The following is a 121896-nucleotide window of genomic DNA, read 5'->3' on the forward strand; positions in this document are numbered from 1 at the left end:
TACACATTCATGCTGCAAACCTCTCACTCCACCTCATCCCAAAGATGCTAGAATGGACTGAGATCTGGGACCGTGAAGATCACTGAAGTGAGCTGAACTTACTTTCATGTCTTTGGAGTTTCCTTGAGATGGTGAATGCTCTATGATGTGGTGCATTATCCTGCTGGAAGTATGAGAAAAGGGTAGACCGTGGCCATGAAGCGAAACACCTGCTCAGCAGTAACATTTGGTAAGCCGTGGAATTCAAATGATGCCCATCTGGTAATAAGGGGCCTCAGATGTGCCAAGAAAACATTCCCCACACCATTATACCACCACTACCTTGTACCTCTGACACAAGGCAGGATCAGACTATGGATTCATGTTCTTGATTTCAAATTCTGACCTTACTAACAGCATATGGCAACAGAAATTAAAATTTGTCAGGGCAGGCAACATTTTTCTACTCTTTCAAAATCCAGTTTTGGTGAACACATGGAGCCTTATTTTACTCTTGTTAGCTGACAGGGGTGGAACTTGGTCTGGTCTTCTGCTGCTGTAGCCCAGCCACTTCAAGGTTCTATGAGCTGTGTGTTCAGGGAAGCCTTTCTGCAAATCACTGTGAAACTGAATGGATTTTTTTCTGTGTGCTGCACCATTCTCTGTAAACTTTTGACACTGTTCTTTGAAAGAATATCTGGAATGCGGCTGCTTCTGAGATGTTGGGACAACCATAGCTGGCACCAACAATCACATCATGCTCAAAATCACCCTTGATCATGCATCTTGCTCATGTTAATGCTTAGTCCAAGAGTAAGAGAACCTCTCAACCCTGACTGCATGCTTTATATATGAGCATGAATTGATGTTTGGAGGACCATTCTGCTTGCATGAACAAGAATGTGTACCTAATGAAGTAGTCACTGAATGTATGCATAAGGTAATTACAGTAAATTAAACAGATTGTTTTCCAAGCAGGGAAACATTTTGAACAGAATGAGTTGATGTCTGCTACTGATACAGGAAAAAAAAATTCATATATGAACTAAAGATGTAAAATCCATTTCTTTTTATACAATGTCCATTTTTCTTTTTACAAAATAACTTTTTCTTAAGATTAAATAACACCTTACCACAGGAATAGAATAACAACTGTACTGGTGTCCTGTAACCGTATCGATACAGTACCGTTTACCTTGATTAATGGCATTGCATCCTGCTCATCACAATACTGATGGAGGAACCTGAGAAACCTAGAGATGTAACTGAATTTGCAAATTGCCTGTCTGGCTAATTACCAAAGGTGTATCAACAGTTCAATGGCTCTTTAGTGAAGAAATGTGATGCAGAGAGCGCAGCAACATTTCGATCTGGAGATAACCCAGCCTTGCTTACTGAGACGGCTCATGCCAGATTGATGTATTTAATCCATTATCCCGTGGGCATATCAAGGCCTCACCTCTGAGTTTCCTCATTACTTTACCTATTTAGAGTTAGGTTCTATTAGACACATTGAACTCCTGAAGAATATTTGTTGATAGAACAAGAACAGTGAAAATGTATATGTGGACAAACAAACTCCATCGAGTGAAGACACTTAAAATTTTAGCTTCAAAGTACTTTCGGATCACAGCATGGCAAATGAAACTGTTGGAAAACAGAGGTCAAAATAATCAAATATAGTACAGTAGTAGTTTAAAAATTCTGACAGTTCCTGACACATTTTAACGAAAGAAATGTATGATTACAGAATATTTTTAAAATAAAGACAGGAAACGGTCTAAAATTCATGAGGTTTTTTGCAGAAATTTTCTGCATCTTTGCAGCTCTGCAGATTTTGTCCAGTGCACAAGTGGCGTGTGTCATCAAATCTCAATGAGACAGACAGCCAAATGCACATATATAATTTATGTGTGGCTTCTGGACTGATATGCAACATCTGAATATTCCAAGGATTTCGTTGTGGAGCAATAAATGGAGCAAGAGAATAAATGGCCCTCTTTTATGTGGACATTATGATCTATTATTTCTGGTTGGTTTACAGTGCCATTCAAGAGTCGCTCTCAAATTAGATTATTTCAGGTTGAAAGAAACTGATTCAACTATCCTGGGCTACAGGTAAGCAACCTGAGGCGTGTGAATGGTTCCCAGCAGGGCAGAGAATGAGTGACATGTGAAAGACATCGCTAATCCCCAGAGATCCCAGGTATGGTTCGGTTTACCGGGTCATTCTGATGGGACTGCGGCCGGCGGATGTGTTGCCAGGATGTAAGAATTAAGCATCTTAGCGCAGGGTTTGTTTCCCAGGTGGTACAGAACAGGTGCAGACAATGGGTTTGTGCAGTGTGAGAGCAGGGACAACAGACCTTTGGGTGAACTCTTGTTTGCAAGTAGGCAAGACAATTTTATCTTCCCTTATAAATCAATTCGCATACGCTGTGATTTCACACACCGCTGCGGCATGTCTCAGTTGCACAGCTTTGTCTTAAGACAAGGGGCATGTACATAACCCAGACACAAAATATATTTAGTCATTACAATTTTTGAAATGACTCACACAGATATACTTATAATATATAAACCAATCCTTATTTTTTTCCACTCTCTAGGACATATATTTTTTAATCTCCCAAACTGTCTGTGCTACAGCGCTGAATCCTTTTGCACCGTGAAGGGGGCGGGAGATGATTTATGATTATGATTTATGATATATGATTTTAAATTCTGCCACCTGTTTTGGGATTTGGTACAGACAGCTCACCAGAAATACTAGAAGTAAATTTTTTGCTAGTTCTCAGGAGATAAAAAATCTCAGAATTGCTTTAGAGTCATCAGTCTTTAAAAGTACTCATTGCAATAAACATACACTAGAAAACTCTTGCAATATGCATTTGTTCAATGCAGGCCCTATTTCTTAAATTAACATTCATCTCAAGCAGAAGAAGATTGGTGTTGCAGCTGACAGACAGAACACCAGAACATGAAACTCCAGTGTATGTTGTAACATCACCGCAGATCTGGGTTGTTTAGTGATGGGGCTGTTAAAGATAAATTTCCCGATAATATAAATCCACCAATAAAATGAGTGTGTGCAGCATGTTGGACGGAATAAGCTGTATCTTTCAAGATCAGCCATGGGTAGGACAGGTGATGATGGGGACTGTGGCTAGCTGTCCAGCACCATCTCCTGGGCCCAGTCCTGCAGTCTTAGTGTCAGATGGCCGGGGGTAAATCAGCTCTGACAGTAACACACCCCCTGGGAGCTGCAGGTTACGGCAACAATTCAGGGCTAATGGAGCAGATATTGGGGACCAGAGGAGGATGCGTGTGTGTGTGGGGGGGCCGGGGGGGGGGGTAAGAACAGCACTTGGGGAAAGTAGTAAAAAATTTTTAAAAAAAACAAAAAAAAACAGTGAAATCTAGAGCCTCCAGTTGTGCAATGTGTGGGTAAATAAGATACACTCCTTGGTGGTCCAGCCTTTGTCATACAGGAACCAGGCAGATGCAAGGTTTAACGGTTCAGGGTGGCCTTACAGAAAGGTCATACGTGTGACTGGGTTATTGTTCAGTACAACGAGGGCCAAACAGTCGGGGGTTTTAAGTGCACGTGGGAGGCGGATTTGGGAGGCAGGGATGTTGACTTGTCCGCTTTGTTTTGAAAATGCTTAGCCATTTCATTACTGGAAAAGGTCTCCAGTTTTCAGTGGAAATCTTTTCTTTTCAAGACGTGCCCTCAACCCACTGCATATGTAATATTCCATATATATTCATATTCCCTAAATTTAGCAGAAATACGAATCTGAAAATAACAATAAACATAACTGTAACAAATTTAGAAATATATTTTCAAAAAATAACAATGTTAAAATATATTTCACTGTTATTTGTTCATTTATTTGTTTGTCTGTTTGTTTGCTGCCCTGTGATGTTTTTCTGGCAATAAAGAAAAACATTACCATAATTTACCTCACTGTCAGTTCTGTTCATCAGTCTTGGATCATCAGATTGGTATCTGTGACATGAGTAGAACTGGTCTTAAATCCATTGCAGACTGTTTTCACACTGAAAGAAGACTTGGAAAGTTCCCTTTTTCCTATATTTCAGTGATCTGCTATGTTTCCATCACAATAAGGCCTCAGCTCTCCATCATGACTCATCTCTCAAATGAAATGGTGCTTCCATGAGAATTAAGTTATTGTGTACATTTGTTGACAGAGATCACAGATCCCACGCTTCTGCAGGGTGGTTGTGTAAAAGTTTGATCATAGTGTGGAAATGATGACACCAGTACAGCTGGAGGTAGGGGTCCATTAAATTTTTCCACTGAATCCGGATAAAACATAAAATATGGCTTGTTGCTGTTTCTTATATTCGCATAAAGTGGATTTCCTTCATGAAAGAGGTACCTGCTGCCTTAACCGCTCTCGAGCTCTTCCCGGCGACCCCTGTGTCCTCCCACGTCTGTGTGCCGTTGAGTACTTGTGGAGTGTTAACTGGTCCCATGGGGACCTTCCTTGTCTGGCCTCCTGTTGTAACGTAGCCCCTGAGGAGACAGATGGGCTCCACCCACCAGCACACTTTTCCAATGAGGTAGTTAGTGGAGCCCATCCTTCATTGCCAAGCTTTGCCAATTCGAGAAAGAACACAGACACGAAAATGGGGAGTGGTAGGATGGAATGAGCTGAGCTGTTCCACTGCATGTTGGGTATTTGCATAGTATGCTATTCCCCTTATGGAGCCTATCTGAACCATTCTTTCTAGAACTTTCCCACATGGTTTGCTAAATTTATTCTGGGTTATTATCACAAGGACTACATTTAACCAAAGTAGTAATCAATACGCTATGATTTTGGGCTACTGCATCAATGAATGTAGGCAACTGAACCAGTGGATGCGAACGACAGACGTGAACTACAGATGTGAAATATTCTATCAAAGACTTCTGTATCAAAAGATGTAGAACACTGGATGTAGACTATTGTATCAATGGATAAAGACTGATCAATAAATATAGACTGCTGTATCAATATATGCTGTATCAGAGTAGACTACTATATTATCTAACCTAGGCCACCTTATCAGAGAATGTACACTGTTGTATCGGTAGATGTAGAACACTGTGTCAGGTGGTCCCTGACTTACGATGGGGTTACGTTCCGTGAAACCCATCATTAGTCGAAAATATCGTACGTCAAAAATGCATTTGATCCACCTAATACACACCTCTGCGTGACAGACTGGGAGATGGGGATCGCCGCGGCTGCCCAGCATCGCGAGAGACAATCGTTCCGCATATCTCCTGCCCAGGAAAAAAATCAGAATTCGAAATCTGAAGTATGGTTTCTACTGAATGTCTATCTCCAGCTCACCATCGTAAAGTCAAAAAAATGATAGGTCGAACCATCGTAAATCGGGGACCACCTGTATCAGTAAATACAGACTTCTGTTTCAATGAATCTACGGTACTGTATCGCCGAAAGTTGACTACTGTATCAAAGGGTGAACACTGCCAAATCAGTGTAGACTACTGTTTCGAAAATGTAGTCTGGTGTAGTCTGGTCAACGAGCACTACTGTATCAAAGAGTGTGAAAATGTACAATGCGTCGTTAAAGAATACAGGTTACCGTACCATGGAATGTAAAATATAGTACCAAGGTATGTGGACTGTTGTATCAGTACATTTAGACTACTATTTCAATGAAGACTTTTAGTTAGTTCCTCCTACGTCGGTTGATGTATCGGGCAACGAGTCTTCTCCAATGGGCTCTGCTGGCAGCGATGATCTCAGCACCTGTCCATTCGACGTTGATGGTCTTGAGGTCTTCTCAAGTTGTGGTGGTTGACCCTTTCTGCGTTTTCCCTTTGGCGGCACCCATTGCATCGCCACCTTTGGAAGTTTCCGGTCAGGAAAAGACTACTGCATTATTAAATATAGGGTGCAGTTTGAAAGAATGCAGACTTCTCTTTCAATAGATGCACAGTACCGTATCACTGAACGTACAATCATACTGTATCAATGAATGCAGTATACTGTATAAAGACTACTGTATTAAGTGAACAGTATCAAAGAATGTAGACTTCAGGATCAATAGATGAGGACTTCTGATCCTATGGATCTAGACTAGTGATGCCCAGAGAGAATTGACTCCTGTGTTAAAGAATGTAAACTATAGCATCATTGATACAAACTACAGTATCAAACTACAGTATCAAATCATGCAGTCAATGTAGAGTACAGTACATCAAAGAAGGTGGACACTGCTGGGTCAGTGAACTGCAGACTGTATCGCTGAAGGCTCTCAAATATTTATATGCATGCTTTGTTGTTTATCTCCTACATAGCAATTTTTCATCCTTCATTTATTTTTAAATTAGCCCGTAACTCACACCCTTTCCGGGCGCCTTGTTAAGGACAACGGGGTATGGGAGTTGGGAGCGCCGGAGCCCCACAGGTCCTGATCGCGCGCGCGGCGGGAGAACAAAGGGATCCGCTCGAGTATCACGTGCAAACGGGCGATAAATCACTTAGTCTAATTGAAGAGACCGCGGTCCGAGGGGAAGATGGAGCGCGAGGCTAAGAGGCGCCAAATACGGTGGGGAGGTGGGGAGGCGCGAGCTAGGCGCGCGCGTGTTAAGATTTAATTTGAATATTGCGCTTACGGGGCTCGCGGGGTGATAACACCTCTTAAGAGTCTTATTCGCTGAGATCCCGCGGGATTGGAGGGGTCAATTATTCGGGACTACAAGCTGTTTGCGGGAGCACACGCAACGTGATCCTAAGGGACCGCATGGAAAAAATAAGAAACATTACAATATTAGCATAATTATTCAGAGATCTAGTACTGCACGTAAAAAACAGCCCTTTTCCTCAAAAACATCCAGTGAGTATTTTAAGGTTTATAATAATTACCAAGTACTTGTCAATGATGTAACGATGCTGCAGTGTTATTTATAACTACTGATTGGTGATTATTATACATCAGTGCCTCCCAGCTGGTTGTTAATACATACATACATACATACGTACATACACACACACATACATACATACAGACATACGAACATACACACATACATACATACACCTGGTGACCCTCACAATACCCATATGTATTCCATATGTACTCCTATCTCTAAGTTAATAAAGATGCGTACTAATACATATTTTTCTTTTGATGTAACTACATACAGACCGCAAAGGGGAAAATAAGAATTGTTTATATATATAAACAGTATAAATAAACTATATCATTTATATACTATACTATAATTTATATAACTATATTTTTCATACAAACAATCTAATTTTATATACATGTAATTTTTTTTTTTTTAATTTAATTCTTGATAAGAAGGTATCTGAACATGTCCAGAATACAAATGTACACTTTAAAAGCGGGCAGCGGAGTGAAAATGAGTCTTATTTTTAAGGCTGAACTTCGTTAAGGAAACAAGCATTAACGCTACGGTATTTAGTCCGTAGACGCACCGCTTGTTTAATAGAGAATGTCACCTAGGAACTCGCAACCTTTCAAAGACGCGATGTTTGTGTAATATTTCTGGCTGCGGATCTTGTTGAATTTTCTAATAAAATTATTTCTTTTTATTAAGCTAGTTTAGAAAAAAAAATCCCCTTTGAAAACCATTTATTCTACCCATTCATTTACCCCATCTGAAGACAGCAGCTCTACTACCCCTTTCCACATTACCACATTAGATCAGGGTTAGTATCTTGACCAAAAGTGCTGGAGGGGGATTTGATCCAACAACTTTTATATTTCAAAAGCACAACCCCAGCCTGCTGTAGTGGTTGACAGGTTACCTTGCTCTGCTGGACCATGTTGCAGGTTCCCTTTGTCGGATGAGGATGTTTGCATCCAAAATGCATGAGTAATGAACGGGTAAGCAGGGTAAAGACAAGGTGGAGCCATGAGAAAGTGGACACAGCAGAATTAGACTGTCAAGCTATGGGTCAAATGTATGACTCAGGTAGTTTCTTTGATTCCCCATCATTGTAAACTGCAGTCCGGCTTTCTTATTTTAAACCAAAGAACTTTTCGAACGTGTTACTTTTGGGGAAAAAAAGGCCAGCTTGCAGCCGCCTTCCGATCTATGGGTTACGCATTCGAATCCCACCTACTGCTGTAGTGCCCTCGAGCAAAGTATTTGCCTTAAATTGTTCCAGTTAAAAAATACTGACCTGCATAAATGAATAAACCGTTGTAAGTCGCTTTGGAGTGGAGCCTCAGCTAAATGAATGAATGGGAATGTAAAAGAGCTACCAGCAGCACCACACCGTAAAGGTAACCGATATAATAAAATACCTCGGTTTTATTATAGTGAAACAGAGGCAGTTTTATGGCATAGTGGAATTAATTTACGGCATCTAACTGAAAATCATTTTGCTATTCTTTTAGCTAACGCTTTCCTCCGAAGCAACTGACAATGTTAAGGTTGTACACTAAGGCCCTTGCAGGTACTTACTCATTCATACAGCTGGCTAATTTTTACTGCATCAGTTCAGGGTAAGTACCTTAATCAAGAGTACTACAACAGTTGGTGGGAACCACTACACTACCGTCTGCCCCTAAACTGTGTTATTCGTCTGTAATAATTTCTATGTACTGTAAATGTTAAATTGTTTAAATGTACTCCCTTGAAGCTGTCAGTCTAGTAGGAAAATGAACAAATATTTAAATTGTAGATCCCGCGTATCGTTTCGTGTCATGTTATGTTCAGCCTAAAATGTTAAATGATAAATGATAAAATGATGTGCTGATAAAGACCTCAGAGAACTGATTTTAATCAGGGGCATCGATTGTCTTCTTTTCCGGCCGACAGCTCAGACGTTTTTGCGGCTTGTTCAGCACCACGGATAGCAAATCGATCAAAGCCTCGCAGACTCCAGTCATGGTCTGCATTTGATTTAATCGGACTGGAGAAGACAAGAAGCCACTGCTTATAAGCAGGAGGAAAACATCAGCGGGAGAAGAACGGCCATATTTTAAATTACGTTATTAAGATTTCAGCAAATTCCTTCGCTTCTCTGTATTTCATGAATAATGTTTTTTCCTCTCGCTCATTGACTTTCATCCGGACTATTAAGCTCGTCCCTGCTCTCTTGATGTTTTTGCTCTCGGTTGCATTTTTTCCTTTCGGTATTTTGTAAATTCACATTTTCACCCATATTATCGTCTTCCAGGAAAACACATAATCCTTGAAAGGCCAGTTAATTCCAGTAAAACTTTTATAAATATACGTGAACGTACTAGACTGATCCTTAGTAATCCAGACACACCCAAAGCTCGGGTTCCACCACTGTCTCACGGTACAATCCTGGTTTAAACATTTGTTCAGCCGATCTATTGTTTTATTATAATTTGTGTCAGCAAGATCGCCTTATCCCTAGAAGAGGGTTGGAGAGGGTTTCCATTTAATCCCCAGGCCAAGATGTATTTATTGAAGATTAATAATATAACAGCAATCTCATCATACTCTCTATGATTTCATAATGTTCTCCAAAGGGGATCAGGGACAAAGGCAGAGAGAATGCCGTCTTGTCTTGGGGGGATGAGGGGTACATTTTCAGATTTAAAGGCAATACTAATTTATTGAAAGGAGCAGAACAGTTTCCTGCCAAATGATTTCTGTAAACGCCTGCCCCACATTGGGCAAATATTCCGAATATCAATGCGTCCTGATGGGTGGGCCAGCCTATGCGTAGTAATCCATAAGTAACTTGCTGACCTCCTCTTCTTAAATGGCGCACAAAGGGCACATCAGTTCCATATTTCTTCTGACAGTCAATTATTTTTCCAGTGGAATGTATATTTTTCCAATAAATCTTGTAGCCCGTCTGAATCCACCTTGCTGCTTGGCAAAACACTCATGACTTTTATGATGCATTTCCTGTGCACCCAGCACCCTGAAACCCATAGGCTGCATGCAAATTTTGCAGAAACAGTTGACTAATTTCCTCAGATTTTCAGTTTACGTATATCAACTGCATTGATCCTATTTACTTTGCATGCCTGTGAAGCGTACGCAGGAAAAAGGGGACTAATGAAACCCTTCATCTGCGTAACGAAAACCGCATCTCGTGCCACTGCGTATGCAAAATTGTGCCTCACATCTAATTGTCCTAATGGATCTGCTCCATATACATGGGGAAGAAGGAGGAAAAAAATGAAAGATAAATTTCGCCCAGGGTACCAGTTCAAAGTTCAAGGTTCAGCCTTGATCCAAATTATTTATATCCTTAATAAGTAAGTGGATTGGTTCTCCATGACCTTGGTGTTCATAGAAACCTCATCCTACTATATCACAGTATCAGGCGGGCAGGCAGGAAAATATTGTCTGATCTGATGGTTGTAAGCGTGAGGCTCTTCAGAGGGGTGGATGGGTGGGTGCCGGGGCACAAGAGGGAGCAGATGTGAGGGGGTGGAGAGGGGCGCGGGGGGTGGGGGGGCATCTGGTTTGCATTCCGCATGGAAATGAGAAGGAGCCGAAGGGTACGTGAAGGACGCTACGAGGGTGGGCTTCACGCACGGGGACCCAAGCAAGTGGGAGACGGGTGGGACTGGTGGGAGGGGGTCGGTCTTAGAGGAGAAGTGATCCTGGAGGTGTTGGGAATACGTTGGGGATGGGGATGGGGATGATGTCCCAGCAATTCCATAAATTTATACTGAGTTAACAGGAGGCTGACTTTGCGTTTGATGCACGGAGGACTTGACGTCCGATACCTCAAGGAGCTTCGAAGGTAGTCAGCAGATTGATTCGGCATTCATTTTGTTCCATCAACCACTTTGCGCTGAGCGTGAAAAGGCACATTTGAAAAACTTGCTTTTAAATGCGGAAACTGAATTTATATCTTGCACGCAGAACGGTATATTTCATTAATACAGCTATCCATCCATCTATCCATCCATCGGGCTGATGCATTATGCAGAACATTAATACAAAACTAGCATAGAGGAAGCGCGCGTCAATACTTTTTAAATCGGACGTATTTGATAGTAAATGTTTATGAGCAATGAGTGAAAGAAGTGTCACAGAAACAGAAACCCTTACATTCAAGTATTATATGACATTGTGAAACATGAAACCTGGTGTGTCTCAGTAATTATGAACAAGTTCAGAAGGGGAGGTAAAGGGATCTATTTATCTATCTAGTGTCCATTTAGTGTCCATTCCTCAGTTTTCAGTAACCCCCTACCCAGTCGGGGTCACGCTGATCCAGAGCATTTCCTGTTTAGCCATAGCAGGCAATTGCAGCCATGCTCCTGCATGTTTTAGAACACGATTAAATTAACGCGTGATTTATACCAGGAACTCTGTCTGAATGATTGAACTCGTTGTCCTGTCCATATAAAGTGACGGAGCAGTTCAGAGCTCCGGTTTAGCGAAAGCCAACTTACAGCGTGGACCTTACGAGAGTGCAAGAGTGGTGAAGAATGTCTTCAACTGTCCGCTGTGAAAGGTGGTCTGCTTTGTCTGACACTTTCAAGGAAAATGCGCGTATCCACCTGGTGGGGGGGGCGGGGGGGGTGAAAGAACGAGGAGGTGGATTTACAGCGGTCCGAAGCGCAGGTCGGGTCGGACGTGCGGCGGCCGTATTGATCAGGGGCAGCCCGCCCTGCTCTCGCGGTCCGACCTCTGACCCTTAAATAGCGAATGAATCTCAATCCAATAGTGCGAAGTGTCTCTGCTTCCTCGCCGGCGCTGCCCACCCCTCCCTCCCCCCGGCACAATCCCCCGACCCGGTCGATCAATACCTGAGGCACATGATTCACACATTAAGGATTGGCAGCCTTTTTATTAATATAATAGCTCCAGCCCATGTGTGAGTGTGTGCATGTGCTTTTGTGTGTGCTTGCAACTCTCATTAATAAAACATAAGAAATAAAGGCAACATAATAACTAATATCAATATCATACTACGCATTTTTGTTAAAGGGTGGCACAGTGGGTGGTGTTGTTGTCTCACGGCTCCCGGCGTTTCGGGTTCAGTTTAGGTTTCCGTCTGGCTCGGGATGTGTCGATTTCACATGTCCTCCAGTATCTGCGTGAGTTTCTTCCGGGTACTCTGGTTTCCTACCGCAGTCTAACGATGCGCTTTAGGTTGACTGGTGACCGTGAAGAGCCCTTAGCGTGTGTGTATGTGAGCGAATGAGTATGTGTGATTTCTCTGTGACGGACCGGTGTCCCGCCCTGGGTGTACCCTGTTTCATGCCCTATGTTGCCAGGATAGGCTCCGAACCACCGCAACCCTGTGCTGGACTATCAGCTGCTGAAATGGATCGATTCTGTGCTTCTTTCATTGCTGCACTTTTTACTTTACCGGTGAGTGGTGTGTTAGTGCTAAATGAACATGTACAGCACAGTGCAAAAAACATGTGCGCCAGCGTAAGTTTTCCAAGGTCCCCGGGTAAAGTGGCGTGTAGCGATGTGTGTAAATCCCCAGGTAAAGAGATGTGTTCACAGCACAGATGGAACCAGAAAGATTTGCTACTGCCTCTGATTTCGTGCCCCGTTGGTCAAGCAGTATGAGCGTTTGATGTGTCCAGGGGCGGTCGCTTCGGACACTAATCCACCCAGGGCGCGCAGCAAAATCGGCTTCTCGCTGGGTGGCATCAAACAGGAGCTCTGCGTCCGCAGATGTGCTCGTCTGCAGCTAGAAGGACACAGAGAGATTAAAGTTTGTTTGATGTGGTGGTGCACCGGGTTTGACCTGTGCCTGCTCTCTGGCGGGCCTGGGGTTTGAATCCTGCTTGGGGTGCCTTGCGATGGACCGGCGTCCCGTCCTGGGTGTGTCCCCTCCAGCATCGGGCCCTGTGTTGCCGGGTTAGGCTCCGGCTCGCTGCAACCCTGCTTGGGACAAGCAGCTTCTGTGTGTGTGTGTGTGTGTGTGTGTGTGTGTGTGTGAGTACATTCACCTACTGACAAGCAAGAGGGACCTGCATGCACACACATATAGTGTTGTACCTATAACTTGGTTGAGCTCCTATTTTTAAACACCGGATTATACATTTCTTCTTCGGTTCTGAAATGTCACATTTGGGATATTTTGTTTAACTATTATGGAGGACAACAAGGCCCTTCTGAAACTCAGCAAAAAAAAATGCTTTTCTGTGCATTTCTAGGATTTCAAGGATCTTGTCCAATGGTGTCATTGAAAAGCATAGAACGTCCTCTATAAGGTGCCCTATACTCATCATATTGCAGCACGTACACTTTGGGGTTTACGCTCAATAAAGGTGCGTCCTCTACGGTGGACAAGAAACGATTGGCCTGATCTCGGGAGGATGCACACTGTTGTTTTTCAATCAAATCATCCAAGGTTTGGGCTCATTCTTCCACACTTCTTGCCTAGCTGTTAGACCGTTCACGATGAGATTAATAGCGATCATACAAGGGCTGATCGCCATCGTTAGCGGGAATCGCAGAGCCACCCGGACGTTTACTAAAAGAGCGATGCAACACCTTCGGTTAGAGATCAGGGTAAATAATTTTAATATATCTCTGCATTTCAGTTGCATTTCGTTCATTGCTCATTCCATTTTTGGAGATGCAGTCATGAGAAATTCCGGTATTATTTTAACAAATGCACGGGGGGGGTTTAAAATGCTCACAATACAGCCGTTCGTGCTGGTTTTTAGTTTTATTAAGGCTGCTTGGAGACCAGGCCAGGGTCATACTGGGTAGCCCTTGTCATTCCTTAAAATATTGTAATGATTAAAATTGTGCCTGTTCATTTCATTTATGGATTTAGTATGCATATACTGCGCATGTTAAATCCCAGCAGCACGGAAGCTCTCCTTGCTGGGATCGCTGTAATGTCGGTGAAAGCGTCCACTTCATTTAATGTGTCTTCCGCATTTGCCGGGGACAATCTCTTTGCGTTTGCGTGACTGTCGGAGCTCCTCCTTATCCCACCTAGTGACATAGAAACAACACACACACACACACACACACACACACACGCTCTCCGAACCCCCAAGTCCCTTCCCCCCCCCCGCAACCCAGCAAACACACAGCCCCCTTTTTATGTAATGAAATTACGAGGAGTCATATGTTCCATCATGTCTCAGAGTTACGAGCGCGTTTTACATAAAATTCATATTGGGGCATTGTCCGGGATGCACGCGCGCCTGCGCATTTACATTTGAAGGAGGTATTAAAGAAATGAGCGCGCAGTAATAAACCGGGAGGGGGGGGGGAAAAATAGAAGAAAGAAAAATTTCCTGGTTTCCCAGCTCCACCGTTCGAGATCCCAGCAATCATAAATTACGTTCACCTTGGAGCCAACTCCACACACAAACACAGACACCCCCCCTCTCTCGCGCACACACACACAAACACGCACACACGACAGGGATCCTGCAGTTTTTAGACCATAAATCTGCCCCGTCTGATGTGGTTATGTGTGAGGGTAAGATGAGGGCGCCGAAAGTAAGGATTGCCGTTATTGCACGCGCTCCAAGAAATATATTGAAGGGAGGAAATTTCCCAGATATAAATATTTTCCATTCCAAGCGGTTTCATTGTGTTTTATGTTAAAAAAGCTCGAGCGCTGTTTTCTTGCCGAAGGGCTCCGTAATATGAGGGCGCCCCTGAAATTCACACTGTTTTTATCCTCCTCCAGGTGAACCCATGATTTCAAGCTTCACAAGCTGTACGCGTCAATGGTTGAGGCGAAGGGACCGGGGGTCGGGGGCAAGCGGGGGCGGGGGGGGGGTTTAAAAGCCTGCTGTTGGGCGTTTGTCAGCTAAAGGGTCAAGAGGTTCCCTGCTGTTGTACCCTTGAGGAAGATGGTCTAACCTGAGTCACTCTAGTGAATATATCTAACTATATAAACGGTCAAAGACCAAAACTAATGATGGCGTGTCTTTGAATAAAAGCCTTTGGATACCCCCTACACACACATTTGCTGAAACTGCTTGTACCAAGCAGGGTCGCAGCCTAGCCCAGCAGCACAGGGCTTGGGGACACACCCAGGGCGGGATGCCAGTCCATCACAAGGCATCCCAAGCGGGACTCGAACCCCAGACCCACCGGAGAGCACGACCCGGCCAAGCCCACTGTGCTACCTCGCCCCCCTCCCCCTTTGGATATAACATAAACTTAAAGTTAAAATGACTTGAGCGCTGATTTGGGGGCTGGGTGAAGGCTTTGGCAGGAGACCCGTCTCGAAGGCATTCAGGGGTTTGGAAGATACAGAGGAATCCCTGGAATGAGGCATTGAGCTCCAGGGGCTCTGAGGAGGATCTGAACATATCAATTAAAATAAAAAAATACATGTTGCTGCGTATGGAGGCTGATTGTGGAATGCATCTCTCAAGGCGTTTATTTAGTGGTTTTGGGGATGGAGCCCAGCGCTGGAGTCGCTGGCAGTCCCACTGGCCCCACCCTGGGAGGCCACATATAATCCAGCAGCCCCCTCCCAATTTCCAAGCACAAAGCTCATATTTTTAAACACTGGATTATATATTTCTTCTTTTTATTACATCCACGGATAAAGGAGGTGTGGGGCAGACTGAATAGATTACCGAAAGCTCCTTGAAATCAGTTTGAGAGGTGGGATAGAATTAAATGAGTTTTTTTTTTTTTTTTTCAGGAGCAACAGAAGCAGTTGCTGATATATGCTTTGGAGGCGGAGGGTACATGACATGGTTTTTTTTTTTAGGAAAAACAGTGAAAACCAGTATGTGTATTAAGGAAGCCATGAGAACAACGCTACGCTCTTGCTTTAAAATGGTTGCGCTTTGCTGATGTTTTTCTCCGAACCAACTCGCCACGTTAAGGTATTTTCAGCTGTTTATACAGCTGGGCAATTTTACTGAAGCAATTGAGGATGAGCACTTTGCTCAAGGATACTAGAGTAGTAAGTGAGATTCAAACTGGCAACCTTTGGATGTGAAAACACACTTATAATCACTACACTAATAACATTACATCATGCCTTAGGGTTGCTTTGGAGACCTCTCATTCTAATTAATTAATTTTCGAGGAACCTTTAATTTTGCTATACTTGTACAATGTAGGCAGTGCAAAGCATTCAGTTCACCAGCCATCCATTGTCAATAACAACTTGTCCCGAGCACGGTCACGGCAAGCCGGAGCCTTCCCAGCAACGGCAGGCGCAAGGCTGAAGCGGGGGTACACTCTGGATGGACAGGATGCCAGTCCATTGCAAAGCACCAAGCAAGACTTGAACCCCAGACCTGCCAAACAGCAAGGCACCAAACAAACCCGCTGCACCGCCACACACCTACAACCAGTCCTTTCATTAAGAATTCATCCGAACAAGGTACGCTGCATCTAAACTATGTTGCCCTCTTCTGGAGATGTAGGTGAAGAGCAAGTTCCTGGATGCAGGTAAGTAGGTAGAAGGTGTGCCACAGACCAGCAGGGGCATCCAGGTCTTGTGTGGAGCATCCGCATCAGCCGGACAGAAAGTGGCTCTCTGGTTCTACGCGCCACACTGCGCGGTCACTCCTCGTGTCGCGTTCATCACTCACTCCCTCTCCTCGCTCATCGTCCCCCGTGCTGCGCGAGAAAGCTCGGCCTGTGCGCCGTCCTGACGCGGGGATAATCCCTAATCTAGCCTGGTGAGGATTCACAGATGGAAACCTGCAGCAATCCCAATTAGGTCACAGCTTTTCCTTCCTTGCAGAAATCCAGAGGCTGTCTCCTATAGTCCAGCACATCTTACAGTAATAAATACCGGGTGAAAATAATTTAGCTAATCAATAGCATAATTATATCCATAAAAATATTTCATTTCTACAGATTCTATACATTTTTATACTGTGCATCTATAATACAGGGAGCGTAGTGGCGCAGCAGGTAATGCCGGTGCCTGAAAGCTCATGGGATAGAGGAGAGGACATGGCTTTGAATCATGCTCAGTCTGTGTGGAGTTTGTTTTTGTCAGTTTCCTCCAGGTGCTCTGGTTTCCTCCCACAGTCCAAAGACTGTGTTTCAGCTGAACTGGTGAATCTAAATTGCCTGTGACGTGTGTGACTGAATGGCTGTGTGTGACTGCCCTGTGATGGACTTATATCTCATCCAGGGTGTATCCTGCCTCACACCCTGTGCTTCAAGGATAGATCCTGGACCATGGCAGCCCTGTACTGGTCAAGCGGTTCCTAATAATGGATGGATTGATGGAAGGATGGATGGAAGGATGGATGGAAGGATGGATGGATGGATGGATGGATGGATGGATGGCTGGATGGATGTGTCATGTATGACTGGAAAAACATGTGTTACGCATGTCGAGGTCCACATCGCCAGTGTCAAGATCATGAGCTCTGAAAACGTAAATGGGAAATACAGCCTGGAGGCATCAACGATAATGTGTTCTTTGTAATTCTGTGGTACATATAAATAAATATTATATTAAAGGACATATTGATTTTATAGACTATGTCTCGGACTTCAGCAAGTGCATTATTTGGTTTTCTTTTGGTTGGGTTTGTCAAGTTAACTAGTTCTTGGCCTCTAAGGTGTCTTGGCCTGTCATTGCATAACTACATCCTTCTTGCTTGGGAGGTTATCTGTTCCCAGCAGTAGGACACCCCTGCATCTCCAGGCTGCGTTCGCTCTTCTGCGTTGGTGTCATGTGACCATCAGGTGTAAAGGCAGCAGTCGCCTTGGTTGGCAAGTTGTATCTGGAATACACTCTCTGCAGCTGGAGTATCAAGGGCTGGAAAATCACATCAATTAACAACCCTACGGGATACGATTATAGTCCTAACACACACTCGGCACTATTTCTCCCTCCTCTTTAGCTGCTTTCCCTCCCTTTCTATCGTTCCTCACGGAGCCTTGGAAACCTTGACAGCCTTGCCTGCCTCCTTATTTCAGTCTATGGATGTTAGGCCAAGACATATTGATCAGGCCATAAATTACCCACGATTGCATCTACTCCTCGTCAACTGGAGGCCCTTACGTGGAAGCCTGGGGAGGGGGGGGGGAGTTTCAGTAATGGGTCGGGCAAATTATTAATTGAGTGCAAATTAATTCACGGATATTTATTAATCTGGTTCACCTCTGCAGGGGGGCAAGCAGATTGATAGGGAGATGCGGGGCCGATTCGTGCCGTTCCCGGGGAGACTGACCAAAGACTTCTAGGCTACAGACAAATATTGTTCATGCATTGTAATATTACTGACAAATGGGTGCAGTTCATTAAATGCAAGAGGCTTTATGAGCATGAAAATATTTTGCATTTTGTAAAAATATACTGTAGAGATGTACACAATGAATGTATATGTATATATTTGTGCATATGTACACTGTGTGTGTGTGTGTGTGTATAAATAAATATATATATGTGGACGGCGAGGAAGAAGTATTGCAATATTTGTTTACCACACCACCTTCTCTTTCATAGAAATGGCCTTTGTCATCTCTCAAATAGTCCAATACATTTAAGATAATGCGCAGGTCCAGTGGCTAATCTGAGGGGATTTTGTGATTTTAGGATTTCCTTTTGCAATTTCCTTAAGTAAAGTGTGAGTGAATTTGTGAAATTATACACACATTTGTCTATGTATAAAAAAAGTGGTCTCTGTGTTGTATTTTTGGGGGCATTATAAACACGTACGTGATTTGGGCCAACCGCACTCTTCTCTTAATATCGAAACAGCCTGTCTAGCTGGGATGAGAAAACCATTGGAATAAATCCTCGTCGTTGATTAAAAGTAGATGTTTCAGTTGTGTTGTTGTCCCGAGTTTTCTCTCTTGCATCACGAGGCGAGTCCGCAGATTTGTTTAAAGATCGCGCTGAAACTGCATCGGTAGACGGAGCTTTCTCGGAAGATTAAAGCAATACCCTAGAGATGTGTCACCCGCTCTCCTGCTTCCCTGGGGAAGAGCCCGTCATTAAGTAGAGGGACGGACCCTGGGCCTCTTGTCCCTGATGTGACCAGGAGTCGTCCAGGAGATCTGTGCTCCTGCCACAGAGCCCTTAACCATGCCCTGGCAGCCAGACTCAGACTATCACACTGTGCTATGAATTACACCCTTTCACCCCAGCAATTAAAATATAATACATTCGCATGTGTTCACCTGGGACCGGACGGAGACGGAGGAGGGCTCTATTTTAAATAGAAACGGCCCACCAGCGGCTTCTCTGCTGATGAATCCAGAGCCGCGTGGAGGTCGAGGTGTCCGGAGAGGCTGCTCCTCCGGAGGTAAAAAGAGAACGAGTTGACCCTCCTCCGACCGAGATCAGAACACAGGACGGCATCCGTCTTGACTGCAAGAATGGCAGCGTTCCAGGTGTCGGAGAGATTGGTCTTACGGGCAGCGCGGCCGACGTTCTTGGCCCGCTTACTGTCAGCCCTATTTTTCTCGTGAGTGGCCTAGAGGGAACCAAACTAGATTTTAAATTAACAGGGAGCCAGAATTAACGGCGTGAACGTGGACAACAGGGCAGCATGATGCTTAGAGATGCTTTGGTTGAGTTTGAAGGTTATAGATTCTAATCTCACCTTCTGTTGTGTGTTCCTGGCTGATAATTGCTGTAGTTAAAATTACCCAGCTGTATAAATGGGTAACTAACCGTAAGCTGCTTTTCAGAAGAGTCTTACTTAAATGAATAAATGTAAGAACGCGGCTTCGGTTCTACCGAAACACGCAATGTCTACAACCGCTCGACCCAAGCGGGGTCGCGTTGAGCCGGAGCCTAACCCTGCAACACAGGATGCGAGGCTGGAGAGGGTGAGGACACACCCAGGACGGGAGACCAGTCTGTCACAAGGCACCTCAAGTGGGACTCGAACCCAAGACCCTTCACAAAGCTTACCCCTCCCTAGCTACTGCACTGCCCCTCTCCGCTGAAACATCATGCAACTAAACACACACACACACTTTCTGACCCGCTTGTCCCATACGGAGGTCGCAGGGAACCGGAGCCTAACCCGGCAACACAGGGCATAAGGCCAGAGGGGGAGGGGACACACCCAGGACGGGACGCCAGTCCATCACAAGGCACCCCAAGCGGGACTCGAAACCCAGACCCACCGGAGAGCAGGACCTGGTCCAACCCACTGCACCCGCACGCCCCCAACTGCAACTAAACAGTGTTGGAAAAATAAAGCGAATGGACACAGGTTCAGGAACTGGAAGGAAGGATCTTGGGAAGTGGAAAGAAGAGTGGATATGTAACCACTGAATAGGCAGATTTAAAAATCTGAGAACTGCTGATAAGCCATAAAATGAGCATTCATAATTTATGAATCTGGCATAAACACAAACTATAACCGTAAGAGACGAGGCAGGAGACAGGAGATGCAGTCGCCCGTTGCTGCGGGCTTTTATTTGCCCTTAGACAGGGGAGAAGGAAGGAGACGGGAAAGGGGGACCAGGGAGCAGGTAGGGAGAGGTTTCGTGCCGGTCGGGGGGGCTGGGAGAGTCGGGACGGTCGGGACGCGGGCGTCGTCTCGGGGATCGGGTTCGGATTCGCCTCGTTCTCCTCCTCGGTCTCTTCCCACTACTGCTGGGCACCGGGGAAGAAATAGGGAATGAAATCAGCCCCAGCTGTGGCTGCTTTGCCCCCGTCTCCGCCCCCTCCCCGGGCGGCCTCGGCGTGCTGCAATAACATATAATATATGTGCAGTAGTTATACCATACATATATGTAACATATATAAACCAGGGGAGAGGTGGTAGTGTAGTGTTGCAGGACAGTGATAGTTAGCGCTACTGCCTTTGGCCCCAAAGGTTGTAGGTTCAATTCCCACCTGTAGCTTTAATACCCTAAAGCAAGGCACTTACCCTAAATTGCCCCAGTAAAAATGGGTAAATAACTGTAACCTTAACATTATAAGTTGCTTTGGAGAAAAGCATCAGATAAATATGTAACTATATAATATATAAACTGCTGCAAAGTGCTCTGCTGCCACAAATGTTAGTTAATAAAATGCGACAATGTCGTCATCGTCATCGATTCATCACAAGGGTGAAAACAAAATGATCCCGTGGGTTACGTGCATACACCCCGCAGCTACTATGTTAAAGCGGCCACAGCTGTTGACATTGTTCCAGGAGTGCAAGTCCAAGAAAGCGGTCTAATCCAGATGTGTGGGTGTTGCAAGCCTGGCGTGACAAGCAGCTGGGAGAGTCACTAATCGCGTTGCGTCCATCTCACACCCCTAATCCCTGCCCCGAGCCCTCGCCTTGCTCCTAATCCCGGCGTGCAATCCGCTCCTGCAGATGGTTCTCTCCTTAAGCACTTGAGAAGAACTGAGCTCATCTTTAATTCCCCTGATCCTTGATGTAAGAGGTGGCGGCCCAGGGAGCTGCGACGAGGACTCGTAAACAAGCTCGGCTCCATCCGGCGCCGCCACTCGGAACTTTCGTTCGCCATCGCTCCCAGGTCCTCGATCACTGGGACCCTTGGTCCCTTCCATTTCCCTACTGTATGGAGCGCGTCCTGGGAACGTCCATGGATGCCTGCAGGTCGAGCTGAAACCTGCAGTCGTCACCCTCACGTTCACATTTACACTTACGTTTATTAAATGGTTTTCTCCAACGCCGACCGACGGAGAGACACACGATTCTCGAAGTACAGTCACTTAGTCTAGTAGCACCGTTTTTCTCACCACACGTTACAATGAGTAGCTGCATGAGTTGATAGGAAATACAAAGGTATTTGTGACAAGTGACATAATGTAAATTCATGGAGTGGATAGGAGATCAGGAGAGAAGTGGGTCTGAAATAGATGAGTTCCGATGCCCTTCTTGAACACTGAGAGGGATTCAGCAGCTCTGAGTGAAAAAGCAGGTTCATTCCACCAGTTTGGAAGCAAAAGCAAGAACCTTCAGGATTTTGATTTTGGACCCCTTGTTAGTGGAATGATCTCCCGCTCTCTCAGAACTGCTGAATCCCTCTCGGCGTCCAAGAAGGGTCTCAATGCACTTCTCTTTCAAACCGTGAGCTTTCGTGCCTTTGATTTTGGACCTTGTGTATGTGGGACCACTAAGCGGGCAGAGGTGGAGGAGGGTTGCAATCTGGTTGGAGGGGAAGCAAGCGATCAAGTCTGGTAGGTAGTAGGAAGCCAATTTGTTGACGGTCACACGTTCAATTATGCCAGCGTCGTGTAGAACACACCACAATGACCTGGCATTGATCCAGCTGCCATCTCAAGTCCTGCTCAGACCTTTTGATACCCAGCATCCTTTTCCCACCTATAAACTGCAGATACCTTCTGTTGGACCTACCAGACCTCCTGAGCTGACAAAGCCACTCCAAAAACCTGCGTGTGCACGTGTGTGTCTCTGTATGCGCGGAGCATACATGGCATGAGCGTGCTTGTGCGCGTGTGGTAGTCGGGGGGGGAGGGGGGGGGGGGGCGGCATGCATTGCACAGGAGGAGGGGGGCAAAGACGGGTAGCGCGCCACCATTTTTCACAGCAGACAAAAACATTTGCCTGAGTATCAATTTGGCGCGGCGGAGCAGTCTCCAGCCCCCGCCCCATGCCTCATCATCCATCATGATCCAGAAACCTCCTGCGCCGCCGTGCTCCCGGCCTCCTCCTTAGTCGTCTCCTGTCCAGCCCCCCCCCCCCCGAGCTTCCGCTGGTGCGAACGCATGCTGAGGGCAGGGGAGGGCGGCGCAAGTTGCTCCAGGGGCAAGTCTCTCCACATTAGGCTCCAGAAAGGGGGCCCATCTTGCGTGGCCCCCATATTGGCACCTTCCACCGCACCCCATCAGTCTTCTCCGACCCATCATCCATCATGCATCGTGATCAATAGGGGGCCAAGCATTCATCACAGTGGGGAGCTGACGGGAAGAAAGAAGGAGGGCAGGGAGGCAGGTGGGTATAGTAAGGTGGGGGGCAAGCAGGAGAACTGCACCACAAGAGAGCGCTTAGGGTTTTGGAGATCGGGGAAGTAACATTCCCAGAAGCCTGGAGCCCGAATCTTTTCGTTCCAGGGCCGTGGACAATTATTTTGTGAATTTCTGTTATACTTATTTTGTTGTATGCTGTAGATATGACGCAGAACAATACTGTGACAAAATACAGAGATATATACATATATATATCTTCATACAGTACATAAATATGCACACACACATATTATACATATGCATCATTGCATATATATACATCATATATATTTTTATATATATTACAAAGCAGTTGGATGTATTTGTGTATGTATATGTGTTGTGGGTAATGAGGGGCAAATTCCTAAATGTGGGGTGCAGGGCTTTAAAGGGGAGGTATAACGTGTGTGTTCAGACACACAAAGCCCCCAGTAACACGATGATGTACAACACAGGTGCACGTGAGGTGCTTTTGGCACTTTATGGTTCAGAGCAGAAGTTTAGCATCTGGGAAGAAGAGCTGCTCAGTAAACGTGTCTGGCATCCAAGTGCCCTCATCTCACTGTCACTGTCTCCAAAGAAGCAGGATTCATCTCAACACACACCTAGATCCAACACCCCCTCCGTAGGAGGAGTGCGGATAGGAAGGTAGGAAGTTACCCTGGTACTTCAGGGAAATGCGGTGAGAGGGGGTGGTCTGCGGGGGCGGCACTGATTGAGCTGTCAGGATGATAAGTGGGATGGTTGCCCCGCAAGAGCACGGATTTCGGAGTCCGAGAAGAGGAAGCAAGAGGCAAAGGGGGTGAGATGCTAATAGCCCAGCTGCGTTCGCTGATACAGGGGCGCGGTACCCCACAGGGACGGTCCGTCGGGGTGTCGGCTTTTCCTCCCGTACTTTCCGCAGCTCCGTTAGCACCCGCAGGCAGATCCGACACACGCCACCCTGCTGGTCCACTCCCGGAACTCCAGTTGTCTAGGTGATGGCGGCATCAGCGGGGATCGAGGGCCGTAAACAGGTTGGTTGCCAAGAGCAACGCCTCTGTTGCACAAGGGGCTGTCAGGGGAAACCAAACACTTAGTCGGTAGGCAGGTGGAAGGGTGCATTTAACCCACCAACAGCCCCAGAGGGGGCATGAGAGCACGCGGAGGGTCAGGTGTCCCCCCCCATGCGATAACCACGCCCCTCCCCCATCAGGCAGTTGATCCCTGGGTCTTCCCAGCGTCAGGTGTCACTCTCCTGTTACGCCCGCATCCCATCTGCCGGTGCCCTGGATTATTCAGGAGCAGCAAAACGCTCTTTGTACATCGCGGACGGTAGCGCGGCCCTTCGGCCCACGTGACGCTAGGACACACTGGGGTAAGAACAGTCGACGCGCGGCAGCGCGCGGTCCAACGGAAGGTGCACCGAAGATCGCAAGGAGCGCTACGTGGCCTCTTCTTCTCTGCGAGTTTTGCCCAAGCACAGGTTATTGCTCGGCAGCAAAACGCAAATAAATAGAATTGTAATATTTGCATTTATTCATTTAGCTGATGCTTTTATTATTAATTCTATTTAATTTTTTTTTAATTAATATCGCAGTATTACCGTATGTTTCAACATACGGTGTATTCTCTTTGAGTATTCTTTTTTTTTTATTTCTAACCCCGAGTCAACCGTTTTTTTTTTTTTTTTTTTTTTTTTAATTATTTTTAATTTTTCAAAAGCGTGCAGGTGGCAGTTCTGAGAACCCGCGACAGCGGTGCCGCAAACGTCCCCCCCCGTTCGATTTTTGTTTCACACGCTTTTTAATTTTCCACCCGATGTTCGGCGCTCTTGCAGGCGGCCGAACTTTCATGAATATTTCATCCTCAGACGGTCAGTCTGCCCCGCGCAGAAAGCCTTTGTGGGTCCCAACAGGAAGTGTGTCATAAATAGCACCCCCCCACACCCCACCCCACCCCCATGTAAACGGAGCTCAGGTGGAGATAATGCTAGAGTGGGATTAATATTAGAGGAGCGGAGGTAACCTCAAACCCGCAAACCCAAGGTCGCTCGGTCCGAAGGCTGAAACGCATCCAGGAAATTTCTACACCGAGGACAGAATTCCAAGAGGGATCTTTTTATACGGGAGCCCAATACGCCAGTTCCTCTGCGTTTCAGAGGAGCAAGTTACTTACAGCTATAGGGTAACATATAATATTTCCAAAATCGCGACCGATGCCTTGGGCTGGAGATTAACGAGCGCGCCCTTCTGACGAATTACCCTTCGCGGAGCGTTAAGGCAACGTACGGCACAGCTATTAAATTCACGGCAACGCGCGGCAATGATGTAAAATATTTCCGAAAATATGAATTACGGTTCAGTTCAGGAGCGCTTCGCGAGGTACGAGCGTAGTGGAGAACAATAATACTGGGTGCGTTAGTTAACTTCAGCAATGCGGGAGAACTCAAGTCTGAGAGCCCTGCGTGTGACCGTGGAAGGTGAGGGTAAAATAGCGGGACGAAACAGTTGGAAAAAACAAAGTGCTGCACCGCCAGCCTTCAGCGTGACCTTTTAATAAGAGGCCAGCTGTTAAGCGAATTTCGGGAATCCCATAAACACAAATTGCCGCCCGTAATCTACTGCCATGGCAGAGAGAAATATGGCAGTGAGGAAATCAATCAGACACTTAGAGCCCTTGGAGCTGGATGTGGGGTAGGGGGGTGGGGGTGGGGGTGGGCTGGACTGGGCTACACCGCCTGCCGTCGCAGGCAGGCCATCGTCGAGGCGACGCCCTGACCCCCAAGGTCACGCTGCCGGGTTAGATCACCCGTTTCCCTGGTCCTTAACCTCCTGACCCTGGTGCCGAGGGCTCCCGGCGCCGCGCTCGGAGGTGTCGTTTACCAGGGCCACCCGAGATGCGCTCGGCTCCGGGGGGGGAAGGAAGAGTGTAAACCATCGGGGAAACTTTTTTGTACGTGCTGTAAGTTTAATGAGAGCGATAAAGATGTATCCCATAACTTCACGTTGGGTTTGATCGCCCCGCGAGATAGTTCTGCCACTCTCGCATTGTGTGCCTCGCAGTTTGCCGCATCACGTTCGCTCCGGCGGATCGGAGACGTCCGGGTTCACGAAGAGTTTATTCCCCGCTGCCGACAAAACCCTGTACGTCATGGGTTCCCATACAGCAACGGAACGGCTTATGACAATATGTACTCTTTCCTGATGCAACAGGGTTATTATTCAGTACAACAGCATTTTTGCCAGCATGTTGTCTTTTTACTTCCACGGTAGATATTTCTTTCTGCACAGCAGCTTGTGTGAGATGTTTCTGTCAGATGTTTCAGGCCCGAGATACACCCTTGGTGTTTCAAATCCTGAAGGCTTTTGTCCGTTAGTGGTGGCATTCCAGATATGTTCTGGCTAAATCTTCCTTACCCTGGTAACAGTAGCTGCTAACGTAAAAGAGCCTTAATTCTGGGATCAAATGAAGATCATCTAGCAGCAGCACAGCGTCCGTGCGTTTTGCGGAGTGAAAGACATAGGCGGTGATCTCATGCATGTCCTCTATATCATAAGCACCAATGAGCCAATGATGTAAATGTGCCCGTAAAAAAGCTTAAAGTGAAAGTGCAGAAGGCTTTAAGAATGGGTACAAAGGCAGGAAATAGTAAAAAAAAAAAAAAAAACCATGCACAAGTCAGAAATAGTTTTTTTTCATCAGTCAATTATTGTCTTCCATAAGAAATTATATTATTTCGGTCCCCTCGCAGTGGTCATCCAGCTAAACAGTCAATTTCAATCTACGAATTAACCCTGTTATGTAAGGGGCTGGTGCATGTACCCTAAAATGCAGTCTTTCATACCCTTTGTTGGTAGTAATACTATCTTGCAAGGTCTCCACCAGCTTGTTTTCATCAAACATGAAACAAAAACACAAGCCGTCCGTTGAAATAGTCCGTACCAAGGTAGCCGATATAGGTCATAAATCTGGCGGCGCTTGGAAAGGTCGAGAAGAGAGGACCGCTCATCCGTATATCAGGATAACAAATAAACAGTTATGCGAACGGATAGATTTCTTTCCCCCATCCTGTCGCCGATTCTGCGAATAACTCACACGATGAAGGGTGAGAGCTTCGACTCCGTCCCCTATTGACGGGCCGAGGAATCGACATTGCGATTGACCCCGGTTGACCCCGTCGACCTCCCTCCGCCCAATCCGGCTAATGGTGGCCCTATGTCCAGCCTGGCCCTGTCGACATCTCAGCCGGGCCCCACTTTAGCCACCGGTACCGGCGCTTCCATTCACGAGGGGCTCCAGTTAGCGATGACCTCGATCCCTTGAAAGGGCAGTTAAACTTAATGGCCTCCTTTGCCAATAAGTTTACAATAATGGACAAAAATGGGGTTTAACCTCCCTGGCCTTAAGGATTTGTTTTGAGGATCAGCTTCCACCAGGCTGGGAACAACTGTTGTACCTTATAGTGGCTGGAAGTTTGCTGAATGAACTCCAGGGGGGTTGTAGTGTTGGAAAAACACCCAAATTATTGTAAGCCACCCATTCATACACACTGGCTGAAGCCACTTGTCCCAAGCGGGGTCGGGGACACACCCAGGACGGGATGCCAGTCCATCACAAGGTACCCCAAGTGGGACTCGAACCCCAGACCTACCAGAGAGCAGGAGCCGGCCAAGTCCACCGCACCACCACACCCCCCCACTGTTAATTTATCTCTAATCAATACCTATTTGTCCAATGTGGGGTCAGGGTGGTGTGGTGCCAACACAGTAATGGCTTCCACACTCAGCGGGCCTTGAAGGCTGGGTGGGTCTGAGCGGCAGTGTATTTTTGGAAGAATCTTCATCCGGAGCCACGGCCGTTTCGCTAAAGCCAGGCCATGTGGGCAGAAACAGCTTAAAGCGGTTGAGAGGGGGTTTAGGTCATGAGCGGAGGAGCTGGTCAAGGGGATTACCGCTCGGACCCCTCACGTTTCCCAAATCACATGGCAGGATTTCAGTGCGTCCTGCTCTGGACGACTGTGCCGGCTGCGGAAAAAGTCCCAGAACACACTCCCTCAGAGCCACTTCTGTTTTTTCTTCGCCAATGCTTTTCTTCAAAACAGCTTATGAGGTTAAGGAATTATTCACCATTTATATAACCAGGCCATTTTTACCGCATCACTTAAGGGCACTTCAGCGGTGGGCAGGATTCAAACCTGCAACCTCCTGATCCCAACGTAGCAACCCTATCCAATGCAGTAGTACAAGCAGTCCAGCTTTGCTACAGCTGTCTAAAGGAGTATCGAATGTTGAATATTTGTGTGTCGTTGCTTGTCTTTTCCTTTGCTTGGTCGTAGCGTGAAAGGTCTCTTCTGGAAGTCCGGCCAAGTACCCGGCGTCAGCGGGAGTACTGCAAATATGACATCTTCTCCAAACAGACCGTATTCCCCACCAGCTGTTCGTGGACGTAAATCAGGTTTCAGCTCCCAAGTGCCCACTAACCACGACCGTGGGCCACGCTGAAGATCACAAGTGTTACATTCTTTAACATCACGGTAATTTATTTATTCTTTTAACTGGCAGTTTTTTCAATGCAACCTTCGGTGTTTGGTTTGGACGCTGTTTACACTGATTTACCCATTCGTGTAGCAGGGTGATTTTTACTGTATTAGTTCAGGGTAAGTACCTTGCTCAAGGGTATTACAGCAGAAGGTGGGATTGCAACCCAGATGCTTTGATTGGAGGGGGAATTCTAAGCACTGCGCCACCTGCTGGCTGTCATGACTAAGTAGCCCCATCCATGCTTTGTAGATGTTCTACCCTCGAGATCCCAGCAAGCTCCTGTTTACCTGTGTAGAAATCATACTCAGGTCTGGAGGACAGAATAACAGGTAAAACCATGTAAATTCCAAAAGTCCTGTTCATTTGTTATTAGTAGTTATTTAGGATTATTATTATTAGTTTATTAAAAGCAACTGCTTGTCCAATACAGGGTCCCAGTGGTGCAGGTCCTATCCTGGAAACTTAGGTTATGAGTACAGCTTGGACAGGACACCAGTCCATCACAGGGAGGGCAATGTCACACACTCTTTCACAAACACACAGCTATAACAAACAGTGAACAAAACTCCAGACAAACTCCACGCGGACTGAGCTGGATTCGAACCGCCAGCCTAGGAGCTGTGAGCCACTGCCTTTCCCGCCCAACCGAAGCGACGCTTTCGAAGCATTGCTGCGGCCACAAACACCTCACACACTCGACGCTTTGAAATGCGCCGCGAGGTCAAAATCTCACGGGCACCTAATTAAACCTCCTTTAATTAAAGTCCTTCTGCTCTTATTAGCCCCTTGTAATTGATTTAATTTTCTCTTCCCTAAGCCTCGGCTCTGGCCGCTACTTAGATAATTAATGAATGAATCTGCCGGCCTCCCCTGTGTTTCTCTTTTCTAAAAGGATTTCGCTGCCTAAACCCTCCTGTCTCCTGCGACACGAGCGACAGCGGGATTTGGACGCATTGAAAACCAATGGGTTTGCAGACAGAGACGCGAGCTTCCGGCAGAGCGACGGCCAGCGAGCCGGCAATCAGCGAAACGTCTCAGGGCACAGAGCTCGAACCTCAAGGCCGCTTCCCTGAGTCCCAGGAGAGGCTCCGCTGCAGGGCCCTTGAATGTGGTACTTAACCTCAACCGCTCTTGTAAAATGTCACAAGCGGGAGGTTCGCGTCAGCCAGTAAGCCTAGAATTTGTCCAAATCCGAGCCTCGACCGTGTAGCATCGCGTAAAAGAACGGAACATCCTCTATGTGGTGCATTAGGACTCAGCATTGCAGAAACACCTGAAAAATGTATGTCCGCTGGAGAGGGCAAAAATGCAAGGCTGCGTTTTAGGGCGGTAGACAAGAGATGGGAAAGGTTTATTTTCTCAGAATTTGGTTTTCTCGTCCTATTTTAACGGGTGACAAATAAGACATGATGAACTGAGCTGTGAATAAAGCAATGATGGGGGAATGGTGGCACAGTGGCTTTGACCGGGTCCTGTTCTCCAGTGGGCCTGGAGTTTGAGTCCCGCTTGGGGTGCCTTGCAATGGCCTGGCGTCCCGCCCTGGGTGTGTCCCCTCCCCCTCCAGCCTTACGCCGTGTTGCCGGGTTAGGCTCTGGCTCCCTGCAACCCTGTATGGGACAGGTGTTTCAGATAATGTGACGTGTGTGAGAAAGCAACGATGCTGAGGAACTCAAACTTCTGCATTCCGGCAATTTCTCTTTTAAGGATGTAACGGCTTTTTAGGCCCGTAACCCAAATCTGCGGAACCAGTGACTTAATGCAGATGGGGCGAAATTATTAATTCTCTATGACATTTTAACACTAGTTGATTAAGAAGGTTGAATGTTTTTTTTTTTTTTTTTTTTTTTTTTTAGCAAAACTGCTGAAATTTTTGTAGCTGCAATTTATCAGTGGGAACGTTACTAATGTGTAACTTGGAAAATGTTCAACGGTGCCTGCATACTGTTAAAGTGTCTACACACACAGCAATTTTAACTGTTATGCCTTTAAAATACAAGCAGTGGTTATTGCTGGGATATAAAAGTGAAAGATGGGCATATTTCGGGACGGAATGTAATTTTCCTGTAATTATAAAATATTAAGTGTTTACCTTCCATTTCATTCAGCTGACATAATTAAAGTAAAATGCAGCTTCCCTGCATTATCTTCTCCCTGCACGCAGTACCCTTGAGCAAGGTACTTACCCTAAATTACTCCACTAAAATTTCCCCGCTGTTTAAACGAGTAAATAATTGCAAGCATCTTAACGTTGTAAGTCGCTGGGGAGGAAAGTGTCAGCTAAATGAATAAACGTAAAAGTAAATCTTCATTAACTGGAGGACAACAAAAAGAAAGGCTTGTGTTCTTAGTGTGTTTGGTTCAGATTAGGGGTCATTAGCATTTTTTTTATCTTTTTCATATAAAAAAACATCTTTCTCTACAAGGCTATTTGTGACTCTCAGCTCTGCTATATTATTCCTTTTTCTTTCCGTGCTAAAAGAGTGGACACAATAAATATATGACATATTGTATATGTGTATGTATATGTACAGTATATGTATTTCTCTGTGCATGTGTGTATATATAGCGCCATCTAGCGGTGGAGGAGCAGAATGCCCTTCCTGAATATGCGAAGCTTTGCCAAATTAATATTTTATAACGCATTGGTTTTGCCTCTCCTTCATCTTACTGTTATCTGTCTTCTTATTAGGTTCTGTCTTATTTGTCATCTTGACTTGGCTGCTGTTAGATTAAATCACATTAAGAATGCGTACTAGACAACAGTAACAGGCCGGTTACTTTAGAAAATATGAAAGCATCGAGCAAAAATTCACAGTAAGTTAATTCCGATGCCAGTTTTATTTTTTCTGAACCCATGAATGTCCCAGCTGAATGAAACAGTCATATTGTTTTCTAAAGACACATATTATGATCTAGTCAAGGATATAATAATGCTGGAAATTAATGTCCCTTTCACCAGAAGGCTGCAGGCCCCTTATACTGCTTTTTTTTTAAAAAAAAAAAAAAAATTCACTCATGAACACTTTCTGACACACAGTAAATGAAATACGATGTTCAGGTATAGCATGACCACACTGTACAAAAAAAGATAATGGTCATAGCTGCTGTCTTTAGGTTTGAATCCCACATCCTGCTGTAATGCCCTGGATCGAGGTACAGTACCCAGCTCTATAAATGGGTAAACCACAGTAAATATGGATGAGTGACCCACTGTAAGTAGTGTATCTAGCAGTGTAAGTCACCGGAGTGAATAAGGTGTGTGGGCTGATAACACTACATAGAGTTTGTTGGAAGTTGCTTTGGAGACAAGCATCTGCTAAATAAATCAATGTAAATGTATGTAAATGTAGTAAATACCTTAACATTACCAGTCCTCTTGAAAAAATGCATCAAACTAAGCATGTAAATGAGATGAATAATGCAATGATATTAATTGACATCATGAGTTACACATATAACCATTTCAGATTTCATTTTACAACAGCTTGCCTGGGATATTAAGGTCGTGAGTAGAAGTAAAAAGGCACAAACAAAATTAAACAGTCGGTTGAATTGTGTGTCAAAACAGTACTAACATGAACAAGCAAGATATTTTTTCAGCTCCATGTACATGGTATAGAACTCTCTGGAAACACTTACATTTATATTCATTTAGCAGTGAAATAATGCCTATTTCATCAGGATCAATCACTCTTAAACACCTGTAATACACTATCCGCATCATTCCATCTGTTAGAGATGCCAAAAAGTAATGTGTGTAAGGTATCGCACACACACACACACACACACACACACACACACACACACATACTGTCTGAAACCGCTTGTCCCATACGGAGTCGTGGGGAGCCGGAGCCTAACCCTGCAACACAGGGCGCAAGGCTGGAGGGGGAGGGGACACACCCAGGGTGGGATGCCAGTCCATCGCAAGGTACCCCAAGTGGGACTCAAACCCCAGACCCACCGGAGAGCAGGAGCGGGTCAAACCCGCTGCGCCACCGCACCCCACTGCAAGGTATTGCAATTTTAACAAATTATTTTTACTCCCATAAAACCATTCTGAACTTTAAACACTGCTTCATGTTCCTTATAATATAATGCTAATTATACAATATATAATGCTGTAATAATGCTAAATATTACATCAGCCCCACTCTTTACAGAATACGTTTCACATATTTTATTTAATCGAGCACAACCACTGGATAAATAATACAATAAAACAGACAAAATTTTCATAGCTTTACGAATCCCAATCATTATTTTTTGTCCACTCTGGAGGACATTTGTTCTCATGTACATCTGGTTCCTAAAACAGGGCATTCTTTGGTTTTAAAGGACACCGCATGTTTTCTGGTGGCTCGGACAACTTTCCTAAAGTCCTAGAAATACATCTAAAAATCTCTTCCCGTCTTTCCCGGGTTTCAGGAGGTCAGTTTGTAGCGTGTGTGAAAGCAATAGCTGCGAAGGGACACCTGCTGCGTCCACGCGTGCCTAGGGTGGACAGAAGCTGCCGGAGGCAGAATGCTAAGAAGATCCTATTAAGGACGTCCTCCCGTTTTAATCATGATCAGTGTGCTCCGGCGCGGCCCTCTCCTCCCCTCCATGGCAGCATCCAATACTGCCATCAATCACGGGCAGGCCGCAAATTATTACACTGTTGATTAAATTAGTGAAAGCAATCACAATCTTCGAGCCAGTTAATTGGGGGAATTTATTTAGCCCCAGCGACAGCTTTATGCATGTTTGATTAAGTATTATAAGGTTTGTTTTTCTGGTTTTGCATAATATACCTTTAAATCCTCCGCGCACTGATCTGGTGCACTTTTAACGACTGCAATAAACTCTTTTTAAAAACTCCTCTGTTTATGATTTATCTGCCCGAGTCGCATCTCTTCTGCTGATGTCCGGCGGGCTGACAAATCGGCCGGATGTAATCTTTGGGCTGCGCTATAAATCTATCCGCTGAAGGTTGAAAAGTTAGGGAGGTGAAAGAAAGTTTACGGCGACTGACGCGCACCGGCGAAAAGAAACGTCGCGTCATCAGAATGGACCTCGTCTCCGTCCCTGCCAGCACGGCGGAATGGCACGGCGCGTGAAGCCTTCGGTGCCCTGTACAGTAGGGGGCGTAGCGGTTAAGAACACGTGCGGCATTTGCAAAGCTTACAGCCTGAAACCCTGCGCAAGAATATCCAGCTGTCTAATTAGATTGTTGAAGTAGCGCTGGATCATAATTTCTTCTACAAATCCAAATAATAAAAATGCATTCCTGCACGGAGGTGCGGTGGCGCAGTGGGTTGGACCGAGTCCTGCTCTCCAGTGGGTCTTGTGTTCGAGTCCCACTTGGGGTGCCTTGTGATGAACTGGAGTCTCGTCCTGGGTGTGTCCCCTCCCCCTCCGGCCTTATGCCCTATGTTGCCGGGCAGGCTCCGGTTCCCCGCGACCCCGTATGGGACAAGCGGTTCAGAAAATGTGTGTGTGCGCATTCCTGCAGAAAATGAAATAAATAATGTCTTTTTTTTTTTCTTTCATCCAGCATGGCAATAATTGAGAAATACAAGTTGAAAAACAGGCAGGCTGGATAAGAAGACAGAGCACACAAATCCCAATTTGCAGGAGCTAATCCTCCGAAGAGCATCTTTTAGGATGAGGAGGGATCCTGCCCGAGACCGAGGTCCCGTGTGCCACCCCGACATGTACACCGAACGGTACCAGATCCGATCCTAGCGGAGGCCCTGCTGTAGATCCCTTGGGTAAGGTACTGCACCTGGACCATCTGCTTCGGTGTCATGCATTCCATCCATTATGCACCATAGCCGTTGCAGAATTTGCTGGAAAAAGCAGGTACGATATTCCACTGTGTTACTAAAAATGGTATGTAAAAGCTTGAATCTCGAACTGTTACAATAAAATATGCAGCTGTATTGATGGGGGTACCTAAAATGCTTTGGGTAGCAGCCTCAGCAGTGCAAAAAAAAATTTGTAAATGGCTAAATAGAAGTGAAAGAACAAATTCTGAGTTGTGTTAATTTCATATGAGTTCAGGGGCAGCAGGTGGCTTACTGGTTAGAGACAATGCCTTGTGGGAGACACTCCCGGCTTTCAATCCCTGTTCCTGCTACACTTCCCATAATCAGGATGTTCGTCCTGGCTTGACAGTGTGCAAATTACTTATTTGTATTGAGGGGAAAATTATTTTAAATAATTTTACTATTAAACCCTAACGCTACAAGGCATTTTGGAGAAAAGCGTTAAATACATTTGCAAAAAAGTAAGTGCATTTATTATTTATGACAACTTTTGTGATGCCGTAAGCAAGGCACTCGGAGATGCGTTAGGAGGAGGATCTAAGTGCGGAGTTTGTTTGCAATACCGAACACATGTGATGAAAGCGGAACGATGATGACAGCGAGCACAACGGCCACAGGAAAACACAACGGCTGGGACCCGGGTGTGGACTGGGAGCAGGACCTGGGCGCCGGAGGACCTGGATACGGACGTGAATGCTGAGTAGAACATGAGAATTAGACAAGTGTGCAGTATCCACGATTTTAAATGCTGAAAATGTTTCTATTTGTCTTACTAGGACAAATCAGGGTTGAGAGAAGACGGTTCTTAAACCGAAGCAACGAATGTTTGGCTTCTGTAGCCTCAACATCTTCAGATTTACAACTCCTAGGCAGAGAGATCCAATAAATAATAAGAGCAGGCAGAACTGACGGAAATTACTACCCAAAAAGGTCATTTTCCACTCATTAAAGTCACAGAAAAAAAATGACTTGTACTTCGATGATACCTGGCTGAAACAGGCGCTATTGTGATTTTTTTTTTAAATTTTTACTGACATTTATTCAGCTGACCCTGTTATCCAAGGTAGCCAACATGGGCAAGATATGCACATTTTCATTAATAACCACTTACCCAAAATTTTACAGCAGTACTTCCTTACTGAACCTATCCAGGAAGTACAGAAGTTGTGGGATTCGAACCCGGCACCATCAGATTGCAACTTTAATCTCTATTAACCATTTGCCTAGAATTACTGGTCAGTATTTGCAGAGGAGGGGGATGTGGTGGCACGTTGGGTCGGGTCGGGTCGGGTCGGGTCCTGCTCTCTGGTGGGTCTGGGGTTCGAGTCCCGCTTGGGTGTGTTCCCCTCCCTCTCCAGCCTTACACCCTGTGTTGCTGGGCTAGGCTCTGGCTCTCCATGACCCCAGATAAGACAAGCAGTTTCAGGTGATGTGTGTGTAATTGCAGAGCATTAGTTAATCTTTATTAAACTACTGTTGGGTAGTAAAACCATTGCTGGACCAGATTATTGATTTAAAACTGAAGGGAGATTCAAACATTTATTATTATGCAGCGTTCCTTAAACACCCCTGGAATCTTTGCAGCAAAGGTGGAGTAAATCTTAATAATGAAGTCTGGTCATACTGAATGTAAATAATATGTACCAATAAGAAAATTTATTTATGCTTAATAAATTGAGTGGTTAGGACATTTGAAAACCAAATATATTGTGTGTGTGGTATGGGGTCCATGGAAGGAACTTAGCTGTCGTGGAAAGGGGGTCAGAGGCATGGGTGAGCGGGGCGGACCAGACAAGCTCCACGTTAACCATAAAAAAGGAACAGAAAGAATGGACAAGAATGGAGAGACAGAACCACAGCATTTGTACAAATCTGGTTCACGTAAATGGATGTACAATGTGATTTTATCATTCCAGTGACATTTGTAAAATCCAGACCATGTTGCATGCTGTGCAATTGGATGAGACATTTATACATTTTTACATTTACATTTACATTTACGTAGCAGACACTTTTCTCCAAAGCAACTTCAAATGAACTCTATATACACCGCAGTGATTTACACTGCAAGATACACTACTTACGATGGGTCGCTCATCCATACATCAGTGGAACACACTCTCTCTGTCACTCACACACTATGGGGAAACCTGAACAGCATGTCAGTATTTTTGGTCAGAAATTATATAGTTATATTGTTGTTGTAATATTATATCAGTTAATACTATGATAAAAGATGTAGCAGGTTGAGAAGTTCAACAGTTATACGAAAGGCAGTAGAAATGCTGTGTGAGTCTCCTCTATATCTTAATGTGATTTTTCCAGTATCAGTGCACCCCCTTGAGGAATAAAAAGAAAAGAATGCAATTTAGCCTCTTCAGAGAAAGCCACAATAACATTTATGGCTTTGTTAAATTATTGCATTTATTAAGTCCCTGAACAATCTTACAGGAGCAACATGAAGCGGTAGTCTTGAACCAGCAACCTTCAGGTTACAAGTCCATTTTTCAATCACATGTGCCCTGCCGCATATGGCAAATATGCGCATGTACTTGCAATCCATACTTCTGGGAAGAAATTAATGCAACACTGTTATTATTAAAGCAACACCCTGATGTCATCTGTACTGTACTTACTATACAATATGTCATTAATAGAAGCGAGGACCAGTGTACATTTCCAATGTGCCTCTAGGGGGCGCATGTGCAGAGGAGCTAGTGGAACCACAGCTGTGTGACTCTGAGGTCCAGGATAAGGAGGGGGCCACTGGAAGGCAGCAGTGCTGGTACACACTATCAGAGTAGTTCCAGCTGCTACCCTTGGACCCAAAGGTTGTGGGTTCAACTCACACCTCCAGCTATAGTATTGTGGCATGCAGCACCGTGGGCTTGGAGAGGGCAAAGAAAAACACAGAAACAGCATTCATGACAAATGATTTATTTGAACACCGGCACAACGAAAATGATGCTCTCAGTCTGAGGACAAGGACCTCCAGGCTATCCCCAAAACCTTGGCAGCCACAGTCAACCCACCATTTCCCCCCGAAGTGCCCCCAGAGGTTACAGACATTACAGATTTCCCAGAATGCAACTATTTACACAAAACCAGTAACGCTGGTCGTTACAGCATCCTTGCACAAGGTACCCCACCAAATTGCTCCACCAAAAGCTATGCAGATGTATAAATGGGTAAGTAATTGCAGATAGATAAACACTATAAATCACCTTGGAGAAAAGCATCAGCTAAATGAATAAATGTAACAAAAGGGTGGATCACATGTGGTACACCACAGATCCAGCACCTTCAGACACAAAGCTTACACCTTCCTTTCAAAAAAACCGTACAATGCACTTGCTGTGTCACGAAGGTGCAAAGTTTGTGCCTTTAAGTGATTTAATCATTGAATCGACCATCACTTGAGTACTGCAGAAACAGGATCTTGCAAGTAGGCGTCTGTTATGTTTAATAATTTTTAATAACTATTTGCTGAATAATGGAAAAGCCTTCATGCAGCTACTCGTGTGATGTACACTGGTTCATGCAGTGACAAACGGACTGCGCTCAAGCATCACGTGTCTGCACCCAAATCTCTCCTTCTGTTCATGCGATGCACACCTCGCGTTGCTCTCGGAGAGGTACATCGCTTCGGAGAAAAGCGTCTGCTAAATGACTGACTGTAAATGCAATATTCTGCCTTCAACTTCACACGCTGTATTTAAATACCTTCAGTTCCTAGAAAGGGCATTTTGTGAATATGTACAGTATACGTATATCAATAAATAAACAAATATGTTATTTCTTGATGTTTTGTCACTGTCTGTATGTTGTTGCAACCTCATGCAATTTCCATCAGGGGGTTAATAAAGTCTTCATTCATTCATTCGTTCATTCATTCACTGCCAATGGGGCTTCATATTCCTGGGAGGCTCGGTTCCATCTGTACTGTACTTTTCAGACACACCTGGGGAACGATGCCTTATGAGCGTTTCAGACAAGCTGCAACACAAGTAGGAAGTCTGTCTAGATCATATGACAGTCCAGTTCCTTTGGAGTCGTCTGTGTCATTAGGTGAAGAAATACACTGTAGCTATATTTAGCACTACGTTTTCTGGAAGAGAAACACAAACCTTTCGAAGTCCAATGCGATAAAGTACTATGAAATAAATATTACAGACGTCAAAGAAAATTATGCCTTGTTTTCTCCATTTTTATACTGTGCCCAATTCATCGAACCCGCACCTTGTACCATTTCGCCATTCAGAGAGTATCATTTCTGTGCCGCTCTAAAGTATATATAAGTCTAAGCTATTTACACACAGTTATATTTATATACAGAAGTATATTAATATTTCTCAAAAAATATTACGCAAGTATTATATGTATTTATTTCTATATATTATATATTTATTTAATATTAAGGGGGGTGCGGTGGCGCAGTGGGTTGGACCGCAGTCCTGCTCTCCGGTGGGGCTGGGGTTCAAGTCCCGCTTGGGGTGCCTTGCGGCGGACTGGCGTCCCGTCCTGGGTGTGTCCCCTTCCCCCTCCGGCCTTACGTCCTGTGTTGTCGGGTAGGCTCCGGTTCCCCGTGACCCCGTAAGGGACAAGCGGTTCTGAAAATGTGTGTGTGTGTGTATTTAATATTAATCCAATAAATATTAATTAATTAATACACATTTAAAGAATAAATATTGATTATATTTATACAATATTCTAAATATTCTAATATTCTTTTATTCTATTAATTGGCAGTGTATAGATGCTCACTTTCCTTAACCGCTTGTTCAAGTTAGGGTCATGACAGTCAAGAATCAGCTGAAGTACGCGGCACAAGGTTAAGCAGGGTACACCCTGGATATGTACCACTTTACTGCAGCACCCATATATCTGGGACCAAAGCAAGTATCTGCTGGAGTTCCTCTGAGTGAGATAGTTGCAGTGGATTAATACAAAAAAAAATCTGTGTTATGTAGATGAGCAAATTACAAAAAATTTAGAATACCGTACAAAACTAATATTGTACATTGCCTTGTGTCCAAGCGACATCAGTGAATGAATAAATGTAAAACTACTTAAAGGTAAGGTAAAAGGAAGTCCTTATCGTGGATTTGTGAAATAACTTTTTGGTTCTTCAGAAATTCCTCATATTTAATACAGTTGATTATCTCTGATGAATTTTAACAAGTTTAATCAGCTGGCAAGGAATGGACTGACTGTACTGAATGGACTTGCTTCGTCTGTCAGTTGTTTCTAATAAGAGGTCTCACGAGTGCACTTAAACCAGCCCAGGGCAGCTCCAAGTTGCCTTCGGTGCTGATCCTGCCCTCGTTGGCAGTACTGAGCTCATTGCCGCTGAAAGCCATTGATCATCCCCGGCCGCCCTAGTCCATCAAAGCAGTGAATTCGACATGGATTTTCATTGAAGGCGTGGAAAGTCACCCTGCCGCTGTCCATACAACGCTTACCTTCATCAAGTTCACGTCAAGCCGATGCTGAAGAACCCACAGAGTTTTGCACATTTTTGAGATCACGTGCTTGTTCTCAACTCATCACGTTTACATTGTTAGTGTGGTGACGTTCAGGAGAACTGAGTGATAGTGTCAGCTGGCTGGGACATCATACAATACCAAGGAGCCGGTAACCCCCGATTCATCCTCCTCTGTAAAACGGCATCTTTGGAACACACACACACACACACACAGAGAGTCTGAAACCGCTTGTCCCAAGCTGGGTTGCGGCAGTCCGGAGCCTAACCCAACACACCCAGGATGGGACGCCAGTCCATCACAAGGCACCCCTCTTTGGAGGACATAAAAACATAAAAAGATCGTTAGTAACCAAGCCCTTGCAATGCTTTAGGGGCAGCTCAACCTAAACTAGACTTAAACTAAGCTTGAAAAAAAATTATGCATGTGCCTTCAGTGACCTTCCCAAAAACACCTAGAGCTGCATGTGCCATTAGCAAGTGAACTGTAGCTGTTTAGCCCCTCTGAAAACTTTTACTGTGTTTTCAAAAATGGCAAAATACATCTTCAGATGTCAGTCCAACCTTTAAATACCAGTCCTATGGGACATCAGGGTCAGGGTGTGATTTCTGAGGACGATAACACATTTCGTGTGTTTGTACTACGATGTTCTCCGTCCCAATCTAAAGAAAGGTTAAACCGTACGAAAACACGCACATTTCTCTGGTACACCCTCTACTTCACCCAGACATCAATCTCCTTGATATTTGGGCTTTGCAAAGGAATGACTCACCATTGGGTGTATTTGAAGTGTATCTGCAAGTCCTGCTGGCAAAATGCTACACACATCTAATTACTCAGGCATCACTAGTCAGATCTCATATCAGTGGAAAATGCAGCGATGTAAAAAACAGAGTACACACACATTATTGTACATATTAGAGCATAGCAAACCATCATCTCAATCTTATTAAGTCCTAACAGCGGATAAACCTGAACTCATACGACAAGTGGCCCATAACAATACCTATAATTTCGTTGTATTGCACAGCAGTACAATGACAATAGTCTTCAATTCAATAACAAATGTGTTAGTCATTTTTTTTATAAAGCCCACCCTATTATTCAGCAACTTGTCACAACTCCTTGCAGAACTGCTGCAGCACATTGATATTTGAGGGCATGCATTTCCAAATGGACAAACGATATCTGTGAGGAGCTCAAAGAAGCAAACCCTGCTGCAGTTCCTCTGATGTGATGTGAAAGACTGATAAACTAAAATAGAAGATGATGACTTTCAGTTATTGCTGCCGAAGGAGCTCCACAATCTCTCAAATCGTGGGCTGCAATTACCTTTACGCACGCCTTCGGCATGATGACATTTCATTACAGACTTCAACATTTACAGTGTTGATAGTGATTTGTACACACCTCAGTGTAGCTCTTCGGTTCTTTTCAGTTCATGTGAATGCCATATGGTCTGATCTCTGAATGAAGCTGCTGGAACACCCACTCCCGGGTAGACTGGTAACTCTCTTGAATGTAGAGTCAGGTCCATAAGTGTCTGGATAGTGACACAAATTTCATCATTATGACTCGGTACGCCACCCCAGTGGATTTGAAATGAAACAATGAAGATGTCCCTTAAGTGTAGACTTTCAGCTTTGATTTAAGGGTATTTACATCCAAACTGAGAGAACGATGTAGGAATTATAGCACTTGTTATATGTGGACCCTCCCTTTTAGGAGACCAAAAGTATTTGGGTAATTGGCTGCTCAGATGTTTTCATGGCCAGATGTGTGTTGTCTCTTATTTCATGTAGAAATAAGCAGATAAAAGATCTACAGTTGATTTCAAGTGCAGCGTTTGTATTTGGAATCTCAATATGAAGTCCAAAGAGCCGTCACTGCCAGCAAAGCAAGCCATGATTAGGCTAAAAAAATCAAAATGAACCCATCAGAGATACAGCAAAAACATCAAGTGTGGCCAAATCAACTGTTTGGCGCATTCTTAAAAAGAAAGAATACACTGGTGAGCTCAGGAACACCAAAGTCCCCCAGACCACAGTTAAGAACTGACAGAAAAATTCTTTTCCTGGAAAAGCCCCTTCACAACAGCTGACCAGACCAAGAACACCCTCCACGAGGCAGGCGTATCTGTGTCAAAATCAACAATCAAGCAAAGACTTGATTCTTGACGACCAGAGTAAACACAGAGCGTTTACCACAAGATGTAAACCATTGCTAAGCCTCAAAAACAGGAAGACCAGATTAGCGTTTGCCAAAAAACATGTAAAAAAAAGCCTGTGCAGTTCTGGAACAACAGCCTATGGACAGATGAGATATAGATCACTTTGTATTAGAATCATGAGAAGAAAAGAGTGTGGGAAAATGGAAGGAACTGCTAATGATCCAAAGCACACCACCTCATATGTAATGCACGGTGGAGGTGGTGTTATGACATGGGCTTGTAGAGCTGCCAGTGGATCCCTTGTATTTACTGATGATGTGATGGCTGACAAAAGCAGTGTATAGAGTTATATTATCTGCTGAAATGCCTCAAAACTCATTGAGCGGTGCCTCACACTGCAGATGGACAATGATCCAAAAGTTACTGTGAAAGTAACCCAAGACTTTTTCAAGGCAAAGAAGTGAAATGTTCTGCAATGGCCAAGTTAATCATCTGACCTAAATGCAACTAGAAATGCATTTCACTTACCGGAGGCAAAACTCCCCAAGAATGAGCAGGAACTGAAGACTGCTGCAATGAAGGTGTGGCAGAGCATCACCAGGGAAGAAACTCAGCTGCCGTCTGGTGATGTCTATGGGTTCTAGACTTAGAACAGGCAGTCATTGACTGTAAAGGATTTGCAACCAAGTGTTAAAAATGATAATTTAATTTACGATTATGTTAGTTTGTCCAATTACTTTTGAGCCCCTAAAACTGGGGGTCTATATATATCTGTATAAAAATGCTTATAATTCCTACAAGGTTCATACAACGTTCGTTCCCCCAATCTGGATGTAAATACCCTTAAATTAAAGCCAAAAGTCTACACTTATGGGACATCTTGATTGTTTCATTTCAAATCCATTGTCCTGGTTTACAGAACCAAAATGATGAAAATTGTGTCACTGTTCAAATACTCATGGACCTAAATGTTAATGAACTTTCTCCCTGGGGAATGTTGGACTCTATATTATTTGGAAATGGCTTTGTAACCCATCACAGACTGATACCTTTGGCCTGCTGTGTCAACAGAAACTTGGATAATCACCCAATTTCAATAACCCTTCCTCCTGAGGAGGGTTGTAGAAAGCTGGAGCCTATCTTGGAGACATTTGGCACAAGGCTGAGGGGATGGGCATACCCTGAACAGGATGCCAGCCCATCACAGGGCCACAACTAGGTACCAGGCACACAGCTGGGCAAAGGTACCAGAGCAATTGCAGGGCAAACACCTTGCTCAAGGGCACTACAGCCAGAGATGGGGATCAAACCAGCAACCTTTGGAGCCAAAGGCAGCCACTCCAACCACAATGCTACCAGCCATCCCCAAACTTAAACCATGAAGATTAAACTCTCAACATGTATACTTCTATTAACAGGCCATAGTGCTTCCTTTTGGTCAACTGACTGTGTGCACTCAATTCTCTTGACTTTCTTAGCTGGAAGGTAAAGCAAACCTACATAATCAGCTGGGGTTGCAGCTAATAGCAGTTTATTTGGGGCTGCCTAATGAAATTGAAAATGAAATTGAAAGTGAAATGAAAATTAATAAAAAACTTACTAATAAAGAAGTTTTACTATAAAATCAAAGATCTGCTGTCGTCTATTACGTAAACATCGTATGAGGCATCGGTACCCCATGACCTTAAAATGTTGCAACTTTGTAGTTAACATTTCCTATGAAAGGAACTGTGTTTCTGCACGGTAAATAGTAAATAGTAAACATTTGTTCCCTTAACCCACAGTATTGGTAGAAAACAGTTCAGTTTTCAGTTCGTTTTCACCTGACAAAGTGTAAATTTGTGTTCCGTGCGTGTGTGATATTGACATAAATAACGCCAAGAAAAAAAAAAACATGTACAAATTCAAATTTTCCATTTCCTTCGTAGTGATCCACATGCAAACACACACACAGTCTGAAACCGCTTGTCCCAAGTGGGGTTGCAGCAACCCTGACCCAGCAGCGCAGGGCCGAGGGGGGGAGGGGACACACCCAGGACGGGACGCTAGTCCATTGCAAGGCACCCGAAGCGGGAGTCGAACCCCAGACCCGTCAGAGAGCAGGACCCGGCCAAGCGCACTGCACCACCGCACCCCTCTGATCCATCTGCAGCTAACCCTAAAATAAAATTTGAAAAAAAGAACATTTTGTAATATATCTGCATGTTTGCCTTCGTAATGCAGAGGCAGAAGTGTAAGGCATGAAAACTGTATCGCAGGCCCTGAAAGTGGCCAAGAAGAAGCCCTCACTTTTTGGCCCTTGATGCTGCCCTGTCTAGTTGAACACTTAATCACATAACTACATAAAAAACGTATCGGGACACAGATTTCCCCCGAGAGGTTAGATTCACTTCGTTGGAGTTCGGAGGGACACTTTCGCCCAGATATGTAGGATGACACAAACGAAAGGGAGGAGGGCTGCTTTCTCAGCCCACTGTCGACTCAGCTGCTGCGACAAAGTCGGGAGTAAACAGAGTGAATGGAGCTGTACGGCGGAGGCACGGCGACCGAGCGCGTGTTTCGCGCGCAGCCGTTACGTGGGCGTCGAGCGCGCGCTCGGCTGAAACGTCCATCGTCTGTTGCTTTAAATAAAAAAAGTAAGTACATTGTGAATGATGTCAGGGGGAGCGCAGCTCCGTTGTCGTCCATGTGAGCTGCAGTCACTTCCTGGATGGTGAAAGACCAGGAGACGAGAGGAGAGGAGAGGAGAGGGCAGGAGGGGACACACGGAGCTTTCGGACCCCGGACCGGACCGGCCCGCACCACTCGAACCCGAAGCCTCGGCGCCGCGTCCGTGGCGCGCAACGACAACGGAGGCAGTTTTTCGGCGGAGAATTATTCTGCAGAAGGTATTTAATCATCATGTGTTTGGTCTCTGTCTCAAGACTCAAGCGGAAAGATTTAATTTCCTCTCTTGTGTTAATGCCGTTTCGGCGTTTGCGCTGTTTGTAATTGAATGTTTCGCGGCTGTTTGTGAACATCGCTGGTGGTGTCTCCGTCCGTGTCCTGTGTGTATTTTGACTCGCGCCCTGTGTGTGCGTGTGTGTGTGTCGCGTCACGGACACGTTGCTTGCGTAAAGTAACTTTATTTGCGAAAGTCGGACGCGCCGAGGCTGTGGAGGAATGTGGGCTGGAGCGGGTAAAGTGCTTTCTTTCGGCCGGGTCTCCCGGTGAATCGGGGCCGAAAGCAGAGCAAAAAAATAGCAAAGTTGCAGAAATGCCGGCTTTAAATTCCTTGTGACTCGAGCGGGGGATTCTGCGCTCCTTCTACGGATTGTACGGAATATGTGCGTGTTTGCATATGATATGCGTGTCTGCATCCTCGGATCATAGGATGTGTGTGTGTGTACAGCGCGCATAGAATAGATAGAGGCGATTACATGCTGTTAAATGTTTACACACACACAGAGTGTTAGTCCTGGTGTGAGGTAGATGGTGGCGGTGGGGTGTATTCGTATGGGACAGTTGGACCCCAGAGGTTCGCCACTTTCCCGTTGTGCGAGCGTCCCGAACGTGAAATCGCAGTGTGTGTGTGTGTGTGTGCGTGTGCGCGCGCGGCAGGCCACGTACTATCTCTGCCTGGAGAAAGACACAAATTAGAAACGAGGGAGGGGAATCGCGATCGTTTTTGCGAGAATGAAAATGTCCGCCCGCTCAGTGCCAGTTTGTTTCGGTGACACGTGACTGGCAACACTGTTCTCTCTCTCTCTCACACACACACACACACACACACACACACACACACACACACACACACAGAGTGAGACAGACATCGCAGCACACATGGTGGTAACACCAGTGTATGGAACGCAGAGTCACGCCCAGTGTTACACGCATTGACGTGAAACGGTGCCACACACGCGAAGTACACCAGTAAGCATGTCACTAGTGTAAACACACGCACGCACGCACAGCGCTACATGATTGCAGCACACGTTGTGACACTTCCCTGAACACGGTAGCACGGAATGTAATAAACAGCACATCACACACACTGACTGTGACACACGATAATGTCACGAATGTAACCGGCGGCCTGGGCCTGGTGTGTGTCATTAATTTCACGTCGTGTGTGCTGTACTTTGGCACCAGCAGGTCAGCGCTGACCCTTCAGCCCAGCCGATGCGATGTGTGTGTGTGTGTGTGTGAGGAACGCGGTTCCACGCAGCACACACTCGCACTCCAGCTGCGTGACAAACTGACTGAAACCTGAGGTAAAAGATGGTGTGAAACACCCCGGTATGGCCGGGCCGGTGCTTTTACAGCAGTAACTTTGTCGGGGTGGCGATGGATTTGGCTCGAGGGCTTCAGGAACATCTGGAGTCCGTCGAACTCTCCTTTCTAAACGTGGTCGTTTAAGCGGCGAACGGGTTAGATACTGTAGTTTGCAGTATAAGACCGCTATTGATTCATTTATAGGTCAAAAAGCTTTTTTTTTTTTTTTGCCAATAATGATGCTCCCCGGCTTACGTATGAGAGCTCAAAATGAATGCTCCTCAACTCATATTGTACTTCTTGTGGAGCCTCTCCTTTTCAGTCACTGTCAGTGAAAGAAAAAAAAAAAACTTTTCGTTATTTATTCGCTTAACCACACTGTACTCGAACATTCTGTGATGTAAAACCGTTTATGTGAAACAACCGCTGAAACTGCCTGAAGAGTTGGTTGAATTCTTAGTGTCAGCTTTTGATCTCCCTCCCGGTTTACTAGGTTGCAACATGGTACTTTTCACCACCTCTTACAGATGGGGGAGAGCAGGTTTTCTTCTTTAAAGTGGCAGCAGTTCCATTTCAGAAAAAAAATCGCGATCACTCCTTGCTTTTATATAAACGTTTACCTTCACATTCGTTCATTTAGCTGAGGCTTTTTCTCCAAAGCGACTTGCTTGCACTGTTCATCATGTCATCTGAACTGAGACTGAACAAATGGTTTTTGGCGGTTTTTGCTACCAGCAAGCTGCCTTAAAAACCCATTCTTGCCGCCAGCCCTCCGTAACAAATCTGCTTTATAAAAGATTTACGTAATTTCTGAGTTAAAAAAATAATCTCAGCGTGGCCTGACTAACAGGCCTGCTGTGTGGAAATGAATTGTGCTGCTTCCCAAATCTCTTTAACCCCATTTTAATGTTTCTGTTGGAAAAATGTTTCCTTAAAAATACATTCCAGGTACTCTTGTTTCAAGTATTTAAAATGCTTTTCATTGATATTTCTGTAGACATCTGAAGCAAACACCGTTTCAGCCTCATAATTACTGAATCAATGTCAGTCATAATTTTCTCACTCATTCTTCCTCTGTCTTTCACTCTGTGTCTTTCTCGGTCTTTTCTAAGTTCACGATACTGAACAGAAATAAGGGGTCCTTCACGAAGGACCTTGCACTGAGCTCCTGTTGTATGACTGTGATGATTTACCGTTGATTTGTGAAGTGGCGCATGGGCTGTTTCAGCTCAGTATGCTGGGCTCTGACCTGATGTCAAGCAGTCAGGGATTTAAAAAAATAACGATTAAAAATAAAAAAAATCACGATACATGACAGATGAGACGTGCTGATCCAGCTGCAGAAGATTCTAGAATGGTTACCAATCGTTCTAGCCATTTGGATTTCCTGTCATCTCCTCTTAAGTGTGTTGGAGTGAAGGGTCTCTGTACTGAAGGTAGTACTTCAGGTCTGCGCATGAGTAGGAAGGGGTATTTTCTTGACATTTACTGTACAGTATATCCTAAAACCCTAACCCTAACCCTCCTGGCCTGAGATCCCCTGACCAGAATGATCATGAGCTCCTCTTTGGCTCTCCTTTGCTTTGAAGGGCAGCGTCACATCAGAAGACCTACTTGCAGAGGATTACAGTTGGACACAATGAGGGGGGTGTTTGGTGACAGACGGGCGTCTCGCTGCGCCACTCCATGACCTGGGTTGACTAACGTATTCCTGTCTGCTTTTCATGAAGCCCAGACATGTGACTAAGCACAATGCACCAATTCCTCCGCAGCTTGCGTGTGCCTTGTGGCGATTTCTTCATTTCCTGCACGCTCTCACTCTCTCTTTCTTTCTCTCTCTTCCCCCCCTCTCCCACTCTCTCTTTTATATGATATGAGCGAGCGCCTGCCTGCCAGTAATCTTTCACAAGAAAAGAGGGGGCGGGTTTTTTTTTTTTTTTTTCCACCTGCTTGTCCGTTGTTTCGAACGTTAGGGCCTGATTGGTGGTGTCATTTTCATGTATGCGTGGGCATTATGGGTAGGGAACCGGTTACCCACCACCAGCTCTGAAACGTGGCTCTTGCCTTTAGTCCTTGTAGGATCCATAATTGCCCAGGTGTTACACACAGGACATGTGGAGGTTCAAGTAGAAACCTTGTGCCAGGGAACAGCAAGTTTGAACTTGTGTGTCCTCCCAGGAGCTGCTCTCACTCAAGGGATATACTTTAACTTGCACTTTGTTTAGTTGTTTGCAGTTTGCTTAGTTTCTTCTTTTTATAAAAGTGCTGATTCGAACAAGTCGGTGCAGTATGGTTTCAGCCACCTTTGCGGTGAGCTTTTGAAATTTGGAATTAGAAGCAGTAGCGGAGGTAGCACCAAGAAGGACTCGGTTACTGGTTTTGTTTTTAATTATCCATTCTTCTGACGCTTTTCTCCAAAGCGACTTCCAGTGTTAGGTTTGTTTGTTAAAACACGGATGATTGCCCATTTATGTAGTAGGGTACTTTTTTTTTTACAGGATCAGTTCAGGGTAAGAACCTTGATCAACGGTATAGCAGGAGATGGGACTAGAACTGGGATGCTTTTATCCTTTGCAAGGTGATGCTTTAACCACTATGCCACCAGCTGCTCAGGTTATCATAAACCAGTTGACATTACCAGAGGGAAAATCTGTACTTGAGAGATCGGTCGGTGTTTTCTGAATGTACTTGACTTCTGTGCCCTACTTTGAGGGCCCGTCCACAGCGCTGCACGACGGCCCATCCTCCCATCAGTGAGCCGAGCCCCCCGTTTCTCACTGCAGGAGGGAAGCCTGGGAGCCGAGGTCCCTTGCAAATGTCTGCGGGAGAATGGTTTGCTTTCCTCCTTGTACTTAGTATTTGTTTGATGTTATCCCCCCACACCCACCACCCACCGGAATTGAATATTTGCATGTTTTTTTCCCCCCGTTTTGCTGTATAGCACTCGACTGGTTTGCATGTAGAGGGTTGGTTTGCATGTAGAATATTTTGAATGTATATGTGTTCCGGCTCAAATCGCTCCTTCCACCATGGAGGTGTGTTGGAGATGTGGAACGGGGGGGGGCTCATTGCACACACACAAGTGTGGCACAGAGCAGGCATGCACGGCTTCCTCATGCATCATCCCTAAGTTTGCTGCGGGCAAGATGTAGTCGGAGATAGTGATCGAGAGACCTATGTAGTTATGACACGGTTCCTGTTATGGGATGTTGCTGCAGTTTTTTGTTTTTTTTTCTCTTTTTTTTGTCTATTCCGTTTGTGTTCAGTTTTATCCAGCAGACAGCCTGCCAGGCGATGCCTCTCCGGGCAGGAGGCTTAATTAAATTATAATGTCTCGCACAGCAGCGTCGACGAGCAGATCTGCTGGTCCCGGAGTGGCTTTTTCGGGAAGGAGGGGTGGCTACCGAAAGGGACGAGGAGCTTTTGTCTGCACAGAAGTTTTTTGTTTGCGCTGTCTTTCAGGGCACCGCGGAAATGCATTGTCAATTTGAATAAAAAAAAAAAAAAAGTAGCTCCGATGGAGTGGAGAGAGGACACGGGAGGTGGAGTGGAAAGTCAACGCCCGTCGTTACACACACACACACACACACACACACACACACACACACACACACACAAAAAAAAAAAAAAAACAAAAAAACAAACAAAGTGTAAACCCACATTGAGCTGGCCCTGCAGCTGAGCAAAGATGCGTGGTTGATCTGAGTGCATCTTTTTTTTGTCCAACAACAAAGTCAGAGTCAGAAAAGTGCATTTATTTGAATGCATTTTGTGTAGAGATTTGCTTTGGGTTCTTGACCACAAGATACTTTTCTTGTTTGTTTGCAAAGATAGATGAGGAAGAGGTCTGCAGAAAAATAAGGCTGCTTTTCCCTGTTCTGCCCTCCACGCCTGTGAGGTTTCTGGTAAGTGACATCACTTAGGTCTGGCACACCGCCGGGCAAGGTCACATGGCTCGAATGCCAACCAATTGTGTGTGTGTGTGTGTGTGTCGGCGCGTCGGCGCATGTGCTTTTAACTGGAAATGAGCAAAGAATTCTACAACCCATACCATATTACATTTTGCTTGCGTCTATTTGCGCCCTGCCAAATAAAAGGTGCGCTCAAACTGCAGCTCCTTTCAGGTCAAATTCTATACGAGCTATTTTTAATAAAACTCAAACTCTTCAGCGGACAGACAGATCCTTGTTACGGGTCCTTGAAAATTTCTTCTGCACGTGGATTCGGTGACGAGTCCTTTAATGGAGGAGACGTTTGAAGAAAAATCTGGCTTCCTCTGCCTGTCTAATATGGTACTGTAACCGTCACTAAGATGGCGACCAGTTTTTGATTTCCCACACATGAAAAGACTTGGCTTGCTGCTATTAAAAGAGAGCCTTACTGCAGTCTAAACCATGGTATGATGGGCTGGATGCCATTTCCAGTTATTACCAAAGCAAATCAGTCTGTTTTTTTAATATTAACATTGTACTTCTGGAATAGGCTCTGGACCACCATGAGCCTGCACTGCAGAAGCGGTTACTGATTAGTAATAATTTTTTTTTTTTTTCTTTGGCCCACACCTTTGTTCAATGACTAAATCTTTCCATATCGCTGCGAATAAGGCACCATCCCGCTGCTCACAGGGGTGCCTCGCACTGTCAGGTTCAGAAATCTGGTCTTAAGGTAATAAAAGTAAACTGACATTTATAGTCAGCAGGCAATTAATAATGCCGGATAATCAATTTTACACTGATTTACCCATTTATTCTGCTGGGTAATTTTTACTATGTCAATCAGGGTCAGTACCAGGGTACTACAGCAGGAGTGAAAAGATGAGCCGGTAAATGTGAAACATGACTGCCTTTACAACGAAAATTAGTCTTAATATGTATGTACACGTAGAACTTGAGGTCTTCATTATAGTAAGCAAAAAATTTCAGCAATAAAAATGTTTAGTTTCAGAGGAATAGACCCACATTACTGCTTTTAGTACTCAGCCCAACTACAACCAAAGCTGTAATATGATCATTTCCATATATTACCCAAAGTAAATGAGTTATGCTGTCTTATTTTTCTGCTGTTGTTATTATATGATAATTTGTCATTTTATAATAATGAGGTTATTTATACTGTTACTATAATTATACTACTAATACTACTACTACTAATAATAATAATAATAATAATAATAATAATTAATTAGTAGTAGTAGTTGAACTTATGCTTTTGCCCAAAATATTTTTCTAATTTTACTGGAGCAAGTACTATATTCTTAAGTACCTTGGTAGACAAAAGAGTTGGGATTTGAACCTTCCACCATGAGGTTACCAGCCTATGACCTTTAACTGCTACACAGACTTTTGTCAATTCCTTTGGGAGCCATTGACCATGGTGGAATGTGGGTCTTATTCTATTTCCACATTATGGGAAGAGAGGATTAACCGGTGCGGTGTGTGTTTTCTGTAAGGAAAGACGGAGCACCAGATATGTGAGGAATCCGCTAAGTGTGTTGCATGCTGCTCTGCAGGTATTTGGAAGAAGCAAGAGGTCTGACAGAGCAAGTGTGATTGATGGGCGCCTTGCTTTGCTCGGCCGTGATGTCGGGCTCGATAAGGAGTTAACCAGTTAGTTGTGTTTGCAGCTGGGAGGTTGAAAGGCTTCGTACACACCTCATATGCATGGAAGCTAAGGAAGGGAAGAACTGAACACATACACACACACACACACACACACACACACACACACACACACACACACACACACACACACACATTGACTGAAACCACTTGTCCCAAGCAGGGTCGCGGCGAACCGGAGCCTAACCCGGCAACACAGGGTGGAAGGGGACACACCCAGGATGGGACACCAGTCTATCACAAGGCACACCAAGCGGGACTTGAACACCAGACCCACCAGAGAGCAGGCACAGGCCAAACCCGCAGTGCCACCGTGCTCCCCTCTACCAAACATACCAAAGTACTAAATATCTGCTGTGTAATGCTGGGGGAGGTGCTTATAGTTTATTTGCCACCTGTGTGACCCGGTGGCACAGCGGGTAGTGCTGGTGCCTTGCATCTGCTGAGCTGTTTGGATGCTGTTTCAAATCTGGCTCGGTTTGTGCGGCGTTTGCATGTCTCCTCTGCGTTCACATGCACTTTCTCTGGGTGCTCTGGTTTCCTCTGAGGATGTGTGTCAGGTGAATTGGTGACTCGGAATTGCTCATAGTGTGTGTGTGTGTGTGAGAGACAGAGAGAGAGAGAGAGAGAGAGAGAGAGAGAGAGAGGGGAATTGCCCTGAGATGAGCTGGTGTCCCATCCAGGGTGTATCCTGCCTCACATCCTATGCTTCCGGTATAAACTCTGGAACACTGCGACCCTCCCTTGGATAAGCGGTTATTGATAAGAATGTATGACTCATGCGTTTCTCCAGTGCACAGTGTTAGGTTTGTACACTAAGTTACTTGCAAAGATTTACCCATTTATACGGCTGAGTAATTTGTACTGTGTTCGTTGAGGACAAGCTGTGTTCCATATGCACCCACACACACTGTCTGAAACTGATCCAGAAAAGCAGAGCCTAACCCGGCAACACAGAGCGTAAGGCTGGAGGGGGAGGGGACGCACCCAGGACGGGACGCCAGTCCGTCACAAGGCACCCCAACCAAGACTCAAACTCCAGACCCACCAGAGGGTGGGACCCAGCCAAGCCCGCAGCACCACCACGCCCCCCATGGTCCAAATAATTATGAAATAAAGCCTCTAACCACTGTGCCACCTGCTGGCCAGAAAGGTCCAAAGTGCCGTTTCAGACTGTCATTACTGCTTACATTCTTTCTTAAGCGGACATCCCCTCAGATGTGATGCTTCTGCTCAGCTTCCATCTGCGGTGGTGTGTGTGCCAAGCAGGCCGCACCTGACACGCGTCCCTCTGATTCGTGTTCCCATCCGCTCCGCCCTCTTCTTATACTGCCAGTCAGCAGGGCGGCTCCGAACCGGTAGCGGCGGCTGACGCGACCGTCACCGTCGACAGCTGGCAACCCCCCCCGGCACTTGACACGATTGACAAATCCAGATGTTGTCCCTGTCTGGGCGGAACAAAGTCAGTTTATTATTTATTAACCTACTCTCGTATGCAAGGTAAATGAATGATTATGGGAATATTTCATAGTTTAAATAACCTTACCCTGGCATTCAGACTCGTACTGCTATCCATTTTCATCAGTTCCACTAGACCACTAGTCCTTAATGATCGTTATTTAGGTTTATAGAGTTAAGGTTTAATACAGTTACTGAAAAATATTCTTATTGGGACAGCAGGTGGCGTAGCGGCTAGAGCCGCTAGAGCCAGTGCCACTTCTGTTCCCTTTATCGAGGCACTTACCCAGAATCGATGCAGTAAAAATTACCCAGCTGTATAAATGGGGGGAAAAAATGGTAAGAAGATGAACATTGTTGGACACTTTGGAAAAAATGCATGAGCAAGTAGCTGAATAGCTATTGGCCAACAGGGGGTTTTCCTGTCTTGGCCTCTGCCCCACTTCATAATCATTTCTGTATAAATGAATGTGTTTCGCAGAAAGACTTTGATCAGCATCATTCATGGAAAGACCTGCTTTTAGTGCCTTTGAGCTGGCTTTACAGCGGCAGCTGAGCGGCTGGTTGAGACTTCCTCGGCCTCCCCGACGCGCGCGCGCGCACACACGCACGCACACACGCACGCACACACACACACACACACACACGCGCGCGCAAGAAGTGTCGTGGCACAGAGCACCTGGACGCACGCCAGCCCGGATGGAAAAAGCCTGGAATCTGTGGCAGGCCGCCCGGGTCTTGACTGCGCCGGCCACGCCGTGTGTCACACTCCGCCGTGTCATACTCCTCTGAGGTTCCTCGACCTTTGACCTCCCTCGCCGTCACGTGATTGGCCGACGGCTCCGACAGCCCACCTGAGCCGCCCTCCTTCATTCCGTGCTGGTTTCTGTTTGTTTTTGTTTCTGTCTTTTATTGCAGCCGTGCGGCGTTTCATTTCAAATCGGGGCAAAAGCGGTCAGTATTTTCCGACAATAGGATCCTGTGACGAAACGGGTTCTTGCGATGAACCGAGCGTGAGGACGTGGTCTCGGGCTTTCGGTAAACGCCGAGATGGGTTTAGGGCATTGTGCTGCAGACAAAACATGTCTAATTATGGACTGGAAGTAGCAGGGGACTGCTACGGATGTTCTTCCAATTGCCTGCGCAGGCCTGTTCTTTTTCGTAAAGGTGGTAATTTTTCACGTCTCTCTCACTCGCTCGCTCGCCCGCCCTCTCCCTCTCCCACTCTGAATTGCTGACTCGTGGGAGATTCGGGCGGCCCGTCCGTAAAAGGCACTGACTCAGTGGCAGAATGCTGCAGCTTTTTTTTTTTTTTCCTTTTTCTCTAACAGGATTGAGTCACGGAAGCCCTGACCGCACAAACCCAGCCGTTGTACAACGTGAAAACGGTGCCCTTTTACACGTTTGAAACCCTGCCACCGTACAAAACGCTTATGTCTATTCACTTAGCAGGCACCTCTTTCCAAGATGACTTACAGCGTTGGGGTTTGCATGTTAAGCTGCTTGCCAAGATGGTGACACAGTGGCACGGCGGGTAGCACCGGTGCCTCACAGCTCCCGGGATGAGGGGTGGGTTTGAATCCGACTCAGTCTGTGGAGTTTGTACGTCCTCCCTGTCTTCATGTTGGTTTCCTCCAGATGCTCTGGTTTCCTCCCACAGTCCAAGGACATGTGTTTTAGGTTAGCTGGTGACTCTAAATTGCATTTAGTCTGTGTGTGTGTTAAATTGTTCAGCCGTGTTTACCATTGTAAGCTGCTTTGAAGAAAGCATCAGCTGAATGTAATGTAAATAAGTTTTCATTTATTCAGCTGGGTGTTTTAAGCGTATTAATTGAGAGTAAGTACCTTGATCAAGGGCACTACACCAGGGGCTGGGATTCAAACCCCAGTCTTTTCCGTTTAAGGCAGTGGCACTAAGCAGTACGCCATCAGAGTAAAGCGTGGAGGTTTACCATGTGACAGCTACGCCGTTGTGCCGCCCTTCTTTTTCCTGTAGGTTCTTGGTCACTTCCGTCTACGGCGCAGCGAGACTCATTCGAGGGCAAACATCTTGTTTGGCGTCACCGCAACATCGGAATGTCACACCGTGTCAGCCAGTTTGCTCCCAGTACTGACACGGTGAGAACATCTGAATGTCGAGGACCAGCCGAGAGGTGAAGAGCGAAGTTGCTCTTCAGTGCGTTCGTTGGGTGGTTCCATTCGGTTGGATCACAGACACGGCGCGCAGGACCCATGTTATGGTTTTGATGTCTGGCGAAGCCATTATTAGCATTTTCATTGGTAATTTAAAACTGAAATCTTTTTGCTCGTCAGAGAATCGGTGTAGGAAAGCCGATCCAAGAAAAGCGGACCGTGGAATCGATATGAAGTAATTTAATAACACGGGACGGATTCAGTGGCTCGACTGGACGCTGCCCTGCTCTCAGTCTTGGCTGCGCATGAATTGCCTCCTTTATGCCTTTCACACCATGTCAAAAGCAGTGGTTCTCTTGCTTTCTTTGTCAAAGTGTGACCCACTTTTGATGCTATTGCTGATTTTGCTCGCTTTATTGCGCACAGTGGAGGCCCATTTGAGGAGGAGGACTGAGGACCTCAGATCTGCATGTCTGCTCATGTCTGCAATTGCTAGACAGCTCTGGTAATCTGTAATTGGAGGAGCTCTGCCATTGGCAGACGGTTTCGTAATCTGCCATTGGAGGAGAACCCCAGGTCAGGTCTGTTATTGGTAGATGGTCTGGTAATGTGCCACTGGAGTAGAGCCTTTAGCTTGCGTCTGCTATTGGTAGACAGCTCTGGTAATCTGAAATTGGAGGAGCTCTATGGATCAACTCTGCTATTGCTCAGGTCTGCTGTTGGGTGGCGGTCTAGTTGTCCGTCACTGGAGGAGAATTTTGGATCAGGTATTCTGTTGGTAGACAGCTCTGCCTGTCTGCTTTGGAGGAGAGCTCTGGATCAAGTCTCCTACTGGGTGACAGTCTAGTTATCTGTCACTGGAGGAGAACTCTGGATCCGGTCTGCTATTGGTAGACAGCTCTGGTAATCTGTAATTGGAGGAGAATTTTGGATCAGGTCTGCTATTGGGTGACGGTCTGGTTATTTGTCACTGGAGGAGAGCTCTGGATCAGGTCTGCTATTGGGTGATGGTCTAGTTATCTGTCATTGGAGGAGAACTCTGGATCAGGTCTGCTATCGGTAGACAGCTCTGGTAATCTGTAATTGGAGGAGAATTTTGGATCAGGTCTGCTATTGGGTGACGGTCTAGTTATCTGTCACTGGAGGAGAACTCTGGGTCAGGTCTGCTATTGGTAGACAGCTCTGGTAATCTGTAATTGGAGGAGAGTTTTGGATCAGGTCTGCTATTGGGTGACGGTCTGGTTGTTTGTCACTGGAGGAGAGCTCTGGATCAGGTCTGCTATTGGGTGATGGTCTAGTTATCTGTCATTGGAGGAGAACTCTGGATCAGGTCTGCTATCGGTAGACAGCTCTGGTAATCTGTAATTGGAGGAGAATTTTGGATCAGGTCTGCTATTGGGTGACGGTCTAGTTATCTGTCACTGGAGGAGAACTCTGGGTCAGGTCTGCTATTGGTAGACAGCTCTGGTAATCTGTAATTGGAGGAGAATTTTGGATCAGGTCTGCTATTGGGTGACGGTCTGGTTGTTTGTCACTGGAGGAGAGCTCTGGATCAGGTCTGCTATTGGGTGATGGTCTAGTTATCTGTCATTGGAGGAGAACTCTGGATCAGGTCTGCTATCGGTAGACAGCTCTGGTAATCTGTAATTGGAGGAGAATTTTGGATCAGGTCTGCTATTGGGTGACGGTCTAGTTATCTGTCACTGGAGGAGAACTCTGGGTCAGGTCTGCTATTGGTAGACAGCTCTGGTAATCTGTAATTGGAGGAGAATTTTGGATCAGGTCTGCTATTGGGTGACGGTCTGGTTGTTTGTCACTGGAGGAGAGCTCTGGATCAGGTCTGCTATTGGGTGATGGTCTAGTTATCTGTCATTGGAGGAGAACTCTGGATCAGGTCTGCTATCGGTAGACAGCTCTGGTAATCTGTAATTGGAGGAGAATTTTGGATCAGGTCTGCTATTGGGTGACGGTCTAGTTATCTGTCACTGGAGGAGAACTCTGGGTCAGGTCTGCTATTGGTAGACAGCTCTGGTAATCTGTAATTGGAGGAGAATTTTGGATCAGGTCTGCTATTGGGTGACGGTCTGGTTGTTTGTCACTGGAGGAGAGCTCTGGATCAGGTCTGCTATTGGGTGATGGTCTAGTTATCTGTCATTGGAGGAGAACTCTGGATCAGGTCTGCTATCGGTAGACAGCTCTGGTAATCTGTAATTGGAGGAGAATTTTGGATCAGGTCTGCTATTGGGTGACGGTCTAGTTATCTGTCACTGGAGGAGAACTCTGGGTCAGGTCTGCTATTGGTAGACAGCTCTGGTAATCTGTAATTGGAGGAGAATTTTGGATCAGGTCTGCTATTGGGTGACGGTCTGGTTGTTTGTCACTGGAGGAGAGCTCTGGATCAGGTCTGCTATTGGGTGATGGTCTAGTTATCTGTCATTGGAGGAGAACTCTGGATCAGGTCTGCTATCGGTAGACAGCTCTGGTAATCTGTAATTGGAGGAGAATTTTGGATCAGGTCTGCTATTGGGTGACGGTCTAGTTATCTGTCACTGGAGGAGAACTCTGGGTCAGGTCTGCTATTGGTAGACAGCTCTGGTAATCTGTAATTGGAGGAGAATTTTGGATCAGGTCTGCTATTGGGTGACGGTCTGGTTGTTTGTCACTGGAGGAGAGCTCTGGATCAGGTCTGCTATTGGGTGATGGTCTAGTTATCTGTCATTGGAGGAGAACTCTGGATCAGGTCTGCTATCGGTAGACAGCTCTGGTAATCTGTAATTGGAGGAGAATTTTGGATCAGGTCTGCTATTGGGTGACGGTCTAGTTATCTGTCACTGGAGGAGAACTCTGGGTCAGGTCTGCTATTGGTAGACAGCTCTGGTAATCTGTAATTGGAGGAGAATTTTGGATCAGGTCTGCTATTGGGTGACGGTCTGGTTGTTTGTCACTGGAGGAGAGCTCTGGATCAGGTCTGCTATTGGGTGATGGTCTAGTTATCTGTCATTGGAGGAGAACTCTGGATCAGGTCTGCTATCGGTAGACAGCTCTGGTAATCTGTAATTGGAGGAGAATTTTGGATCAGGTCTGCTATTGGGTGTCGGTCTAGTTATCTGTCATTGGAGGAGAGCTCTGGATCAGGTCTGCTATTGGGTGACGGTCTAGTTATCTGTCACTGGAGGAGAACTCTGGATCAGGTCTGCTCTTGGTTGACAGCTCTGGTAATCTGTAATTGGAGAAGAATTTTGGATCAGGTCTGCTATTGGGTGACGGTCTAGTTATCTGTCATAGGAGGAGCACTCTAGGTCAGGTCTACTATTGGTAGATATGTCTGTAGAGCTGCTTTGAATTGGAGAACTGGAAGCGACTAGAAGAGACCCATGACCACGCGTCTGCTATCAGTGAATAGGTTAGGTAATTTACTTTTCAGGTCTGCTGTCGGTGTAGAGTTTGGTGAGCTGCCATTGGAGGAGAGCCTTCGACTCAGGTCTGTTCTTCACTGCTGTATGGGTTTCCATTGGATTAGTACTGAAAGGGAACAGTTTTGGTGAGCTGCCCTTGGACCAGAGCCCACAGCTTTATGGTTGGTACAAAATACCGAAATACTTGTTATTGACACTTTTTGTGAATTGCCATTGGGGAGAACTTTTCCCCTTGGTGACCCTAGTCCCCATTTACACTTTTTTGAGGAACATGTGGTTGCTCAGAGCTTTTTTTGAAATTCATTACTCTCTCAGTTGGGCTAACTTGTACTTAGAGTGTAAGTAAAATGCTTCAAAATTAGTTAGATGACGTACTGGTTAGGGCCACTGCCTCTCAAATTGGAATCTTACCTCTTGCCATAATACCCTCGTTCAAGGCGCTTAACCTGAATTGTATGACTTGGTGTATAAATGCATACGTAAATAATTGCGAATCGCTTCGATGAAAAGCATTGGCAAAATGAATAAATGTTTGAATGCATGGCCCTTGCAGAGTAAATAGTGAGCTCTACTGATGAACTCTTATTTAGCTACATGTAATGGATATTTTTAAACCTCGTTTGATGGTCCCCCACAACAGTGCAGTGTGAGATGGCATGATCAGTGTGCACAGTGTGTTCGTATTACCATAATAACACCGTGTGGTCAGTAGCTGACTGGCATCCCAACCAGGGTTTCCCCTAATCTGCCTTGTGCCCAGTGCTTTCGGGATAGGCTCCGGTTCACCGCGACCCTGCTCAGGAAAAGCGGTTATTGAAACTGGATAGATGATCGGTAGCTGTGGTTTACGTGGCAGAGTTGGGGGAGATTTAGCGTAACCTGAAGGAGCAGTGTAAGTTTAAACAAGTTCAGAAACGTAGTGGTTAAGGGCAGACATTTAACCTGAAGGTCACTGGTTTCGTTTCCAGAGGGGAGCCTCCAGTTGTACCATTGAGAACAAAGTGCTCCATCTGAATGGCCGCAGTGAAATAACCAGCCGCGAGCCGCGTTGGACGCACTATCGTCCTTCTTCCCCTTATGGCCTCTAATCCCCTGTCTGGGACTGCGCAGTACACGAGCTGCCTCGTCCTGTGGGCAAGGGCAAAAATATCAGGTCTTTGGCATCCGATGAAATGCAGAGCATCACCAGGTCCTGGACTTGAGCGAGGAATTGTTCACCTTGAGGGTGGCGATGGGGTGGGGTTTCGCTTCGTGGCACGAACTGCAGGGGCCACGTGAAATTAATCTCGCGTCTCGGAGCATCAGTGAGGCTTTCCGCGTTTGCCAGGAGCCTTGGAGAGGGTCACCTCTGTCCTGTTCTGCAGTATCTGTATCGCTTCGGGATCTGGTGGCCGCGCGCAGCACAGCGGATAGTGGGCTCTTAACCCAGATGCCGACACACCCTCTTGCACGTTAATGTTATTGCAGTTGACGCCTTTCTCCAAGATGACTTGCAATGCTCCACCAGTGCACAAAGTGCTTTGCAATGATTTACCCATTTGTGCAGCCAGGTGTTTTTATTGTGTCAAGTCGGGGTAAGTCAATTGATCACGGATACTGTAGCAGGTGTAGGATTTGAACCAACAACCTTCAGATTACAAGCTATGGTCCTAATAACTAGCCTTAGCTCTAAGGGGTCTGAGCTCCGATATTGATAATAAAAAAAAAAAATCAGCAATAAAATAACTATTGAGGCTTTTTAAGTCGGGAGGTGAATGCCAGGGTAAAGATCGGATTTCTGACTGCATTAAACAGAGGTCATTTCCAAAGAATTATGTCCTAAAACTGCATCTGATGGTTTTGCTTTTGTCCCAATTAAGACTTTGGACTCTGCCAACGGGGCAAATTCTTTCTCATGGAATTGTGAAAGAAGTGATGTCATTATAGGGGATTTCAGTAAGAGCAGTTTACGCACACACACACACACACACACACACACACACACACACACACACACACACACTGTCTGAACCACTTGTCCCATACAGGGTCGCAGGGAGCCTAACCCAACAACACAGGGCGTAAGGCTGGAGGGGAAGGGGACACACACCCAGGACGGGACGCCAGTCCATCGCAAGGCACCCCAAGTAGGACTTGAACCCCTGACCCACTGGAGAGCAGGACCTGGTCCAACCCACAGCACCACCGTGCCCCCCCCCAAGAGCAGTTTAATCACCAGTAATATTCCAAATACTGTGGCTATGTACTGTGTATGCTGCAGTAGGTGGCGGAGTGGTCAGAGCTGTCACCTTGCAAATCGAAGGGCCTGGGTTCGCAACCCCACTTCTGCTGTAGTGCCCTTAAGCAAGACACATTACCCTGAATTGATGTGATAAACATTCTGTATAAATGCGTTTCCGAACCTAATGAAAGTTGCGGACCCCTCCTAGATAAATGTCCAAAAAATATATTGAGAAAATATTGTTTGCTGTTTTCATGTGGAATTCTCTCATGGATAGTACTACCACCGTACATACACACACACACACACACACACACTTTTAGAACCGCTTGTCCCATACGGGGTCGCGGAGCCTACCCGGCAACACAGGGCATAAGGCCGGAGGGGGAGGGGGAGGGGACACACCCAGGACGGGACTCCAGTCCGCCGCAAGGCACCCCAAGCGGGACTCGAACCCTAGACCCACCGGAGAGCAGAACCTGGGCCAACCCACTGCGCCACCACACCCCTCACTACCCCAGTAATATTTTTATTTCATTTCAAACATATTTTAGTTAATGATATTTTCAAAGCAAGCCTGTGCTTCTCTGACCCCGCGGCCCATCCTCGAACCCACAAGGCGTCCCTACGCCCCTGGTCAAGAACACGTGCCTTGGAGAAAATTGTCGGCTAAATTTATTTTTCCGTTAATTTCATTCATTTATTCATTCGGCAGATGCTTCTATCATTAAATGCATTTATAATGTGTTTCCCCCCCCCCCCCTTCATTACTTGTTTATAATTCCAGTAGCAGAATGCCGGCAGCAAAGTACCGCGCTGTCAAAAGAGAGACGTGCCCTGGAAGTGACGTCATCGAGAACGATCGTTTGAGCGCCGCAGCCACCCGTAACATTTCCGTGACTTTTAATACATGTGCTTTTTCCTAACGTGCATGTAATGTCTCTTTCGAAGCACCAGCGGTGCACCGTGGAGCCGTCGGGACGCAGAAGCGGGCGGTCGCGCCGCGTCTGTCTCCGGGGCCTCTGGTCGGGGCCTGCGGCTCAGGGCCACCTCTCCGCTCTGCAGTCCGGGAGCGTGTCGCCGGGTGCGGCGAGGCGAGGCGAGGCGCGGCGGCTCACGCTCGGCCCTGATTGGCAGGCCTGTTGCCAGGGAAGCGCGCTGCTGCCTCAACGTGGATGGAATGTGTTGTGTCTGTCCTCTTAGACATGAGTGCAACTGCAGTATTTGAATATTTATAAAGGACATTTGTTCATGTTTATGTGACAAACGCGGCACGTGCGGAATGCTGATCTCGCACAAGCGACGCGTGCGCGCCGCTCTCCTTAACGTGTCGCTTCACGAGTCCGCTCTTTAATTTTCAGGTTCTCTGTTTTTTTTTTCTTTTGCAGATTTAAAGTAATGAGCATTGAAAGAATAACAGGGTTGAGCCACGGAGCGTGCGCGCTCCCTCTGCAGCGCAATCCCTCTTCTACCCAAAAACTTGAGCTGTTTTTTTTTTTTTTTCCCCCTCCGTACGACACCATCTGCTCATCTTTTCAATAACCAATCCAAGAATTCGAGTTTGCGATGCACAGATAGAGTGCTGAGAAGAAGCCTTTGCGTCCGCTCCGGTTTTCTCGGTTATTGCGACCGTTCGACATTAAATACGATCATATCTTCCTCTCAGTTCTCCTTGCGTACTAGAGGAGCGCGAGAGGCAAACGGTGACAGCGGCGCTCTTTTGGTGGCATCTCCATCACCTCTAGCTGCAAAAACAGAATTAGAAAGGGGAAAATACTTTTTGTACGGCGCCGCATATAGTGTTTCGTGCAAAGAAAAAAAAATGTGAGCGTGTATATGTATACATATGTATACACACACACATATGCACGTACATATTTATACATACATGCATGTAAATATACAGATATACATAAAAAATGCTGCACATGAAGTAAACAGGGTCAGCCCCCCCCCCCCCAGCCACACCTTATCACAGATGCGCAAAGTCTATATTTAGCCTGGGTGGGGTGTGGGGTCCGAGCGGCCCCCGTGCATCTGACTCGGCACGTCCATGCGTGTCTGTAGACTGTGTACCCGCGGCGTGTGCCAGGCTGGGCCGAGGACTGCAATGCAGCGCCGTGCATCGGTTGGCAGCGAGACAGAAGCCTCGGGAAAGTGGTACGGAGGCGAGGGGGTGGCGGGGAGGGGGAGGTGGTCCTCGGAGCGCTCCTCTCGTTCCCGGCACCGTGGAGCGACGCGTGGGGACGGATCGAGCCAGAGCTCCCTGCGGAGACGTGCTTTTACGGTTGCAACTGCACTGTTTGGCAGCCTCCGCGTGTCGGTCGGTTTATTTACAGCTGTCGCAGCTGCCCGTGTCGTCTGCGCGCGGGCCCTTAGCCATGGCCCGAAAACGCGGGGAACGTTCCGGAACACGCCTGACACTGGGCATTGCGAAAGATTGTGCGAGTGGCGCTGCTGTGGCGGTGTGTGTTTGCTGCCCCCCGTTCGCCGCCCGGCGCCGCGAAGCCGGAGCGCGAGAGGTGCCGTCGTCTGGACGGCCAAGAGGCCGCAGCTCATTCATATGCGAAGCCCGTGCAGGGCAAGAAAAAGGGGGCGGCGCTCTGTCTCATCAATTAAAACTGGCCCAGTTGGAGTGTGGAGCAGCGCAACACTCTGGGCTGCAGTATCCTGAGATAGATCCTCCACCCCCCTCCCCACACACACACACCCATGCAGGGATGCAGACTTCGCTCCTCACGCATGGCTCTTCGGTGTTGTGAACGTGATACCATAACACAACTATTCATGCTCTGTCTTGGGCAGCAGGGGGCGCAGTGGTTTGAGGCCACATTGCAATCCGATGGACCTGGGACTGAATACCACCTCCTGATGCGGTAGTGGTCAAGGTACCTACCATGAACTGATGCAGTAAAAATGACCCAGTGGTATAAAAGGGTGAATCATTGTAAATAAGGTAGTATCCAAACCTAACACTGTTGGAGGAAAGTGTCAGTTACATTAATAATAATAATAATAATAATAATAATAATAATAAAAACTTGCTGTAGTTCAGCGCTCAGTTTTCTACCAGAAGTTTCCTTTAACCTTTCGTGAGAAGAAATTTAGTTGTTTCTCTTTTTTTTTTTATTTTATTTTATTTATTTACTGGCATTTCACTGTGTTAACGCCATGCAGTCCAGGAGGTCCCATCCGAAACGGTAGACTTTACCTGTGACCTCTCTCAGGAAGTTTTCTTTCTCGGCACTTTCTATCCTTAGATGACTTCTTATTTCCATCTCGCTGCTCCCCCCACCCCACCCCTCATCCGCTGTCTCTCATCTGTAACTGTAGCCTCTGTGTGTGTGTGTGTGTGTTTTTTTTTTTTTGTTTTTTTTTTTTTTAATCGCCCCATCCCTTCCTCTCGCGCTGCGACGTATAGATGCTGCATTGATTGCACGCCGCCTCCCCCCCCTCTTCCATCATTGATATAGTCACACACAAACACACACTCACACACTCTCTCTCTCTCTCTCTCTCTCTCTCTCTCTCTCTCTCTCCCCCCCTCTCTCTCTGCCTCTGTCTGTCTCCAGCTGCAGCACTTGTTGAATCGAGCCCGGAGAGAAGCGGCGAGGGGGAAGAGAACCCGAGGGCTGTTTCGTGTGCCTCTGCCACTGCAGACGGGGGAAGCTCCACGATGCAGCAGCAGCGCTTTGGGCTCTTCTGAACACTGTACAGCACAGGTCAGGCTCCGCTGGGAGGGCGGCTCAGGGTCCCGGAGGGAGTGCCAGGGGGTGGGGTGGGGGGCGGTTGGGAGGGGGGGGGGGTGGGGGCTGACTGACTCTCGTCTTCTCTGGAAGCCTTGCGCAGGCTTACTCAACAGCGAAACTTGTTATCGTGGGTGATAAAAAGGGGGTCAGATTTGCGGAAGGAAAACATGCAGACGGAGCTGGTGATGTTCAAAGGCTGAACGAAAAAGGGCCGATTTCGGCGGGGCGGCTATCGCAGGAATTTGTTAGTAGTCGGAGCGTACCGCCCGAGTTCCGTCTCGCGGTAAAGAGCGCAAGTGAGCCGGCGCTCGGTCAGTTTAATATTTCAGCCCTTATCGACGTTTCCAGTTTTGTTTGCGCGTCTGGTCATTGGAATTATTTTTCGACCTATCGAGCGCGTGCGATCGCAAGGAAAGAAAGAATAGAAGAGTAGTCTGGTCTTATTGTCTTGCACGGAAAGTTGCTGCCATCGCTGCCATCATTCTTTGATGTGTGTGACGTGCTTGCTGTACAGCATTATCCTCCTGAAACCCAGTCGTTCATTTTTGTCCACTCTAGAGGACATATTTCTCTTAAGCGGACCTCCCCTACTGTCCATCCTGCCCTGCAAGTCCCAGAGGACATTCTGTGCTTATCACATGTTTGAAGGTGGGGCTTGGGCAACTTCCTCTAAATCCTATAAATGAATCCAAAAACTTTTTTTTTTTTTTTCTTTCTTAATCTGGTTTTCAGAAGGTTCAGGTGACAAATTGTAATTGATGAATACTTTTAACGTCGTTTTTCTGAGCCAAACTAAAAGGCTCCATTGGAAATGAGAGGATTTTAATTGTTGGGCTTCATCCTTGTCTTACTCCCCTTCCTCGCGGCCTCCCCGTGCAGCGGAGCGGTCCCGGCCGTGAAGCCCCTTCCCCATCGCCTTGAAGCCCCCCCAGCCATGTCGCAGCTGCTGCACGTTGAGATCCCCAACTTCGGCAGCACTGTACTGGGCTGCCTCAACGAGCAGCGGCTCCTGGGCCAGCACTGCGACGTCTCCATCGTGGTGAAGGGCCAGGCCTTCAGGGCCCACCGCGCCGTCCTGGCCGCCAGTAGCCTCTACTTCCGCGACCTGTTCAGCGGCAGCTCCAAGGCGCAGTTCGAGCTGCCGTCCTCGGTGGCGCCCGCTTGCTTCCAGCAGCTGCTCAGCTTCTGCTACACGGGAAAGCTGACGGTGGCGGCCAGCGAGCAGCTCGTGGTCATGTACACGGCCGGCTACCTGCAGATCCAGCACATCGTCGAGAGGGGTATGGATCTCGTGTTCAAGGCCAATTCGCCGCACTGCGACTCCCAGACGGCCTCCGTGGAGGAGCCCCCGGGCTCGGCGCCCCAGAGCCCCAGCAACCAGCTGGGTGCCGCGCTGGGTCCGCCCGGCTGGTCGCCTGCCGCGTCTGCCCTCTCCGCCGCCACCAGCGCCCGCAGGGTCAAGCTGGAGGGGGGCGAGCCTCCTCTCAATCTACAGGCCCCGGGGGGGCACAAGCGGGGTGAGGCTGGGGGGATGCGCCAGTCCCGGGGTGGCTCGCTTTTCTACAGTGGCGCGGGGGGGAGCGCATCCGCAGCCACCGCCGGCTCCTTCCCCGCAGTGCAGCCCTACCCGCTGACCTCCGGGGAGCGCTCCAGCCCGGGCAACTCCAGCCTGCCCACCACTGACAGCCCCACCTCCTACCAGAACGAGGACGAGGAATTCGAGGAAGAGTCGTACGACGGCATCGCCGAGGACGCCTACAGCCACCTCTACGGCCGGGCCGTCAACCCGTTCAGCAGTAAGTATCTCCAGAGGCTTCTGAGTTTGAATTTGTTTTGGATGGGCGGAGCTTAGGCGAATCCATTAAAGAAAAATCTCTTAATTGTTTTGTTAAAAAAAATGAGCAGAGAAATGGCTCTTTTACCTGACTGTAAACAATGCGTAGTTTGGATTTGTGTGGACTCCTCTGTGCACCTGCGCTCCTACTTTTCCCGTAAACGGGCAGCAGATGGCGTAGTGGTGAGAACTGCTGCCCTTGGCTTCAAAGGTCACAGGTTTGAATCTCACCTCCTTCTGTAGTACCCTTGAGCAAAGCACTTGCGATGAATTGATGGTGCCATAGTGGTTAGAGGTACTGCCCTTGGACCCTAAGGTTGCAGGTTTGACTCTAGTACCCTTGAGCAAGGTACTTACACTGAATTCACACACACACACACGCACTGTCTGAAGCTTCTTGCCCCAAGTAGGGTCGCGGCGAACCGGAGCCTAACCCGGCAAAACAGGGCGTAAGGCTGGAGGGGGAGGGGACACACCCAGGATGGGATGCCAGTCCATCACAATGCACCCCGAGCGGGACTCAAACCCACATCTGCCAGAGAGCAGGACCCGGCCAAACCCGTTGTACCACCGTGTCCCCCGTTTTACACCGAATTGCTCCAGTAAAATTACCCAGATGCACGAATGGGTAAATTGAACAAGCTTGAAACAAAGTTCTCCTCTGGCAGGAGCAGGGGTGAGGCTGGAAAGGGCCAATGTTGTAAAAAATTATGTGTAATTCCAGTCGTGATACGTTTAGAGGATGTGGCACCACTGTTCCTTTAGCTGGAAAGCCTTGTTATTGGTAACAGCTTTTTTGTTTGTTTTGTTTGCTTGTTTGTTTTCCCTTAAGGAGGCATCGCTCTCTCTTCTTGTAATAGCGTGGGTGTCTGTCCCACGTTTCGCAGCAATGTGCTCTTTCTTGAGCACCCCAGCAGGCGCCATGTGTGAAAGCCTACCTCTCCATGCCGTTCTTTTACCACAGTGGCTCAGAGTAACGGGGAGCCAGACTTGCAGCACTGCCGACACACACACACACACACACACACACACACACACACACACACAAAAACACTTACTTCCTGCCTCAGCACACCCAGCTGCACGGCAAGTCCTGTAGATCTGTGAGTTCCGCAGCATTTGACGTGTTTTTCAATTCTGTGGAGCTCCTGTGGGTGAGAAGTCGAGTGTCGCGAGCCACGCAGGCATTGCGTGAATAACCCTGTGATGATTCTCTGTTCCTGCTTTCCGGGCGTTTTGGCAGTTCTTGTTTTGTCGCCGTTTCTGTTTTAATTCCCTTTGGGCAAGCGACTCAGCGGTGGTCATCCCGTCCCTTACCTCACCTCGCTTCCCCACTTCCCTACCTCTCCAGTGCAGGAGAAGGCGGACGTGGCCCTCCCCCTGGAGAGCCGCTCCTGCGTGCTGATCCGCCGCGACCTGGTGGCGCTGCCCGCCAGCCTCGTCAGCCAGATCGGGTACCGCTGCCACCCCAAGCTGTACACCGAGGGTGACCCGGGGGAGAAGCTGGAGCTGGTGGGAGGTGGGACGCGGTTTAGAGCGCGCTGCATGCAAACACACACTGCCTGTACCTTATTATTGGCACATTGCATATACACACGGTACGCAGATATACCCTTCCAATGAAAAGACGGGGGTTCGCATCCTCACTTTTGCTCTAGTACCTTTGATCCAGGTACTTACCTTAAATTAATACAGTAAAAATGACCCAGCTGTATAAATGGGTATACCATCGTAAGTGGCACAGTATACAAGCGTGACATTAGTGCTCTGTTCCTTTACTGTTGATGCTCCAGGTACAGGGGTCTTCATGACTCGAGGGCAGCTGATGAACTGCCACCTCTGCGCAGGAATCAAACACAAGGTGCTGCTTCGACGCCTGCTAGCCACCTTCTTTGACAGGTAAACGGACCGCTCAGCAACCTGGGTCACGAGCACCACGTGCAGACACCTGGAGTCATTCATTTAGCTCGCTTTTCTCGTAAAGTGACCTAAAATGCTTAGCTACACTTTCAGATATTTACATATTGACACAGCTGGGTAATTTTTTACTGTATCGGTTCAGGGTAAGTACCTTGATCAAGGGGTGGGGTGTGGGTCTGGGTCATTAAGTGCGGGACATCAGCTCTAACCACTACGCCAGCTGCTGCCCCCATTTCAAAGTTATTCTCTCATAGTGGGGGGGGGGGCTGTATGGCATTTTTTTTAAAAACAAATAGTGTGTTTAAAGCATTCAAACTATTATAGATTATCACTACGAACTTTCGTTCTGACATCTGAAGTTGGAGACGCGAAGGGGGGGGGGGGGGGTGTCTGTCTTTTCATGCAAATGACGTGGCGGGGCCTGCGCTGCCACCTGGTGACTAGTTTGGGTATGATCCCCAGGAACACGCTGGCCAACAGCTGTGGGACGGGTATCCGCTCGTCCACCAGCGACCCCAGTCGGAAGCCCTTGGACAGCCGTGTACTCAACGCTGTCAAACGTGAGTTCTGGGGGGGGTTCAGGGGAATGATTTTGACTGCTGTCTTGCAGTGCTTCACTGCCAAGAGGGACACTTTAGCTTAGAGAAATCTGTGTGTGTGTGTGTGTGTGTGTGTGTGTGTGTGTGTGTGTGTGTGTGTGTGTGTGTGTGTTAGCATGGAGTTACGTGTGTGTGTGTGCGTGCATGCACGTTTGTTTTTTGCTAATGGGGGAAGGGGAGGAGAAGTCCAGCCATGTGACCAGCCGGTGTATCATATATGTAAATTTTCTAAAAATCATAAAAATGACAGCAGTACAGTAAGTGGTTTCTTCAGCAGTTCGGGTTTCATTTCACAGATTAGTCAGCAACTCAAGGCAAAAAATTGCTAACGATCGTAGTGCCGTGCTAAAACATGGCACAGCGTTTAAGACACTTTAACTAAATTTGAATTCATAATGAGATAACGTTTATGTTATCGATACTACTATGTTATTCATTTTCATGCAGTTAACTAGTTTTGAATATGGAAATATAGTATTTTCCAGTTTTTTGGCAATTCTCAAAAATACCATCATCTCTCGTTTTATGGACTCTCTACCCAGAATTTTGGGATAATGGCTCTTGGTTTTTGACATCCAATTACAGATTTACAGAACAAAAATGATCAGTATAACGAAATGAATCGGAAGCTTGTCCGAAGAAATACCGAAAATCCGACTTGTCGTTATTTTTCCGCATCCTCAATCCACTGACAGAATAGCAGAGACGGATTGGAGTATTATATAGGCTTGGTGATATTTGGGGAAGCTGGTTTTCAGTTACATGGGGGTGCGGTGGCGCAGTGGGTTGAACCACAGTCCTGCTTTCCGGTGGGTCTGGGGTTCGAGTCCCGCTTGGGGTGCCTCGCGATGGACTGGCGTCCCGTCCTGGGTGTGTCCCCTCCCCCTCCGGCCTTACGCCCTGTGTTGCCGGGTAGGCTCCGGTTCCCCGTGACCCCGTATGGGACAAGCGGTTCTGAAAATGTGTGTGTGTGTGTGTGTGTGTGTGTGTGTGGTTTTCAGTTTCGGATACGCAGTGTATGAGATATAGTCTGTCGGTATCCAGAAATTCGGTATACATAACATTTTCCTGCAGCAGGATATGTGCATATGAGATAGTGGTATTGTGATGCACTGGACCGTCCGTTCAGCCTCTCGCCTGTTCTCTTGCATCCTGCAGTGTACTGTCAGAACTTCGCGCCCAACTTCAAAGAGAGCGAGATGAATGTGATCGCTGCGGACATGTGCACCAATGCGCGGAGAGTGCGGAAACGCTGGCTGCCCAAGATCAAGTCTATGCTTCCTGACGGGATGGAGGTGTACCGTGGTGGAGCGGCAGTGGGGCTGGGGCTGAGTCTGGGGAGCTCTTATGCGGGCGTGCAGCTGCCCTTCGAGGCCGACTTCAAATCGCTCACGGCCTCCGGCCTGGCCTTCGAGCAGCGCCTCTACGCTGACCGTAAGGAGACGCTCAGAACTCATCTGCAGCTGGATGCAGCCAGCCCAGGGGGCGGGGCCAATGGCGAAAGGGAGGGAACAGAGCTGGGCGGATCCCAGGGGGAGGAGGAGCTGGAGGAGGAAGGGGAGGAAACCCTCCTGGAGAACTCAGAGGGACCTGCCGGAACCTCGCCCCTGATTTCCGGGGATGAGCCAGCAGGGTGTGGTGGTGGCTGCCGCTCACCATCGCCAAAGGAACAGCAGGGGGAGGAGTTTGAAGAGGATGCCCTTCGGATAAATGGCCAATGAGTGTGCTCGCTGTCTCACGGCTGCCCCCAGCTCACCCCTACCTGATGCAGTTGGAAAGGGAACCTCCCAGTACAGTTACACGCACGCACGCACGCACGCACACAATATCTTACATACACTCTCCCGATATCCTCTGATCTAGATCCCAATGCACGTGATTCACCAAGACAGCAAACCCAGCTTGCAATGCTCTGCTCACGCCCCAGAGAAAGGACTCCAACAGTCGCTGTCTGCTGCATACGCCACAAATGCTTGCATGCTAAACATGCTAAATGAGTAGACCAAGAAGCAACCATGCCACTTACTAATGTGCAAAAAAAAAAACTTTGAAAAACCTGCTACAGTTGCCTGACTATGTACCGTTGAAACTTTTCCCCCTTCGAAGCCGCTGGCTCCGAAAACGAGTAACTGTGAGGTGCTGGGGGGGCGGCGGAAGCTCCAAACCTCCGCTGCCCACATCCTCTGTTTTCATTTAGTTTTGCTTTTTCGATCTGTTACTGGACAGAAAAGAAAGGAAAAACACAGAAATTTCCTGCTGGCTTATTGCATTTGCACTGGAGGAGGTTTGGGGTGGGTCATGTGACCGGGTTTTGGGGCGGAACCTAAAACGACTGTTCCAGGATGAGACTGACTTTGACTCTTGCCAATGTTTCACATGCTGTTTCCTGTCCGGTTCCACGATAACGCCTCCAGGTGTTAACAGTTTCTTATTGTTGAGGTTGCATTGCGACACTCGGCTGCCAGCTTCTTATTTGTGCCCTGCGAAAACCAAACCGAGCGATGGCCTACAGAAAAGGACCCTACAGGAATATTTGTAGAGAGTGGGTTACGTTAAGAAGTCCTTGAAGCGTTTGGGAAGCCTGTAATGAAGACCCACGTATTGTATATCATTTGATTCAAAAGCCCTTATTGTTGAAATATAACTTAAAAAAAATATATATGAACTGGCATATCCTTCTGAGAGCCAGCCATTCGTTTTTGTCCACTCTAGAGGACATAAGGTTTTTGAGTGTACCTTCCAAATCATACATGCTGCAATGCTGAGTCCTAGTGCACCTTATAGAACATATTCTATGTTCTTAAATGCAATCACATGTTTTGGGGTGAGGCCTGGACAGCTTTCTAAAAATCCTGCAAATATGTGAAAAACATTTCTAAGCGGGTTTCCGGAGGATATGCGAAGCACTTGGATTATTTTACATGCATACCATAATATTTTACATGCATACCATACAAAAAAAAAACATTGTGGAATGTTTCCAGAAGATTTTTTATTTTTTTTCCCTGATGGGGGAAGTATAGAAGGTCCTGTTTCTCTGATATGAGTGGCAGGATTTTTATTGCACTAAGGACATTAGAAAATGTTTACAGGAAAAATTAGCGATTGAGTACAATCTGATGTCAGAATGTGGCTTGAATGAGCTTGTGGGTGTATGGAGTAGGCCCTCACTAGTCACCCTCAGAGAACGTTTTTGAAGCAGTGCTCATTCCAGGAGATGTGATTTCTTTTTTTTTTTTTTTCCTTTTTCTGTGTAACTTAGAATGCCAGGTGCTTGGAAAGCATGGAAGAATCTTTCCTTTTTTAAACTAAGCCATTGCAGCTACAGGGTTTTTGTAACAGCCTGGAGAAGGGCGTTGAAGAGTCTTCCATCCTTAGAGTGCTTTTGGGTTGAACAAGGATATCAACCCTGCTGAGATTTACCTGGGTAGTGTAAATGCTGAGCACTTTCTGATTTTTTTTTTTTCTTTTTTTTTTTTTTTTTTTTTTTAAGTGTTGGTCCGCCGCTGGATGGAAAATTTTCCTGAATATAGTAGTGCGCGCCTGCCTTTTTAAAGGGGCTTTATTGTTTGTGCTCAGTATGTTCAGGCAAGAGGAGTCATCGTCAAACTGTCCTAGATGACTGATCGCCTGAATGGGGGCTTTGCTTAGGTTTCTAGAAGGCCAAAGGAAATACCAGCTGAAAAATGATCAAAGTGTGAGAATGCTTTATTGAACGTGTCCGGTTCGGGGTAGTGTTTGGGTGCTTACGAGACGACTGAAGGCGGACGGTGCGAGTGCCTTAAATTTCCTGGATATTGCGCGTGTATATCGGTAGACCCATATATCACGATCCCATCGCTGCCCGTACCTTTATTTCAAGAGAAACTGATTTCAGAAGTGTCATTGTCAACTGAAGCCAACAGACACTCGTTGAAATGCCAATAATAATTGCTGTAAGAGTTCAAATGCACATGACTAAGTATGTATCGCATTATCTGTTCTTTTGGCTTTTTTGGAGAACTTTTCCATTTTATGGAGGAGATATCTGCAGATTTGTTCAAATTCTTACACAATATTCTCCTTGGCAGTATGTAAAGAACCAGGTCTAGAATCAGGCCTTAGTTTTAAGTAAATTTTTGCATGCCCTAATAAAAAAGAAAGTATGAACTACAGAAAAATAAATGTTGTGACTTGCTGCATGAGCAAAATTGTGCAGGTCAAAATAGGAGCTGGATCTCTGGTATTAATGGTGAAAACTGTTATTGTTGTGGTTTGGTGTATTCCATTGCTTCCGCCAATAGAGTTCTGCTGCACCGGGATGTGGAGAGACAGAATTGTGTCTAGCCTCAATGTATTCCATATGTGATTTCATTAGTTTGCCAGACCTGCGTCAAGGGGTTAGGTCCTGAAATCATCACGGGCCCAAGCTCTTGGAGCTCTTTTTGCCAAGGGAAAAGAGCACCTCAAATTCGGTTTGAACTGACATCAAGGGCCGAAAGGGGACACTAATCATGCAATGGAATATACCTTACCCAGTTATTTTTCTTGTGTCTTAAATATGTTCTATTTTAATTTCAGCTTCTATTTTCTCTTGTGGAAAACAGAAGCCAAGAAAGTGTTTTTTTTTTTCTTTCTTTCTTTTTTTTCCCTCTTTAGGTTGACCAGTTTTCTTTCCGAAGACGGGTTAGAGGGGTTGAAGTGTTGCAACGTTGCACTAGAAGCTGAGGAATAGAAACTCAGAGAATGTTAGATTTGAACCCGAGTGGCTGCTGTGTAGTCCCCGTTAGATTTCCCTTCTGCAAGCTTTCCAGATATGTACATATTCATTTTGGTATGAGGCCACAGGGTTTGTAGATAACAGCAGAAATACAATATCTTCCATAGCATAAAGGAATACATCCTTAGAGGGAACCTAACAAAGTGTGCATTGATGCCTTGTGAAAAATTTCGATGTGCGTCTTAAACCAACACTGTGCCGGAGACAGTAAATGTATCGGTATCATCCAAGGTTAACCCGCGGGGTAGCATAAATTGAACGTTCCACATAATGGAATGCTTCACTGACTGAGTTGTTAGCCAACTAAATACCCAACATCACCAAATCTCCATTGTCATTCATCCTGGTTGTGAAAATTCAGCCTGCTGGGATTGGTAGTATTTGATACTGGATGCCTTTGTGTGTGTGTGTGTGTGTGTGTGAGAGAAGATGAGGGTCATGTTGAAACTTCATGATCCTACTATGGCACTGATGGAATAAAGAAAGGTCTTGACCTTTGCCTGCAGCCAAGTTGATGTTCTTGAAAGTGAAATTCATATAATCAAGCACAACATCCTAGTATAGTATCAGTGGCAGTCTATTAACATGACATACAGGCAATAGGTTAGGAGGAGGCAGAACCCACTGGAAGGATCTGGAAGGTTGATAGTAGTCTGGTTGTCGGGGTATCTGGAAGACTACTGTAATGTGTGAGTGAGTACCAAACTCAGCATGGATTCCGGATGCTTGTTTGTCTCTATTCTTAGTGATAATGCCAGCACTTTAGAACTGTAAATAAGGAGGAGGTGAAAGAATTCTGGCGAGCAACCTTCAAAGCCATGTGCTAAGAGCGTTGACAATCGGGAACAAGAGCCCATATGCATTACAGGAAGTCTGTGACACGCTGGAGACATGGGGCCCATAAATCCTCTCCTGCAGTTGCTTTAACGATGCTTAGCAACCGCCCTTTGTGATCGAGGGCCTGTGTGGCTTTGTGATCGTCAGCCTGTGCCAGTCAATTCTAGTGTTTCCTGGATCTCCCCGAGCGTTTAGTTTTTTTTTTTTCCTCCCCCTCAGATCCATTCAACCGGCAGCTGACTGAGCTAAGGAAAGACCAGTTGGCTTATAACGTACTGGAAGAAGCTTCTTGCACATAATTCCAACGTGGTCTGTCATTTAAGTTGAAATGGATGGTGAGCAGGAGCCTGAGAGCTGTGTCTCCCAGGAGGACTGGAGACGGCCGTGTCCAGCACCGCAGAGCTGCAGTCGGAAAAAACCCAAGGAGGGAGTTGCGGTATTTTTATTTAGGCTATGGGGCATGAGCTCTTCGCAAAACCTGGCTCACCTTTTTACACAAGCAAAAAAGCAAAATGCCACTGTCGATGTTACACAAAATTATCCTTTTCTCCCGTATTTTGGCTGCTTCTCTCTATTTTAGTAACTCACTAGTTAGACACATGTAAAACAAAACTGCCTCTGATTCAGTTATGAGTGACATTGTGTAGTTTTGAGAACCAATAACTTTTTCTTTCTCCCAGATGCAATACTGATCAGTCTGCTCTCTAATAAAACTTATTTCAGTATTTGTCTTATTGTCATTTTTTACATTTTTCTGCATTTCTTTTTTTTTGGGGGGGGGTTGGGTGCAAGACTTTATCTTAAATTTTTGTAAAATGATGGTGCTGCAATTTTAATATGTTAGCTGATGTCAAAACTCTGTCCTCTATATTATCTTGGAGCGCTACCTATCTTTCGTAGCTGTATATAGCTGTACCACAATGGAAGCATATCCCTGTCAGCATTCGAAACCATTCAATGGCAAGGGAAAAATGAAACCCCACAATGGAATGCTGAGTTTAATACTGCTTTCCTGGCATTAGTCAGACCAAGCCTTCTTTCATTAAGTTGCTTTTTTTTTTTCTTTTTTTTTTATGTTGAGCATACATGACATCTGATACAATTCAAATTAAGTTGCAGGACAGGCTGTTCTAAATTGTCTCCTTTATGTGTAACAGATTAATATATTTTTGCATAAATGATGCCTGTAGTGAAGGGAATGAATTTGCCAAGTATTACATTGCCTTTGTGTGATTTTGGCAGATTTCCCTGTATGTAAGTCTATATGCAAATTTGGATTGCACTGCACTTTTCAACTTTCGCATCTGGCAATGACACAATTCCGTATGCCACAGATGACTTCATTGAAAAAATGTGCTTAAAAAATAACTCTGTTAAAACTGTTCTATCAACGCATCTTCCAAAATTAATCGAAGCTTAATAATACAAGTTAATTATCTTCAATATTGTAGGTAGGCATCTTTTTCCACTTAGTAACATGCGTGTTTATAAGTCTACTGTAAATTACCACAGAGGAAATTACTGCTCTCTCAAAAATGACATTGCTCTCTGTCACAAGTTTGCTGAAGACCACCCGAACATTTCACACCACTACTGGAACAATGTTTTGTGGCGAGATTAGACTTTTTTGGTAAATATACATAGCGTCACGTTTGAAGATGGATTCCCTGCAAAAGTCATCAACATCCTCAGAGACATGTATGCTGATAACAGTGCTGCATATGTCATGAAGGGCAGCTAAGTAAATGATTTAAAGTGAAGTGTCTGACTAGAAACAGGGCTGTGTAATCTCGCCTATCCTCTTCCTTGTGGTCATCGACTCGGTAATGTGGAAAACCACCAAAGACAGAACAAGAGGACTTGTATGGGGATTGAAAGCCCAACTGGAAAATTGTAACTTTGCGGATGACGTTGCCCTTCTTTCACATTCCCAGAAAGACATTCAAGAGAAGATAGATCAAGTTGACCCAGCAGCAAGAAGTGCAGGGCTCAAGATTCATCCCCCACAAGACCAAGGTGAGGAAGGTAAAAACAGCAAGTACTAAGAAGACAGCTCTACACGATGTAGAGCTGGAGGAGGTGAAAGACTTCAAATATCTGGGTAGCTACATCTCCACCAACAACAATATCGAGAAAAAGGTGTCCACCAGAATTGGCCTAGCAACACAAGCCTTTGGCAGATTGCAGAATGTCTGGAAATTGTTGGTTTTGCAGACCAGAACCAAGATGAAGATCTACAGGTCAAATGTCCAATGAGTTCTACTTCATGCCACAGAAACTTGGAGGACCAACAAAAAGTTAGAGAGCTGGCTTTGAGCCTTGAGAGAAGGTGTCTTTGACGCATCCTCAGAATACATGTCAACAACAGAGAAGTGAGCAGACTCGCAGGTGTCAACAACATCGTGGACAAAGTGAAAAAGAGACGATGGAGGTGGTTGGGACACATGCTACGGATGAGCAAGACCAGGCATCCACATATATGCCCTCAGACAGACACCACCAGGAAAGAGAAACAGAGGCAGACCCCCTGGGCACATGGAGAACTATTGATAAGGAGATGCAAGCAATTGGCAAGTCCTGGAATGAAGTCAACTGGCTCGCTCAAGACCAAGATGCATGGAGAAGACTAGTCGGCGCCTTATGGTTTAACTACGTTTGAAGAAAACAAAACGCTGCAAAACAGCACAAAAATCTTATCTCAGCTGTGAAGCCTGGTGGAGGGAGCATAATGTTTTGGGGCTCCTTTGTTGCCTCCGCGTCTTGGGTGGCTTGCAGTAACTGAGGAAACTTGAAAGCAAAATTGAACAGCAGAATGTGAGGGAATCTGTGCATAATCTAAAACTCAAAATAAGATAGGGTAAGCCAACATGACAATTATCCAAAACACAGGAATCAATCAATAACAGAATGGATCGGACAAAAGAACTTCTGTATTTTGGAATGGCCAAGTCAGAGTCTTAACCTCAATCCCACTGAAATGGTGCAGCATGATCTGAAACAGGCTGTTCAACTAAGACGTCACAAAAACATACATGAACTGAAAGTTGTACATAGGGGAATGGACCAGAGTACATTCAAACTGCTGCAAAGGTCTGATCAGCAGCTATAGAGAGTATTTTGTTGACTAAATTGGCAGGAAAGTAGGTTCCACTAATTACTAAATAGGGAAGAAATACTTTTTTTCCCACCAGGGATATTTTATTCGAACCATTTTCTTCAGTGAAGATATGGCAGTGTAAAATGTGGTTTTTTTAAAAAAAATATTCCCTCAATTCATGATTATAAGACGGTAAGATCACATTCACCAGGCATTCATGCATAAATCCATATTATTCAAAGGGTTCCCAAACTTTTTCTTTGACAATCACGTGGGTTTATTCCTGTTAGGACAGCTAAAATCGAACTACGCCACTACTGCGTATCATGACGCTCGGAAATCGATTATCAGGCATTTCGCAGACGCAAGATTACGTCACTTCCTGCTCACGAAAGTTGTTCCTGTGCCGTGACATTTCTCGAGTAGTGTTGAGCATTGTGCAGTCCTGTTAAGTGTGAGTTTTCCTCAGTCAGTTTTGTGGTGAAGAAAGTCTTCGTCGATCTTAAGGACACGCAGAATACCGTAGTTTAAGATGAGTGACGACCCGGACCCCATTCCCGAAAGGGACATGAAGGTAAATCCCGCGCCAGGAGTAAAACCTGGTTGTTTGTGGCGGCGGCGGCTGCGCTACTGCACTGACTGGTCTGGTGCGCGCGCGGGTTTTTCCGGCGGCGGTGGTAATGATTGATGTGTGTTAACTTATACTAACTTACAAAACTTATGCCATGAAATATATTGCGGATTCCTAGTTGATTTGTTAGCTGCAGTTTCTGGGCTTACAAATTATTATGGTACACACACCTCATTACATTTTTTGTTAAATTTAGTTGACTCATGGAGGAAGGTTAAAAAAAATACAGAGTGAAAGAAAGAGGGACTCAACCCACAACCACCACTACTACCAACAGCTTGCAAGTTTGTTTTTAACCAGTACTTCACCTGCTGGCTCTTAATGATCTGTACAGGACAGGTTAACCACAGGAGGTCTTGGGCTCTCCAAAGTTGTTTTGTTTGTATCACCACACAAGTCTGTATCTATGTGTACGTTCATACATTTCCCATTTTCTCTCTGTGCAGGACTTTCAGTTTCGACAGATGAAGAAGATCCGCGTCTTTGATGCCCCAGACGACCTCCCGAGAGAGAGATGCAGCCTGTTAGCCGTCTCCAACAAGTTCGGACTGACGTTTGCGGGGCAGGAACGCACGCTGAAGATGTTCCACACGAAAGACGTCCTGCTGGCAAACAAAGCGGAAGGCAATCCGAACGAAATAGGTAGGGCCGCTCTGTAGGGCTCTCTTGCGTGCCGTGGCTGCTGATTTGCACACATTTTGAAAAAGTTACAGATTTCCTGACTTAATTTACATTTGTCCATATGGGAGACACTTTTCTCTAAAGTCACAGTTAGGAAAAGTGCATCGACAAGGGGCAAAGAGTTTTAGATACAGACGCGACTCTGGAAGCACAGTTTTGTGTAATGTCACTTTTTCCAGGACACGTCAGTCACGCAGCTTCTTGTAAAGGTGACTTTCAAATAGCAAATTGATGGATAAAAGTAACAAATGGTGTTGGACTCATTTCTGAAGTTCGCTGGAGAGTCATGCATCCAAAAGTGGTGACTTTTGAGATACTTCAATGTTGTGAGGTATTCAGCAGTTCTGAGGGGTTATTTAGAAGAGAGTGTCAAGCAAGAGCCAACCCTGTAGGTACTACATGTACTACATTTGCTTGCAGCTACTATAGTTATTTTAATAAAGAACAACATTCATATTGAGGGAGATTTTGGGTACACATGTATTATGTGTAATTGCCTTCAGAATGATGGAGTTGGTGCAACAAATCAAGGTCTGTATTATGTAGGTTTTGTTACAATGCAGCAACAGCTGGTGTTGTACCAACATGGACTTGAGAGGATCTGCTGTGGTAACTTTGAGCAAGGTACTTAGAACCAGTTGATGGTGTACTAGTTTGAGATGTCACTTTGCAGTCAAAGGGTTCTGGTTTTAAATCTTGCTTATAGTTCAGTACTTTAGACCAAGGCACTGACCCTGAGTTGAGACAGTGAAAAATATCCAGGTGTCATGATCAAAGGCATCAAGTGAATAATTTGACTAAATTGTCCATGAAAAACTGTCTGTTAAAAGCTGTAAAGTTGTAAGTTGCTTTGGTGGGAGTGTCAGAAAAGCAGAGTCACTTAGATGTGCAGAATGTAGATTTAATCACAATGTTTTGATCACTGATTGGCAATTCTTTGTCAGAGAACTTGTCAAGCAGACTGTATGGTTGAGCACATCATCAGTGAAACCCCATCCTTAAGTTACTGTCGCTTGTTTTCCTCCTCCTCTTTCAATCCAGTGGAGGGTGTGAAAGCCTTGGAGGTCACAGTGGAGTGTCCCCTGCACCACCTGGCCCTGAGCAGCGATGAGCTCACCTTGTCTGTCTGCGGGGTGTCTGAGGAGGGTGGCCTCTTGCTCACCTTCTTTGACGTTCGCACCTTCCTTAACAAGGTAGGTTCTCACTTGAACGGTCATTTTCTGCCTCATCTAAGAAGTAGATTTGGCCAGAAATTGTGTTCTCTCTCAAAGTGATTGCTTAAATATTTCTAAGTTGTAAACTTATCAGTAAGCTGTCACTTTTGACCTGGGCAGTGTCAACGCTAACTAAAAAAAAAATAGCAGCCCTCTGCAGACTTAAATTTTATTGAAGTATATTTTAGACAGAGCTTGATTGAAGCTCAGATCTGATTCCATAGCCAAGGAGCTGTGAGGCTGCAGCACTACCCGCTGTGTCTTTGTGCCTCCCAATGCATTATTCTCTGCTACTGACTTGTGATGTCCTGCAGTCATTCATCACCTTTCTCGTGCTCAGGCCAGGCCTGAAAAGCTGCCGTTTGGCTCCCTGAGGCCAGCTGTGGACCCAGGGACCTTGGTTCAGGACCTGAAGTGGAATCCAGCTCAGACGTCAGTGTTGGCGGTCTGTCTGTCGGATGGCAGCATGATGGTCCTGGAGGTCACAGACAGTGTCACTGTGCAAGCGCAGCTTCCCGCCTCTGTGGGCATCACTTGTGGTGGGTTCTGTGGTCCCTCCCTGTGTGGGTGTTGACTAGAATAATGTTGATTCAGGCCCCAATCCCTTCATTTGCGTTACCTGCAGAAGTCAATTTAATGGTTGGGTATCTGGTTCAAGTTCAGTTCCATTAAAAGTGGCCTCCAAGAAGCAAAATAATTTGAAATTAACCAGAACTGCTGTAGTATGAGCTGTATTTTTTTAATGTCACAGTAGGTTTGCCTAGCTGTGATTTTTTTTTTTTGGATGAAAAGTAGTAAAGCATTTTCAGTGTTTTGTTACTAATCCCCACATTGATACAAAGTGTGTTCTTATTTTGGATACAGTGTGCTGGAGTCCGAAAGGGAAGCAGGTCGCTGCAGGAAAACAGAATGCCACAGTCATCCAGTACACACCCGTACGTCCATGTAAATGTGTTGAAACATTTGCCTAGAACAGGGGAGTGTTTGTCTGCCCCTCTGAGATCAGTTCTTGTCCTTGAACAGGCACTCCAGGAGAAGAAGGTGATCCCCTGCCCCCATTTCTACACCTCCGACAATCCAGTCAAAGGTACACTTAGAAGTCTGTATATCTGAGGTAGCATTGGTCTGTAAATCAAGGATGGGCAATTTTGTGGAGGGGGGGGGGGGCTTGCAATTTGTAGAACTGCCACTGGACCGCTGAAATCATTAAGCACATAAGCTGAGTAGAACTTACTGTTGCATTAAAGGAAATAAGCCATTACATTTATTTGATAAAAGTGTGTGTGTCAGTGAAACGTTGCTTGTTATACTAGTGTTGGTCTCACTGTCTCTGTCTCCTCCATACAGTGCTAGATGTGCTTTGGCTCAGCACATATGTTTTTGCTGTGGTCTACGCTGCAGCTGATGGCTCCCCAGAGACTCCCCCTGACCTTGTCGTGGTCTCACTCCCTGTGAGTTTTTTTTTCCACCTCTCCCCCATACTCATGTCTTCAGCTTCTTAACCTGAAGTAAAGCTGGTTGATAATGTACGAACATGAGAAAGTTTGGTAGCCTTATGCTCAAACTTTTCTTGCAGCCTAGAAGCTGTTGCATTTTGTTTCTTTTTTTTGTTTTGGTACTTGCAGTACTTTAGAAGTAGCATGTAATTCCAGAAGAAGCCACATGCCACACTGGGGTTTATTTCATTCGGGGACTAAGCATGTTAAAATGATGGGCTGGGAATTTTCTTATGGCCCATAACCAAATAAACTGAACAAATCTGCCCTGTTGGATAACTAAAGAGATGAAAATGGCTCACATGGAAAGGTGGAGAAGGTCTTATAAGGAGACCTCAAAAAAGATTTTATATGTAACCAGAAATCACATTCCTACCACAAAGGAGCATGAACATTCTTCCAAAACCCTTTGCCCTCTTCATGGTTGTTTAGTCGTAATGGATCTCCACTGGGTGTGGCCATCAGTCCTGGCAAATTTGCGTGGCTCGGTTGGCTATAATATGCTGTAATAGTTCTTCAGTGTTGGATATCCTCTTGAATCCCTGGCGCAGAGCTGGACTGACTGTGTGAGTTCAGTTCACGTGAGAGGTTTCTGTCTGACATGGTGTGTCCATTCTCTTGTCACCTCTCTCTTGTCCCGTCCCAGAAAAAGGACGATAAAAAAGGGGAGCGGTACCTGAACTTCAGTGACCTGGTGTACGGCACCTGCACGGAGAGACAGCACCACTACTTCCTCAGCCACATAGAAGACTGGTGAGATGGGACTAAGATGGATACTTCTTTCTCCACTTGTTCCATTTTTTTTAATGGCTGTCATACAGAGCTGCATTGCCTAATTTTTACTCCTTTCTCTCAGGGACCTGGTGTTGGCTGCATCGGCAGCTTCTATTGAAGTCAGCATCATCGCAAAACAGGAGGACAAGGTAGCAGCAAGTCATTGTGGCTCTGTTTGCCTTGGGATGCCACTGCCCAAACAAGTGCCCTTGATTTCCTTCTTAAAAGTGATCTGAAATTGTGAGAAATGAACTTTGGCAAACACATACAGGATATAGCATCTCTGTATGCTGGATCCAGTTCAAACTGGAAGGGTATTTCCATGATCACTTTTACCACCAAGTCAAAATCCAATTTTTATGAATACAGATAGCTGCTTTATTTTCTTGTGTAATATTTTAGAAGTTTGATCTGCATTAAAATTGAAAATAAAGTAACATTTTGTTTCCCCAAACTAATATTCTTCTATGCAAATTGTTGACTGATTTATTCCATAAGTACAATGTGACATTCAGAAACAGCTGGCACAGGCTATAAAAACTGGAAGGGAGTTGAATTAAGGTTGTTTTACATTACACCGCTGTTCTGTTTGGGAGCTCTTCACTGCTTTGTGTCACCTTGGTTTGTGAACGGATCACATTTGATCCACAGCAGAAAAAATATGCGGATTAGTGAAGAATATTCAATTGAAAAATAAACAAGGGAATGTTTACCTTAAATTCATACCCCACCCACTTGTAACACAAGGAGCCAGTTTAATGCTCCTGTGACTGATTATTTCAAATTTGTGATCAATTGGAATGTGATATTTTATTTTTTTTTTTTTTTTTTTTTGTATGTGTAGACCAGCTGGGAGCTGTGGTTGCTGGAGGATGCCAGCAGAGCTGAATTGCCAGTGACAATGAACAATGATGACACCCTTCCTGTAGGAGTTGCTATTGACTACACGAGCCAGGAGGAAATCCGCATCAGTGGGTGTCACTCTGGCGAACATGACTTGTCTTTCTGCATTGAGTTTTAAACTAGTAACCATCCTGAAATGCATTAGCTGACTCGCTATGCCAAGATCGTCTCTGATAGATGACACATGCAAGGGTGCAAATACAGCTGCCTGAATATTTGTTCTTTACAGGTTTGTCCAAAGCAGCTGCTTTTATTTTAGCTTTGCCAGTTTATAATGTTTTCCCTAAAGGAGCAGTGCACCATGTTTGAGAGAAGGGCACTGCAGAGTCCTGTCACCTTCTGGCCCCCATGTTTGTGTTCTCATTCTGCCTTTAGGTGATGAGTGTGTGTTGCCTCCGGCTCCCACACTGATGCTGCTCTCCACAGATGGGGTGCTGTGCCCCTTCTCTCTCCTGAACCAGAACCCTGGGGTCAAGCAGCTGTCCACAGCACCTGTCAGCCTTGCGCTGGAGGGGGAGAGAATACCTGCTCCTGGTCAGTTCACTGGCTTGTAACAAACCCACTGTTATACCCCTCCAGGTAGCTACTTTGGGGTTGTTACACTGTTCAAAATGTTGTTTATTATTCTTTTGTAAATAACCAGAAAGTATATTTTATCTTATCGCAAAACAAATTTTGCTAAACTAATTTTATAGCAGAAAGGTACCCTTAGACATTCACAATAAAAAGTCAATTAAAATGTAGGTATGTTTTTAAGAGCATTTTTATTAAATGCATTAAGGAAGAAAAGTTAAAGAAACACTAATGAAAAATGGTTAATGGATTCTAACATTATGCTTGACTCTGCACTACAGGGTCTGCTTCCATGGCTCCTGCTCTGTGCGCAACCGCAGCCCCGGCAGCAACTGTTGCCCCCACCTTTGCCTCCACCCTGCCCACGTCTGCTGTTGGCCAGCTGGCTCCAGCTGCCACCCCCTCTGGCTTCTCCTTCTCCCTGCCTTCATCTCTGTCTGCAGCCCCTTCTATGTTCTCCAGCACCACCCCTGCGGCTGCAGCGGTCCAGTCCACAGTTTCCACTGGGTTCTTATCTGCAGCACAGACCATAAAGATGGACCTGCCTGCTGCCCCAGCCTTCTCCTTCAGCGCCACCTCTATTAAACCCCCTGTTGAGACTAGTGGTGCCCCTCCCTCCAGTGCTCAACGCCCTTCCACTGCCTCCCCCATCACCTCCTTCAAGACCCCCGTAGAGCCCGCCACCCCAGCAGTGAAGGTCAACCTCAATGACCGGTAAGAGAATACAGTCAGCACTTGCTGGTCATACTGCCATCCAGCACAGCAGCAGGGATATTGGTTGAGGGCAGATGTTTTGTCACCTGAAAGTTGCTGGTTTCTGAAGTGGCCCTGAAGTTGAATGGTCCCCCCCCCCCCATATCTTTCTCTCCTGTTCTCATTATCATTGGAATTAAGCTTAAAGTTACAAACTGCAGTTAGAGGATTTAAAAAAAGAAAATTAGCAGGTACTTTTCCCCAAAGTGATATACAACTCAGAGTAAAGAAAACTGCATTGAAGAGGTGAACATAGACATGTGACTCAGGCAGTGCAATCAGTTTGGTTTAGCATATTTGTATGTGTGTAAATAATTTTTTTTTTTTTTTTTTTTTTTTAAATTTAGGGAAAATTTATGGAGTACAATTGATCAAGAGAGAAGAGGTCTGAAAGTGTTTTGGCAGTGTTCTTTCTTGAACGTTTTACTAAGTCTAGTAATTTGTGCCCTCAGGTTTCTGGCAGTTGACACTCCAGCTCCGACCGCCCCTGGCCCTCGTGACTTGTTCACCTCCACCCCAAAGCCAGCCTTCTCTGCGCCCAATAACCATTCCGTCCCTCTGCCAAGTTCCAGCAAGGCCACAGCTGCTCCAGGTGGGTTTAAAATAACTGCATACACTATAATATATATTTTTTTAAAAGTGTACACAGATATATTTCAGTTGAAGCTTAACCTCTTGGATAGGTACTGAGGTCATGAACCTTATCGTTACACATGTTCATGCTGTGTGATACCCAACAAAGTGCTCTGCGATGGATATATGGGAATATCCATATCTGTGGGAATCTGTGCATCCCACAAACTGTTTGCACATTGTGATCTGTGCTTGTGTAAAATCATAATTAGGAGTATTGATGATCACACAGGAGAATGATGATGGTCTATGATCATGTATATGGTGGCAGTGATGGCGGTGATAACTGTATATGATCATGGTTATATAAACAGAATCATTATGTAGCACAGGAGTTAGCATTTACATTTATTCACTTAGCATATGGTTTTCTCCAAAGTGACTTACAGTTGATACTACATAGTGTTACTAGCCCACACACCTTATTCACCAAGGTGACTTACACTGCTAGAGACACTACTTACAATGGGTCACTCATCCATACATCAGTGAAACATACTTTCTCTGTGTCACTCACACACTAAGGGGAGGTTTAATGTTATTGAGGGCTTGTTGGGTTCATCACTATGCGATTTACATTCTCAATTCTCCTCATTCATCAGTCCTCGTGAAGCAGATTCAGAACAGCAGCGCCATGCCAGCAGTGCAGAAGGCAGGTGCAGCCAGCCAGAGCCATAGCAGTGTTACACAGGTACACTTGCATGTTCCTCATTCCTGCCATTGTTGCAGGTAGTGCTGGTGTAGGTGTGGTGTTTGGTATGCAGAGGTGTGGAGTTTCTCTGTTCTGCTTCAGGCCTCCCTCTCAATGAAAGCCATGGAAAAGCAACTACAGCAAAGGAAGGATTCTGACCCTGTCATGGCTGGAATCCTAGAAGAGGTGAGTCTCTTAGAACTGGCAACAAGCTTTATACTTCCACACTGATCTTCTGTTGTAGGTCTGCCGCTACCATATCTTTATGCTTCCATTAGCTGAATCCTTGGGTAATTACAGTGGCAAGAAAGTATGTGAACCCCCAAATTAAATTCTGGTTTGATGTTCATCTAAGTTACAGTTTTCAACAAACAATCTGTTATAACTAACACACAAATTATTCTGTTCTAAATATTGATGATACTGAAGTATTCACAGTATAGGTTGGAAAAAGTATGTGAAACCCTAGGGTAATGACTTGCACAAAAGCTAATTAGAGCTGGAAATTGGCAAACCTGGTGTCCAATTAGTGAAACAAGATTGGAGGTATGGTTTAGAGCAATTTGACTTATAAAAAAGCACTTAAACATTTTGAGTTTGCTATTCATAAGAACCATCTTATGTGAACCATGCCTTGCAAAAAAAGAGCTCTCAGAAGACCTGCAATCAAGAATTGTTGCGTTCCATAAAGATGGAAAGGGTCACAAAGTTATCTCAAAGAGCTAAGATATTCATCTGTCCACTGTTGGTCTCCATTTACAGACAATTTGTCTATTTAGTACTGTGGCTACTCTCCCTAGAAGTGGCCGTCCAGCCAAGATGACTCAAAGGGCACACCGCACGATTCTCAATGAGGTAAAAAGAAGAAAAGAACCCTAGCGTGACAGATAGACTTGAAGAAATCATTGGAACTGGTTCACATCTTCATGAGTTTACTATATGGAAAAACATTGAACAGGAATGGTGTCCATGGCAGGACACCACGAAGAAAGCTGCTGCTTTCCATAAAAAAAAATAAAAACATTGCTGCGCGCCTGATGTTTGCCAAAGACTGCCTTGACACTCCACAACGCCACTGGGAAAATGTTTGTGGACTGATGAAACTAAGGCTGATTTGTTTGGGAAGAACACGCAGCACTCTGTATGACGTAAAAAAGGGCACCACGTACCAACATGAAAACATCATCTCAGTGGTTAAGTATGGTGGAGAGAGCATCATGATTTGGGCCTGTTTTGCTGCTCCGGGGCATGGACCACTTGCCTTCATTGAGGGGAAAAATGAATTCCCAAGTTTATAAACATATACTATAGGATAATATCAGGGTGGCTGTGTGCCAGTTGAACTTCAGTAGAAGTTGAGTGATGCAGCAGGACAATGACCCTAAACATCGAAATAAATCCACTACAGAATGGCTTCAAAGAAGAAAATACACCTTTTGGTGTGGCCTGATCAGAGTCTCGACCTTAACCCTATAGAGATCCAGTGGAACGACCTCAAGAGAGCTGTTCACACCTGACATCCTAAGAATGTGGCTGAGCTGAAGCAGTTATTTTAGGAAAAGTGGTCCAGAATTCCTCCTGAACATTGTGCAGGTCTAATCCGCAGCTACCGGAAACGCTTGGTTGAGGTTATTGCTGCCGAAGGAGGATCAACTAGCTACTAAATCCGAGTGTTCACTTACTTTTTCCACAGCACTGTGAATGTTTAATGGGATGTTGTCAATAAAACCATGAAACATAATTGTTTGTGTGTTAGCTTAAGCAAATTGTCTGTACTTGTGACTTTGAGATGTCATTTTATAACCAATTAATCCAGAAAACTAATTTCAAAGGTTTCACATACTTTTTCTTGCCACTGCATCTAAATTAAATCTTTTGAAGTTGGCATACAGCTCATGACTTTCTGCATTTCCAGATTGCTCATTTCCAGAAGGAACTGGACGACCTCAAGGCCCGCAGTGACAAGGCAGACTTTACCGTGGGTACTGTGGAGGAGATGAAGGAGCTGCGCAAGGAATCTGAGGACCTGCATGTCTTTACTATCGAGATCAAGGAGACCACAGAGGTGGGCAAGCCAGCAGCTGTGTTGTGTCTGCAGTTTAATGTTCCCAGCTTAGCTGGAAAACCTTCTGGAAACATTTTGTTGCTTGTTTTGGTTACAGTGTAGTTTTGAATTTTCAGGTTCATATTGCGGTGATGACATTGCTGTTGATTTATCTAGCTGTGTAAATGGCTGAAACTCTAGTCTAGACAAGTTGCATTTGATTTAAAAAAAAAAAAGTATTTGGAATTTCAAAACCACTTTTGCTGTGAATCAGAGAATGAAAAGACTGGCTATTTTTTTCTTTTACAAGAAATGACTTTTTTTCTCTCTCCCTCCCAGTCTCTTCATGGAGATATTAGCACCCTGAAGACTACATTGCTAGAGGGTTTTGCAGGGGCAGAGGAGGGCAAGGCCCAGAGTGAACTGAACAAGGACCGTGGCTACTTGCAGCTGTTGTATAAGAAGCCCCTGGATCCGCGCAGTGAGGAACAACTGAAGGTAAGACACTGTCATGGTGTGATTGTGGTGGGAGCTGGCTAGAAATGACTTGTGCTCTGGTTTGAACAGCACCCTACTGTGTAACCCTTACACACATGTTCCTGTAACAGGAGATTCGGAGACTGTACCAGTATGTGAAGTTCGCAATGGAGGATGTGAACGATGTGCTTGATCTGGAGTGGGAGAAGCACCTGGAGAAGAAGAAAAAACATAAGTAACATCTGTTTATAATCAATCATAATCATATAACCAAAGACTCCTCTCAGAGCAAGTGTTAAGTGTGTTGCAGGATATCAGTCTTAGGCTGTTGTATGGGCAGCATGGTGGCACAGCAAGTTGCGCTGCTGTCTCACAGCATCTGTGTGATGTGAGAAGATGCAGGTTCCATCTCTGCTCAGTCTGTGTGGAGTTTGCATGTTCTCCCCGTGTCTGGATGGATTTCCTCCGGGTGCTCTGCTTTCCTCCCACAGTCCAAAGACATGCTGTTCAGGTTCACTCATAGTGCATGAGTGACACAGAGAGAGTGTGTTCCACTCATGTATGAATGAGTGACCCATTGTAAGTAGTGTTTCTAGCAGTGTAAGTCACCTTGGTGAATAAGGTGTGGGCTGATAACACCATAGTGTTAATTGGGGGTCCCTTTGGAGAGAAGCGTCTGCTAAATTAAGTAATGTATGCAAGTCCTGGGAAAATGTGTTTCTAAAGAGCATCCCCTCTGTCCTGCAGGCACCTAATCGTGCCGGAACGAGAGGCACTGTTCACTACACTAGCCAACCACCTGGATATCATCAACCAGCAGAAGCAGAAGCTGGACTCTCTGGTGAAGGACTTGCAGGCTCTACGGCTGTACAACAGGCCTGCCGCCTGGAGCATACCCAGCCACCGCCCAGCAACTCCACAGAGGTAGGAAGCTCCCAGAAGGGAGTAAAGGGTGGAGGCAAAGGATCAGGGGCAGTGATCCAGCCCAGGGTAAAGATGGGTGCAGTCTGTAGAGGCAGCTGAGTCCAGTTGTGCTATCCTGGTGTCACTGAGACAGAAGGGTACCTGCATCCAGGTATCGATGTAGTTCGGAGGGCCATGCTACTTAATCTCTGAAGTGGGTTGGTGTAGTGCTTAGAAGCATTGCCTTTCATTTGAGGTAACCACATTCAAATCACTGCTTCACGGTAACTGTGCCTTGCATGCTGGACAAAATGGGCTTGGTTAACATCTACCGTCCTGGTCTCACACTAGAGAGGGTGGTTGGTGTTTAGAAGGAGACAGTTAATCGCTAATGGTTAACAATCTGATTGCCAGTATGGACAGTGAGCTGGAGGTCTTAAGAGATACTCTGATGAAAGCAAGTCTGGAGACGCCACCGAAGGCCCCATCCATCACCCCAGGTAGCCTTTGCTTGTTTTGCTACGCTGTACTCCCCTGCGTACCGTTCTGCTTTGTTCTTTTTGGTGAAAGTGTGTGTTGCGTTGTTGCCTCCTTTTTGACAAAGTGTCTGTTGCAGCTAAGATGTCTCCTGTGAAGCAGTCCCAGCTGAGGAACTTCCTGTGCAAACGGCAGACACCTCCCATTCGGTCCACAGCTCCAGGTGACCTGTGCCAGCCATATTCCTCCCAGATATCATTTATGTTCATGTTAGCTCACAAAAGTTGTTTGAATGTAAATTCTAGTCTGTTTTTTTTCCTGCACTGTATAATTTTTGCATACCCCATTTGTGTATGAGGGCTTCATATATTAAATATTTTGCGATGATATGCTTTATTACAAGCTTAAAAGTGATGAGAATGGGATGAGGTGGTATTTATTCTGATACCCAAACATACTTAGTGTGAACTTTTTTGTGAGAACAACCCCAAAATCGTAATTTGGTGGCTGTATGTAATTGCCAAATATTCTGTAGTCCTGCATTCTCTTCCTGTGCAGTTTTCTCATTGGCTTTGCTTTAGAAATGGTTCCATTGGTCCATGTTGAGCATGGGGTGGATTTGTTTTCCTTCTCAGCCAACCTGTCCCGATCGGCCTTCCTTTCACCCAAGTACTACGAGGACTTGGACGATGCAAGCTCTACCTCCTCACTGTCACAGCCACTGGACCCTGAGGACTCGCACTCGCTGGAAGAGGAGGAGTCGGCCCTGGCCCCATCCCCGGGTCATGCCATCGTAGTCCCACGACACCCTACAGTGGTCCGCACCCCTTCCATCCAACCTGGGTTCAGGATGCAGACTGCACCCTTCAGCAAGCTTCCTTCCGGCCTCAGTACTGCTGCAAGTCCTGGTACGCTTCAGTCGTAAAGATTTGCCCCCCCCCCGCATTGTTTCGCCATGATTTTTTTCGCCTTATCGATCTGTGGGTTTGTCTGGTAGGTTTTCTGGTATTTTGGGGAATAGCAATTGAAACATAATAAAATCCTTTTTCTGTAGTGATGCTTAAATGTAATGTTTTTTTTTGTGCCCACTGAAGTTCTGAGAGAAACCTTCTACATATCTTTCTCTTCACAAAAGTAAAGCAATTATGTGCCAGGAGCAACTTCATATATTTAATCTGTTTTATCTGATAAAATGTATAATAAAATTTATCTGCTGCTGTCCCAGTAGGAGTTTTAGAAAATGGATAAGGGTAGAAAATCCAGGAAAAAAAATTAATAAACTAGAAACTTTGTATCTTCAAAGTTCTCTATTCTTGATAGCATGAAGACCCAGAATATGCGGAAGTAGTATCTTAAAGCAAAGGGGGGGGGGGGGACGCGTGCATCGTGTTGATTAATATCAGAAAAGGATTGGCTTGTTAGGTGAGCAGTATCTCTGAAGGGAGGCCTTTTCTGTTATTTAGACACTTAAATGTTTCAGGTCCTCATGCTTCATTGCATTTTGCTGTCGCTTCTGTTTTTAGTTCCACCCAGTAAGATTAATATGGGTGGAGCAGACAGCACTGCTTTCGCCACCAAGACAGTTAAGCACGGTGCGCCCCCAGCGGAGAAGACTACCCCGGTCACCATACCTGCCCAACAAGCCGCAGCAACGGCTGCCCTGCGTCGCCAGATGGCCAGTCAGAAGCCAGGTAGCTGGGTGCGCAGCGGCTGACGGGGGCAACATTCTGGCAAAAGCCCAAGTGACTGTTTGTCACCCTTCTCCTTTTTCCTGCTTATGCAAAGTGTTTTGTTCAGTTTGAGCCACCAGGGGGTGACTCTGACATACAGGTCTGCTGCATGCCACCATGGCGTCTTTTACAGTTTGTCTCAAGGGTTTGGGTGTGCGTTATTAGTTCTGATAAATGGTCACGTCCATAACTGTGCTTTTTCTAATTTGCTTCCACTAGCCTTGAGCTGGAGTTCAGCTACAGATGGCTTTAATAAACGCTCGATTGCAATCGTTTTTTTTTTTTTTTTTTTTTTTTTGCGTAATTACTTTACATCGCCCCAAACTGTCGCTGTTATGAATTGGATGTATTAACCTCTCTGCACTTGTTGTCTAAGTGTGGTCTTTGCTCTTAGTAGGGTGTTACTCGTATTTACATGTTGAATTGTATGGCAGTTATGTTGTTTGCTGCTTTTTTTTTTTTTATTTTATATAAAGTTTTTGTGTATGTGAGACTATCCAGCAGGCTACTGTTTGACTTTATTTTTTCTTCTGTTGGTGTTGAGCAGCTGGCACTTCGCTGACCGAGTCTACATTGAAGACAGTACCACAGGTGGTCAACGTGCAGGAGCTCAAGGTTAAAGGTCCTGCCTTGCCTGTCTCCATGGTGATCGGGTCAGTCCTTACCCCGCAAACTCCATTGTTGAAGCATGTGCAGGAAGAACTTCTCTGAATATCACACCTTCTCCAGATATCCAGCTTACTTCCTTCACACCTTGGCAGTCAGTGCAGGAGAGCCACACTTTGCTAGATATCAGTAGGATGGCTGAGGCTCGAGCTCCTGTCTGTGTTCAGTACACAATAGGAGTGTCTGCATTCTAAAAATGTTCTCGCATACAGCGCTTGCTCAAAAATGTTTGACCAGATACTGGATCAGCTGTATTGATGCCTCTCCTAACCATCCTCCATTGCTTTTTCCCAGGTATGTGTTTGTTACATCTTTAGCTCAATATTCAAAGAAAATTATACAGCAAAAATTACCCAGCTGCATAAACGAGTAATGTTAAGTAGCTTCGTGTACAAACTAGTCACTGTAAATTAAGTCAGATTAAGGTAAAGAATATTAATTCTTATGAAAACATTTTCTTTAGTTTCTATGGAAAACTGTCACTTTCCAGTTGCAGTTTAAGGATTGTAAGGGTGAGGAGGAAATTGTTTGTTTCTTCTGACATATATTCTAGTCAGGTAGCCTTCTTGCTTCTGTTTGAAGAGGCACATTTATTCTGGCTGCTCTGTATGGAAAAAGAATATTGAGTGAAATGCGAATGACATGTGGTATGCAAAAGGTTCTGGTACATGTGAGCAGGTTTGAGTGCTTCCCGCTCTCCCCAGTTGGCAGGCTGCAGTGGAGCGTTGCCGCGATTACTGCAGCCCACTCGATTATTTGGGCTGCTAATATTTGCGTGTTGCAACGCAAAAGTGCAGGGTTAAGGTGGGTCCCACTCATAACTCTTGTCTCCCAGCCTGTTCTGCACAGGTCAACAGTGAAACAATTGTTTAAAAAAAAAAAAAAAAAAAAAGTGTCCCCCCCCTTGGCGCTGAAGCCCACAGGCAGATGGGAAAAGACGATAATCTGCCAGTCCACACATCGGCACTTTTTATTATTTTTTTCAATTTATATTTTAAGTTTACAGGCGGCCGGCTGCCTTGACTGAAATAAATGCTTTTCACCTGCGTGCCCCCAGCAGTTTATCAGCTCTCTGTTGGAGAATGTGTGTGCAGTGTCTTGCTTCTTGAACCTGGACCAAGAGGAAATGGCTGCAAGCAGTATTTGGGGAGGGACTGAAAAGGGGTACTGTCTACCATGGCATGATTGAGTCCATGTTTGCGTGTGAGGGGTAACGGTCACAGTGAGAGCCCGACGGCTGCGTGTATTGAGCTGTACATGTGCTTGTATAGTGTGACCTGAGCTCATTGATTTTTGTGGTTTTAGTTAGGACAACTAGCTTCACAGGGTTAGAGAGGGTAGCTCATGGTCCATTGCTGTGGTACAGCTGTTTGTTGAATTACAGCTGTTTCTGCTCATTCAACATTGCAAAATGCTGAACTTGTGCATTGCTTTATAACTAAGTCCTCACCTGCACAATAGTTGCATGTGATGAAAATTTTGTCTTGTGGTATATGACAGTTATACTGATTAGCGTAACATGCTTTTTCCTCAATATAGCAGGGCTTTACTCCTTATGGCAGCCATTTTTACAGGTAAAAATATACATTAGCTGTATTTCTTTGGAATCCAAACGCGTGAGAACTGCGTGAAAAGATACATGCTGCTCTGACTGTTTAATAGCTTGCCGTGTCCTTATTTGGGTTTTTTTTTTTTTTTTTTTTTTCCTTTCGCCCCCCATTTAAACTGATTAAGGCTTTGTGGGTCTGAGCATACCCCCCCCCAAAAAAAAGAAACCAGTAACTTGCTTAAAAGCATGATTTCAGAATGAATTCTCTCTCTGACTCACACACACATATATTATATATTGTCTGAAACCGCTTGTCCTAAGCAGGGTCGCGGCAGGCCAGAGCCTACACAGGGTGCAAGGCTGGAGGGGGAGGGGACACACCCAGGACCGGACTCCAGTCCGTCGCAAGGCACCTCAAGCAGGACTCGAACCCCAGACCCACCAGAGAGTAGGCAAAGGCCAAACCCCCCCCCCCCAGAATGAATTATAGCTATTTAAATTTAATTTAAAATGAATATTTAATTATTAGGTATTACTCTTATTTTTAATTGACTGGAATTTTGATATTCCAGATCCTGGGCATCCCAGCAGTTTGCATTGGTCCTGGCAACTCAGTTGAAATGCATTATGGGTTGCCTTACCCTTTCATTGCTGTTTTGTAACAGTCAGATAATTTGTGTAAGAAATACTGTCCCAGTAATACAACTAACTCACTGTGCTGTTGGATATTAACTGCTGTTCATGTTGCTGTTGGCATTTTCTCCAAACTGGACTGTAATGTTAGATCTGTACATCAAGCTACTTATAAAGATTTAGCCATTGATATAGCAGAGTCTTCTCCCCCCCCCCCCCCTTTCAATTTAGCGTAAGCACTATGATCAAGGGTTCTAAAGCAGGAGCAGGGATTGTGCACCAGACCTTTGATTGCAAGGTGATGGCTCTGTCCACAGCTTCATGTCCGTAATGTGTTTTCTTTTTATGTTTTTTATTGTACAGCTGTATTAAATATAAATCCTTCAACATGAGCATCTCTAGCAGGTGATAAATGGCTATGCTAAACCATGGGGGCTTTAGGGTTCAGTCACTACAAGCTTTATATGGCTGACATGAGCAGAACATTTAACAAAGTATTGTCACAGGAAGAGTCTTCCAGCCCCTCCTAGCTATGAGCAATGTTAATTTGCCAATAAAAGCACCCCCCCCCAACATTGTTGACAGAGGGTGGACAGCATCTCCCTGCCCTTTTCCCTTATTTCTGAGCTACTTATTTATCAACACCTGTTGCCATACGTGTCAAATGTAAATTAACATATTGATTATTTGTGGGGCGCCAGGGGTGAGATTGAAGATGTGTACAGTGGTGCTCAGCCCTCTGGCAGAAACCGATTTTTCTACAGAACTACAAGGTTGTCGCTGTTGGCTGAACAGCACGCTGTTTGATTTGCAGTGTCTGTGATTTCTCATTTTTCTCTGGAAGATTCATAGTCCACATTATTCCTTCACTAATAATCACATGGTCAACCTCTGTGTGAGTGGGCCTGGATTTTATTATATCTTATGCCTGGAAATGCTCAGCAGATTAAAATGAAGGGGCATAATGAAGGCACCTTTTAACACGGCTGCACTGGAGGTATTGAAGAAATGTCATTTTGATGTGTGAAGGCTCAACAGGGTAGAGCAACCTAGTCAGACAGCATATTCCACACACCCTTTAGGTGACTTTGTTCCATTTGTGTGTGTGTGTGTGTGAGAGAGAGAGAGAGAGAGACAGATTGCCCAATGTGCATCTTGGCTCAAATCCTATGGTTCCAGGATTGGTTCTGGACCACTACCACTCTGCACCGAATGAATAAATTAGTGGAGTCAGCGGTTACTGATATAGTAGTAGATGCGTGGTTTTTATTTTTAGGTGTTTACTCGTTAATGCCTAAGAATGCGAGGGCTCGGCAGGAGGGGTTTGTTCCGTGAGTAACTTTCCTGGGGTGGCGAACCACTTCCACAGCTTGTAATAAATGTGCCCACAACATCCATCCATGCAAGTTTAATGAGCAGTGCTGAATTATTCATAAGGAGCCTGACTAACCCCCGGCAGTGGGTGGCGGAGGGAGTGGCTACAGCAAAAAACGGGTTCTCTGGAAGCTGCTTGTTGGCCTCTGCGTTAGCAGTAGCCGAGCCGGTTACTGGAATTGACTGCTGGCATGGCAACAAGACGATGAGATGATGCTCTTCTATTACTCATGTTTGTCCAAACTTGTGTACTTCTGAAATTGTGCTAATTTGAATTTATTCACATTTTCCAAGTAATTTTTTAAAAGTACGAATATCTCTCCCCCCCCCACAGACACACACGCACAAGATCTCATACACACTGTGCACATTTCATCTGGTGCTTGCTCCATGACTGTTCTGTTCTGGGTAGTTCATGGGGGAAAACATGGCTTTTGTGTTCAACAGCTCCTCGGTGCCAGCCCCTGCCACCCAGGTGGCCCAGCAGGTTCTGGCAACGGTGACTTCGAATCAGGCCAAGCGGGTAAGCGGCCACTGTACTCTTGGTTCCAGGTGGTCTTCTACACTGACAGGGCAAACTGTACTGTACGCAGTTGGCTTCTTAAGGGTCTGTTTCTGTTAATTCTATTAAAATATATATACATATGTTCTTTCAGGGTGGAGTTTGCGTAGTCATTAACATTTCTAGCTCCAAAATACTCATTAGTTTGTGATCTCCTGTAATTTGTTTTTAACAAGGAACAGTCGCAAAGTAAAAGGAGACTTCATTATACAAGAAATGTTAAATTTACATAATTGTTACTTTTTTTAAATGAATTCTAATTTGAAGACCTTTCCTCGATGCAACTCCCTCAAATGATCTTGTTGGCAGTAATGATTTCGTTTCAAATTGAAAGCTTTCCAGACTGAATGTTTTCAAAATAAGCACATTTGAAGCAATGATTCATACTACACTCACTTCCCTGTAGTCATCAACAAATGCAAAGAAACACCCGCAATCCTCCTTGTTTTGCTTGTGCAGAATCAGAATCTTTCTGCCAGCTTCAAAGCAACAGGCTCGACGAGTGAAAGTTCATCGGTAGCCCAGCCTGGGTTCGTGTTTGGTGAGTATAGCCACAAGTAGCACATCTGCCTCCCACTGATAAGGCCTTCTGTATTTGCTTGTTAGGCGGCATCAGCTGCTTTGTGACACAGGGCTTGGAAAACAAATGAGCAAGCACTTGTATTTTGTCCAAAGTATTTATTTCTTTTCTAGGGGTGGAATGATTGCAGTTTTATAGACGAGGAGGTAATTGACTTGTTAAAAGTTATGTGGTCATAACAGCAAGGGGAGGAGGCGCTTCCAGTTCTGAATGCCAGTGGCCGTCAGTTCGTTCTCTGTATTTACCTAAGTGTAACCTTTACTGGGGTGATGGTCCGAGTTTTATATACTTGCAGAAATTCTGGGAGGAAAAGCACGATTCCGGGTTGCAGTCCTTCGATAGAATTCGTGCTGTTTCTTGCACCCCTTGATTTTAGGTGGCGTCCCGATGCCGGAGGTGCCTGCATGCTCCGCCTCCAGCTCGGCTCCAGCATCAGCCCCCACGGAGCAGACGAGCAAGGCCTTCTCTTTCTCGGCCGCGTAAGTGTTGGAGCAATTTGGAAAACACTGAATGGCAGCCTTAAAGCTACTTGTAAACATTGTCATAACTGCACCAAGAGTTGCCTGCTGTCATTACTTTGACCGGATCTCCTGTTTCCAAAATCAGTAAACTCATTTTTGAACTTTGAGCATAATGAGCTTGTAACGTAGTCCTTCAGACCAGACCAAGGCTTGCTGCTACTACTACTACTCCAGAACCATGTAACAGCCAAGTTCACTTCTCAGTGTGCCTTTCAGAGTATTTTATTTTGCTTTCTAATTTTTTTTTTTTTTTTTTTTTTAAATACAAAGGCCCCCAGGAGGTTTTAACTTCTCATCTTTAAGTACCGTATCCTCTGCGCTGACATCGCAAGGAGGTGGAGGTATGGTACAACTTGATTACCACAGGCATTTGTTTAGGTAGATGGATGAAAAGGTAATTTTATTGATCCCGATGGAAACTGTATAAGGCTACAGCAGCATACATTCAGCAAGTAGAGACAGAAAACACTGGAGAAACATGGCAATAATTAAGTAGTGCCAGAATAGACACTGCAACTGAGTGACAAGGACTAGTGACAGATCAGTAGCACTCGGGCAATAAGAAGTCAGTAACACCTTGACAGTGGGAGAGCTCATTACGAAGCCCAATTGCTGTTGGCTCGAATGACCTTGGGTAGTGGAACACTGAAACTGGACCAGTTTGTTGATAAATTTACTTATGACTTGCAAATGTTCTGGTGTTTCTCTCAAAAGAACAGCTTTATAAACCCTATCTGATAAGGTGTAATCTGAAATTAATAATGTGTAGTAGCGCCTTGATCATAGTTCCCTTTCCTACGCTAAGGAGGCTTAGAGTTTGAGCTCTACAGACCTAAACTGTGATTATTATTTTACAGGTAAGGATGTGAGCCAGTCTAAGTTCTCCTTCAACAGCACCAACGCCACAGCAGGAAAATTAGTGTTTGGGGGAGGCACAGATACTTCGTTCTCCTTTACCCCAAAACCTAGCTCTGCTGCTCTAGGGGGCACCAATTCAACCACTCCTCCAGCCAGCGTGTCTGCAGAGCCTGCCCGGCCTGTGTCCTCCACACCACCTATGAAGATGGACTTCCCAGCATCCAAACCCGTGGGGGCCGGGGAGACACTGGGTAGCTTCTCTGGGCTGCGTGTGGGGCAGGGTGACGAGGAAACCAAGGAGCTACCAAAAACCACGACGTCTGCAGCCTCAGGCTTCAGTTTCTCTACGGCACTTGGGGCCACTGCAACAGGGGTCGCGAGCTTCAGCTTTGGCAGTGGTTTTCGCTTGGGAAAAACGACAGAGCCTGCCGCCTCTGAGGCAGAGCCCACCACCTCCACAACCACCACCACCACCGGGGGAAACCTGCCAAAGGCCACCGCATCCATTTTTGAGAGCATCTTGACTCCTTCGGCTGTTTCTGCCGAGGGAGTTTTCAAACCGTCAGATCCAACAGCACCTGTCACCACCAAGTCAGCCTTTTCCGTCGCTCAGCCTGCTGCCGTGACCTCCGCTTCAATATCCTTTAGCAGCTTGCTTGCAGCCCCTCTGACTTCCCCCAACCCCGAGCCCCCTGCTTCACTGTCAGAGACGACCACTGTCGCGGACACGCCCCAGCCACCAGCATCTGATGTTGAGAGCACAGCTCCTGTGACATTCCCACTTCTCTCCAGTGATGGGGCTGCTACCACCTTGGCCTCCCCTCAGACCATCGTTGCAGATACTGCCACTGGCCCCGAAAAGCCTCCAACTCCCCCATCCCCTGCCCCCTCACCAGTGCCAGCGGTAGCCCCGACTACCGTTTCAGTTGTCCTTCCCACCCCATCAGCAGAAGGAACCCCTCTGCCTGAATGTAGCAAGGCCCCTGAGACAACAGCCACCTCCACTTGCAATTCCACAGCAGCAGCAGTAGCAACCACTTCTCAGCAGACCTCTTTATTTGGCCAGATGCTGGCTTCAGACAAGCCGCCGGAGTCCATCTTTACCCAGCCTGCAGTCAGCACGGACTCCACTACCCTGGGGGTGTCCAACCTCACCTCGGTGATCAGCACGGCTGCGCCACTGACAACTCCCACCCCTGCTCCTGCTGTTGCTGCTGCTGCTGCTGCTCCTGCTGCTTGTGCTCCTGCTCCCTCAGGCGGCTTGGTTTTCTGCCAGCCGGCTGCCCCAACTACCAACGCACCACCAGCACCTGCCCCTGCGGCTAGCGGGTTCGGCTCCACCGGGTTTGGTAGCGGTGTCGGCGCAACCGGGTTTGGGAAGCCTGTGTTTGGACAAGTCGGTGGGTTCGGACAGCCTGCTGCGAGCTCTGCCAGCAGTGGCGGTTTCACATTTGGTCAGCCAGCCTTTGGGTCAAGCCCCGCGTTCGGGCAGCCCGCGACAGCCGTTCCGGCCTCCAGCAGTGGGGGGGTCCTCTTTGGCTCCTCAAGCAGCAGCAGTAGTGCAAGCTCCTTTTCTTTTGGGCAGATGACCACCAGCAGTGCCACAACCGCTGGCAGCTCCGGTTTGTTCGGTCAGAGCAGCACACCTGCCTTTGGCCAGCAGAGCTCTGGGTTCGGCCAGGGTTCTCTGTTTGGCGCTGCCACCACCACTGCCGCCACGGGGTTCAGCTTTGGACAGCCTTCAGGTGAGCTACTTCCTCCGAATCTGCATGCTGCATTGTTTTTGTCACCCTGTTAGTTTTAAACGTACGCAGTGTGTACTGATGGTTATCTGAGAACACTGCTTGCAGTTAAATATACAGCAGGGCCTCTTGATTTGATGGTTTTGTTCTACAGATTCAACTTTCTGACATGGTTGAAAATTCACAAGTACAGAGTAATGTTGTACATTTAATACTGAAACTGTACGTTTACCCTATATGTTACCGGTAGTCCTCAGCAGGTAGTCGGGTACAGTATCTGGCCTGGTTTCAGGAACATGTGACAATCAGAGGACCCACCTGTACTCATGGTACAATTGAAGGCCTTTCAGTCCTAAAGTGAAAGCTTTACCACAGGGGATCTTGGTACAAGGTCAGATTTAAACTTGTGTGGTCTTTCTGCGCACAGCTGTTCCTTTCCTGTTCACCCTAATATACTACAAAATGCCCGCTGCACATTCTTTGCAACTCAATACAGGGCTTACGAGTTGATCCCTTTGGCTGGCTTTAAAAATAGCAGTCTATTTTCATTTTAAAATGGAGGTGAAGCACAATCAACCCAGATCCATTTTTTGGTCTCGGCGACGGACCGGTTTACGTGATCCGATCTTTTCTGGGCTGGAACCTGTGTGCCATCATGATTACAAATACTATACAAAGCAGAACTGCAGCAATGCAAGAGTACTTTTTTTTATTTATTTATTTATTTAAATGAAGATGTGCCATTGGTAGCAATTTCTCAGTCATTTATGATTTGTCTGTGGTTTATCTCCAACATCACACTAGTCTGTTTCAGAGGAGGTTAGCCAATGGTTATTAATGAACTACTCATGTTTAGTTTCATAACCATCTCAGATTGAGCTTGATAGTTCTACCAACATTTGGTACTTAAATATAAAACAAACAAGATGACTTGCTTTGTTTGAATTGTGGTTTTCAGTTCTCTGGTGCCGCAGTAAATCTGTGTGTGTGCTAGGGCTCTTTATGTATGTTTTTCGGCGCAAAGGTAGAAGATGATGACTTTGACAGTGACTAGATGTATGTCTGACCAACAGGTGGATGTTTCTCAGGCACTGTTCAGTGTCTGCTGACGTTGGCATCCTTTTGTGCTCGTAATCGCGTGCAAAAGGCTTTCTGGCACGTTGTTGACGCAAGCAAAGCTTCAGAAGTGCTTCGGCTCAGCGAATGAGTTCAGTCTTTGCCCAGTGATGTAAAACGCGCTGTTAGGAAAGACATCAATCACAAGCATTAGGGTAATTGAGCTTTGAGTAATGCCTTACCCTTAGCCTGAATCAGACCCATCCATCTTGCATATTAAAACGTGGTGATGGGCCTCACCCAATCATGATGCAGACGGGCACGAAACTCAGGCGCCTTCCTTACCGTTTAGCTTCCATTGCGACAAAGCTGTGAAATGTATCCTTAATATGAAATCAAATGCGTTCACTCGTTTTCCGTCCCGGCCTTGCTCACATGATTTCACTCCTGGTTTGACAGGAAGCGAAGAGTAACATTTTGAAGTCCAATGAATCAGTGGTATAATATGAAAAACCCAGCTGTATGCCTTTGTTATATTTGGGATCTCAGATCTTTGGACACCACACTGGTTGGGCAAAACATAGTATATAATGGTCAGATCAGTAAGTGATCTCTTGTGACCCTACCCCATCCCCCTCCTCATGGGAAAGGGGCTCACTGCTGGTAGACATGTGCCATTTCAGCAGCTTAGTAGCAGCCTGAGGGGGGTATTGAAGACAAGGTGGGGACGAGGGTGTGAGGATTCCCAGGATTCCCCCTGCAGAGATGGGTGCACTTAGATTGACTGCTGAAAACAGCTGATCCAGCTTTTCTGGCTTGCTGTGGGGAGAAAGTCTGGGCCTTATTGACACTTTGTACTCCTTTCTGGCCATAGAACTGAGCACATTCTGACTGCACCTTCAGTAAGTTACTCTGTTTTTCCAGCACTGGGTGTACATGTTGGTTGTAAATCACAGTGCATTTCTGGTTTTCCATTTCTCAATCCCAGATCTAATGCACAGTGTAAAATATACTTATTTACGGTGTCTTTACCTAACATGTTATAGTGGAGCTCTGCATATCAATGGCAGAATACAGCTTTGCTGCACTGAAAGCTCCTCAGTGATGAGCAGCTCTTATGATGTGTATGTTAATGGGGCAGCTGGTAGCATAGTGGTTAGAGCTGCTGCCTTAGGACACGAAGGTTGCAGGTTTGAACTCCAGCTGTAGTATCCTTGAGCAAGGTACTTGCCTTAAATTGCTCCAGTAAAATTACACAGCTGTGTAAATGGGTAAGAGTTGTAGATAACTTAATATTGTAAGTTATTTTGAAGAAAAGCATCAGTTAAATGAATAAATGTTTGGCAGCAGCATGTGGTGTAGAGGTTAGGGCTGCTGCCTTGCAAGTTGAAGGTCCTGTGTTAAAATCCCGCTGCTGTTGAACCCTCCATCAGGTCAGATTAGAACTCAGCAACTTGCCTTGGACAAAGGAATGGGAAACGTGGTGATTAATACACTTGCTTCGTGTTGCAAATGTGGAAGGTATACATTTTTGAAGACGCATCTTCCCATGTATTACTTTATTTTTTAAATGTATTTTCTTCACCTTTGGTTTGTCTTAATATTTCTGTTTTGAGGAACAAAAAACTGCATTTCCACATTGGCAGTAAAATGTACTCGACAGAGAGCAGTGTAGGAGAGTGTGGGACCACCTTGATTTTTACTTTGTGTTTACAGCTTGTCTGATCAATAACATTAGGAACATTGCACAAGCGTGAAGTGAATAATCAGCAGTCGGAACTGAACAGGAGGCTGTGGGTGTAGCAATGTATTTTCAGTAATTTTCAAAAGTGTTTTAATGTAGTTTTGAGTTAATAAAACATATGTCGAGTGTTGCGCTGTGAATTACCATCCTTTCCGGGGTTTACGCTGCGTCATGCTGTATGCTTCTGGGAAAGGCTCCAGACCTGTGAGTCTGCAATGGACATGCAGTTTTTAAAAATGAATGGAACAGTTAGAGCTATAATAAATACTCTAAAGCTTCTGCAGAACCAAACCTGTGAATAAATGGTGGTGGTGGTGGTGTTTTGTAGCTTTTAGTGATTATGACAGCACTAAAAGTGACTTTGGAGTTATGAACAAGTTACAGATTTCTGCTTCGTTGTGTTGTTAATTTAGTAGCCAGTGCATTACAAAGATGTTTTCAGGTAGGCTCTCCTATTCTCCAAAATGCTTACATTTAGTAAATGTTTACTACTATACTCTGTTTTCCAATTGGGAATCATTCAAGGGTACCATTGATGATCTTGTTTTCGATGGAATCCTCTTTAGCAAAAACAGACGCACCTAAAATAAAAATGTTATTGAAAAAGTGGGGAATTGAAATTGGCAGTCACCGTCCCTCTTTGGGGCGGTGCGGTGGTGCAGCGGGCTTGGCCGGGTCCCACTCTCTGGGGGGTCTGATGACACACATTATTATAAAGATACTATATGTTTCTAAGTCGATAAACACTCCAGGTGAAGTGGCCATACTCGCTAGCATGTCTTGTCAGACGCCATTCTGCCTGAAATTCAGTGGGCTGCGTCAGCTGATCAAAAACTCATTTGAAAGAATGTGAAAATTATCACATCAAAAATGTAATGGCTCAAGTACTGTTGGACAGAATTGTTGTTAATATAAACAAACTGTCTGTTGAAGGCTTAAAGAGTAGTATAGGTTTAACATTGTAAGTCGCTTTGGGGAAAAGCATCCGCTAAATGTATTAATGTAATGTACAGGTAGTCCTGGGCTTATAGTTGGGGGTATATATAAACAAAGGGCTTGCACGAATGCTATGTTGAAAGTCTGTTATAAAAACTTAGTCGCTATCAACAATATGAATGGACACACAAACGCTCGGTTTGGGGGGGAAAAAAATTTTGTAAACGGAACAGTCACTTCTAGACATCCAAGCAATGAGTGAACTCGAAGTAAATAAGAAATGATTCTTCGCAGCAATATGGCCAGCCGATGTTATAGCAGATGGTGGCGGTCGTCATCCGACGTTACGACCAAATGACTTAACTCGAAAATAGGTTAAAAGAGAATTTGTCATAAGACCTTATGTTGCGAGTAGACTACTCGTATAATCTATTCATTTACCTGGCACTATTCTCCAAAAATTGCTGATTTGATTTGCAGTGCTACCTGAAACTAGGTGAACCCCTTGTGTCCCTTAATTTTGCCAAGAAATGGTTATTTAATGAGATGGTCTTTCTCATCTGACCTAATAGGTGTGTTATGACCAATTGCATATGCAGCTTTAGAGAAAATCATGTGTAGTAGAAAAAAAATGTAATTAGGATCAGCTGTATGAATCATTTATTCATTTTATTAGTTCAAGACTTAGATTTTAAGTTTTTTTTTTTAAAACCATTTGAAGACCTTTTCCTGTAGGGTTCACACAATTTCAAGCAGCACTGTATAAGGTACTTAATTTGCCCAAGTGATAATGTTGACTGTCGCTAAGGCTAAGTACATTGATGATGAGTACTCCAGTAGGAGTGTGAATCTGAACCCGAGTCCTTCAATTAAAATGCCCTGACTGTAACAGCTGTCAGTGGGAACGCTTAATATTTAAGTAAGATGTGATGTATTAATAGGGCATAAAAGAGCAGGAAGAGAACAGGGTTCTGTGTCGTAGCACCAAGTGCAGAAATTGTGCATTTGTTTTGAGAACCGTGTTTAGCTGCTCAATTCGAGTCACAACACCTTTAAACAGCGCACTATGAATACGGTAAGGGACGCTACGTCTCTCCCATCGGTCGGAGGCCTCTATACTGCTGAGCTCTCTGGCCCTCTCAGGTGCCATGTCTAATGTGGCACTTAGACTCGTATAAAAGCAGCAGTTGAACAGTTGAAGCACTTTGTGTCCATACAACTAGTAACAAACCAAGCACTTAATTGAATATTGAAATAAACTAATTGTTAAGATGTTTTTCCCCTATCAACACAGTGGAGCCACCCCTTAATTTTTAGCTCAGGATATACTACATTAAAGGTTATTCTGAGGACCAATTTAATTTAATACTGGAGGTTCTAATGCTATATCCCGCTGTTGATTTATCAGTAAAATAAAACTGCTACTTAGTAGGGTGCTGCATATTCTGTACTCTCATTTAAAAATCTTTCCCAACTGTGTATGGCACTGCATTCAAACATGTGATGTACTGATGTTATCTGACTATTTCTGTTTACATGTACACTTGCTCCCCATGCAAGAATTGATATACCTATGATTTCCACTGTATTTTTAATAGCATTTTCTTCATACATGTTTTCCCTGGGCTTTGTCTGTAGCAGAGCAGTTAGGAGTGTGTGGCCATCTTTATTCAACTCAAGATTGTTAGTGTTTAGAGGTTTTTTTTCCAATAGCTAAATCCAATACTTTTTAGAACCTAATTAATAAATTAAGCTTTTGTTGTATATATTAAGTTTATTGTGTGATTGAGCTTTTGATTGTTTCTTAGTGGTAAATGTAACTTGAGATTTTAGAACATTGTTTTTAGCAGAACTGGAACTGGTCTCATCTGTGTTCATAAGAGGAGATTGTAGGACATTTACCAATAGCTGTCATGTTGTTACACAGGTCACTGACTTACGTCTGTTAATGCAGCAAGTGGCGTGGTGTTCAGGGTTGATACCTTACTATCTTAAGGTTTACTCTTTGAATTCTGCCCTTGCTGCAGTACCCTTGCTCAAGGTCCTTGCCCTGATCGTATACAATAGAAATAGCCAGCAGTAAAATAAAAAAAAATTGTGACGTTGATTGTCTAATATGTCTAAATAATTGGTTTTAAACTAATATTTACAGATTTCCAAATGCTTCAGTTTAGTGCACCCCTAGAAACATCTGAATAGTGGCCTATTTGTAGCTATATGTATTTTAATTTTTAGTGTAATACCTAAGCTTTTTATTTGTGCATCTCTCCAAAATCACGTCTGCTCTGTGGCCAAGCTCAGCAGTGTGCTTCATGCTCAGTGTGCATGTCAGTGTCGGTGGCAGTGCGGTTAGATTTCCTTGGTAATGGTTAAGTTTCCTGGACACGTTTTCACTGTGCGTCTCCTAGAAAGTAATATCTGTGGGACTGAAGACTCCCTGGTGCCGCCTCTCCTGGATAACATTCAGAATCATGACTGGGAAATAAATGTTTTGATATTTACCTCATTTCATTTTGACCTTATAAACAGGATTGTTTTGTAGTTAATAATGCTTTAAAGCGAATTTTGTCCCATGTCTGCAGTGTGGCATTTTGAAACGGTCCCACCTTGTATAGCTGTAATTGTTTTTTGCATCATAAAACTTTTCATGCTCAGCAGAAGTGCTTTATGTGGGGAATTGACTTAAAGCTCAAGGGAGTTTAACAGGAGGTGAGTTCAACCTTCCCATGAAGCATTCGTTTGAGTAATGTAAACTAACAGCCCAAGATGGCAGAACGTTAATCTATAAATCGTCAATAAGCACTTGTCCACTGCAGCATTGCTGTGGTCCCTAACCTATCCTGGAAACATGGGGCGTTTAGCAGAGTACACCCTGTATATGATGCTGTTACATAGCAATCTGACACACACTATAAGTGTAGTTTAGTCACCATTCCACGTGAAATTTATTATATTTTTTACACAGTATTTGACAGGGTCTTTGGACTGGGGGAGGAAACCGGAGCACTTGGGGAACCCCATTAAGAACACGGGGAGAACGTGCAAATTCCATACAGACTGAGCCATTGTCTGAACCTGCAGTGAGATACTAGCACTGCCTGCTGTGCCACCATGCCTCCCTAATGGCAAAATAAAGAATATGAATTTTCCGCCCTTGTGCTGGTTTACCACAATCTGCTGAATGCCAGAGGGTTTTCTCCCTCACCTTGCTCTCCTTCTGAAGCCATCTCTATGAATTCTCAAAAAAACCCTGTGCACGCAGCCAACAGCAGACAGGAGACTATGTGCCCAAAGGAAGGCACTGAGGGATTTGTCTGGCTGCCCTCCCCCACCTCATGCGCTGATGGCTTTAGCAATTTATATACAGCAAAGCAGGTTGCGGTCAGTCGCAGTGGCTTAAAGGGGGGCATTGTGAAACATCACCGTTTTGCCGTGTTCTCCGCATCACGTCTCCACTGATAGGTTTGAGGGCTCTTGCATCACCTAGCGCTGGCGTCACACAGCGACACCCCTCAAGCATCGGTGCCTTGATGTTTGTATTTTTTTTTCCCCCTTCTTCTTGAAGTGAAAACCGGAGAAGTCTGTTTCTCATATGATGCTTGCAGGAGTGTTAAAGTATTAAAGTTTAACAGCACTCAAGTGTGAAGCAACGAATCGTTTGATGACTCTGTGTATGGCTGCATCAGGGGATTTTGAGTCTGGTACTTATGAACACACAATGTTTTATGACTATGAACCAGGGGACCATGAAGCCCAGTTGCAAAGGGCTATGCACCCCTCCCCCAATTTATTTTGTGCAGCATCGTGCTGATGATGTCATGGATTATATAATGTGAAGGTATTTCTGCAAGGGAACATTGTATGGCCTTCAAAACTTATGTTAACTATTTTTGTTTCTCCTCACCTTGCCCCTCTTCCCTTCAGCATTTGGCAGCACATCCACTTCCTCTGTGTTTGGACAGCAGACAGGTGGCGGCAGTGTCTTCGGACAGGTAACGTATTTCCACACCTGTTCCTTCTGCCTTTCTCCCCTTGATCCTGCACGCAACACAAAGGTATGCTTCTGTGCTTTACGTTTATAATCTAGAAAGCTCGGGAGAGATTCCCGGTTGTCTGCCCAGAGCCTGCTGAACCCAAAAACGCACTCCCCCCGGGATGCTTAATTTCTATGGGAGTAGTAAGGAGATTTCTTTAAACCAACCAGCAAACCCTGATGCACCTTCATGCATCCACATTTAGCAAAGTTGGCCCTGTGGGTAGGTGCTGTGCTGTAATTGGCCCTTGTGGGAGGAGGGGATTCTCAGTGACTCCAATGCTAAGTTCCTGTGGTCAATCTGTCTTTATGCACAGTTGACTGTTGCTCATAGATTCTGAATGGACAGTGTCTTTCTGTCTTCTTGATAATCTCGTTTGGCTTCTTGTGTGCTTCTTTAGGCCAGCTTTGTAAAGCACAGATATTACAATAACTATATATATTTGTAATCCACTCTGGTTAATCAGTCATTGTGGTTTGGGGATCTGTACTACACAAGAGGGACCTCTATTGGTAGAGATGCCAGTTCAAGATGTGGCAGGAAATATATGTGCGAACATTCACGTCAAATGCATTCTCTGTTTTTGTGTGTTAGACTGCCGCTCCAGGCGGAGGACTCTTTGGCTCTGGGGCTGGCAGCTCTTCTGGGACCAGCGGGAGTTCCGGGGGTTTCTTCAGTGGTCTCGGCGGGAAGCCCAGTGAGGACGCAGCCAACAAGAACCCGTTTGGGTCCACGACTTCAGGAGACTTTGGTCAATCAAACCAAGCAGGTAAGCTGAAGAAGTGGCACTAATGGAAAATGTGTGGCTCTGTGTGTGTTTACTTAGGTATTTTCTTCTTCTTCTTAGCAACAGAGTGGTGTAGATTGATCTAGTTTTGTGTATTAGCGTGCACGGTTAGCTGACGTTATAGTTTTTGTAAGTTTAAAAAAAAAAAAAAAACAAAGCTTGTCTGAAAATCCCATGCAGACAGATTCCCCAGCGGCTCTCTGACCACACGAGCGCACAGGGGTTTGTTCTGTTGATGCTGGAGGCGGTGTTGAGGCAGTCCTGAACATCAAGTGCGAGGCACATGCTTAAACTCTCTCCCTCTCTCTCAATCCTTGCATTTTTAATGTATTCAGCCTGTCAGTTACAGACACTGTGTGTGTGGGGTTTAATGGGTTTAGCTTGTCACACACATGGTTAGTTCCCAAGTTCTTTCTCAACAGCAATACAATAGTCTTATTTTTAACTTGCTGCTTATCTGCATTGATTTTTTTTTTTGCCCTCCATTTGTCAATTACAGCAAAAATAAAACCACAGCATTATTTTTTTTTTGTCCTCCTTCATTCTGACATTTTTCAAATTAAAGGTTGCCTAATAATCCATAAACCAACCTCCCCAGTTCCAAACAGGTATTTGATGTTCTTGTGGTGAGGAAGCTGTATATTTTCCTCCCGTGATGCTTTGCACTATGGAAGTAAATCTGACTCTTATGTTGTGGTGTCAGATTTCCCAAGGTCTGACTTCATCTACGTGTCGTGTAACACAAATCAGTTATCTGATATCATATGTCACAGCCGTTCCACTTGCGTCCAGCAGCCTCCTCCCCTTCCTGGTTCCTTGTCAGTTACCATCTTTGCCACTTTTTATGCAAATGGATTGGGATTTGATTTATGAATATTCTTTTCAGCCTGTTAGTGTGATCGTTCCAGCTATTCTCTGACGAATTTGACTTCTTGAAATCCATGTAACTAGAAAGACAGCTTGATCCTGATCCTGTTAACTTTGTATTTTATTATTTCATTGGGGTGGGAGCAAACTTTTCCCCTTACACTGGTGCATAATAAAGGTGGCACAGCAGGTAGCACTCCTCTCTTACAACTCCTGGGCTGCAGGTTTGGATGTGGGTTTCAGTCTGGCTTAGTCTGTGTAGAATTTCCATGCCTTCCTCTTTTTCTCTGGATGCCTGGTTTCTTCCCTCAGACATTTTTCAGGTGAATTTGTGACTCTAAATTGCCCTTATTCTCTGCGGGCAGGTGAGAGGGAGAGAGAAATTGCCCTATGCCTCCGGAGTAGGCTGTAGACCACTGCATTGGACAAATGGTTATTGATGATGGATGTATCATAATAAATGCTCAGTGTGGAACAGCTGCCTTTCACTGAAAGGACCCAGGTTCAGATCCCTACCTCTGTAGTTTTGAAAATTTCTGCAAAAGTAAATGTGGGTGGTGCTTAATATTGTCAGTCTAGCACAATTATATAGGAGCTGAGGATAAAACTATTATATAATTATACATTGTGTAATATGATGTAAAATTATTGGTGCGTGTACACTGCAACTTGAAAAAGTAATGAAGCTTTGGAAACGGTGCTCTGATGAGCAGTGGTGCTTGAGATGTGCTACACAATGGTCTCCAAACCAGAGAAGTCTAAACTGAGGTTAAAAGAGGAACCAGAACAGCCCTGGGAGAGTCACTGTGTCAGATTTTTTTTTCTTTTTTCATATAACGTTTCAAAAGTGTAGCACATGACTAAAGAGGGAAGCAGTCTGTTTGCTTTCCAGTCCTGTTACGAAAAAGAAAATCGAGAAGTTGTTTGAACATTGACATCTTTCTTTAGCTGATGCTTTTCTCCAGTGACTTATTGTTTTAAGCTACTTAAAATGATTTGCCCACGTGTAAAGCTAGGTAATTTTTACTGTCAGTTCCAGATAAGTTCCTTGATCAAGAATGCATCAGTGGGAGGTGAAATTTTGAACCTGGGTCCTTTAGAGTGCAAGGCAGCAGCTATGACCAGTTCGAAACCTAACCTTCTGACAGATTGAACACTGCAGGGTTAAACATTCACCATGTGAGGCAGGGGGTTATAGGTAACCCATGTGCTATCTCCCTCTCATGCAGGGTCCAGCAGTCTGTTTGGGAACAGCGGGGCCAAGACCTTCGGTTTCGGCTCTTCGTCCTTTGGGGAGCAGAAACCTGCTGGCACGTTCAGCGCTGGAGGGGGCAGTGTTGCCGCCCAGGGCTTTGGCTCCTTCACCAGCCCTGCCAAACCAGGTACGGCAGTGTGATGGGCCACGACCCGCCATCCAGGCCTGCTCCGTAGGATCTGCACTCTTCAGCTCCCCTCCTTGGCTGCTCATGAGTTTGATCAGTCCATTTTGTGGAAGTTTTACACCTCATTTTTACACGGCAGGCTGCGTTCTAGCTTTTAACCACATGCAACATATTTAGAAGCAGTCCTGCTTTTGCAGGGACCTGGAAAGCAGCGCTAATATTTTGTCCTAAGAATTTGTAAAAAGAACGAGTAAAACGTCATTCTCTGGACCATGTCTCAACATCACCAGCTTCGTATGTTAAGTACGTTTTTATACCGGGGCATTCTGGGGTTTTTCAGTAAATTTGTCTTTGGACATGTTAATCTGCTGCTAATGATGGCACTCTTGAAATTTTTACACAATATTAGTGCCTTTAAAATTATACAGTATGCTCATGTGTCGCACAGAGTTTAGTCTTGGTTGGTGGTTTAGCAAGAAACAATTTTACCAATTATAGCTTTTTGCTCAGCTTGCCTTGTGTCATCACCTGTTTTTTCACATACCTTTCTATTTTGGTGTGGGGCACACTGCTACTAAGAATTGTATGACTTTTATTATGTATGTTGGTTACACACACACACCAGCTTTGCTGGTAGCAGCCATTTGACGTGGTTCTTCGTCGAAGGATTGCAATCCAATTACATTAACCTCATCAATAATTCACCACGGTAGACTCCCGGCCTGGCTGGAATTTCAGAGCCAGTTTCCCCTACTGCGGCTGGCCAGACCCCCCCCCCCCCCCCCCCCCCCGCAAGGGAAGGCTTGTCCGCAGTTCATTGGCAGCCGCATGCCTCCGGCTCTCGCCTCTACCACCAGCCTTCTTTCCCCAAGCTCCAGAGCCCCCCTTGTTGCTGCAGTGGGCTGAGTGCTCAGTGCAGTCAAACTGCTGCAGTTCCCTGACCTTGCATGCAAAACTGTACCGATGTTAAAATAAATCCTTCTAAAGTGTGCATTGTTTTTATTTCAGAATGTTTGCTTGTTTTCTGCTGGGAGAGGGAACATGGAGAGCTGATAAACATAGATAAGACGGTCATATATGGAGATGAAGCTTTGTCTCTAAATCATTTATTACATGTTCAGTACAATTCTTTTCGTTGTTTGCCCTACATAATTCAGTAGTTCTTACTTTTATCGTATGGAAATTCCAGCAGCGTTGGGAATTTAACAATCAGCCGTATTACACAGAAACGCAAACATAACATCGCAATAAATAAAATACCATGTTTAAGTGGGTGGCACAGTGAGTAGCACTGCTGTCTCACAATGCCTGGGTGGTGTGAAAGGATCTGGGTTCGATCCCCTCTGTCTGTGTGGAGTTTGCATATTCTTTGTGTCTGCGTGGGTTTCTTCTCCCACAGCCTAAGGACATGCTGTTCAGGTTCCCCCACAGTGTGTGAGTGACAGAGAGAGTGTGTTCCACTCACGTATGGATGAGTGACCCAGTGTAAGTAGTGTCTTTAGCAGTGTAAGTCACCTTGGTCAATAAGGTGTGGGGGCTGATAAGACCACATAGAGTTCATTTGAAGTTGCTTTGGAGAAAAGTATCTGCTAAATAACTGTAAATGTAAGTCCAGTTTTTCAAATGTCATTTGGGGGACATAAGAATTTTGAATGCAGTTCATCTGCTTCCATACTCAGGTGTATTTGTAAATATGGCCTTATTTTCAGTGTGGAAATCTTCCGCTGTGTGCACAGAAGAATTGATGAGGTCTCCTCTATGCGATCTCCTCATGTAGCTCCAGGTTCGCTGTCAGCAATGTTTTAGACACGGCTACAAATAACGTGTCGACGATGTCACGCACTGCTTAGTACCACTCGTTTATAGTGACTAGACTTTGCTTCATTTTTGGTGACAAATTCCCATTGTGCAAAAAAATGTTTTTGGTGTTTCTTTGCTTGCAATAATTTCCTTTATAAATGATGAGACTATAGTGTGAGGACACCTTCATATAGGACAAAACATCTTAAAACAGAAAAGGTTTTTCTATTAAATTGAATGTCTTGCACCAGAGGCAAAAGTAATACCGTGGTAATCTTAGTATTTGTTAAAGCAAACTGAAGAAAAGTAGTGAAAGTGGTTTAGTACAAATAATTCCCTTCAAAACATCAGTGTCCTTGTTTATATTCTTTTGACTCATGAATATGTCATGAACACCTTTGTGCTCAGTAATGACTAAGATTTGGCACCCTGTTAGAGGAATATACATACACAGATATGGAGAACTTATAACCCCACACTTGCATTAACCAGTTTTCATATGAGGCTGAATAGTAGTTTGCAGAGCAAACCCTCCTCCTGACCTCTTTTTCTCTTTAGGAGGCTTTGGCAGCGCCCCAGTTTTCGGCAGCCCACCTGCCTTTGGGGGCTCACCTTCATTTGGAGGCACTTCAGCCTTCGGGTCGGGAGGCTCCTTCAGCAACCCCTTGGGATCCACACCCAGCAAGGTCTTCGGGGAGGGGACTGCGGCTGCCAACGTGGGAGGGTTTGGGTAAGATTTCCTCGATGAAATGCTTAGTGCCGCCTAGGCCCTAGCTCCCTTGGTGGAGCCCCAGCGTCTGTGTCCGAATGCGCTGCCTTGAAGTGAGCAAGGTAGGGTTTAGTTGGAATTCCTGCTTGTTGCTATGTGTCCTTAAACTAAATTCTGGGATACTGTGAAGTGGAAAGATGACATACGGATACCCAAGGTTCCTTGGCCACCTACTGAGCATACGTGGAGATTCTGATGGTGTGCCTGTGGAGAATATGTTGTAAATAGATGTGAAATGTTTTGTGAAGCCTTGTTGACTGTCTGTTACAAATAGGTGGACAACGCAAGTACATTTTAAGTCTCTCCCATAACTGAAAACCATGTCCTTAACATCTTTTCCAGGTGTGATTTTGTTTATTTTACTGAAAAGCTCCAGTGCAGTTTGGAATTTTAGTTTTTCTATTTTGTGCTTTCTAGTTTTAGTACCTTATGAATATCCACCCCCCCCCCCCCCCCCCCCCCCCCAAGCTGTATAAATACAAGTAAAATAAAAATGATGGTGCTAATTGCTGTATCTTCGCCAGGGGTGTAAAAATACCTGAGTCCACAGGCAATGCTGTTCAGGTGGATGGATGATTGTCTTTAGTCACCCATAGTGTGTGTGAGCAACAGAGAGAGTGTTCCACTGGTGTATGGATGAGTGATTCATTGTCAGTAGTGTATCTAGCAGTGTAAGTCACCTTGGTGAATAAGGTGTGTGGGCTGATAAATTTACATAAAGTTCATTGGAATTTGCTTTGGAGAAAGGGTCTGCTAAATGAATAAACATAGATGTTTGCATGCAGCAAGTATTAATTACGTTTGGTTTTTATGATTTAAAGATGTTTTTATCAAATGTGACTCACAGTTTATAGCTGTTAACTTTACCCAGGAGAGTGTGTTGCAGAAGCAGATTGGCCTCTCAAGAGTACCACAGTTGTGCCCTCTCAGAATTTAATGTTTACCATTTGGTTCAGGGATTCTGGGCGCTTAACCGCATCAGCACCTCCTCCGCTGCCGCTCCGTTTAGTGTGGATCAATAAGAGCAGCTTTAAAAGTGAAGCAGAGAAACAGCCCCGTTGGTCACTCTTAGATGAAGCTGTCATCTTCTCAGCCCTGAGCACTTTCATTTTACACATTGAGCAGCCACCGCCTTTCATGCAGAACAGTTTGGTTTGTTCAAAGCAAGCAGGTTTTTGAACGCAACTTCCTTCAGCAACACTTTCCTGAGTCGTCCGCCGGCAAAGAATGTGTATTTTAATGATGACGCCATGTTACTTCCAGCCACCTCAACTTTAATAGCATTTCTAGGGTAGCTGAAGTGAATACTCATTGCCTATCTGCCCCATCCCCTGTGCAGAGGGATGGAAGTTGAAAGATGAATTATATTGACTCAAAGTGCGAGCAGAATTAATAAATACAGGAGTTTAAGTAGCACTTGTAGAAAGACCTCCATGGTTAGTTTTTAGAAAGTCGGGGTTCTCTGTGAAAACACTAGGACTTCAAAATTTTAATCTTAAAGCTTCTCTGTTCTCAGTACTTCGCCCTGATGTGAATTGAACACTTTTTGTCCCTCAGTGCTGCTGAATCCCTTCCAGCCACACTCAAAACACAGCTCTCTCAGACTGTTCCCTCCTGAGCTCCTAAAACCTTTGCAAAGGTATTCCTTTTGCCACCTTTTTATATTCCTGTTTTCCCAGTCAGAAGTCACTCGTACAGGTAGCTGCTGGAAGGTGCTCTATGGAAACGGTGTGTGACACCAACAAGCCATGCTTTAATAATAAATTATGTGTCTAAGCCCTCCATGAGATATGCTTTTGTTAATTCTGATTAGATTTTTCCAACTTTGGCACAAAACCTAATGTTTAAATGTCATGAAATAAGATAATTTAAAGATTTTGTTAGTGAACAGTATTTATTTTTACTACTTTAACAAAAGTCAGAATAACAATTTTTTAACATGGTCCAGTAATGTGATTTTCCTCAAATGTAATACACTGCCATGTGTGACAGTTTTTTAGTTTGACAATTTTTCTACCTGTAACAGTTCTATGCGTTTTACACAGATGGAAATAGTCTGCATTTTCACTGAAAGTTCTGTAGCAGGCTGGTAGCATCTTGCAAAGGTGTTTTTAAAACTGCTGCAAGGTTGAAGTACAACAATAAAATAACTAAAAACCAGCCTCTCCACAAGAACACTCGCAGGGATTTCTTATGGGATTTTTTTCACCCTTTTTGCAGCACGTTGCACTATTATTTCCGTGCTCTATTTAAAATTTTCTCCTGCCAAGCGGGTCCCATCTGGAAGACCGCCACGGCCTTTGCTGCAGCGGTCAGAAATTACGTGGCTGCAGGCCCAGCAGATTATGCACAGATAATCCGGGAGCCACGTGCTTCCTCACCAGCAGATTAACTGGTAAACTCCGCCCCCTTCCTTTTGCGCTCCCTCTTAGGATGTGGAAGCGGTGGGGGGGAGGCTCATCTGATGCCCGCAAGCCCTTAGGAGTGGGTCGGGGGGAAGATTATCAAACCAGTGGAAGCTGTTCAGGATTTTTATCAAATTTTAATACCATGTGGAAAACTTCAGTGATTTCCTCCTGCCCCCCTCCCTTAGGGTAAATGGTTAGGGTGGCTCAGCAGGTAGTGCTGTTGACTAACAGCTTCTGGGCCATGCGTTTGCATGTGGATTCAATATAGATTTTACATGTTCTCCACGTATTTGTGTGGGTTTCCTCCCGTTGTCCAAAGATGTGTTTCAGGTTAATTATTGACTTTAATTTCCTCGTGTGTGTGTGCGTGTGTGTGTGAGGTTGTAAAAGTGCCCTGTGATGGACTTGTATCCATTCAGGGTTTATCCCTGCGCTTCCAGGGTAATCTCTGGACCACTGTAACTCTGCAGTGGAGAAATGGCTGCCAATGTTAATAGTGACCTAATATATGCCTGGAGTGATAAGATTCAAGAAGGCTAAAAGGCAACAGGTTAAAAATGGCATTTTTGTTTTTATTGTCTCGATTTTGTGAAAGTTTTCTTAACTTTATAGCCCAGCTTTCATGGAGAATGTTCCTGTAAGTGTGATAAACTATGAAATCAACTTAGTGAAAGTGAGAAAATGCTAATTTTTATTTTGATGGCAGTAGGGTTGGTAATCTCATTTACCTTAAGAATTGTGTTGAGTAAACAAATGGCATGCTTTGTGTGTGTGTGTGTGTGTGTGTGTGTGTGTGTACGTGTGGGAGAGCACCCGAGCCTGAGCGCCAAAGGGCGTTTAGAGTCTCATTTTGAGATGCTCGTTTCCAGTTCGCTGGACTCAGCAGCCGTACGGATCGCCATTGGAAGTGACGCTTTGGGCCAGAGGTGGCTCTGCTGAGAAAATGAATAGAGTCCGAGGTGATCTGGCAGAAGACATGAAGGTCAACTTACCCAAAATTGCCTCGTAAATTGGGGTCAAGGAGCACCAGAACCTTCATTGTGGTCTGTCAGTATCTCGCTGTAGTGCCTAACCTGGAACAATGCAATTCCCCCCCTACCCCCAAGTCTCTTACTTGCTGATTCCTTTAAACTAATCCTGGCTCTTTAGCTTGGAGCAGAGATGTATAGCCTCTATCCAATGGCCCCTTGGTCCGCTTAGTCTCGCTCATATGGACAGGGGCACACGCATGCTTCTTGGCCCACATGGGTCAGAACAACCCCACCTGTGGATAAGTGTCATTGTGTCATAGATTTCTAGCCATGCACCCTCACCCCGCTTGCCCTCACTGATATAGTAATGCTGGTGACATTTTGACATTTTAATGTGACATACAGATGTGGTCTTTTCCATTTTTATTTTGGCAGCCCTGTAGTAAGCGTATGCCATCTTTCACATGGTGCCCTGTATCCAGACTGTACGCGGCACCTGGTGACGTAATCTAACGCAGTGCTGTTCTTATCAGCATGTTAATAAAGCGAGTGCAGGAGATGGTGTGAAAGCTCGCGCCCGCTCTCCCAACACTCGGCACCTCTGCAGTGCTGATTGACTTCTGCTTTGTCTCACCCTGCAGCTTTGCGTCGGCCTCCAGCGCCCCGAGCTTCGGCAGCCTGGCCGGCCAGAACACCCCGTCCTTTGGCAACCTGGCCCAGCAGGGCCTCGGTTTTGGGGGTCAGTCCGGCGGGTTTTCAGGGTTTGGACCCACCGGAGGTGAGGCAACGAACGCGTCCCCCACAGCTTCCTATCCTAATGGAGAACCTCTGCCATGGTTCTCAAGGATCTCTGGTGACCCATGTTTGTAGTCAGCATATGTGATGCAGTGATCTAATGTGCTCGCCTTGGTCCCCTTTGCCCTGTACTCAGCAGGAGTTCCAGATCCAATTTCTTGAGAGCCAAACAAACTGCAACCAAGAAATGAACGTGACACACCAAAACAGAGATTCTTAACCTATTCATGGCCGCAAACCCCTTTTAAGATTCTGATGAAAGCTGAAGACCTCTCCCAAAAACAGTATACAAAAATGTTGCACTCGTGGAAACTTTATTACCTTCACACAGGTTTGTGTGTCAGATAGTAGTATTTATTTTCATCATAATTAGTGTTACTTCAAAACAAACCTGTGAGTCAAAGGCCTCTAGAAGTCCATCCACCAACCCCCAGAGAGTCCATGGGTGCCACTTTAAGAGCCCTTCCTCTAGACAAAAATGCCTTCTGCACTCAGAGCTGTAGAATGCATCTTCCTACTGCTCCTCTTTGAAAGCCCCAACCCACATGACTGATGGCATGTTGCTTGTTAACCCACATTCTCAAAAGGCTGCAGGGCTTACAGACGAATCGCGGGTTCCCGGAATAACGCATGGTGGCCCACTTTTCTTAGAAAAGCCGGGGAGAATCTCGCTCGTTCTCCCCATGGGTGTCGTGGGTAATGTTTCCCCAGATGTTTATTGCAAGAGTGGTCTGCATTTGTTTTAAATGACTGTTGTAACAGATGGGCCATTTAAACACCTGAGGGTGAAGCCCTCAGTTTAACTCTTGTGATTGGTTACTTATTTTCAGCTAAATCTTTTTTTGTCTCCCTTTTCGTTTAGCATTCACTGGCGGTTTTGGATCCACCAATCCGTAAGTGCTATTCACGTTTTGAACGAACACACGTGCTCTTGCACATGGAAGGATGTGTGTGTGTGTGTGTGTGTGTGTGTGTGTGTGTGTGTGTGCGCAAGCATGTGTCTTTCTCTGTTTTGTCACTGCTTTTTCTGCTTTATGTGTTGTACAGGTAAATGTCCTTTGCTGTGTGTGTTTATGCTTGGCTCACCTTGTATTTCTCCTTTCCGTCTCCAGACATAGCATCACTGACTTTCTTAGAACTGATGCAGATGATGGCTTGTATGATAACTGTCTCCATCTAGGTTAAGTACAGTATGAACTAACACATTTATACGCTGCATCGTCAGTTTACAGATACAACTGGGACCCGAAATGTGCCATCACTTCATTTTTTTTAAAAAATCCAACCATGATGCCATAATAATATCCCTTGATTTTATGTACTCAGTAAGTTCTGTAAAAGGTGTAGCCATAATGAATACAAATATGCTTTCAGACTTGGCATTAACTGCTACACACATTAAAATTCATTTAGTGAAAATTACTTTATTACTACAGATTTCAACTTAATGCTGATTGTAGAGTGGTTTATCCCCTAAACTTGTAGTGTTTGTCATCTTTGATCACCAGCATTCAGAAGCACCAAATATGTGCTTTAATCACCATTGAAGCCAGTTGAATTAATCTGGTATTTGCATTCTGGGGTGCATTTTACTGCCAACTTTCTGAATGCAGAAAAACAGGTGATGTTCACTCTGCAGCAATCTAATTAATTTTTGGAAAGAGACAAGCTAATTGTATAAAATTAATGGGAAAATTTTGTGCATCTGAAAAATTGTAACTCTGGCTGAGGGAGGTCCTAGTGTATAAAGAAATGGTGATTCCCCCCTCCACATGGCTATGGTGTGGAGATGAATATCCACCAGCTTAACTTATTAGAAAGCAGACTGCAGAGTAACAAGGTCTAGTTTAAATACTGAGGTAAGAAGGTAGGGTACAGAAAATGGTACTCAGTCCTTAGCTGTAAACCACTGACTACACACAATGAATCTTTAAAAAGCTTCTTCCGACTTGCACATCTATAGTATCTCCAGTTTGTGCTTTAAAATATCAAAGACCATAAAGTGAACCAAGGTTTGTACTTAGACTTGTAAAGCTAAAGCTTTAGTTAAACTTTTAATTTTTGGCACGTTTACTTCTCTTTATACAGTGTTGTTTAAAACCAGGCGAAATCAGAGTGTTGGCCTGTGGCACTTATTGGATTCTTAAGCATCTATGTGCTTTCTACCTGGCCTTTGCAAAAGTCCTATGTGGCAAAGGCACTCAAATTGACCTTGAGTTTTGTTGGAATAACATCCTGTGCTCCAACCTTTGTACCAGAGTATAATCCTATCTTTACAGTGTGTAGGAAAGATAAGATATGGGTGAGGCTGAAGGTATCTGCAGGCATGCTTTGTGCTCCGGTCATCATCTCCCACAGCTGCTGTATGTCGCATTTCGCGCCTCCTGCTGTTGTCGCTTTAAGTTGCCGGGTGCAGCGTTTCTGTGTTTGTGTTCCGCTCCACTCCTCCCACCTCTCCAGCCGTGGATCAGCGCTGATCAGACAGTTCTTTATTCTGTGAGAAGGAGATGCTAATAAGGCCCTCCTCTTTGGTACGCCTTCCTTTCTTTTTTTCTTTTTGATTTTTTTATTTTTTCCAGGTCTTCCCAAACCTTCAGCTCTTGGAGAAGCTAGTTATTGTCGACCCTGTCCAGCGTCCTTCCTCACCCCAGGCATGGCCTGCAACTCCTGTTCTGCCCTCATGTAGCAGATGTGACTGGTGGGGTGGGAGGGTCAGTGGGACTGTGCCTGTAGGCCCCAGCACAGCATCAGCCTGTTCAGTAAAGACAAAAAGACTGTTTTGTTCACCCAAAGACACTTTTTTTTTTATTAGTTCTGTGTTTGGGGTCCATGGATATCCATACTCTTTAACAAATGCTAATACTGCAAAAATTATGACTAGCAAATGACAAAAAAAGCAAGATGTATTAAATATATTCACGTGCATGCTGTTAACTTGTTTGACAACTCTCATTTCACTGCCGCCACCACCAACACCCCTCCAGGAAAAATCCTTTTCTGGCACCTGTGGTTGCCATTGCCATGATGCCTTTGGGTTTTGGTTCCCACTACTGCAGTCCTTTAGGGAAACAGTGGGTACATCTTCAACTTGTTTTTCCTCCTGCCTCTGCCTGATGTGATGCAGTGCTGGAAGACATTTTTGTTCAGTCCTGAGTGTTGTAGGTTCTTTAATCTGTAATAAAGTCTTAATTCTTTGGTTGAATTTCCCCTATAAAAGACAGGTTCAATTAAGTTTTGCATCTGATGCAAAAGGTGCCTTTACCATTTGGTTTACAGTTCTCATTAGCAAATGATGAACTTAGGAAGTTACCTGATGTAGAGGAATTGTCACTAGTTCTGCAGAGAATGTTTCTTAATTACTCAAATACAAGCAATCCAGATATTGATTCCCCCTATGAGTTTGTACTATTTGTGTGATGGTTTTGGATTCAGTGAGACCTGACAGAAGCAATGTGCTGGAAACACCTGAGCTGTATATTTTATACTGGGAAATAAACTTGCAGGTTTTCAATGTTTCATGTAGTTTTTTTCCTTTCCCCCGTAATGTGCAAGACGCCCTGCATGTATTCTTTGTGTGTTAACAAGTGTCTTGTAATTCTTAAACAGGTTTATGTAACTGGTTTGAACTTTGCATGGGCACTGGAGCATTGGTGTGAGCGGAAATGCACAGTATCCTTGTTATAAGTCCACACACTGAACCGCTTCAGAGAAACATGAGGATGGCCATGATAATATGGCAAAAATGAGCTAGGAAAGCAGAGCAGTGGCACCACATTACTGTAGTATTGGAACAAATGTCTCACGGGTCAAAGTATCACAGATGTCTATACTTTCCTATAATTGTGTTCACAATGGTATGGTCTACTTGAACAGTGTGTATTGGGGGGTTGAGGCACTATGCTCAAAATGACCTGGTGTTCTTCACCATTTCTCAGTTCCTTATCTAACAGTTCCCACTGCTCTGGAATTCTGGCATATGTGCTCTCAGATGGGACTGTGGAATGTTCCAGAATGCACCAGGCGACCTCTGACCCTAGCGGTAGTGCTGTAGTTGGATCAAAATACCTTCTGTATCCCTGACAGTTCTGGGTCACCAAGGGTTACAGTGATCCTTTTCCCTGTAAGGTTCTGTTTGGTAAGTCTTGGATATAGGTACAAATTAAAAAGGAAAAAAAAAAA

The 121896-nt window shown here is 45.3% G+C and overlaps 2 protein-coding genes across 9 annotated transcripts; both read left to right on the top strand.

Moving 5' to 3' along the window:
- Positions 1-44333: 44333 nt before the first annotated feature.
- Positions 44334-75294, top strand: LOC108927183 (nucleus accumbens-associated protein 2-like). 7 transcript variants are annotated; one of them, XM_029252711.1, is made up of 8 exons: positions 44334-44696; positions 49893-49967; positions 64481-64630; positions 65537-66453; positions 67843-68010; positions 68285-68390; positions 68874-68971; positions 70169-75294. In XM_029252711.1, exons 4-8 carry the CDS (start codon positions 65592-65594, stop codon positions 70729-70731), a joined length of 1797 nt encoding a protein of 598 aa, XP_029108544.1. In that variant the 5' UTR covers positions 44334-44696; positions 49893-49967; positions 64481-64630; positions 65537-65591; the 3' UTR covers positions 70732-75294. The 7 variants fall into 7 exon arrangements, with proteins under 7 accessions (XP_029108544.1, XP_029108546.1, XP_029108545.1 ...); XM_029252712.1 differs by lacking the exon at positions 44334-44696 and adding an exon at positions 44968-44986 and having other exon boundaries at positions 49897-49967; XM_029252713.1 differs by lacking the exon at positions 49893-49967.
- A 2804-nt stretch (positions 75295-78098) lies between these two features.
- Positions 78099-120402, top strand: nup214 (nucleoporin 214). 2 transcript variants are annotated; one of them, XM_029252794.1, is made up of 36 exons: positions 78099-78277; positions 78781-78976; positions 80057-80208; positions 80570-80768; positions 81094-81164; positions 81253-81316; positions 81577-81680; positions 82372-82478; positions 82582-82648; positions 83344-83470; positions 83778-83936; positions 84257-84689; positions 85181-85320; positions 85964-86052; positions 86155-86238; positions 87968-88117; positions 88436-88594; positions 88705-88808; positions 89321-89497; positions 89891-89976; positions 90093-90176; positions 90589-90861; positions 91477-91644; positions 92231-92336; positions 96353-96428; positions 96927-97008; positions 97424-97526; positions 97839-97909; positions 98426-100171; positions 107829-107896; positions 108533-108707; positions 110822-110974; positions 113333-113504; positions 117564-117700; positions 118580-118610; positions 120297-120402. In XM_029252794.1, exons 1-36 carry the CDS (start codon positions 78236-78238, stop codon positions 120328-120330), a joined length of 6189 nt encoding a protein of 2062 aa, XP_029108627.1. In that variant the 5' UTR covers positions 78099-78235; the 3' UTR covers positions 120331-120402. The 2 variants fall into 2 exon arrangements, with proteins under 2 accessions (XP_029108627.1, XP_029108628.1); XM_029252795.1 differs by having other exon boundaries at positions 120315-120402.
- Positions 120403-121896: the final 1494 nt, after the last annotated feature.

Source organism: Scleropages formosus, chromosome 6 (assembly GCF_900964775.1).
Source record: "Scleropages formosus chromosome 6, fSclFor1.1, whole genome shotgun sequence".
Taxonomy (NCBI): domain Eukaryota; kingdom Metazoa; phylum Chordata; class Actinopteri; order Osteoglossiformes; family Osteoglossidae; genus Scleropages; species Scleropages formosus.

Bases quoted from the DNA above. Each gene is read 5' to 3' on its own strand.
- LOC108927183 (XM_029252711.1), top strand. From the start codon at position 65,592: ATGTCGCAGCTGCTGCACGTTGAGATCCCCAACTTCGGCAGCACTGTA. The intron at 68,011-68,284 runs GTGGGACGCGGT...TTGATGCTCCAG, and splicing joins GAAGCTGGAGCTGGTGGGAG to GTACAGGGGTCTTCATGACT. The intron at 68,391-68,873 runs GTAAACGGACCG...TATGATCCCCAG, and splicing joins CTAGCCACCTTCTTTGACAG to GAACACGCTGGCCAACAGCT.
- nup214 (XM_029252794.1), top strand. From the start codon at position 78,236: ATGAGTGACGACCCGGACCCCATTCCCGAAAGGGACATGAAG. The intron at 86,239-87,967 runs GTGAGTCTCTTA...CTGCATTTCCAG, and splicing joins TGGCTGGAATCCTAGAAGAG to ATTGCTCATTTCCAGAAGGA. The intron at 96,429-96,926 runs GTAAGCGGCCAC...TTGCTTGTGCAG, and splicing joins CTTCGAATCAGGCCAAGCGG to AATCAGAATCTTTCTGCCAG.